Here is a 142,946-nt window from a genome sequence, read left to right on the forward strand (position 1 = left end):
TCTCCTATTATATCTATATAGCTCGAGTGTTTTCCACCTCGTCTCCCACATAACGCAGCTCATTAGTGCTGGCTATAATTATATTGTTGGAATTGCTCTAGTCGATTTAATACTTTTGTTGCATACCGATAATAATTATTCATTGATTAAAATAAGTAGGGGAATTATTTCGATGTATTGGATTTCATTTCAAATATTTTTTTAATCCAGATTCTATTTTAGTTTAGGGGTTCCTTTCAGTAATAAGAATTTTTTGCTTTTCTGTAAGGAAATTTTTTTGCTGGGGCCTTTGCAGGGGCAAATATAAAGCCAGCATTTTTTGGTTTTTTAGAGACATATTTTTGTCTAGGGTAATTATATCGTTGGAATTGCGCTCGTGGATTTAGTCATGACAAGCGTGTATAAATTAGGAGGCTTTCTCTTTCGTTGGCCCAATTGCTGATTTCGATCCATTTAGTAAGTATAATAGACTGCTGTTTATCTAGTTACGGGACGTTGGCAAACACGTTGAATCCTATACGGCTCATCAGAGCGTTGATAGATCGATGAATAATCGCCTAGCAAATGATTCTGGTGGCACAGTTTAACTTTTCATTAAATTTAATAGTTGCATCGTTCAATCAGCCGCTAATCTGGCGTATATAGATTTTCCACAAATAGAGACCTGTGAATTCTTTTGTTTATGCAATTGACTTGTGATTGAATTCAATTGTTTAATCTACTTGAAATCCGAATAACAATTGCAGTAATTTTGAGGGTGATGGTAATGATAAATTGATAATTGCATACGTTGAACAGTAATATTTATATTTTTCGTTTACAACATAAGCGATCGTAACTGGTAGAAAAAATGGGTAAAATGAATGTAGGCACTCCGGTGGTACAAATGTTACATATATAAATATAATACAATAAAAAACAGCGAATAAACTGTACGTCTTAGATTATCTTGCATATTTTCTACGAAGTTTTGAATTGTTTCATTTTAAAACTGCGCAACATACCTGAAAATATATACCTCGATTTATTTACATATATCGACTATTGCATTAGGTACAGTCTATTCGTTTTTCTGTGAAATTGGGAATGCTATGTACAATGTTCATCACTACTAACAAGTTTCGATCTCTACTTTAATGAAAACTGGAGTACTCTATAAGCCACTGTAGAGTTTCTTACAAATTATTTTACAAACTACATTTGCAATAACTTAGTCAGCCAAACTTAAATTATTCAAATCTTTAATCATAACCGTTGCCACTTTAATTTCAACGCAACGTTCCGTAAAGCTTTCTAACCTATTCATTAAAAAATAAAATAAAAAGGAAACCAAACAGAGAAAACGAAAGTATGTAGAATATTCATTACATAAATCGGCTAACAAGCTTTTTCTGGAAAAGTTGCAAAAAGTGGCTTAACGGATGAGACTAGTTTCCACTCTAACCATTACCGACGAACGGTAGTGGATGGCCCAACGTAACACACAATTTTCTTTCAACCTTAAAAAGAGACTGGGAAAAGCTAGTACGAGAATAGCCGAGAAAATATTTCCAAATCACAGATAGTAGATGCTCCCCTCACATAGCCTCTATGTATAATGCATTGTAGAGCATTCCATTTTAAAGAATCAGCTGAAATATTCTAAATAATATTAAATTCAATAAATATTTAGCTTAAAATACATTACGTAAAATATTAAATTCTATCCTTCCTGACCTCTTCTTTTCTTAATAATAAACAATTTTTTTCAAATTAATTTTCCATAAAATTTTACACACACACTTTAGAATTATTTAAAAATTATTTCAGCAGATCTTTTACAACTGGAGCACGCTATATATATCCAATGGCATTCTCGTACAAGACTTTTATAAACTAACATATTATATGGCACAATATAATTCACTGAATTCTTACATAGCGTACAGAATTCACTATGTACAATTTAAAGGAAATGTTTTAAAAGGTTTAAATTAATCTAAGTAAATAATACAAATCGAACGATGTATTATACATAATCGCGACTGCCGATAGCTGCCTAGAAGAGCGCACAGAGTTCTATTATAATTAACGAAAAAACCATATATACAATTCCTATATAAAAATTTAATTTCAACATTTGTACGAATTTCTTTAATCCACTGCTCGATGCTAATTTGAATATCAAGTTTTTAAAAGGTAATACCATACTGTTTTTCGGCATAATAATTCTATAACGTATGATTCAAATACGGATTTCGATATTAAAACGTATATCTACTAGATGGTCCCTAATAAGGAAGATACTTGGAATATCTGTCGGCGAAATTGGATCGTTTGGCTTGGCAAAAATGCTATCCGTACCTTTCGCAAGGAATTATTACGTAATAGCCAGATTTAGGGTCATAGTCGCAGGGGGAGAAAACGCAGAGTTTCTGGAGTCAGCAAGATCGAAGGGTTTTTTGGGATCGTGAAATCTTCCAAGATGTTCTGGGTTTGGTGATATAACCGAGGTTCTAATCACCATTCTCTTCAGCATTTCTTGCTCCTTCGGTTCTACAGCTTTCACACCCTGATGACAATGGTCGTTCGGTGAATCGTGCGTCGTGGTTCCCTGGCAAGAGCGTTTGGGATGCGAGGCTTCGGCTTCCTCGGTGGATTTCGTGTGTCTGATGATGGCTGAAAACGCCGATGACGACGTTCTCTGTTCTCCAGAAGCAGCTAAACGTGGAACGATCACGCTCGTCGGAGAAGCTGTGACACAAGGAGTCTGCAATCTGCCAGTGGATGCAGCAGGAGAGACACTCGTTGATGAGCTGGTCTTCAAGGCTGCTGGAGTTGTCAAAGTTGTTTGGGACTTTTGTTCAACCGATTCGCTCTTCTCCGTGGAGGTTCGATGATGAGCACGCATACAGGATGACTCCTCGTGTTTGTACAGATAGGATTTCAGCGCGAAAGCTTTGCCACAACGACCACACACGTGTGGCTTCGTGTTCGAATGTGTCTGAATGTGGGCACGAAGATTCGACTTATCGGCGAACGCTTTGTTGCAAATGGTACATTTGAAGGGCTTCTCTCCTAAAAATCATTAAAAACATCAGTGATCGAGTGATGATTCGACTGTAAAGTTTCAAACACCGATTCTCTTACTGGAAGAGTCGAGGATCTGGTTTACCTGTGTGGGTTCGTATGTGACCTTGGAGAAGCCAGGGTCTGGAGAAGCACTTGCCACAGTAATGGCACTTGCAGCCCTGATTGTGCGTCCTGACGTGCATACTAAAAGCCGGCATGCTGACGTAGACCTTATCGCAATGGGGACACCTCCTAGCTTTTTTGTCTCCCAAAGATCGATGAGTTTGTCGGTGTCTCGCCAAGTTAGAAGAGGTTGAGTATCGCTTTCCACAGTCTGGGCACTCGTGGTCCTCGTTGTCCTCGGATTTAGCGTTCTCCAAAGTCACTCTTCTGCTGTGAGAAACCACACTAGGTGTTTGAACGACTGCTTGTTCCTCGATCCTGCAATAAGAATTTCGTTCAAATCTGCAAAAGTTGATTGGATATTTTTCACTATCTCCTATGGTCATTGTGCATGTACCTTGTGTCCTCGTAAGTGGATCCTCGAAGACGGGACGATGATTCTTGCGAACGGTGAGGATGATGATGACGATGATGAGGATTCAGTCGAACTTCCAATACTTCTCTTTCTGGGTGGCTCTCCAGCACCTCTCTCTCGCTCTCGATTCGTTCCAAAAAATACCTGGTCTTCTCCCCTAAAGTTTGCTCGTCTGTGAACTCCGCTGGGTGACCTTGAAAAGGGGTGGATTTTGATCTTGGCAGCTGCCTGTTGCATTTTTCGGATATCTCGCTGCATTTTGGTGAAACCGGTCGTTGGTATAGCAAACTAGCTGGATGAATCAGTGTACCAGCTGCTGCGGCAAGACTCACTTCAGCTAGTTTTGTCAGATTATAAAGTTCTTCCGGACATTCCGAGGAGGTCTCGCTGCCGCATTCGCTAGCACCGTCCGATGTTGGATGACTTCCGCTATATTCTGGCAGTCTTACGCCTCTTTCCGGACTGTATCCTGCAAAATAAGAAGCCAATAATAATATTATTATTTTATTATATAAATATAATACATATGTCTGTACAATGGTTCATCGACGGTGACCAACAAATTTCAGGTTAACTATAGAAACTTGGAGCCGCTCAACATAGAACTTTTCACGATTCGAAGGCCTCTTGGCAATGTTCCAAAATATTCTTCTTACTGATTCTAAGATACGATTTATATCAATCATATCATTATCGGAAAGATTTACTAAAATAAATCCAACAGAACCGATTGGTTTCAGTTCTTATGCCAAGGTACCATATGATTAATCGTTAAATAGATATTTTTCCTCGTTTCATAATTTTCGTACGATTATTATTATTATTTTTATTATTATAACTCGGAAAGCGTACAGGGTCTTAGAAGGTATTGGCTGATCCGTTTTTAGGGAGAACGGAAATAGAGTCTGGTATTTTCTGGCTTCTCGGCGCTTCTTTCTCCGTTCCTCATTATACATGTGTGTTCATTCCAACACTCGTATAGTTCGGGATTAGAGGGGTTGACGGCACCGCGACGTCTTCACGTACCAGACGTTCCCTATTCTTCAATTTGCTCGACCTCATACTTCAACCATCCCAAAACAAACGAATTCTTAATTATCCAACCCATTTTCATATAAAAATCGTCAGTCTGGTAAATTTGTATTATTACACGCAACAATCGCAAGTGAAAATAAAAAAAATCCTATCAATTTCTAAATTTTTAATGTTCTGCCACACACACTTTTTTAATACTAATAAAATTGATCTGCAAATAAATATAATTAAAAATACTGAGGATGAAGTTTATACCTCTGACAGAAGTGTCGTATTCTTCTTCCGTGCCATTATACCGACGATGAGTGATGAGGAAGGCCCGTGGCATTTTAGTAGCAAATCTTAGATCTGCTCGCACCCCTTATAGAGTTCAGATGGCAAAACGCATGCCCTGGTTCACCGATGAATCTTTCAATCACTGCAATCTTCACGCTGACTCCTCTAAACGTAAAATTTTCCACCAACAGTTTTTTCACTTTTGATCACAGATCACAGAATTCTTGTTGTCACGTTTTGATTGGTTTTATATCACTGAAGTTAGTGAGAAAATTGGGTAAGATTTTTGGAAACACTTTTGAAATGCGTGAATGCAGCGATGTTTAAAAAGCAGAAGAGACACACAGCTGAAGAGCCGGTGTCTCGTTCGAGGGGTGCGTTCGGCTCGTAAGTTTCGGGCGTAATAGTTGGTCGGCTAAGATTCAGGGCTACATATAGCAGCGTAGCCTCCCTCTTGGTCTCCCTTCCCCTTCTTCCTTCTTCTTCTTCTTCGTCTTCGTCTTCTTCTGCTTCTACCACCTCCTGTTTGTCTTGCTCCTCAGCTGCCTTCGTATTCGTACTCGAAACTCGCATTCGTGCCGACCCCCCTGTACACGCACTACCCGTTAAAACAGGGTTCTACGTGCTATAAACTTTCTTCCATTCTCGTTTACGCTCATTATTGCTTCCCCTTGTACCAGAGCTACACTTGTACCTTACACACTTACCTCAATGATGATGTTACAATTTAATACCATTACTTTGATTTTTGTAACGTGTAGGTAGATTTTTATTCTTCTTTCACTGTTATTACTTTTATTGTAAAATGTGTTGTAAGAAAATATCTTAATAATTGATAAAAGAGAGACTTAAATTTAATTTGTTAAGGTCATTAAAAATGTGACAGATTAATTATTAAATTAATCAATATACATTTTTGAGAAACCCTTCTGTGTAGTACTACTTGTTAAAATGTAGGGCTCTAAGTGCTGTAAATTTTCTTCCATTATCGTTTACAGTCATTATTGTCTTCCAACTCTATTGGAACTGTACTTATTGTTCTTCGCACTTTTTAATCAGTGAAAATAACGCAAATGCTTTGATTATTTGCAATATGCACGCATTCTTATGTTATTATTTCTCCGTTTGTTAATTTACTAAATGAGACTTTTTGCGTTTTGGAATAATTTTATATAACAATCACCTTATCGTTTCAATGTTAAATAAAATTCAACCCAATATTGGTATTAGTCTAAAGATTTAAATATATTTTGTGCAAAACTCAGTAGAGATTTGATGTTAATCACTGCAGAATCAGTGGAGAGGAGTATTCGAGAGACATCCTTGAAGGATATCTGAGGTAAATAAAATAAGTTGATAGTTTACTTACGAACTGTTTCCTGTCTGCGAAGGAAATGTTTTCTTTTCTTGGTAGTATACATAGAGGGGCCTCCCTACCCATCCAGTGTATAGGGTCTCGTGGCCTTTGGTGGCACGTGCTTGTTAACGATGAGGCCAGAAAAGGGAAATGGCAGACGTTCGAAAACTCGTAGCATCCGTGATTCATCGGAGTTTCGGGATGAGTTAAGTTGAAAAATTATCATTCGTGGACCGGAAGAGACTTGAAAAACTTGGTTGAGTCAGTCATTGTCAAGATTCCAAATTCTTTCATCTATTTTTGTCGAACGGAGGTGGATTATTGCAATTCTTCAGCAGTTAAATTGTGCAGAAAGTCAACCTTTAAAAGGTTGTAGCTTTAATAGCTGCTTTTACAACTCTGACAACTTGTTTGGTTGTTTGTCTGCCAAATTGAATGACGGACCTTCGAGCTTTGCAAAGTGCCAAGGCGTTTCGAACAATCATAATCAGAATGACATTTAATTTTCTAATTCAGAAAAATCTCCAATCGATATTACTATAAGCAATCTATGTTTTACGTTAGATTACACAATCATTTTAATTAGTTTTTTATTTCTTCGATTGATTGGAAATGAGAAAAAATAGAAGCCTTTTATTTATTCCGTGGAATTTTTTAATTGAATAAAGTGGTTCATTTTTATACTGTAGAAAATATAGTTATTCATGGAAGTCTTAAAAGCCTTTGATGGTGGGTAAGCAAGTGGCTGGAAAAATTATGTTTATTCACACGAAAAGAGTGTAAGAAAGTAAAAGCAGACGGGTGAGTATGGCGAGCGGAGCTTTTTGGTCGACGATTGAATGAATGCCACGCGAGTTAGTCAGCGTCGCGGTGCTAAATTCGGCGGACGCCTGGCGTCGTGCCAGCAGAACCACCCAGCGCACCAACCTGCTTCTTCTTACCACTAAGCAACGTTCACCGACCAACGATGCCTGTATATTTGCTATTTTCTCGCATACCACCTTCCACCAATTCCACGCAACATTATTTCACCTCCAATTTTCTATTCCAACGACTCCCTGTGAACCACTCTCGCTTTCGGTTAAACCCCACAATAACCCAATTCAAAGAACAACTCGATTAAACCACGAGGACAAATTCTAAAAAATGAATTTATAAAATTAATGTGAAAAATATCACACATTTTAGAAGCTTTTGAGATTTACGAAAAATTTATTCACACATCTCACTTCTATCTCGCCGCTTTACATATTCCAAATGGCTGCGTTTATCGGTAAAAAAAAGAGCGCAACAGGTGTCGAGCTTCTCGAAGAAATAAGCTGGCATAAATATCAAAGGAGAGATCAAGTATGATAGTATACTATATAGATGGTGACTGTTAAAGGGATTTTTGTCGCTTTCGATGGAGAAAGTGAAGATGATGAGATTTGAAAGTTTTACGAGTAAAAGTTTCGTCAATAACAATGTATAGGTTTCTGGTATATTATCGCAAGAGATCGAGACTTACGAACTTGTTATCGTCCCAACTATAAAGCTGTTACTTTCTTTATTTGGATCGAAGGGTAATAAAACGAAGAAATGCATGTGTGATCCTTAATTCTGGAGCGTCGTTTACCGAGCTGGTTCCTATCAAGTTTACCGAACAGGTGTTCCACGCATGTAATCGAGCTATCGACGCCGTGGTCGAAAATAAAATTTGTCTGACGCAACCGCGAAAATCGTCGGCCGTCGACGACGCCGCAACGCCGAACGACGCATCTTACAGGTGCCTGGGATTCCTTCTAAACAAACACCATTTGTTCAAAAAAAAACACCGCTCCGTATCTACTGCCAAAGAAAATTACAAAATAAAATAATAACACCTGTCAATGTAACTTTTATTAATAAAGTGTACAAATATTTTGCAAAATCTTCTCACGAATCATGAATCGAAAAGATGAATAAGAAATCGCTATATGAATTATTTTGAGGCTGAAGACGCACTTTGATCCTATAATCGCCAGCGTGAATTGCCTCGTGTCTCTGATCTTGATGAGATTTTGGCAAACGACTCATCCTACAGGTGCCCGAAGGTGTTTGCGTCGTAAAGTCTCGCGTAAAGTATTTTCGGTTTTCTTGGAGTCTTTCCAGGTGCGGATGCGAAGGAGCAGTAGGGAGAGAGGATGTGGATCTGCAAAGTAGCGAGGACAAAATTTATAACGCGACCACGTGTTGCACTCGTATAGGTGTACGAAATCTATTAAAGATCTAGCTATAATTAAAAACGTCAGAAGTTTAATTATTTATAAACGCGCGAAGAGGAATCTGGAGAAAAACGAAGGTTTCTTTGGATATATGAAATAAAATTAGTTAGTGATGTCGAAAGAGTATCGAGCCAGGAAACGGGGATGTTTTTGCTGCAATTCCGGCACGAGCTGATGACGAAGGAACAGTCATTAAAGATAATCTCGGATGTCTTGATTGCGTAGTTAAAAATAAACCAATCCCAATTACGTGCTCCTCTAACCTTTCGATGGAAATGAGCACTCTTCGCATTCCTTTTCTCCTATTTTGGAAATGAGTATTATTTCGACAAATTTGTCGAACTGTCCAAAGGACATATTTAGTCCTTCCTTCGATTTTAAAGGAAAATAATATAATTTATTTATTCGTCCACTTTGATATAAATATTTCTCATTGACTAAATTTGTAAGAATTTAACTTTTTACGATCTCGCATTTAAAGCTATGGTCTGGCTGGAAGGTTGGCATTAAAGTATAATAATGTATGATATAAAATACGATTGGTTTTATTTAGCCAAGAGGCATTTGATCGTATTACAGTGAAAAGAGTTGTAAAATTATGAGATATGGGATATTAAGGTTTTAACGCGTGGTAGAGTCTCGCGGATGACCGTGGAATAGACGAGAGGTGGTTTACCCGTAGGAGGCGACAGCTGCACGGAGACTCGGACCCGAAAATAGCATGGCAACCCCATGCCGTGGTCGTGGTCGTGTCCGGACTCGGTACAGGCTTCCACCCACCGGATTGCCTTTTAAATAGCGATCGTGTGCTTTATCCCTTTTTTTCCCCAAAACAACGAACAAAAAAGCAAGGACCTACCGACTACACGCGCGTAACGCCCTATTTTCTTAATTATATAAAAAAACCAGGCGTTTCCGGATAATTTTCGAAAAACACCCTTCATTGACAGCTTTTCATGCTAATCGAACGGAAAATTCAAGTTTCGACACTTTAAATTCTGGTCTTCATTTTTATTAAATGTGTGTGTATTGGTGGTAATTAGCTTTTAACAAAACCAATTAAATAAAATTTAATTATTCTGTATTTTTATAAAGATTCCCCTGTTTAAATAAATAATTTGATTTACCAAACTATTCTCGTCACGTCCTACATTTTTAAATATAAAGCACCAGGTGTTATCCGAATAATTTACGAAAAACGATTTTCAGCCTATACATAGGAAGATTTTCGTGCGAATCGAATGTAAAATTTGTCGAGTTGATTTTGACGAGAGGCTATATTGTGGTCTGGTATATAAGAGACAAGAAAATTAAGGGAGTGGGGAAGGATTTTGGCGTAGGTCCAGAGGGGATGCGTCGCTGTCTGGGTGTATTCGAGTTTACTTGCTCTTCTATTAGATGAGTCTGGAGTGCAACGACACTGGAATGTCGCTTCACCTTCAATTCGACTATTTTGGGAATATCGCCGAATTTCCTCTCTCTCTCTCTCTCTCTCTCTTTTCAGCTTAGTCTCTGGATAGCTTGGGTCCAAATTACTTCTTGCTGTATGAAGAGGGTAAGAAGCTGTTTTCGTTCCTCTCAGACATTTTTTCGTGTAAAGTGGAGAACAACAAGATTGTAGTAGCGAGGTAGGAGAGAGAGAGGGAAGGGGGAAATTGAAAAATAGTAAAGGAAAAACATCGACCCCGGAACGACCCTTAATTTAGTTCTGAGTGCAAAAGGTTAAGATCGAGGGTGGAGACGCATCTTTGTAGGATCCCTTATGAGACTTGTCGAGGGGGACACACGGGACGAGTCGTACGCGTTGGCTCGTGTTTAGGGAGACTGCCTAGTGCCTTCGGCTGGTGGGGATCGAGCCGAGAGAGACAGTTCCTTCCGGAGATAACCCCCATTTTCCCCTTATTTCCTCCCACGTTTACTCTGTCCATTGCTTCTCTTACTTTGATACGATCCAACACTCTTCGCTCTTCATAAACTTTTATAATTCCTAATGTAAATGTTAAAAGAAAAGATTAAAAATTTGGTCAATGCTTTGGGCATTTATATTGGTTTTAGTTTTTAATTTTAAACTTTTTTCATGGTTCTATTGATGAGTTGAAGAGTGCTAATGCTTTACGATTGCAAGATCGATGTAATATAGGACCGATGCTGTTCAAGTTGATAATATATCAATGGAATACGTCGTAATGCATTGCATATATAGTATTATAGCTTTTAGCATGTGCTATATAACTGTAATAAAAGTGTAATTTTTAATAATGTATTATTAACCATGCAAGAAAATAAATATCTTGTCGATATTGGAGAAGAAGAGATAAAGCCAATTAACCCGCGACTGAACGAAGTGAAAATATTAATTAAGATGGAAAGTAAGGTGATTTAATACGTCAGGATCGAAGATCGAGAAGGGCGAGGGCGAAACAAAAGAACAGTGCGACGTGGAAAAAAGTGTGCCGAGTTTAATTGCGAGCTTGTCAGGCTGCGGAACGAACTGGCTTTGCAGGTGGCGTGCACACATTTTAAAATAGGGCGCAGGCTGAAGCACGTGCTTGCGTTTCGCGAAATCTTTTGAGAAACGGCGGCTGATCAGCTGGCGAGCGAAAAAGGATAAAAACCGTGGGTGATGGATGCTGGTGCGGAAAGCAGGATAGAAGGGGCGGAGGGATTCCTTGTTCAGAGCGAGCACCCGCATCCTGTAGGCCCTCTGCTGGCTGCGGTGCTTTCGTAAAAACCGGCACATCGGTTTCCATTGAAAAGCGCGAGTCACAGAGCTCATTCACAAGCTTCACGACGAAACTCTACACTCGGCTGGCTGGACCGTCTGCGATCTTGATGAACGCTACCGTGCGCGCATAACTCACCAACCCCTTCCCCATGCACGATCCACTCTTTTGCCTTAGAGAAGTCTCGTCCTTTACAAATGATAACCGCTTGAAAAAATTCCATTTTCACAAATAAGCACGATTCGATAGAAACTGTAGCAAAATTCAATCGGAAAGAATATTGAACCTTTTAATATTTTAAGAAAGATATATAATAAAGTAAGAAGCGGATGATATAAGTCATTCTCAAAAGATGTGACGGTAGGATGGTATTTATGGAAAATTAATTTTTAGAAATAAACATAGCTCGATAAGAATTATGCTAAAATGCAGTTATAAACTAGTTTAAACTTCCAATTTTATATATGTTAAAAGTGTAAAGAAAGTCATTGATTAAGGAAATTTTAAAAGTGTTCCGATTTTTATTGAAAATTCATTTTCATAAATAAGTATAATTCGATAGAAATTGCACCAAAAGACCCAATAGGATAGGACTTTAAACTTGCTGTGTTTCAAGGCAGGTATACTATAATAGAGCAAGAAGCAGATGACAAAAGTCGTAGTTAAAAGACATTCTAACAGCGACTCGGTTTTTATTGAAAAGACCAAGTTACGGGGTCGCATTCACGAGGGTCACGAGGAAATTCTACACTGGGCCGTCTGGGATCTTGATCAGGAGGAGCGAGGAAGTAGGGGAATGGGCCAGCTTTGCTTAGATGTCTCGTAGACTCGAATTGAGATAAATTTTTTTCCTCCCCCCATCATGGAACAAGGTGTTTTATAACAGAGGCACTCTTGGCCTAGGTCGGTTAAGAGTTGAAAAAAAATCCTGGATTTAACGGTTCACCATGAACCCTGCAAGAATTCAACCACAATCTCATTAGTCCCAATCATTCAAATGATTTACAACGAATAAAACGACTCGTCGAGTTTTATTTATAGCGTTTAGGTGTCCATGGAATATCTTGGAACAAAAAAGGGGAAGGATCATGCAAAAGAGAGCTGCAGCATTCTGAAAATATCTTTTAGCGACGTCGGAGATTGCTGGTTACTCATCGAAAATCTTGGGAATGTTGATGAGCTCCGTTTGCTCTTTGAGCTTTCGTGTATATGAGAGGATGAGTGATTTAAAAGCACGAACGATTTCAGGGGACCTTGAGGAAATTCGTTTTGTGCTCGATGATGGAAGAAGCAGTGGATGCATGTGATGGGTGGTTTTTGGTACGAGGGTTGACCAACGCGACGTGTTGCTACACAGGGAGATTCGCTTCATCCTGTTGCTGCCAGCTCGTCCTGCAGGAGGCGGGGGCGGGAGCTAAAGCAAACGAAAAGGAAGTGGCCGAGACGAGGGATCGGAGGTCATGATCCTGAAGGATCCACATTCAAACTCTCCCTGTCACTATTGTAACGCCTGAAATGAAAGACCTCGAATATATAATTAATAAAAAAAATCTCTCTTCTCTCTTTAATATCTCTGAATATCAAAATTAGTACAAAGAGAGATGGAAAAAATCTCGTTTTTTTCCATCTCTGCTCCAAAGACCTTCCGCAGAATTGAATAAGATTTAAAAAAATTCTGACAAATTTTTCTCAAGTTTATTTTAATAGAGAGTTTATCGTCGATATTTAAAAGACGATTATAAGTAAAATATTCCTGTTTCAACATTGGGAGATACATTGGACAGGGACAGGAGGACAGAGGAGAGGATGAAAAAATTTGATGCTGGATTGGTTTTTGGGTGGATACGAGGGAAAGAAGGTCGCAGGGGGTAATGATGAGAGGAGAGGCGGGAGGAAGACGACGAAAAGTAGGAAAAAGGGGGAGAGAGAGAGGGAGAGAGGGAGCACGAAGCGGCGAGCGACAAGCGGCACGCGACCGCCACGCGCCCTTTTCTTCCGTCTCTCTTCTTTCTTCCTCCTGGTTGCGAGATCCCTTCGACACGCACACGACACGCACGCGATGCGTACACGCGGTCTCCCAACAACTACTTGCGTCAGGGGGAAGGGGGGAGGTTCTGCTTCTCCTAAGCTGCTGTTGCTGCTCCTGCTGCTGGCTGCTGCTTATACATTGCTACGCCTGCTGTTCTGCCATATGATCCGCCTGCAACCGGATCTCCACAAGCAATTATTAAGAAATCCCTCCAAACTATTAATCTTTCCTACAAATTATCCACTCTCTTCGAATAAAAATGTACCATTGAATTTCTAATTAACCAACACGTTAGGATTGCTTATATTTACTTAAGGAATGTTTTCCATGATGCAGTAATTATTAATAATCTGATTTAAAATGTATGCACTCAATCTCCTCAATCTGGATAGAAATATTAAAAGCTATAAGCTGGTGTAAAATAATATTTGTATTTATTTCTATCATATATATGGAAGAATATTTTTCATAGCGGAGCCTAAAGTTATTTTGGAAGCTTATATGGGTCGACTTTGGTTGAATAGAAAGTTAACGGTGGCGGTAAAGCTGAAAGATGAATTATCGGGTTCAGTATACGATTATATCCATTCAACCTCTTCTCTTTCTAGTGGCTCATTGAGGAATCCAGGCGCGCACAAATTCTTACCACACTTACCTCTCTTATCTCAATCCTTTTCCCTTAAAATGCGCTTTCCGTTCTGTATCCAAATCGTGGGAAATTGAAAGTAGTAATTATCAAGAGACACGGTAATGTCTCGATTACAAGCATCTATACATGTACATATTCATACATCGCCAAGGCACTATCTTTTCTTACATAGAAAGATTGGACGTCGTAACTTAATTTTTTTTTGTAAATCTTCACTTATTCTTGTAATAAAACAATTAAATTTGGCAATAGACATTTGTATGGGTAATTATGCATCTGAATTTGATATAGATTTACCAAACGTTAACCTGCCTATTTGAATGTATTACAGTAATGTTAATTAACGTTATTTTTAGTTTGTCCCTGTGCACCAGGGTTCATTCTAATGTATTATAAATAAATAAAAAGAATTTATTAACACTTATAACGTATTACGATACCATTTTCCTGTAGACTTTTAATTAGGGTAAAATTCGCTTGTCTCCGCGCTAATTTCAATGACACGCGGAATAGCGATCCGCCAAAAATGATTAAGGTCGATGGGGACGAGTGTGTATGCGATTTGTAGTAGTGGTGGGGGAAATCGGACACCTCTAAGTTTAGCTCTTATTCGCACACGAATCAGGGACGGATTCACTTAGGGTGCCGAAATCTTTTAATTTTTCACGTTGAAAGCGGAAATGAAGGAAAATTTGATTAGCTTTTAGTAATCGAGGTGGGTCGTTGGGTGAAAAATTTATACAAAAGTACGGAAGCATCCAAACGAAGGTGAAATGTTGCGTGGGTTAGGTACAAGCTTATACGATTTACGCAGAGTTAATTTGGATAGTGATTAGGAAATGGAATCGGGAAGTTTGTAAGTTACGCTGCGATTAATGGTAGGAATGTTCGATAAACGTGAAGGTATGTTTTGGCTAATGAATAACGGTTGAAAGGCAGTTCCAATAACGTCTTTAGTTGGCAAGGCGTGTCGAATTTATAGGCTCTCTGTTGTGAATAGGACACTGGCTACCTGTCGACGCGAGTCGAGGATCCATGAATCCGGCCGCTGCCAATGATCGAAAAATAGATCTAGCGGCACAACCTGTTCGAAATAGACGGTCAGAATCCGTGACATTCGCCAAATTGTGTATTTCATGCAATCAGAGCTTCAACAAACCCGAAACTATCAATCACCCATGATATTATTTGATCCCACGGCCAAACAAAACCCAATCGGATCACGTCTAAGTATAGATCTAAATCACGAGGAGTGTACCGTACACCATATGTATAAATGGAAAATTTAACGCTACATCAATAGACTAGGCAGAATCATTGATATAATAACGGACTATTCGAGGATTAATTTGGAAGAAAGCCGAGATCGATTTGTATACTGACGGATTGACGTATTATTTGCGGAAGAGGCGATCTGAAAGCGGAGTTCGACCACTTTGATTTCTGCGAAATGGATTTTTGCGGAGTGCGAGTAAAAGGAGCGGATTCTACGAAATTCGATGGTGGTAGAGAGGGAGTGAGAGAGATAGGGGGGGGGGGGGGTCGGCGAAGGTGTTTAGGCCGAAAGCAAAGGGAGAAAGGAAATCTAATTATAGAAAAGGTTATGCCGCGTGCTGAAAGTGTCGGGGTGTGAGTGCGGGTGCACAAATGAGAATCGGTTGCATTGGACGGCCATAAAGTGCAGGCTGCATCCGCTCGGCGCAGATGTACTTGGGACTCCTGCGCCAATGGAGGCCACCAAAGAATCCTCGAGTTTTCTAACCCGTCAGATACGCCAGGACAATGAACCTAGAAGGAGTTGTGGGTTCTCTGCAGGATCTTTTTTTTGTCAGATCCCATCTATATCTCATAATCTTCTTCGAGCCTGCATTCAATATCTCTAATTAAAACGACAAAAGACGCGATGCATTATAATTATAACGAATTATTATTTATCTGGAATACTCAATTTATAATTTGGAATAAAAAATTGCAAAATAATTCAATATTGTTTATTAATATTCGAACTGACGAAAGATTTGACAGGTTTCTAAAGATAAGACGACATATACTTCTTGCAGCAATTACTTCCAGTTAAATTGCTTTAATAAAACGAGTGTACTTAGCATATTGTTTGTTTAACAAATTCGTCGTAGCTTGTATTTGCCTAACTGCAGGTCTTCCTTCATTAACGAAGAGTGCTTGTAACAGGTTTTTCGAAATTGATAAGTTCAAACGTGTATGTTGGAAGAGGAATCAGCTTTGCCAAGGGCATTGAGATTAATCAGTGTCTTATCGTTCGATGTCAGCTTATACACCAGTTTCTCTTTCATTCATGGTGGAGCCATGTGCTATGTAGCGGTAACCCGTTTTACAGTACTTCCGGTATTCCAGCGCGATAAAAACAGAAACAACACAACTCCCCAAAAACAAACTGCCAAATTCGACTCTTAAGTATAGGAATCTTAAACGTTATATAATTACTATCACATCTCAAAAATGACTATTTACAAGCAATGCTATAAGTGCTTTATTAACAGGTTGGAAAATCTAAATCATGAAATATTTCATTACCGAAAACAGTTGATAAAGAATGTAAACTCATCGAAGACACAGTTTATTAAGATTAAACCGATTCTGAATTCTGCAGATTTTCAACGAAAAGAGAATCGAATGTCAATCGATAGATTTCAAGCTGGATTATTATCGGTTATGGTTCAGTTCTCGAAGTAGGCTGACGCGTGCTCGCAGCACACCGTGTACGGTCTAGTCGGGGGTGCCGGTCGCTAATTTTAGATCGGCCCCAGGAGTCGCGAGGCGAATCGGCAGCTGGATGATTCGAGTCGGCGCTTGCACGTGCTTCGTCAAATATACGTGCTGCTTTACCTCCAACTTAACGCGTTCACTCCCTTAGACCCCACTGACCCCAGGAGTCAGGACCCCCTTCCTAGCATTCAGTTCTCCATGGCCACCCTGTCGCAGTCCGCAGATGCAGCGTCCGGCAGCCGGCCAAAGGTTACTTTGGCCAATTCAGCTTGGCCACCACCATAAAATACGATTTCCGGTCTGTATTTTACTCTTTTACGAAAAACAAACGATTTACTTAATGAAAACACTAATAAAATATTTAAGTACTAGACTGGGTTATGATTCAAAGGTGGTAAATTGGCAATTTGATTTAATTTTCTTGAAAGGTTAGATGTAATAGATATCTACATATATATAAATAGTAGGTGCATTAGACGCAAGCTCGTAAATCCATCGACGTATGAGTAGGTAAACGATTAAGCAGGAACGAAGGAGCAATCTTTCCATTTTCATTTCCCCATCAATCCTGGCCAGTTCTCTTTCCCTTTTCTCAGCAGAGCTGGCAGCGGCTGGTGCACCGGATGTTTGAAACTACTGCGAGTATAGGTGGTTCCTCTTAACTTCCGGTTGACTCTGTTCATGCCGGTTTCTCTCGATTGGCCAGAGAACACCCAGCGGATGTGATGTTAGGACACTCATACCAAAAACTCCTCATTTAAATAAAACAGAGTGGTTGTTAGCTTTTCTCTAGCGAGTTTGACCTGACCCATATCTCACGATTGATTGTTTATAAAAGAGTTAAGGCACTGCTGTTGCCGATTTTCTTACATTGGTGACTTTCAACCAACATACACGTGTGTTCTTTGTTTATTCTCTGTTGGATTATTGTGCTTCCTTGTGTTATTTTTATTTAATTCTTTTTTATCGATTTGTAGCTTTTTTACGATTTTGACCAATTGTGGACAACTAAGCTTACAATGGATATTCATATAAACAGGTACACTACATAGTTTTTGCGATGTTAAGAAGGAGGGGTGTAACAGCACAGCGACTAAACTTGGAACAGGGTCTCTCTCTCGATGTATATATAAATGTATTATTAGAATATCTTACGATAGCGATAGGAATTAAATTTTTTCCATTTAAAATTCCTATTGACATTTGTTTACTATGACTGGTCTCAATTATAATTAAAGAACAAAAGGGATACCGAGAGTTGAAGCTTCTACGGTTTTTTCAATATCAAGAAATGTCGTCAAGAAAATATAACTCTTCTTGAACAGTGCTAGTCTTATCATAAGAGATACTGCCCTGCAATGATGAAAAATAGTGGAAATTCAGGATCTTTACTTTAACTCCTTTACTCTTACCAGCCTACAGGGAGTGAGACTCATAATAGAAGCACTAAATTCCTATAATTTCTCATCATAATCTTTGTCTTCACCTCGATCTCTAACATCGTGGAAACATTCCTCAACCCACTATGATTCTCATTACTTATGTTGCATAGAGATTGGGTAGCATGGTGGGAAAGGGAAATTACCAGTTTCTGGACACTCTGACTCATGTTTGTTTGTATACCCATATTACCCATGCAATACGGTGCAGGGGAACAAAAAAAGGTACTAAAAGTTCGGGAGGTCTGGTAAGACGATCGCCGCAAAGATGTACACTTGTAGGCCTCTTTTTTTCTCGAATTTCGAGTGACAGGTCCCCTCTGACCTGCAACCTGCTGGGCCTGGAAAAGCGTGGAAAATATTAGTTGACTCGCAGAAACCGAAAACACGTGATTACTGGTTGGGGTGTGAGAATAAACGTCTGAAAGAAAAAACATTTATTAACCTGCTTTGCGATTAAATATATATGAAAAATCTGAGAGCCATCAAACTATATAGGCATGAAAATATATAAAAGAAAAATATGGAAATGAGTATTTTTGTATTTTTTCGATAGTTTATCTTAATAAGAGGAACGAGGACCAAGCTAGGAGCGAAGGGCCAACTAAACATGTGTTAATTCTTTTGGCTGTTGTGCTTAACACGTGGTTCCCGATTCTTTAGGCTCCTGCTGAGAGTCTTCGTGGATCTCCTAGCTAGTGTATGTCAACCTACATCTGTATAAAGTACTGGCATTCCCTCACGACTTTAAAATTCATATTCTATCCTTATATTAGATTAGTTTAACCATCAAAGGGGTCGAAAAAACTTCAACGTATGTGAGAGACCAACGCGTAGACAGTATCTCTTCGACGTACATGCTATGTCATTATAAAAATATAACTTTTATGTTGTGATTTTTTTTTCATTCATACCAGTAGAGGATTTAAAAGCGAGGTGTATCATAGTTGACAAATAATTGGTTGTTAAGAAGTTATTATATTGACAGCAAAGGTATGATTGAAAAGAATAAAACGATCAGTTTTTGTTCTGACGTAAGGTATCACCTGCCCCTATTGTTTTAGATGACGGCATTTACGCGCTGGGCACGTGCCCGAGTTACCGATTCCACGAAATATGACTCTCTTACTCGTACATTTTTATTGTACACAAGAGTACAGCATAACTCTGAGAAACATAAATTACCAAAGTGATCGAGTTCGCAGAAAACGAAATTTTTGTTTAAATTCTATATGCTTTAAAAATATAATTATAATCACACTTATAATAATTTTTTTTTTATTAATTTCACGTTATTATTATACATTATTCAAAGAGGCCTCATCATTAATAAAGAGAAAACTTTTAAATATTTTAGTTTTCATGTCTAAAACATTGTATAACCATTTAGGTCTGAAAGGCATATTAATGTCATGAATGAACTGGTGGCCTTCGAAAAAATATGTAACCTACGAAGGGAAGAAAAAATAAAATAAAGTAGGCAACCTGATTAATTAAAAACTTACAACAACTTCTTGATCCCACAGGAAATGATTAGCTGAAATGCAGAAGAAAACATTGACTATAACTTGTGATTCTGGGTAAAATGTTGACGGTATGCTCCACAGAACTTTGTATAAGTAATTATCTGCATTATTGTCGTTAGTTAGACCTATGAATTCTATATGAAAGATCCAATCTTTGAGCTCCTAATAAAATAACCGACCAATTAAAATGAATATCTTAAAAGTATGTATTTTATAATAAGTTACTTTATTTCTTGTCTCAATACTCTTCGTTAAAATTATGTTCATATTACTATTTAGTTTTTTTTATACATATACCGGTAACTGATTCCACATGTGCATTTCTCTTTCTAGATACCGTTTAGAATTTTTTATGTTTACGCTGCTTGCAATGGGCCATCGCACTGTATAACTACCTTTTGACTTTGTAGCTTCACCTGACAAGCACGATATGTTGCTCGAGTAGAAATCCTGGTAGAAATCATACAGAGCTTAATAGGAGTAAAAAATAAAATATCACCTAAAAAATACCACGCAACTGACCATAGAACACACGCTGCTAATAATTGTATTAACAAATGTTTCAGCAAATCCTTCTATTTGCTTGAAAGCAACATAATCGTATTTTCCTGTAAGTACCATTTTGGCTAGGAAAAAACCAGAAGTGCAAAAAAAATGAAAATCGTATGCTTTTGTTTACATCTAATATATATATTTATATAATTTTTTTATCGTTATATTATTATTTCTATAAATAATCACGTTACAGCCGTATACGAAACACCTAACACATGTCGCTCTCGTACATATGATTAGGTTAAATGTGTAAATGTTAAAAGATAAGATAAAATCTACTTACAATACGTTATTATTGCTTAATCATTAATTAGCAGTCTGATTTTGTGTGATTTGGGTGCTCAGTTTGAACTCGTGCAGCTTTTGTTGATGCTTCCAGGCCGGTAACAGCTGCTAATACTTGAAATAAACTTTCCATCAGTCGGCTGAATATTTCTGACATTTCTTCATCGGTTCGAGTGACGACGAAAATATCTACGATAAGAGAAAATGTTGTATAAAATATGATTTAAATTTAAAGGAATTGCTATTAAAAATGATTGCAAATAGAAAATACCAGATCTATCTTGTCCTAAATGTTTACAGTACATATTAACAGCTGTTGTTACGTCGTCGTCATCGTGAAAGGGATCGCCAGGCCATTGAGCCCTATGCTGCCTTACGGCTTCGAGAGCTGAAGACCAGCGAGCACTTCTTAAAAATTCAGCGACTCTGGCAAATTCCTCTACAGACCCAGAGCCAGGTAACGGACTGGGACTGGGAGTTGGAGTTGGTGTACCCCTCTCACTTTCTGTACTCTCTTCAAGTGCTCTACTCAATGCTATTTTCATGTTTGCAATTTCTGTAGATACATCTTGAAGAGGAATCTGTATGTTTCTGGCGGCATTTAATAGTACTCCCAGCATTTTATTTGACGCTTCTATCAACAATAGAAGCTGAAAATGTAATTTGTAAAGCGCTCTTCCTAAATCTAACAAAATTTCTTCATATCCTATTTCGGATGTATGACTCCCACCCAACGAGTGTAATTTGCTCGTTGCTTTTGCTGCTTCCAAACACTAAAATTTAAGATAAAGTATAAATTTTTGTAGTTGAAATTCATACAATAAATACAAATTAAAAAAATGGTATTTACTTCCGTAGCATGATCTTTTCTATCAAGAAAAGTTTCTAAATGTTCTTGAATTTCGAGCATTCCAAAACGTAAAGATTCATTTAGTCTTTGATTTGCAAATATTGCAGTCGAAAACCAGATTAAAGGAGGTTCAGCTTTTGTGGTAAGCAGTTCAGCGTGACTAGATAAGTGACATCCTAATTGAACAGATGGAGGACTACCATTACAGAGTAACGAACTTGCTTCGCGAGAAAGGCTTACTGTTTTGTTGCTTGCATCCTTAAAGAATGATTTGTTAATTAGAATAATAATAAACTGCTAACAGCAAAAATTTAACAAAAATGTCATACTCTCAAAATTCTGTATATTAGTTGGAAGAAGTCTAAGGTATTATAGGGGGTTTGACTGATTAGAGTTTGTATTTGCTGCCGACAGATTTCTTCAGTATCATCACGAACAATTTGCCTGAATGGCAATAGAGCCGATAAATTTGGCGAAGCATTGCAAGGAGTCACGTCACCGAGATCTCCAGCACTCGAACCACTGTTAAATAACCATTACATAAATAAGAAGTTAGTTGCAGCTAGATAAGTAGATAATAAATTGGAGCTTACGAGGAGTCGGATCTTGTTGAGGAATCACGACGTGTGCGACTTGGTATCAACGATAACGATGATGGAGGGAACATTCCGGGAATATTGGATACTTCTTGACCAACGCTAGATCCGCTTGGGACTTCATCCAATGGTGACTCCGATCCAGCTTCATCATCTGAAGATTCTTCGGCGACACCGCGCTGAAACAATAAGTTATTAATTAATATGCAATTTAAATGATTTTCAATTCAATTAATAAAAGAGAGTATACCCGAGTCGTATGCTTGCTCGATGATGGTGTTTTTTCACTAAGACTCTCCTCGAATTGCCGTAAACTGGGTTCCCGCTCTTCCCCTTCACTCAAAGGTCGTCTCCTCACTCCCCAGTTAAAGTTATCTGTACTTTCACCCTAGAAAAAAAATTGATGTAAGTTTTAATATTATGTAGAAACAAATTTATAGTAAAAAATTGAAATACATACTTCAACGCTTTCACTTTCATATTCCAAGAAGTCAAAGTCTTTAAAGACACCGAATTGTTCGTCATCTCGTCTTGATCCTCCGCTTAGATCATTGTTAGCACCCGATACTTCTTCTGTGGAGGATGCCATTGAAGACTGACGCTCCATCAAGTCAGAACTTTGACTAAATATAACCTGTTAAATGAAATAATAATATTATAGGAAAAGAAAATTAATATCTTAGGAAATAACAAAAAAAAAAAAAAAACAGTGACATTTGTCATGAGGTAGACAATGTTTTACTCAATTTTGCGCAGTGATGTAAAATAAAAATGAAAAACGAATTATGAACAAGATACATGGAATTATATTAATTGCTCACTGATCTTTCTTAATTTTCGTGTCAGCAAGGTATAAAAAGTGCATTTTTTGTAGCGCTGCAAATTATTCGTGATATTGAGATTAAAGAACAAAAGTAAAAAAAAAATATTTTTGCGATAAAGTGCCATAGTACGATACCTTTAAGTGCACATAAGCATAGATTTATTTTACTTTTGTGAATCACGCAAAATTGCAAATACTATTGCATTATTATGAAGTGCAAACTGCGTTGAGAAAAACCGATTACCTTGCTGTATAATGTCATTGAACTAATGTGTTCATCCTAAAAAGGGGTAGATAACGAGTGTAAATTTAAATTAAATAACATGATTTCAAAAAGTCGATGGAGGAATATGAGTTTTTAATGGCATGAGATTTTACGTTATATATTTTACGAGAAAAACTTACAGATGGGCTTTTGGGTAAGCCAACCCTTTGTCCGCATGTAGTTAGAAGATTAACTAGGCATTCCCGCACGCGACCCTAATAAAAAAAATATATTAGTACATTATTTAAAGTCCTAATTTGTTAGTTATACTATATATAATTAAGTTCACTTCTATTACCTGTGACATCCAAGGTCTCTTCCATCCCAAAACTGCATTATTATCAGCAGGCGATAAAGATAAGGAGCATCTTGGGGATCCAAGAGACTTTTCTTCAATACCTTGTCGTATCAGCCAACGTCTACCGATTACCGGAGTTTGTGAGAGATCAAAGGTGAAGTCCATTGTCCTTCCTATCAAACATTATACATATGATGTTTACAATAGAATATTAATGCAATTAAGGCTCGAGCAATATTGGCTCACATGTCGTCTATGAACACACTTCCTTTAATATAAAGCACATATTACGCACGGCGTATACTATAATATTATACCTGCGTTTTAAACATTACTTACCTTCTCAACAGGTGAAAATTAAAACAACAGAGAGGCAAAAGTTAAATAAAAGTCAAATGCTATTTGACCCTTTTGTTTAGAAAATTTACTAGCGACAAAAAAATCTACCGTTCTAAATGAATTTTTAGTACAGCTGAATACAAGAAGTATATCATTTTTAAAAAAATATATACTTTAATTCAAGGGAAAACTATAAGCGATTCTTATTGTTATTTTTATCACAACCTTCATGTTGGCATAATGAGCAATCCATACACAGAACGTGTTCCATGTTGCGAAAGCAAAATTCGAACTTAGGTTTAATAAATTAATGTAACCACATATAATAGATATTTGAGAATCGAATTTACCCGGCAATTCCTTTTTCGTGAAAATTTCCGTATCCGTAAAACTAGGATGCGGTGAAGCCAAAGATGATTCCCATGACGAAGCGTGCATCGATGTTGGTGGTGCTACGAGACTAGATGATCTGGTTACAACTAGCTTCAGAATTTTTAATGACTCCTTCCAATAATTGCCCTGCAATAAAAAACATCATAATTGTTATATAAATATTAAAAAAAATTAATTATAACAATATCAATATTACCTCAACGTATTTTGAAATTACTCTTATGAGCTCAGTATTGATCGGTTGTGCAGCTTGTGAAGCAAGATCAACATAATGTAACATACAATGTATAATGCTTAAAACTGATAGAGCCACGCTGCTTGGGCCTTTCTCTAAAACCTCAATTAAAAAAGCAAGCATATTAAAACTCAAATGAGCGTAAGAATCATAAAGATATTTGACGACACACTTGGTCCATTGAAAGCTTTCTTTACTAAATGTTCGTCGGCTATAAAGGGTCATTACAGTGCCTAGATTTTCCAATTTTTTACCCTTTTCAGCACTCACCTTAAAGTATCAATAATTATTAATTATAATAAACAGATTAAGTAATTTAATTCAAAAACATATCTTCGTATAATTACTTGAGCTATATTTTCAGCACTTCTGATGCAAAGCTCATTGGCGTCTTCATAATTTAGAAGCATATATGGTAATAAAGAGACAACATTCATTGGGAATGCGAGACTTTGAGTAGGATCAACTACAGGTAAGTCCAGTAACGGTGTAAACTGAGAGAGAAGAGTAACAACAGGTTCGTATGTATTAGGGCTAGTGCATCCTTTTAATAATAGTGCATGCACACCGGGAAACGAATTCCATCTGAGTTGTTGTTGTAGCTTTTCAACTTTATCCCTAGCATCTGGTCGGTCCAACGGAAGCCTATGAAGGACACGGCTAAGTAGTCGAAGGGCCAATAGAAATTCATGTTCATAGTCAGATTCAAGCAGTGAAACCGATAGCCAAAATAGTTGGGCTAAAATTGTCATTTTGTCATCTTGAGTAGCAGAATCCCCTAACAGCTTTAAGGATTGCGCAGATCTTGATCTTGACAAGTTTGAATTTGGAAACTTATTGCCTACTCTATTATCCAATTCTGTAATTGAAAATAAGTTGAATGCCCCTTTCTTTTATTATGTATAAAATTAATAATAATTTATATATTAAAATCTTACCCTTTACTTCATTAGTAGACGTATTTGCAGCACCACTTGATTTTCTCATGCAATAGCTTACAGAATAACTAGTACTTCTAGTATGACCACCTTGATTCAAGTGTGAAAATATGCAAGGGCCGGCTGGATAACCATTTCCTCCACCAGGACTACGTTTGCCACCAATAACGATCCCGGAGACCGGATCCTTATTATTCAAGTTTGGAGTTGATTTGAAAATTTCTTTCATAAAATCTAATGGCCTAAAATCTGATTCCAAAGAATCAACGGCAGCCTCGAGTGTTAAAAGTAACTCCGTTACATAGCCCTGGTAAACATTAATTATATTTTCAGTTCTAGTTGAATAGTATAAATGTATTATATATCTCGATTTATTATCATTTACCTGCATATCTTCTCCTTGTTCTGCAACAGTTTCCACTAATCTTGATAAAATATCAGATAGCATTCTGGACGTAATTGGAACCCGGAGTGCCCGGAAAACTTGTAATGATCTTCCAGCATAGTGCCTAGACGAGCATGAGAGACCCAGTTGTAAAGCTGTCTGCGCCCAACGTTGACTAACTAACGCATGAGGCAAAGAATCTCTAAAAACGCGCAGAACATGTCTAAGTAACATCGTTAATTGCTCTGCACTTCGAACCCACCAAACTTTGGCAGTCATGTCTTCGTAGTTCCATAACGGCTGATTAGTTCTATAAGTAAACATATAAATTAAACTCAGAAAATTTAAAGACAATCGTTGATTCATACCGTGATGCAAGGAAATTAATCAAAGATTTTATGACATTCTGAAGAGTCATATTGTGCCCTGATTGAGGCACTGGCCAGTTTGTAGTTTCTTCTGGCGTTACAATTACCGGAGGTATAGCGTTTGATGAAATCGAATGTGAAGGCCAACTATTACTATCTGATGTTTCTAAAATTACATAGAAAATGATGTAACTCACTAAACTCTAGCAAGTACCTTCCATATCAACATAACTTCTTAAACTTACCATAAGCATGGGTATTTGTATTATAATCCTTATGTTCTGTGAGCGAATAGCTGATATGATTAATCGATGTTGGCGGAGAAGACATAAAATTAGTTATAGAGGAATAGGTAGGAGTACCTGTAGCGGAGGAAGTCGGTAAAGGAGGTGGAGGAGGGGGTGGGGGTGGTGGAGGAGGTGCAGGTGGTGTAGATGTCTCTGGAGATGGCGGTAATGGTGGGGGTGGTGGAATAGCCGGAGGTGATGGTGAACAGGGTGGAGATGAAGCGGTTGGTGGAGGAGTGGATGGTGGTGGTGCTGTTGGTGGCCCGTACAAGTAACTATCGAACTCCGGATCTACTTCTGTAAAATTATGCTCCAGTACTGGTAATGCTGGGGTCGTTAATCCCAGACCTAACTGTTCAGTCTTTGATGCAAGTAGTACTCGCGCTACACCGAGATGATCCCTATGATCTCCCAGTACTACCAGCAAATTTAGTAGAAGACATCGACAGTGGTCTCTAACAAGCGGACGCGAATGATCCAAGCCCAAGAAAACAATATGTAACATTAACGGAACATGAATGGCCCAGTCAAGCTGTACACCATCAACAACCACGTCAGTTAATAGCATAACAGCTATATTGCATCTGAAAGATATTATATTTAATTAAAATAAATGAATAAAAAATAAGAAATATATTAAATTGTTACCTATGAAAACCACTTATTGGTTGTGAGCTATCTGGCAAATACTCTGTCAAGGGGGCAAAGTATCCTCCATATTCAGGCATTGGTAATGGATGTGGCTGTGGTATATCGAACTTCTCACCAGTGGATACGGTTTTTCCACCAGAGCCTCCGATTCCATTTTTTGTCCCATAACAGGTTTCATCAGTTGTTAACTATTAATATACGTTATCATTATATGTATGTTTTTATTAATAAATAAAGTTTATTATTATACATTCAAGTTATACACAGTACTTACATCAACTTCGGCTGTAGGGGTTGATAGATCGTCTGGAAGAACAGGTGGACCACTTGCGGTCCTGGTTTTTTCAGTTCTCGGCGTTTGAAATCCAGCAAGTGCACGTAGTGCGGTATCTGACTTCGACGCTCTGAAGAAATACAGTTTTTTATTCAATTATTCAATACAAGTTATGATATACCTTAGATAAGAAAATACCAACCCAGTCTTGATAGGGTCTTCGCCAGAGTGTCTTTTTGTGTGAATAGTACCCTTTTCTACTCCCAAGTCCCGAGGAGGGTTTCCAGGATCAGCTGCCGGAGCGTCGCTATGTGACGAAGCCTTCCTCATACTAGTAAGTCGATAAAAAGGTGGCGTTTCGGTTCGTTCAATTAAGCAATTGAGTGTTTCTACTGTTTGTAATTCGATCATCATTTCATCAACGAGACGATCGGGCCGGGATCTCGCCAAATATAAAACCACTCGTTTAGCCTGGTTTGAAAAATAGAAGTGCCACATAGTTGTTAGTTTTAAATTCCCCTAGACTATAAATACTAATATTTGATAATGGACTCACATAAGGAAGTAATTCCTGGGGAGCCATTCCTGACACAATTATTAGATAGCGAATGATTACTTTTAAATTGTTAGGCCAACACCCGCACAATGTAGCCCACAATTCTTCCGTTTCTTTTGGATGCTCGTCTGAAAACTATAAATTTTCAAATAAATATTTAATTTGGACAGAATTAAGAATACTAGAAGAATCTCCAAAAGCATGAAAAAACAATATACCTTCGCTGTGATATAAAACAGATTATTTAGCACCATTTCCGTAGCTTCTGCGCTACCCCAACCTTCCCGTCTGGCACCACCGCGAGCCATGTCGGTTGCATAATACTGCAAAAGAGTAGAAAAAATTGAAAATAAAATAAAAGATTAAAAATTCCAAAAATATTTTGGAGGCGCCGGGTATCGATCCCGGTACCTCTCGCATGCTAAGCGAGCGCTCTACCATCTGAGCTACGCCCCCGATGATCTTTACAATCCAGATCTCGCTGAAGGCTATTACCTGTGCTCCACTTTGAGTAAAAGAATTAAAAATATTATTTGGAGGCGCCGGGTATCGATCCCGGTACCTCTCGCATGCTAAGCGAGCGCTCTACCATCTGAGCTACGCCCCCGATGATATGTAAACCAATCTTGATCCTTTTGATCTGTAATATTTATCCTATTCAACAAAAAGATCCTAGAGGTGCCAGGCATCGATCCCGGTACCTCTCACGCGCAAAGCTAACGCTCTACCATATGAGCTAAAACCCCATTAATTACTTCATAATCTTTACTTTTTGTAATTAACGATAATCATCAAAATTACTATAAAAGATTATTTGGAGGCGCCGGGCATCGATCCCGGTACCTCTCGCTTGCGAAGCGAGCGCTCTACCATCTGAGCTACGCCCCCGTTAATTACTGCAAAATCTTTATCTTTTTCCAATCAGTGATAAGGTTTAAATCACAAAAAATATTATTTGAAGACGTCGAAGTTCGATTGCGGTAATTCTAGCAAGCTTAGCGAGTTCTTTTTTTCCATTTAAGCCAAAAGATCGACGAGAACAGGTGACAAATGCATTTCTTCTCTTGATCGGTGATAATGATTTTAATTAGCAAAAGATTATTTGGAGGCGCCGGGCATCGATCCCGGTACCTCTCGCATGCAAAGCGAGCGCTCTACCATATGAGCTACGCCCCCTGTGATCAGTATTTTTTAAACAGTCGGTTTGACCATTGAACCTGCTCTACTTTCAGAGTGAAAGGTAATGGTCCTTTCAAGATTCAGCTCAGCTCATACGCTCTACAAGTATTGTTACCGTTGCCAGCCACTCGTAACTCGACACTGAATGATTATAAATGAATATCATCAACTTAATCTTTGAATTGTTAAAATTTTATTTTGAATTTTTAACCCTTTAAGCTAGTCTGTTTAATTATGAGAAAGGTTCCGTTACATTGTTCAATTATTAATAGATTTAAATCGAGTTTTATAATGTACCCGTCTACTATTAGTGGTCCTTGACTGTCGACGTCGGAGTGGCGCCTCCACAGAATTTGTTGACAGCTGCATTTGGCCTTTAAAAATCGCTCCAATGCTTCGCCAAATGTGAGGATCAATACTCAGAATATCTTATGTACACAATGCATAAATTTTTGCTTTACTTTCATTAAAATAGTTGCAATTGAGGTTAAAAAAATGTAAAACAAACGAGTCATTTATAATTTAAGAGGAGAATAAATATTAAAAGAAAGTTAAAACTATACTGAATAAATATAATGATTCAAAATTTTCATGCAAGCAAATAGAAAATAATAAAAAGCGCCAGCATGAATCTTTAAAACCTTCGCGATCAATATACATTATTGTAGTATTTGTGACTGTGCATCTAGAACGTATTATTCATGTCGAGTATTCTAGAAACTGTTGAGCTTTAATATGCTACTTAAAATCTTAAAATTTCAACAGGGTTAATAAGGAAAACTTTAAGAAAATCAGGTGGAAACTTCAGCTGAGTAAAATAATTTTTGGTAATTAAGATTGATATCTTTAGGTGGAATGACGCATTATGCATTTTTTATCATCAGGGGCGTAGCTTATGTGGTAGAACGTTCGTTTCGCATGCGAGGGGTACTGAGATCGACGTTCGGCGCTTCGAAATAATTTTTTGATACTGAGCATCCTTATCACCGATCGAAAGGATGAACAATGCATCTGTTATCATCGGGGGCGTAGCTCAGATGGTAGAGCGCTCGCTTCGCATGCGAGAGGTACCGGGATCGATACCCGGCGCCTCCAAATAATCTTTTGCAAATTTTGAATATTATCTTTGATTAAAAAAACGTAAGAATTATGCAGTAATTAACGTGGGCGTAGCTCATATGGTAGAGCGCTCGCTTTGCATGCGAGAGGTACCGGGATCGATGCCCGGCGCCTCCAGAATCTTTTTGTTGAACAGGATAATCGTTACGGATCAAAAGGAGCAGAATTTGTTTAAGTATTATCGGGGGCGTAGCTCAGATGGTAGAGCGCTCGCTTAGCATGCGAGAGGTACCGGGATCGATACCCGGCGCCTCCAGAATCTTTTTTTTTTATCACCTTTTAATCGTTTTTGTTAACTGCAAAAAGATAAATTTTATGCTGCAGTTAACAAGGACGTTGTTCAGATGGTAGATCGCTCACTTTGCGTGCGAGAGGAACCGGAATCGATGCCCGGCACCTCCAGGAGCTTTTTTTGCGTTAAATAGGGCATTGTTATCGATCAAAAGGATCTGGATTAATATGAAAATCAGTGGGGGCGTAGCTCAGATGGTAGAGCGCTCGCTTAGCATGCGAGAGGTACCGGGATCGATGCCCGGCGCCTCCAATTATTTTGTAGCCCTTTTAAATAAATTAATTAACTTTTTAACACTTGTCAACGTAATTATTATTATTTTTTTAAATCATATCTTTCAACTTATCCTATTAATCAAAACATGTTAATTTGACAGCATTGGCGTAGTTTCTGAATTTAAAACAGCTGGTATAAGGACGTATTTGATTATTGCAAGTGCTTATTGTACATCTCTTGTATTATATAGAATATTAATATGCTGCTTTACCTGATAATAGCTCAAGGGGTTGGACGGTGGTGGAACATTTGGGTCGACTAGTTCCATATTATGTAACCACGGTAGCAAATACTGTAGTAGCAATTGTCTCACTTCTCTGCGAGCTGTCTGAAATCTGTGGGTGATCTCTGAAAATAATTTAAAATTCGAAAACAAATCATTTTTCCTTTCACTATAAATATCATTGTATTTTTACAAATATATCATTTTCTTTCCTTATACAATATATATAATAGTTTTTAAAAACAAACCGTCAGTAAAACTTCATGTTAATGATCTCATAAGGTGCTTAACGCTCTAAAAACAGATGCATTTATGATTGTGTTTCTAAAATGGAAGTTTAGGTCTCTCGGGTAGTAAGAGGATGGTAAGTGTTTAAAGAGGGAAAGAGACAAAGACTACTGTAGCTTCAGAAATTTATAAATAGACAAATTGCTTCTAGCTGACTAAGTGCATATTTCCTGTAAACAAAATCTTAAAATTTTCTATTATCATTGTCTAAAAATTATTTATTGCTTTTTGGAAATTAAACAAAAATGAATTTCGGTTTTATTTACCTTTACGTCTTGAAATGCTTACGTTTAATAATTACTTTGCGATATATACTTTCCTTTCGTTTAGGTATCTCAAATTCTCCATTCAATTGAGTCATACGTTTTTATGCTACGTACGTATTTAGTCGCAGACATCATCGATTATGGGGGAGTACAATATTGCAATTTACTGCAAGCATTTGATTACACTCAGGATAACTTTTGGTGAAATGTGAATTAATCGTGCACTAATCTCCTGACATCATACCTGTGGCTTTTCTTACTATTATGAAGTTACTTATTGACTTTGAATTGGTAGCATTAAAAAAAAGGATTTTATAATGATTGTTCAACATTGAAAAGGTCTAAAATTAATACTTAATGCTTTACAGCAAAATAAGTTTTTATCCAGAATTAAAAGGAAAGAACGCGGTAATATATATAAAATTTTGTTTCATAACGATCACCATTATAATAAGGCACAGATGATGAGGCTAATTTATTGTTAAACGTGAGAAGGGATGCAATCACTATTTCAATTTAGCACTAACTCTTATATTTGTTAAGATATTTATAGATAATTCAATCAACAAAATTTTCTCCTGTCATCTGTGCATGTATCAATATTTTGCATCTCTGCCTTTCTTTTTAATATTCAAACAATTTTATTTGTATATAAAATAATGAATACAAATTATGGAGAATGATATGATTAAACTTCCATTGATTTTTTTGTTACTAGAATCGTTTGGTGCATATTAATAAGTCAAATGGGTATGTTAATTGTAAAAATTTATTCGAGTGAGAGAGCCGCAATTCCAGATTCTCGTTTATTCGATGCCAGTGGACAGAAATGTTTATTGTCTTGTGAGAATAAATGCATGTTGATGAAAAAGCTTAAAACCATAATACTTGATCACTTTAATACATTTATTCGTAGTCTATCGTCTATGCGAATCCATTTATGAATATTGTTTGAGCCACTGATTTACCTTTTAGATCGTAATTTGATTATCAAATGGTTAGGGATAACCGAGAAAGCAATGTATCGAACATTTATAATTCGTAAAATAGAATTTTTAATGAAATCTTTTGTTATTTTAATTACGACGTGAGAATTAGGGACAAGGGCTGACTAAATAAATACATTAACTTAAATAATTAACCATAAGTGGAGGCTTTACTGAAACTTTAAGAAAAATGTTATTGTGAAGGAGACTTTAAGTAATCTTTGTTACCAAATTTTATAATTAAAGCATTTTAATTTTTCACCAGATTTTCTCCTCATTTTTGACTTTTGCAAGATGCGGTTTTAATGCACTTATAGGAGGAGCCAAATAAAAAACCTTAGCTCTCATCTTCTTATAAGCAATACTTGAGCTTTGAAAAAGTGAAATAAATGCTTTCTCTGATTGACTTCAAAAAATAAGAATATATATGTGGATAGATAAATTCTAACCATATATAACTCTAAATAGTGTGCTCTGCGTAATTGTATATTTCCAATCTGGTTAATGCAAATTGATTTATGTTCGTAAAACGTTTTTATCGCCTCTCAAAAGAAGAATTTACAGTTACAAGTACGACCTCATTTAAACTTTTCTTTCAGTGCAATTATTTAGAAGGAAAAATGTAATATAAATTCAAGAGAAAATGTGTCTTTTTTCAATAGCTTCAATCGCAGTCCTCTTATCCAAATCGGAAAAAGGGAAGTATAATTAGATTGCAACTCGTGTTGTAATAGCATTGAGTCACTTTGAAGACGACCTTAAATAATACACTTTATTCCTAAGACTGTCATGTTGTTGCATTGCATAAAATGAAGAGCAATTTGGGAATTAATATTCATTGCTAAAGAGAAAACTATCAGATGAAGAACGAACTTAGAATAATCGAAGAGGCATATACGTCTAGACTAAACTGTGGAATATTACATAATCGCCTTGATCATCTACAAAGCAGTAACCTCGATGAAAAGTATTCCATCAACGGTCTTCGAACTATGACACCCAAGGCGATGATTCCTCCCTGTGGCGTCAACTTAATTCATCCTAACCGTTAGCAGGAAGAATGGAGGCAAGCTCCGCTAATAAGCGAGTGTTATCGATCATGCTTTCTCTAATGTCCAATCATTTCGTGACATTTCCTTGGCCCTAGTCGCCTTCAGACAATTCTACGCTAAAACATATAAAGCAATTTAAAAAAAGAAAGAAACTGAGTGTATTAAATTACTGGTAATTTATATGAGATGAGTACTTAATTAATGCCTGTCAGAAATTTTTAGATACCGTGCTTGATTGCAGAATAAATATTCATGTACATTCCATCTTTAAATTAAACTCTTAACAAATCTATTTATCAAGCATTAAAAATTCCTTGATTTGAGATTCTTAATCATTCTTTAATAAGAGATGTACTGAAACAATTGTAAAGAATTTATTCTCTAATACAATCCAGACTATCTAAAATCTTTGAGCTCGTAATAATTAAGTATCCGCAGTGTACTACATTATTTTTACAATGCTTTACACACAACTCGTAGGGCAGCTGAATCAATTAAGTAGAAAAATAAAAGAATTAAAATTCAACGATGCTTCGTCATTCCTTGCAGAATCTAGTTACATGGACTATCAACCGTTTTATAAAACAAATGTTAATGAAGCATCTACCATAAATAGATTTGGCGATTCTTCCTCTCAGCAGCAATTGGACCAAAGTTAAATTTCCAACAAAAATTCATTAACCGAATATAAGAGAAATATATAGCTAAGATTCACTTTTCTGGATCAACTTAGGTTGATTAATTAGTTCTAAGAATCTCGATAGCATCATTGGATGATCTTAACCTTTTAACAGAGTCCCTGACTTTGGTTGGACAATTACGTCCTAGTGAAACGTATCGGCGCTTAGTATTTTGTGCGTGAAACTATTAGAAGATTGCACACAACTACGTATATTCTCGTGAGATTAAACGTATATATATGCACGAGGGTCACATACGTTTGTAATACGAGCTGTCGGTTGCATGCAACGTGTTTTCAGTGCCATTACTAATTATAATAGCACGGTCCAAGCGATAAAGTAAAAAGTTGGCATTTGCAATGAGAGAAGCGACGTCAGTGATAATCGAGCACGCCTCTTGATACTGTGAAATCCTTTCAGAGACAAATGTATCTCGGTGCACAGTTATTTCTCATTGCTAAGGAAGAATTCACCCTTAATTATGCTCATATGCGAATTCATCATCTCTCGTCTCCACTGATCGCAGTAATAAAATGCCAGCTGCTTCACTATTATTTATCCAGTGAGTGATCTTTGCAAGAAGCTACATAGACAGTTTCTGAAAGAAGATAAGATAAAGTATAAACTAAAAGTGTAGCTAGGAAATTTCAAGAAATTTGAGAGTTTCGATGAAGTTACGGAGCTTTCAACGCGCTCAACAGCGCGTTTTACCGTCATCCATGCCACTTTCTGACAGGAACAAGAGTATTGGCCGTTGGTGAGAACCTGGAGACAATAGCTATAATGTCACAGAAAATTCCATCAGCTAAGAGTAAACGTGCAAACAAGCAGAGAGAAACCCTGCCTAAAATTTTGAAACTAGATTAAACATTAAGGCTTTCGATCGGAAAAGAAATTGCAATGTTGATTCGTGTCTCTTTAACAGTTGTTCTAATTCAAGATGCGTTCTCTGAGCTGGTCGCCGGAATAGTGACGCAAATAAACCGAGATAAGGATTCTATACTGGCAAGAAATATGATGAAGTTAACAAAAGATCTGTCAAAGAGTGAGATGCATCAGCAACGACGAATACATAGAAACTTCAAAACTTTCCAAGAACAAGCTACCTCTGAGACACGTTATTCATCGAAAGTTTTATAATGCTCCTTGTCGACAAAAAGAACTTTACAAAACCCTCTATCTCATAAAGAAAATTCGATAAATTTCATTTGGACTGATTTATTATCAGAAGCTGCAGGTATCTCCTTAGTTGCTGCAGAGATCGTGTCGACCCTATACACATAATTCAAAAGAATAAGTAAAATCCCTTTAAATATGTTTATCCTTGATTAAAACTTGTTAGCTTGGAATTAATTTTGACAAGAATACAGAAGCTCCATAAAAGAATACCTTTCTATCAAGATATTAAGCTGAAAAAAGATTAGTTAAAAGTCTAACAGGTCAGTCAACACACAAGCTAGCTCTGTTTATACTAGAAACAACGGAGGTCTTGGAATTCGGTGAAGAAATAACAGAAAATTACTGCGAACAAGGTCTGATACTGGCAAGAAGTTTTGGATGAGAAGTTTAGGTAATGAAAAAGCTGACACGTAAGAAAAGATCATTAATTCGTAGTCGCCGTTCTGAGCTATTTCTTACCGCTAAACATTGGCATTGTCAGTTCTGGATGAAGCTGAGCAAGTTGACGAGATAAGTACATTTGGTTTCTGCAATATGTCGTAGATAGAAGAGCATCCAGAGTCCCTCCTTTCACAGTCCCTGTTGAAGAGGCTCCACCAGCAACATTTGCCACCTGCTTGCCTATTCCTGTCGTGCCTGCTGCTCCTGACGATGTATTTGTAATCTCTTCTTGACCTGAAATATTTAAAAACATAACTCGATTTAACAATTTCAAAAAGAATTAAGAGCTTCTCATTTAAACCTAATTGTTCTCCTCTTAGTTAAAAATCACTTTTTTATGATTATCTATAGTTGCGAAACAGCTTAAATTTCAATCAATATATTAAATACAATTAATATATACATCACTGCTGGAAATATCGACACTCGTCATGATTTGCACCACAAATGGGATAAAGCGAAATAATGGCATGATTGGCTAGAAGTTTGGCGCTAATGGATCCAATTTACTTGCTTCGCTTATTCAGAGCTCACCGTCAATCATTATAAATTATACCGAATTGGTGAAAAATCGATTATTTCATGTTTCGACGACTAAATTTGCTGTGAATAGTTAGTACCTTACTGCTAAGACTGTATACAAACAAAAATATGAGATAAGCGCAAGGGTACTGATAACAGGTGGTTATATGAATAAATCTATTCAGATTACTCTCAAATAGATATACATCAAGCGCATTGTATGCAATAAAGATTTTTCAAAACATTTTTAATGAATTGCTTCTCAAATAATGTGAGTTGCTAAATAGGAGAAAATTTAATTCAATTATCTATACTTTCTTTAATTATATTTCGTCAAATATCACGGTAGTACCTTGATTTTCAAAAAATAATATAAAAACTTTAAGAAAGTGATTATCGTTAGCAAAAAAAGCTTCAATTACTCTCTAATTAAAAAAAATATATATATATAAATTACATAATAGTTAACACTATTTAGTGTACGTATACCTCGGTCTATTTTAGTCTTGGATTAAATCTTCGTTAAATATTTTCAAGCAAAAGACGAATGAGCGAACAACGTTTAAATTAATACGTGGTGAAAAGTTCATTCGAGTATTACATTGGTGGGCAGAATCGTTAAGAAATGATCGGGCTCTCATTAGGATCACGATAATTATCATGGTATGCACAAAGTAAGGTGGTCCAAGAAGCAGTAGTTTCCAATGTTATATAGACTAACAAAGGAGAGCAATAGCGGCGGATATCCCTTCCACTTACGTATAGCCAAAGGGTGTTCATGCAAACACGCGGGAATTCGTAGATTGCTTTGATGCGCAGAAGCTAAAATACTAGATTCACTCGCTTTATCAGAAATGGATCGTCCAAGTGCCAAGCAGAAATAGCTGGCGCGCCAACCCGGTAAAACTTGCCGGGTGCTCAAAATCACCTACTGTACGTTTTGTGCAAATCTTTCATGTTAAACTAAGTTAAACTTTCTTTGCTCCATCAACTCGAAATAATGTCGGAGGATTAAGTGGGTCTTTATTTGGAAAATATCAGTTAACCATTCAAACAAACGCGCCAGACTGTTTAAGTTTCATCAAAAAGTGTCGTTATCACCAGTGATAGGTTAACTGAGAATTTCTATGTGAAAATTGGATTCGTTAATTAAAAGGTGCTTTTCTCCCTTTATAATCATTCGCATTATTATGGAATTGTGTGATTCGTGCAGATTAATTGATCCAAAGAGGGATACTTCATAATGATGCTAATAGTGTTGCAATTATTTAAAATAGCTCAAGGCACGATTAATGTGATTGACATATTTAAACTTGGACTGCTTTCAATGTATGTGGTACTTAGATAGATTTGTTGCATCGATAGACACGGTAGTGACTTGTCGGAAACATAAAAGTGTCCGTCTATTGCGTGTTTCCTGTCCCACAAATCTTTCTCGTCAATAAACCAAGCTCGACCAATTAATCGATTTAAAATTAGTTTTCGAAGAGGCTCAAAATATCTCTACGAAAGATATCGCGGTGATATAAAAAAATTCCATCACACACACCTCTTTATTAACGCGACGTTTATGCAGGTGGAAAAAGTAATTATTATTATGTTTCCAAACGGAGGTTTATTCCCTTAAGAAATTTTTGAAATCGCTGGAGAGTTGACATTTTTTACGTCAATATTTGACAGGAAAGAAAATATTTTATGTCCCTTTTCAGAATTGAAAGTTTCGCAGGATTGAAACGATAAAGCTGCCTGCTTAATTTATGGTTGAGTGCTTATAATAGTTGAAAGGGAATAAAAAGTAAGCAGTTATAAATCTGCAGTGTAAATACCTAAGATAAGTGGTTAGGATAATTAAACTATAAATAACATAGAATCGGGCTTTTCTCAAAAATGCGTAGCAGTGTGTTTACGAAGGGCGCGTAAAAAGATAGTTTAGCCATTGATTTTCGAAGCTGCCAAAACAATCTGGCACAGCACCAAAGATAGTTTTTCACATAGTCGCATTCTAAATAAACTACTGGACACTTATGTTGCGTTTGAAATTCTCTCAACTCTCTTATTAATTTACGAAGGTGCAGAAAATGCCATTTCCCCTTATACCTCGAAGCGTCAGCGGTTCAATCAATCTCAATATATCACACGAACAAGAATTAATTTACTTGAGAGATTTCCGACCTTTAAAATCTATACTTTTCTTCTTATTTTTTAAAAATTCTTAATAGGAAAAACAATAAAGTTTCTAATTTTTATGCTCCAAATGTTGTAATAGGGACATGATTCAATTTAAAATACGGTTGGTAAAATATAAAATATTGCATTTAAATTTTCAAAATTCATTACAATTATATGACTAAACTTGAATGCTTCAATGTAGAAACTGTAGTCCATTAAATCATTACTACATTTCCGGTAGAACTGTATACAATCAAGCTGCTAAACGTTTAATTTGTCTCAAAAGAATCTCATATTACCATTTCCATTTTACAATTTCTGTTGTATAAAGCGAATACTGTATGTAGCGTGGCTTAATTAGCCATTACTTGAAAAAGGTTTATTCGTATAAATACAGCATCGTTAAAAAGCAACAGGTAGTGTTAAATATTTTTCACATACTCGGAAGCTACATATGGATGAACAGGAAACAAAACCAATCAGCTTGGTAACAAGCAAGGCTGATAAAGTTTATTTCGATACGAAGTCCTGGGAGAAAACAGGTTTTTTTAATGGTGTTTGCGAGATCCACTGTTTTCAGGTTCTACTTGCACTCGCGCTGATCAAATTTTACTTCGCTTTTCGCTACTCCCAATTTACATACCGTATTTGCTTATTTATGGTAAGCCGGTAACCAGAAAACGTGTAATTTTGCTATATATGAATTTAGTTTTATTGAAATAATTATTATTGTAACTAATGTTTTAAACAAGCTTTAACTTTCATTTCGTGTATACGTTTGTGTGATGCGATATGGTATTCTGTGAAACGGAAAATTTAATAACGCACATTTGTACTTGTAAAGTCAGTTAGTGAAAAGTAAATTAATGATTTTCAACAATAAATCAGCTTTACCAGCTTTAATTGCGAACATTTTTAATTGGTAATTAAAAATTATTAATATACAATAATATCAGGCTAAAGAAAATGTGACGTGCAATTTTTGCTTATTAATTATTCTGGCATTTTAATTTGTTTTCGAGCTTTACTCTCCACCATTATTGAAAATAAGAAAGTTCCTAGAAGGTAGTTTTGATTATTTGAACAGTGCCTCCAATACACAATTTGGAACACATAGATCAAATAGGATATAGCTGCGTTTCAAGAGCTTTTGGCTCATCTCATGAGTAAACGTGTACAGTTCGCATCTATGCAACCGATCCATAGAATCATCGGCACATAAATCCGCTTAGTGATTCAACAAACACGCAAGTGCTTGTAATTCTAATATATGTTCTGCAGTTTTCCTTTAGTTTTATTGATTTAAAAATTTACAAACATTTGACATTTTTCCATTAACCAGAATACATCTACAACATAAAAAAAACAATATACAAACGGCTAAAATCATTCGACGTAATTAATGCAATTATAATCGGAAGTCTTGCGTTTGAATAAATATAATAGGCCATATTAAATCATTATCGTAATATCAGTTTATTTTCACAGGGTTTTAATGCAATACTTAACAAGATTATTGGCGCTTTTCCACGTGGAGCCTAGAGTGATGAATGGATTTATTTTTAAACCGAATCTAATCAATGTTTACCGACGGAATAAAAAGTGCATTTGTTAAATGTGCAAAACCAGCGATATGGGCGTGTAAATATCATCTCAATAGAAAAGGATGTTCTACAATTATAAATATATTTAGAACAATCACACCGCAATGACCAATGATAAGTCATACGTGTAGATAATTAAAGGAAATGATAATTGTGAATAATTGGACAAACAAATGTGATCTTCCGTGTATTCGATATTAATTAAATAGTTATTTCAACAATGAAATGCAAAGAAGATAAAATTACATCATGTTGAAGAATTCTTTAATAATTATAATGCCAGACAAGCCATTTGGATCAATTAGATCTAATCAATGCCAATTTTTGTGCGAATCATAAACGAAGACTGCCAAGATGACGTTTGACACAAACAGTACTACAGTGGAAGAACCGAATCATTCTCTAACGCATTATTTGCAACTGTACTACACTCCAATACTCGTCTATTTAGGCTGCCTGGGCAACATTTTGTCCGTTTGTGTATTTTTCTGCACTAAACTACGCCGATACTCGTCCAGTATTTATCTTGGTGCATTGGCAATAAGTGATACAGGCTTTTTAGTTGCATTATTCATTACATGGCTGAGTATGGTGAACGTGAGACTGTTTAACGAAGAAGGTTACTGTCAGGTCATCACATATTTAACGACTCTCTGTAGTTTTCTAAGTGTTTGGTTTGTAGTAGCCTTTACGGTGGAGCGATTTATCGCTGTTCGCTATCCGCTAAGGCGGCAATCCATGTGTACAGTGGCTAGAGCAAAGACTACTGTTGGAGGACTGGTTGCTACAGGGATGTTTGTCACGTGTCCAGTACTATGGTATTCCGGCGTTATGATAGACCCAGAACACAATATTACTATCTGTGGTCTGCGAAATGGCTGGGAATCATACGCCATTGCTTATAATTATGTCGATACTGTATTGACATTTGTCTTGCCTCTTACACTTATTACGATATTAAATGCACTTATTGTGAAAACAGTATATAAATTGGCTGGAGTCAGGCGGACTATGACATCCGAATCAAGAAGCACACAGGATAGTCACGCATGCTCCAATCAGAGTCCTCGGGGAGGTTCGTCACAAACCAAAATAACGAAAATGCTGCTAATCGTCTCGAGCGTTTTCCTCTGCTTCAATCTACCAGCTTATGTTATTAGATTGCTAGTGTTCTTAAAAGTACGTGCTTTTATTAATGTCTTTCTTCACTTTTATTGTTACTATTCCTATTATTGATTTATACAGAAAAATTGCAGATATTCTCGTAAAATGGCCAATAATTCATATTCAATTTAAGATTTATGTTATAACTCTAATGGATACCTTTATATATATATATATATATTCAAAAATCATACGATAAGACTTATTGAATCGTTGATAATAGGAGAAATCTTAACAAAGCTGATTATTTCAGATAGAAGTACCGGAGATGGAAGTTACTCAAAAAATATGCTACTTATTATTTAACACAAATTTTGGAATAAATTTCGCGCTTTACTGTGCTTCTGGTCAGAATTTCCGTAGAGCAATGGCTGGAATGTTTTATCGACGTTCGACTAAGAGAAGTGCAGTTATCGTACAAATGTCCGATCACAACGGGCATATTGGTATATTAATGTTAATGAGTTAACTAAATGAAAAGTATATTACGATCAATACAGAGTACGTTGTGTATTTGACAGGTAGATCATCAACCCGACAACGTGCAATTGTTATAACCGAATCCTGGAAAGATTTGCACGAAATGCAAGCTCTGTGTAAATGACAAGAAACAGCCTTATAAAAAAGGTCAAATGTAAAATTTAATTGCTCTTGAGTATCGAATACTGTACCTCTACTTTTGTAGAGTTAACTAGAGTCTTACCTGTTTCAGGTTCTGTAGCTGGTAAAGGGCCCACATTACCAAAGAACCGCTGATCGAGCAATTGGAGTAGCTGAAGAGCAGCATCATGAACCGGCGCACGTGGACAGCCAGTATTCATCAAAGTAACGTTGATGATGCTCGTATAATGATCGCAAGGATATTCCCTGTGTACAAGAGAAAAGATTTCATAGTTTCGTGTAAAGCGAAAATCTTAAAACAGTATTATTTAAGCTCTGCTTTTGCCATTGAATTGATGTTATAAGTCAGAGCTCTTTTACTGGTATGTAATATAGTTTTATTAGTAAAATACATTTTAAAGTGCAATTTACTAACCTTGCACTAAAAATTGTTGCTAAGGCAAGAAAGCAACCGTCAGCAACTTGTGGAGCGCCTGTATAGCAGCGATCGACAACCCAATCTAGAAGAGCTCCGATGTCAGGATTTCCTTCCAATAGTAGAACCACGGTTTCTCTAGCGAGAGCGTAAATCTATTTGGAAAAAATGCATTTCGTGATATTAGTATATTAATAAGATATAATTGTATTAAATGTTTTCGAAGGTAAAATTTGAAATCAGAAAAACCTTTTCATCCTTGCTGGTTAGAAGTAAATCCAACCACTGATATAAAATGGCACCTTCTTCCGAAAGCGACTGAGGATTGAAACAAGGACCGCAGCAAAGCAATCCGCTCATGGCATGTAGAGCGGATATTTGCAACTCGGTACATATTTTTTCTTCTTCCTGACACAATGACGTTTTTGTCAAAGGGCGCCCGAATGGTCCGGCCCAACTTGCAAATAGCATAAAAAGATTTCTCCTCAAGTCCCTTTTCAGCAATGTATGACATGTTTCCACTAAAAACAACAACAAATGTTAATAGCATTAAAATTTAATATATATATATATATATTTTATTCAATTTTTTAATTAATTATACCCACATGAAAAGCTTTTGATCATTTTTCTAGTAAAATTGCAAAAATGTAATTTAATATCTCGAACTGCTGGTGCTTCTTTATCAGTTTCATTCTCTAAATAAATTCGTGCTCCGTCTATGTATTCTACAAAGGTTGGATGCAAGGATTGTGTCTCGCGATCCAAAACGGCAGGACTAAAATATAGAATCGTTTGTAGTAGCATTCGCTCTCATTAACAATGACAAGAGACTGTAAGCCCACCATATTCCAAATGTTCCATATTCCGCTATAAGTTCAAGTACTCTCACTAATTGCAATCTTAATGCATCCCTTCGTCTTCGCCTCCTCATATTTTCTTGCTTCCGATCTACAGCTTCGCGAATATAAGGAACTAGCTCTTCCATTAAATCTCTGTTAATTGAAAATGCATTTAGCTGATTGACTTAAAATTGAATTTAAAAAATAATACTTACTTCAAAGCATCGGCGTTAACTTTGCCAATAGCTTGTACTGTTGCATCTCTAACGTCAATAGCCTCGCATCTTAACAAAGGTACTGTAAGCTTGTAAAGAGCGGTAGGGCTTGCATTTGTTCCTGGTGACTTATTGTCTCCCCTTTCTGCTGAAAGACTATCTGGCGAAGAGCTATATTGAAGAACAAAAATGTGTATTTCTTACCTGTTCACAACACAAACTTATCAACTGCTTCCTAGCTACATTTCGCGCGCTAATCTATCAGCTAGTTACGTCTAAGACAAAAGACAAACTACGCGATATAGTCAGCTTATTGATTGAAGACTAAATATTAGAGATACCGGTTAGCTTAGAATGCTAGATTAAAATAAAGCAATCGGTAACGGTCGTAAGATCAAGGTAAGTTGTAGCATAAGTACGCGAAGCTACAAAAATTGATTAAGCAGAACCTTGAAGCGTCGAGTCTTAGAAAATTTCCTAAAGTGTGCGTTAATAGCTATAGTCTATCAAGATAGTAGTGCAAATTACCAACGACCGTTTAATCCGGGGTGACTTCAAAGCATGGTCGTTTGCTACGGTTAATTAGGCTCACCTGGTCCGCTTATGCCTGATGTAGATGCCGGAAATGGACGGAACGGAGAACCGGCCCGGCAGGGTCTGCGCCCCGCCGAGGTTCTCCAGGCTCTGACTCAACTCCTTACTCATGCAAAACACACCAAACTCCACCGTTTGCTGACCACTAGAGTATGCAATACAGTGTACCACCAATGCTCCTTTTATCAAATATTATTTACTGCTAAGAAACTACTACTCTCTAGATCCCAGATGAACATGTGCCAAGTGATCAGTGACATGCAAAAAAGAAACATTGCAGAGAATGCAGCGAAGTGCCCGAATAAAATAGTAAACTGAGTTATGTCCCGTTCCCAAATGCAAAGTGCAATATTTTAACTGATTAATAAAATGTTTTCTTTTTTATATTGTTGATTAAACAACTCCATGATCAAATGTTTTTTTTTTTCTCTACTTGTGAAATGGTATAAAATAAATAGCTTCAATGTACATGTGCTTGAAGTATGGATGGCATGATGCTCGATGAACTGATAGATGTGGCATAGGTTTTAGATTATTTGAAATGCTCTAGTCAGTCTCTCGATGGTACAACAGACATAAGCAGACGTGACCCAACACCAATTGATATGAATTGATAATTGATTCTATCGTATGATTCACATATTTATAAATATGCTGAAAGTTGTATGATTAGATTTTTCAAATATTACTTTGAATTTAGGATTAAATATTTAGACAAATTATTTAACACTATAATCATTTTAAAAACAACATATAAGTTTAATATTTCATTAATAAAGAAACGTAGTCTAACAATGGACATAATCTTGATATTAATTATCTACTAATTTAGCTGTTTAATTTACCTGAGACTTAGATCTGGACTGGCGCAACGTATCACAGGACTCGGAACAGGAGGCACCACTCTATATCCAAATGTCAGATAATTTTTCCAAACATGCATGTAAACATCTCGTTCATTGACTGGCTTACGAACGGCTGTCGAACTTCTCAGAAGGGATGCTCGGTTATCGTTAACCGGTCTGTAAAATATATTTTTATTTAGAAAACAAAGTCTTATTAGTGCCGCATAAAAGAAATACTTACGTTGGATCTACTACAGAGAACAATGAGTTTATACGATTAAAAACGATGGGCCATGAATGAGCAACAGCATTTGGACAAAGTGTAAGTACCCTATCTTTTTCTAGAAATGCAAACAAACAACTTCCCCATGGGTCAGCTCCATTTAGATTTAAAGAGGATGAGCTCTTTGTACTATTTTCATCATGAAAACCTATATTTTTGTTTCAATTAGTAAATTAAGTCCATATCAAGATCAAGAAATTGCCAGGCGAAATAATTACCTGCAGTCCATACACAGCTACTCCTATCAGCAATCCACTGGAGATCCACATTTGAGGTAGAAGCAGCAGCTGCTTTTTCTGCAGGTGGTAACATATGATAACATTTTTCTAGAACAGCTGGACAACAAGCATCAATTACATCAATAACTGGCTGATCATCTTCAAGACCGCCTAAAAGAAAATAAAATTCTTATTACAACAAATATTACTAAAAGTAGTAGAACGCAATTAGAAAGTATTTAAATTACCTAAAGGTTTTAACAAATGCTTAACTTCCCGTAAAATATGAACGGCTAGTCGGCGTGGGTATAAACGACAATTGCATAACATTACTAATGCGAAGCCTTCTACCAAATGCAATACACTGGATACCGGCTCAACTTTCTGTTAACAAATTATTTACTAATTTATATCTTAAAATATTAAATGAGGCAAAATTGCTAGTATGATCATTTACCTGGCCAGGTTCAGTTTTCTTAATATTATTTTCTAAACGTACGCTTGATCTGGTATTATCCACTGTTTGTTCCTTTGCTCTAATGGTTGGGCTTGTCAATGCATTTTTCCAGCTTGTAAGAAGTTGTAACAACATTCTCAAGCCATTATCAACAAGTTGTGGGAAAGTGTCTTGTACATCCCGTGCGAGAAATTGTGTAAATCCAAGAACTACGTCTTGGCGCCAATCAGGAAAATCTAATACTAACGTTTGTAAGCTTTGATATGCTAATGCACGTAACTCTTCATCCATATGTACAGTTAAGCGTGATAGTAAATCAACCAATTCTGCACCAGTCATTCCATCAGGTATCAACCGAGGAACAGCAGCGACGCACGTACGAAACAGATCTATCCTCGGTTTACGATCACCAGTGATCATTTCGTCCGGCTCTTTGTTCATATTCTGTGTGCTAGTCATCATGAGCGGTCTACCGTAATGAACATCCAAAGCTCTCAAAATATCAACGAAAACTCGTCTAACGTGAGGAAAGTACGATTGCATTCCGATACTCCTGGCGGTATCTTCGGTCAGCATCTAAATCAAAAATATATATCGATAAAATTAATGTTGTCTTTTACTCTTACTTCAACTTACCTTATTAAGAAAAGTCTTTTTCACGCGCATGGTATTTCCACTTGGTAGTACACCCATAGTTCGTGGCATTGGAGGTTCACCCTCTTTTTGTTGCAAGCTGTCAGCTACAACCAAAAATGCTCGCAAACCTATACTCATCCTCTCAGGCGTTAAAATAATCTTTACGGGTCGTCCTACCGACAATAAATCAAAAACAATTTCGCGCATCGCAAAGTCTAATCGCTCTTGTGCGATAAACTGAATGATTTTGACAAATATATTTAGGGGTGTGTCTCGAGGTACTACTGCCTTTGATCCCTTAGGAAATAAAGAATTTACTATGCTTTGCAATCTGCTTTGTGTTGCTGAATTACTTTCACACTTGATTCTTATCATATAGACCCACAACAGTCGGTAAAGGGCCTCTGAAATTCAAATATTAATTAGGTATTGAAAAATTAAGTTAGCACTTAAGATTTCCATCATTTCTTACCTAATGCTACTCTGCACATTTTCGGATCTCGATTTTTTAAATGGGACAGACACATTGCAAGAAAATAATGCCAGTTTTGAAGAAAAAACGTTTTTTGGCTTACACAAAGTAAACACGTTACAAGTGGAAATAATGCCAATCTATGTTTAGATTTTGTACACATGTCTAATGTGGTTGAATAGAGCATTTCAACAAAATTCTTAAGACATGGGACATTAACTTCATTTTTTACAGCCTAAAAAATATACAAATTTTTTAGTTACATAAATATATTATGTAGTGTAAATTATATAAAAATTAAAATACCGCGGCTACTGGTACAAGTATTTCCACAAAAAGACCAGCTAGAGCATGCTTTACATCTTTATCTTTCACTTCGAGAAAATATTGAGCACATTCTTGCATAAACTGAAAAGATGCTTCGAATTCTTCAATTGGTACCATCTGAAATTCAGAATTTATATCTATTTGCGCTTTTCAAAATATTTTCAAAACAATCACCTTCACTCGGAAAAATTTCATTCCCATGAGTAGAGAAATAATACTTTGAGTAGTATGGGGGCCAGGTTCCTTAGCTCTCAGCTCTTTTAATTCTACCATGAAACGTTTTCTAACAGACATAAATCTTGATTGTGCAAGAACTCCTATAACTTCAGCATAAAGGTCCGCAATAATGTGAATATTTCCGGCGTTTGGATCATTCTGAATACTATAAAATAATGTATATTAAATATTTATATCTTCATGATATATAGTTTCACTATTTTTTTTCAGTATATACTTACCCTTCCCTATATTTAAAATGTTTAAATGCAATATTTTCAATATATGTAACCAAATCTTCATGACCAGGATGAAATGGTAATTGACGCAATACTTCGATCAATATTAAGCAAAATATAAATTCAACTGCTAAATCTCTCCTTTCTTGTAAAAGATCAGCTTCACTCCTTTCAACTGTTTCAACACTACCCGATACTATTGTATACATAATACTAAAATGAAAATTGTGATTAGTCCTACAAATATGCTACTACTTTAAGCTACTAACCTTTTTCCTTTCTGATCTTCTTTTCCTGATGCTGGTTTCTTTTGATCGCCTCCTTGATCTATAAGTTGTCTTTCATACCAATTAAAAAGTGCTTTTAAAATAGAAGGTAAACAATGTTCTGCAACTGATCCAAAAGCTGACAAAAGCTGATCAAATTGTGGATCTTCTCCTCTTTGTAAAACTTTTGAAAGAGATTTCTCCTAAAAAAGCAATTAGGTTTTTGTGATGGAATAGGAAAAGCATATAAATTTTCAGATTTTGAACCTACATGTTCGGTCATAACAGCTTCCATCTTTTTTTCTGCTTGTGAGGTAAACTCTGCAAATAATGTGCGCATTACAAATTCACCAGGTCTTAGCTCCATGTCGCCAATTTGTTGAGGCTTTACTGTTTCTTTTTGTGCACCCCACGGCAGAACAACAGTTACTGAGCTGATTCTACTTGAAGTTGATTCTATATGATTGAAATTAATTAATTATTGGAAATAACAATTCTTTTATTTTTGAAAAACTTACCATTACCAGATACAGATGTACTGGCTGTATGAATACTAGCTGCATCACTGCTTTCCCCTTGCGTTGCTCCATGAAGCGTAAGCAACTCTGAGGAAGGCTCATTAATATGTTGTGATATGGAGTCAGCTGTTCCTTCATGTACTCCTTCACTATGAGTATTTCTAAGCTCTGAAGCTTCTAACAAAAATAGATAATTTAGTGTTTAGCAGTATTCTAAAATTCACAGACCACAATTATATGACTTTGATTGCAAACAATATAATTTAAGTATAATGTTTAAGGTTTTTCTAATATTATCAGTGATCAGGTTTTTGTTAGCTATTAAATCTACATTGTAAGAATGAGAGATGAAGCCCCATTCTGTAACGTAACAGATGCCTACAATGAACACTAACTCAATTATATCAAGCTTGGCACCTGGCTTTACATAGATATGAGTTGAGAAGAAGGCAATTATATATATATATATATATATATATATGTATGTATGCATTATTAAACTTGACTCACCGGTTTGAGCCTCATTTGCTGTGGTTGGCTGTGTTTCTCCACCTAAGAAAGTATTGATAAAAATAATTTAAAAATAATTATCATAACTTGTAGTATTTGATGTTATATAGATGATTTACTGGTATTACTAAGTATCAACTTGGAGAAATATTATATCACTAACCTTCAGTCATGTTGTCTTGATTAAACTCTTTTTCAAGCCACATTTAAATGAATTATTTTTTATGTTTTGTCATGACCACAGTCTTCTAGATTCTACAATAAACATTACATGTATTAAAAAAAAGAATTGATAATCCTTACAGTACTTTGCACCACAAATGTCAGAGAAAAGCAATGATATCTATTATTATTAAGCATAAATTAACAATGATATATTTAAGTATCAACATTGTGTAATTGGAACGAGAGATGTCAAATAATAAAGCAAAGAAACCGCGCAGTTAATACAAAGCTTAAAAACTGGGAAGCCATAACCTGAAATGTCAAATCGTATAGTTTCACAGCAAAGCATGATATTGTCCAAAATATTAGAACTTGGCATTATTTTCTTGAACTTAAATTTCCAGGATATATATATCAACATGGTTAAAAAATAATACATTTACCATTTATCTCGGTTTGATAAATATAATTCTGACGTTTATAAAAGTCCGGTTCAATCCATTTCGTGACGTTCCATTTGTCTACACGGAAACGGAATTAGAGAATTCTATGTAGGAATTGAATCGGGAGTTTGTGGATGTGGAGTTTGTGTTCGCAATGATAGCGCGCCAAAGCAATTATTTCCTTTAATTTATTTTATAACTATATATTCTTTATGGATGTATTTTGAAAGAAATAGATTTCTAATTCGAACATTTTTATAAATCGCAAAAACCACAGCATGCATTACTTAACAAAGATATATATTGAATTTAAAAAAAAAGTATTGTTCAAAATTCGAATAATTTTAATTGTTTAAAAAATTGGTCGTTCTATATGTCATATAATCTATAGGAGAAACCGTAATTGTAAATTGCTTATTCGCGAAGTCTTACACATGCACGTATGCTGTGACCCTGGCATTGAAAGACTTATACCTTTATGTAGATACTGACTAAAATAATAGCATGATAGCTAAACTCGAAAATAATTGTTCCTATTAAAAAAAGGTTAATTATTTGCTAAATATTTTCACTAATTTAAGACTGACATAATATCCTTATAAATTTAATCACTGCGCGTGTTTCCATAAAGTTATATGGGAAATTATCATTGTAGCTTTGATGTTGTTTTACGCAGTGCTTAATTTTATAAAATATACGCGGAGTAGACATTTGTTGCACTTAAGGAAAAATAGCTTACACTTGCTAATTTCAGGTGCATTGACCATCAAATTGTTCGCTTCAATGCAATGCTAACCGGCAGCATCTAGCAAGCTACTCAGCCAAGGTCATAGTACATTTGCGACATTCAAGTCTCTCGCTTTGTTCTTCCATATAGATACACGTTGACCAGATAAAGAAAAGCTATATACAACGCATATCATTTTTCAACTAGCCTCTTAAATGACATATCTTTCAAGAAGAGATAACATTCGTATACTTATCTTTCATATCTGTATATCATATCTTACTTCCGAAAATATCTTTAAGCCGCTTTTTTAATAATTGTTTAAATACTGTTGATTGAAATGTCAAACGCGCATACTTATATAATCGTTTCTCGAGTGCATACGACAATACGCCCAATGTCATTCAAAAGTAAAAATATGAATAAAGTACATCAAGAGCCCAAGGATGAAATAGTGTTAAAAAAGAATACCAATCAAAAATAATAATTGCTATATCTATAAAGACCTCCCAGTGTAAATGCTAAACACGATAATCTGAAATTAAGTAATCAGCACGAAATTGCTTATTCGTTTAACGAAAAGTATTGCGAAAATTTTTGATGACGTTACGAACATATTTATTCTTAAACTAATGATACAGGCTAGAAGTTTGAATACGCGTGCAGCATTTATATTTTCCTTATCTTCATGTCCCGTTGCTTTGTCTTACGCTTGCTAGTTCCACTTGCTCATTCAATAAAAAGTACATTGCACCCATTTTAATTGTTCCAAATAAGCTTTGCCATAGAAGAATTGTCTACAAAATAGATAGCCTGTTTCTTATTGATATACATTTTATTAAAATTATGATGCTGATGGTTAAATCCTTTACATTGAGTTTTGTCGTTCGTTATTACCATATACTCTGAAAAAAGATGAGAAAATCAATAAAGAGCGCGTGTAATTAGGTAAATTGCTTTGAACGAAGAAGTATATGATGAGCAATGCGACTTGTGAAAGTGAAATACTTTGTCCGAGTTGCTGGCTAATGCTGACTTCCTCGCGTCAATTGTTCTTCACGATAAGACCAAACATGCGCTACCAAATATACAATATACTGACATTAGACAAGAGATACTTTTAGCGCTGGTCTATTCTGTGCAAGGTCCACCACGTGCGCACGCATCTCGGAGATGTATAAATACACCTTGCTTGATGTTACTTCATTGAACTTTGGCGTTGCGCTTAGACACATGCTGGCTCTAAGCCAGGGTTACGCAAGTCGCGCCCCGTTGACCTCCTTCTTTAAGGGAATCTGACCTTGCCTGGTGTACTTGACAGCGGACTTTCAAAACCACCCCGAAAAAGAAAGACTTTTAAATACCCAATCAGTTTTTATTTAACAAGTCTGTATAACTGCAACAGCTTGCTATATATCTATTCCTGGTTTTCACATAGCTCTATCATCTCTTATCTAAAACATATTAAAATATTACTATATAAGTATCTAGCACACAAATCGTACATTTATAAGTATTCAATAAGAAATATTCTGACGATTATTGGTAAATTATATATTCTATATATCAACGTATTATATAAATGACAATATTTCTTTTTCGATGTGTTACTTATCCGTATTGCCGAGCTGGATATCACGGATATCATCGACTGTAATCAAAGTGGTACTTGGCCCAGTTGCGTGTACGTAATAAAATATAACGCATGAATAATATACGCACAAGTTTAATGCGCATTAGGTTTTAAAAAGGGTACAAGTATGCATAGAAGCTCAAATGGAAATATTCTTAATATGATATAGGCAAGATCGCGTTGCCAATCATCGATCGGTATGAAGACAACATGCAGCAATGTCTGCACCAATTGAAGTTGTTGATATAAACCGGTATATGATGTTCTGTCTGATCACGCTTCTTCTGTCCCTGACATAGCGTTATGTTTTCTTCTCTAAATTTCTTAATATAATATCTTAGATGAATACAAAAAAAAATGTGTTTGCTCTTCGTAAAAGAAATGATATTGAAAGTTGTTGAATGGCAATATAGTGCATTATTTTGATGCCGAATGTTTACGAGGTTTTCCTTGAATCCACGAACTACAGATCTTATTGAGGAAATCATAATAATACATTATGTGTATTATGTTGAGGTATAGTGGTTAACTTAATGAAGCAAAAAGACGAATGTTTCTTTTTGTAGTACACAAATAATAAATTAAATGTATTTAAATACAAATTTAATATTCTATTCCAGTTAATTGGTTTAAATATTTAAATAAATTCTCAAAGAATTTTGTTCCAATTTCAGTGTGTATAGTAAATCGTGTTCAATGCTACCTTTTGTTCTTTAACAGATAACAATGTGGTTGATAGAATATTTTTTCTGCGAAAAGAAGATATTTTATCAGAAATTCCACGACAGACGTATCATAGAAGTTTATTTCCGTGAATAAAAAACCAACGCTTCCGAATGTAGTTTGAATTTAGCGTCTTAAGCAATGACAGCGATTGGCCCTTTTACCGGAAGTCACGTAAACGCGCGTGAATTTGAAAATGGAACGTTCGAGTGAGTGTATTGCCCTTCACACGTGTTTTATGACCGTGAGAGAAGAGATAAAAGTGTATTGGTATGTAAGTGAAGAAAGGTCACGAGATGTGGTGAAGAAGAAGTGCCGGAAGTGCGTGAAGTGTCAGGGTCTTAAGGTTAGCAGAAGAAGAAGAACAGAGAACGCTGTGCCAACGGTTGAACCTGCGCAGAACTCGGCACGTGACCTGCGCAGCTATTCTTAGCTAAGGACTGTTCGTTCGACAAGAGGAACTGTGACTCGCTCACTCGTCGTCCGGCGCGCGTCCCATATAGGAGTTAATTTCTCCTTTTCCTCTTGTCGTTAATCCGCTTGCATACAACTACCCAATACAGAAAATGTCTGGACTCGCGGATCCCGTGGCTTTCGCCAAGGATTTCATAGCCGGTGGTGTTGCCGCGGCTATCTCAAAAACTGCCGTAGCGCCCATTGAGCGTGTCAAATTGTTGCTGCAGGTACAGCACATCTCCAAGCAGATAGCGGAGGATCAACGCTACAAGGGTAAGTAATACAGTCCTTAGACTTCCTAGTGAAAAGTCAAAATCGGTTGATATACAAAGTGTTAGAAAGCGCCATTAGAATGAAGGTGCTAAGTCGCGCTTAATGTCTGCCCTGCGGCTTAAATGTCTATCATGGCTTTGTGTAACTAAAGTAGAGTTTTCTGCACGCTGAGAACATGTGATAGCGATCCATTTTCAACGTGTCAGAGTGTGACCAGAGAGGTTACGAGATTTTCTAGAGTTTACTCGTGCGCGACAGTCAAAGACTCCCGTTATGTAATGCTCGTGGCGCTGATCAATGTCGAGCGGTATTCTCCACACAGTCCCCACTAAATATCGCGGGCTTTCAGCTTTATGTAACGCCAAACATGATTTTGGAACTTACATAACTTTCAAATTGTAAATAGAACGAGTAGAGGTACGTAGATGTAGCTCTCAAATTTACGGGTGGGTCGATAAAATGGTTCACTGCCAGATGGCATCCCGCGGGTCTTTCTTACCTAGATAGAATGGCACAAGGCATGACGTTAAACGTGCCGATCGATGACGATATCATACCAATATGGCCGACTATCCGCCATGAGTCCACGAGGCTAACCGTCGTTCTTTCTCGATATACATATATTTACGAATGACGAAGTCTTATTTTCCGAAATCGTTCAATATTTTACGTAACTTTTTATTTTAAAGTCAAGGTTTTTCTAGCTTGATCCAATGAAAAGACAAGCTCTCTAATGAATTTTTCAAATTTTATATTTCATGTAATATTACGGACTTCCTTAATGTTCTAATTAAGGAAATATGATTTATCTTCAAAAATTACTAATTACCAACGAGCCCTTTATGCTATTATTGGTTACGGTTTAGAAGCTTCATTTTTATCAAATAGTTGTTTTAAATCTATTGGTTAAAGGCCGTTTCGAATGTTACGTCTATGCCCTTGGGACGTAATAAGAAACCTAATTGCATAAAACGATATATGGATAGAACGGGAGCGCGCGACTATTTATTTAAAAGAAAAATATCATAGAACTCTTACCGTTTAGTGAATCCTAAAATAATTTAAAAAGCAACAAATACATATTCAATTTTGAGTGTACCTCAATAACTACGTTTTGCGTTTAATGTTACCAATTGCCCTAATTCTCTCTCTCTCTCTCTCTATCCAGGAATGTATTTAATTCATATTTAATAAAGTGTATTGTTTTTTCTAGGTATGGTCGATTGTTTTGTCCGTATCCCAAAAGAACAAGGTTTTCTCAGTTACTGGCGTGGTAACTTCGCCAATGTCATCAGATACTTCCCAACCCAAGCTCTGAACTTTGCTTTCAAAGACAAGTATAAGCAAGTTTTCCTTGGCGGTGTTGATAAAAACACTCAATTCACACGATACTTCCTCGGAAATTTGGCTTCTGGTGGTGCCGCCGGAGCTACGTCTCTGTGCTTTGTCTACCCTCTTGATTTTGCCAGAACCAGGTAATTTTGTATTTGTGTTCATCATAAATTAGAAGATTAGGTATTCTCGCTAATCATCAACTTGAACTTTAATAACTACTTTACTTTTTCATTCAGGTTGGCAGCCGATGTAGGCAAAGCCGGAGGTGAGCGTGAGTTCACTGGTCTTGGAAATTGTTTAACTAAGATCTTCAAGGCTGACGGTCTTGGCGGATTATACCGCGGTTTCGGGGTATCTGTCCAGGGTATTATTATTTACCGTGCAGCCTACTTTGGCTTCTACGACACTGCCCGTGGAATGCTGCCGGATCCCAAGAAGACGCCATTCCTTGTCTCATGGGGTATTGCTCAGGTAAGTTTAATTTATTCCAGAATTAATGATAATGATAGTAATTGTATGCAGTGGTGAAAAATTACGATATAAATTGAAATGGTACATTTTTCTTTTTAGGTTGTCACAACTGTTGCTGGTATTGTGTCCTATCCCTTCGACACTGTACGTAGACGTATGATGATGCAGTCTGGTCGCGCAAAATCTGACATCTTGTATAAGAGCACCCTTCACTGCTGGGCAACTATTTACAAAAGTGAGGGTGGTAATGCCTTCTTCAAGGGAGCTTTCTCTAATGTTCTCCGTGGTACTGGTGGTGCTCTCGTACTCGTATTGTACGACGAAATCAAGAATCTTCTTTAAGCCATTACAAAAGTCCTTGTTTCATTCCCGTCACAATCACAGCCAGAACATCATTACCCCTCACTATGTCCGACTCGAAAGCAATTCCTAGACCAGGAGACAGGACACAGACTGTCGACAATTTCATAAATAGCTCAAGCTGAGAACAATTTAAGTAGCGGTTCGTGAAGTGCGTGAAATTGGATTTAGAAGAGATTGCTTAACTTATTGCCAGTTTCAGTATTTTCTTGCAGTGGATCATGTGTGCTGCATCTTTCCTTTCCTTGCTTGCGAGGGGGATAAAGTTAGATATTTGTGAAATTGAAGGTGGCCTATACAGCTACCTAGTAGATACGTGAAAGGGTATACAATCTGTATGTGAGCGCTGGTCGGGATTTTCAGTAAAGATAAAATAAACCTATACATAAAACACAACCTAATGCAATCGAGCGAGAGGGACGCGCGACGAAAGAGATCATCACGGCGATGGCGGGGCGCGTAGACCTGGGCCGCCCCCCGCCCTTATTCTCGGCCCGTTGTAGATAATTATTGCGTAAATATTGAAGGCGATCATTTTAACGATAAATCAGTGACATCCATCAATTTGAGGGATGATAATTTAATTTCGCATTCATGATGATACACATGTAAGATACTGAGAAGAGCAACTCTGAGTGTATGCATCTAATCTGTTCATGTTAGGATGTATGCAGTAATGCAACAAATCAATAAAATCGATATAAAATTTGATACTCTAAATTTTTCTTTTCCCTCTACATAATTAACAATATCAGTTTATTTTACTCAATCAAAATAATTCTTTGTAATACATATGCAAATTTGATTCGATTATGATTTCTACCTTTGTACCATTGACCAACAATGATTAGAATCTATTGATGTATGAAGATATACTTACTAAAAGAAATATTTAATATTGTAATTAAGTTTTGAGTTACTGGGAGATTCATTAAATTATTTCATTTTTTTTAAATTCTCAGATTGACAGAAATATTTATTCAACTGATCATTCTAATATTATTTCCAATGATTTCAGTATTATAAAATAATGGGCTGCATCAATATTGTTTGTTTCTTACAAACATAAGTTCCACAATTGATATTAACAAGCAGGTGATTTACAAAAAATTCTGGAATATAGAATGAACGTGCACTAAGATAGATTTATAATTTTCTACTACAAATAGGTAGTGCGTATTTTGAAATATGATGCACCATGACTATTAAATATGACTTAAAAAGACAGTTATGATAACTTATAAACTTTATACATTTCCATTATACAAAACATTAAATTACCTATATTTTTACAAAGAATGTTGATATTCTAATAGTAACAAAAATGGCAATATATTCGTGTATGGTGAGCCACACATTTATGAGAGCTTTTATGTACATTATGTTAAAAATTTTATTTATAACACATGGCAGGTCATACCGTTGTTCTGTTGGAGTCTCCTGCTAACATATCTAATATCCTGCTAATTCCTGGCATGTTTAACATGGTCCCTAGTACAGGTACTCTTCTCAAAAAATTTATTGCTACTGGTAGAAAACCACTAAAAAAAAATATTTATTAGCATAAAATTATTATGTCATCTAAGAATTAAGAGCATGTACCTAAATAATAATATAAAACCATAAATTTCTATAATCATGCCTATTAGAGGCCATCCCATAAGAACAATAATTACTCCTCCTAAGAAAGCTGCACTTGCTTTCAACTTATGTCTTTGGAAGAAAAAAGCTAATGTTCTTTTTGGTCCAATGACACAACCTAATCCAGAGATAAACAATAACTAAAAGAGAAAAAGATTTATGATAAAAAACAGCTTATATATGAATAAATTAAAAACTACTACTTTCAGCCTTACATTTCCAATAGCGAGTAGACCTTTATCAAATAAAAGTAATACACCTAGAAATAGAAAAGCTATTCCAAACCCAGAAAGGCCTACACCAATTTCTGTAAAACATAAATATAATATAAACTGTTGTTTATAATTAACAAAATACTGGGTAGCTATAACAACAAATAAATATTCCATATATGTAATTTTATGCAGAATTGCATAGAAATAGTACTTACTTTGAGTGTCTGTTATTTCAAACATTGTTTATTTTTATAAAGAATTACAATATATTTGGCGAATTTTAATAAAACAATCGCCAATTGGAAGCGCTACCTAACCTATCTCCACGTCATTAGTTATGAAATGATGATACACAGCGGGTATTCGCTTCCCCCACCACAGCATTGTACAGTTCACTAACACAGATACGTACTTCAACTGTGTGAGCCATTCCCCTATTTCCCCTAGCAACTGTAATAGTATACGCTACAATGAGTGAGGCTAGTAGAGAGGGATGACTGACACAGACGATGCAAGTTTTTGTGGAGTAGTAAGCGCTAGAACAGGTGTGGTGGGGAGACCGAATACCCGCCGTCTATCATCAGTTTAGCTATGATGTGACACAATTTTATTCGGTATAGATTAATTTATTAATAATTCATTTTTAAAAACAATTTAAATTTTCATCAGACTATAAAGAATCCAAATAGTGATTACGAAATATAATATAAAATTAATAGAAAAATAAAGTTCATATTTATTTCGATAGAGTTGGTTTACTTGGTTTACATGCATGTATGTATGTACAGCATTTTTAAAAGCCAAACAAATTTAAACCGCTATTGCTTTCTAGAATGCGTGCGCATCGTGACTTGTTGGCTTTACCTATGACGTAACAAATTTTAAAACGCGCCAAATTTAAGTTTCTCCGGTATAATAACTTAAACAGTATATATTGTTTTGCAAGAAATAAATACATTTAGTTTATAGAAATGCGAATTGCATATAATGATATTATTTTTTAGAAAGGATATCTTTTATTTAAGGATATACTTATATAACAGTAAATATACAAAATAAACTTAACTTTATTATCCAGTGCGATTTTGTTATGGAAATAAAATATACAAAATTTTATATTAACGTTATCGATGATATAAGGCAATGATGATCACCAATGATGCAATAATGAACAAACAATTATAATACAAACAAATAAAGGATGTTTTGATCAATATGTTTAATATGGCTAAGTTTTATATCTAATTATAAGATAAAAAGTATTTACAAATTTTGGGGTAATAAAAATTAATGATGCTTAGACCATTAGAGATGACCGCAGCCACTGTAATGAAAATAAATTATTGCATATATTGTAATAATATTTGTTTATAGAACGGATTTTCTTTGTTTCATACCTCTGCTAGGCTAAGTTTAATTGTACCATTTTGTAAAGGGTCTTTGCTCTCAAATATTCCTGAAATACACTTATTTTATTATATTGTGCTCTAAAAAATTAAACAATATACTAATTGCATTATGAAACGTACCGAAAGCGTCACTTAAGTGTAAAATTGCTGATACAAAATCACCGAATCTGAGCGTCCCATCCTTTCGCATGTAGCGAAAAATTAATATCGAAAGAACGTCGGTATTTAATTGAAATCCTGAAACAAATTAAATTAGAGGTAAGTTTAAAATGGTATTGTCCTCATTTATACATCAATTCATCGTTTACTAACCGACTTCGAGCAAAGCATCCCTTAGTCTTTCCGCTTTTAGTATACCAGTCTTTTCTTTTGTATGATTTTTAAATGCAGCTTGCCAATATTTAAGGCTGCACATTAAATCTTTGAAGTCATTGAACTTTAATCGCCCGCTACCTGAACTCTATTTTCATAACCAATTAAGGAAATTATAGGCCGGGATTCATAAACAGAACTTGAGTTCAAGCTCACCTTGAAACCTATAAGATGTGTCACGTAGACTATAGATTTTACCCGTCTTAAGCTTGAACTTGAGCTTAAGTTTTGTTTATGAATCCCGGGGATAATGTGTGTAAATTTTATACAGCAACGTCAAAAGTGAGAATAATTTTAAATTCTATTTAAATTGAAAGGATACATCCATTGTCAGTACTACTTGTCGACAGACTTCCATGCACGCACAGCTTTTGATATAATCTACATAAAAAAAATCTTTTGTTAAACGTTTAATCCCCAATACAATTGCAATAATTCGATAAGTGTTATTTTACCATTTGGAAGACACGCCTCAAGTAGTTCTTGAAGCTCAAAGGCATTTACAGTTCTGTGTTCGTCGGCTAATTGCAAGAATACAGCTTCGTATTGTGAGAATCCTTTTCCATCGAGTGGCGGAGCTTTTACAATGGCAGATTTCATTAGAGACGGCTGCGTGTCGAGTAATCTTGAATGATAATTTTTGTATTGTCATAAAAGTAATTACATATATGTATATGAAAGTTATATGAGATTCACACTATTCGTAATGTTTATAATACTAGAGTAACTGTACACCTGTATCTTAATATAATTTACAGAAATGATGCTATACAAAAACTGAACTGTCGTTTCTCCTTACCACTATACTAAAAGTGGCATTGGAAATGCAAAAAGTATAAACGTACTTGAGCTTTAAAGGTTTACTGCTGTACACTCGTAATGTGAAACTCGTTTCTTGAGTGGGTTCGAAGGTCGTTGGTACTAACAGGTATCCACCCTGCTCGAGTTGACACCTGTGGCTCACCTGTCGACTGTTCGTGTATTGCGAATTTACAAGTGACTTATTCTTTTTAAAAAATTGTTTATTTATAGACTCGGTGCTGTTCTTCGGTAGTGTATACGCCGTGAAGCCAATGACCTATTTAGCAAGAAACGAAATGGATTCATTTTTCAATAAAAAATTTATACAACTATCTACATGCAAAAATGTATTTTCACCTTCGGCTCCATAATTGAGTGTTGATTCAATGATACGACTACTTCTTCCATTTCGCTGAGTATTAAATGTAGTTGAGGATTTATATGAAAGGTTTCTAAAAAAAAAAAAAAAACAAACAAAAGAATGTATGAATGACACATACATTTTCTCTTTATGAGAATAATATGTTGTTATTACAAACCTTGATTATTCCTACATCCTCCTGCCGTAACCCCTCTCCTCCAACTCCCTTGGTAAAGCTTCATTTGCCAGGTATGTTTACTATGCAACGATGGCTCGTCCCTGGATGTTTCTGCATCCAAATGAACTACTTCCAGGTGTGTAAATGTTTTAACGAAATCCGAGTACGAGATCCTGAAAGAAACATGGGGCAGTTATAATATAATACAACAATGTTGTAAAACGACAAAATATATATAGCCTTTGTATCGACAACAAACTTACCAAAATTCACCTTCAGCCATATTTCTCACAGCCAATCTTTCTCTTTCAACAGCTGGTACATCGTCCCATTCTAAGCCTCCTCTTGCCCAAGCACCGATGTACTCACCGCCAGGACCGAGTGGATTTCGTAATTTTACAAGTTGCACCGCTTCACCATTGAACGTTTCCACCTAATGCAAAACACTTGTTAATTGATATATATATATAGATGCTCCGTCATATCTGCTTATGACAAAACAATGACTTACCCTTTCAATGGCGTACAGCCTATAATTAATTCCCATCTGAATGCCGTTAGCTAGTTTTTCCGTACTGGCACGTATCTGGAATCAGAGGATTTGGTCAAAATTGCAGAAATATCGTGGTGATGTTTTAACGGTGTTTCGTTGGTGGTGGTAAAAGCTATTTCCCTATGGAACCTCGTGAGCAAAAGCAATTCAGCGTACCTGTTGTTGCTGATTATTGTTTACTGTACACGTGATTAGGGACGTCATGTCGAGAAGTTTTGCGAGTGCTCGCCCGCAGGCTGTGGGATCCTGACGAATAGCTATGCTTTCGGTAATTCCGCCTGTAAGATCCGACAATCCATCTAGCAGAGTACCATATTTCAGAGCTTCGTAAGAACCGTGGAGTCTGTGGAGAAATATTTATGATTTAGTCGAAAAAATAAGCTGCATTTATCAAAGTGTAGTGAAGTAAACAAAAAACGATATTTATTGAAAGTATAGAAGAATCTAAATTATCGCCTTGAAAAAAACATTTTTTTGCAATTTTTGAATTCGTCGACGTCCATTGATTGGAAACGAGTGCCAAGGTAGGTCATGGGGCTGGCTTAATGAACTGCCATTACTTATCGACTCGATAGATGTACATATATTATAGACAAAACGAGGTTTTCTCACGGTAGCAAAATCTCTGTGAAATAGTTGGATAACGTCGTGTGTACTTTGTTAGGAAATGGGCGAGTGGTCGCGGGGAAAGCGGATGATCGGTATACACTTGGCCCGTGCTGACCCTCGCGGAATCACGGGGACGCTTATGATAAAGCTACAATACAAGGAAACCGGGTCACGAGGCGCGACGAGTATATATATATATATATATATAGTATACGTGACTATGAACGCCGCGAAACGACTTAATTCAACGAGGTGAAATGCAGCAGGCTATATTATTCCTTCGCAGTATAGCCGATACTTTATTCCAATTACGCGAGAATCGGTGTCGAAAAACCTTCGGAGAAATACACCCTGTTCTCAACTATATATAGCATAACAACGTGGATCATGGCATAGATCATTGTTCCAGAGGAGTAAATTATATAGTCTCGCTTTTACGAGCTGCCTCATTATTTAACATGCAGGAATTCGCATTTTGGAAATCAAGGTTACGAGCGAAACGAACGGCGTCATGAGGCCCGATACGGAATCTGGTCATCGGAGTCATCATTCAATACGCAGCAAAAGAGAAATTAGCATTGCGTAAAAGGAGTAAAGTGAAAAATCATTGTATTTCTACGGATGGCTATGCTTTATTTACTGTGGTGAGGTATCTCAAAGGCGATTGCGTAATGATAAGGGTGAATTATTCGCTACAGGTGTTTTTGGAGGTCACCAGCGAAGCAGGTTAAATTGAATTTAACAAAAGATACGATTTTATCCGATCGAGTGTCCTCTATCGTGGTATTGGTGACACTATCAAACTCGTATTGCAGAACGAAATAAAGAATCTTCTTTAAATTATTAAAACAATTCTAGTTTCATTTTCCCTATACTATAACAATCAGAACATTATTACTCTCATTATCTCATAATATAAAAAATCTCATAAATAATTCAGTCTGCATGGGAACAATATAATTATATAAAGTAGGAGCTAGTGATCATTATTGGATGAAACAAAAGAAAAATTAGTATTGCAGAATGAAACGAAAATTAAATCATTATATCATTCTGAGGCTCCTCATCGTTGTTATATGCAAGTCTCTCGTCTGGAGGAGAGTCTGTGATGCAATTGCGTAATAAGGGTGAATTATTCCGCGATAGGTGTTCGTGAAGGTCGCGAGCAAAGCAGAGTAAAGTAAATGATAGTTACCCTAGAGGATGAGGCGCGATCTTATCTGGTCGAATGTTCCGTTCCTAGGGGAATTAGCATTCCACGGGTAACGGTTGAATCCCGGCGGGACTTATGTGTAGCTTCGCTTGTGTTGCGCGTTGCGTGGCTCGACACCTCTCCACCCAGGCACCTACCAACGCGCGCTGCATTATCTCAGCTAACGTGAATCGCAATCTCGCCCACCCACAACCAACCAGCCAGCCAGCCAGCTAGCCAGCCCAACGCGAAGTTAATCTCGAAATTGCGCACAAGCATTTATACACGCAACCAACCTCACTCCCCCCTACACACACATATATGCATACAAGATCAGCTCAACTATAACCAACGATGAATCGGTTTTTCTCTCCGCAATCTAGGAAATCTCGCAAGATCCACGACAATCTATCGGAAAATCTCAAAGCTCTTTCCGCTGATTGTGAGATCCGACAGCATTACACTTTTAATCGATCTAACTAAAAAATATATAAAAGGGAATCTCGCGGTACTATCTAACAAGTTAGTCAGCTGGTTATATCAGAAGAATGATGGATCATCGTCTGTTATTTTAATGTATTATTCGCCAATTATCGAGACTCATAAATTCCTACGATGAGAAAATACCTATGATTTCTCGTTTGATCCTACGGAAGAACTCGATATTCCAGATTGGCAGAAGAAAAGGTATAGATGCGCTCGCATGATATTAAATTGATTCGGAGGCTGGTATTACGCTATAGAATCTAGATGCATCAGGAAAGATTGGTCCATTCGTTCGGAGTATATACCTCATATATATATATAGTTGTATCCTCTGGCCAGTAGGCATTAAATGGGCTGATGAAGCGATCCGTGTAGCGTTACGTAATGTGGATCTATAAGTTCATTAGGCGCGGTTACTCCACTAATTGGAGCGAGCTTCGTCGAAAGAATAATAGCGAGCTGCGCAAACCGGTTAGGAATTTTGCAAAACTCTCCAGCTGCGTCGTTGAATCAAGGATTCTAATAACGATCTTGTTTAAATGCCCCCGTAAATACAGCAGCGATCGAAGTATATGATTTTTGTAAAAATATCATTGATAAACTTGAAACGGTTATCAGTGGGATCTCACACGAATAATGAAGAAACTTGACTAGAAAATTTTATCAGGGTTACAGCAGGGCCGAATAAGGCGTGTCGTCAGGCACTGATCAGACTCTCATGAGGCTACCTTAAAAGGACCTTACGATAAGCTTATTGAAAAACTTGATGAATTGACCTATCAAAGCTTTGCATAGAAAAAATTTATTGCGCGGTTTTTATAATTAAGTAGAGCTATGTGTACCGCGTTTAACGTACCATGGTTATAGACATATTGTTTTTGCAATGTCATATTGAAATTGTAAAGACGAAGTACAGCAGTACAGATGAATCTGAAATTCTGATATAGTTGATTGCATTCACTATTTTATAGTTCAAGAATATAAGAATCTCACTGTATAATTTTGTTTTAAAAGTCAAGCTTCTTTATTTTTTATTGCAGTTTATTCAAAAATTATAAAGCTGCTGCTTGGTCATCCCAGATCACATATATATATTTTGAGCAATCTTAATTTTACACATTTTACATAAATTTTATTATACATATACTTGGGATGAATTTTAAATATCCAGTCCTTATCATTGTAAATTGATATAAATTTATATAATTAACAAAGTATACAGTTATATTTATACAGCCCCATTGCAGAATTACAAAATAAAATAATCAATAGCCGGTCAGAAAACCTTATCATGTCCTGATATGGCAGTAATAACATTTTCTAGCAAATCAATTATAGAATTAAAAGATGTTTCTACAAGGGCGGTATAAGGCGGTCGAATTAGATTCTTAACGTATCAGGTCCATAAAATTCTAATCAGCATTGCAAGTATAAAAATATGATACTAATAAAAAATAAGAACATCGATTTACAGGTTTGGAGTGTTGAAATGGAGGGTCGGTAGACCGTTGCTTAGGTTTGTAAGGCCCGTTGATTCGTATCACTCTTTACAGCGATTATCTGTCTGGCCGGTAAAGAGTTGTCGATGTACAAAGCTCGTGACGTATTTCCTTCCTACGCTTGCCTAACGCCTGATGCCTGCTCTGCATACATATACGCAACGTCATTGTCACGTTTCTCGCACCATTACCCACTGTCGTGCTGCGTAACCTCTGTCAATGGATTTCCGCACGACTTGATCGCTTCGGATTCTTAATACAGCTCAGCATTCTCGAAAGAAAAATCAGGCGGACGAGAAAGACCCATGCACGGATTTAGGACAAGATCCGAGGAGTAGGACGCTCGTCAAGTTTCGGAAGGAAGGAAGAAAATGTATGGAATCGCGTCAACCTTGAAATCGTGATGTTAGAGTTATCGATAGCGGGGGTATATGTTCTCGACTGGTGGAGGGACAGTTTTATGCTCCCTGATTTACGAGTAACGTGAGAATCGTTGTGGTCATCGGTGCACTGACCCTCGCTCCCATTGCTCGGTACTCGATTACTCGCCGAGTGAAAGTATCGCGCGGTGTGTGCGTGATTTCGTATATGTATACACCTCGAACACATACACAGGAAGAAGCGCGACGCGATTCTAGATCCGCCGCCGTTGATTCCTTCTATATACAAGACCTCGACTCTGCCTTTGACCTTTCCGCTGGAAATCGAGATATCTCGCCGCTCGACCATTTTCACATTCCTCTCCTCCGCATTTGGTCGAAAGTAATTTCGCGATGCGTTTTGCTCGCTTGACAGCGTACGTACTGCACCATGTCTATACGCCCATAAGCAAACTTCCAACTTTCGATACTCTTTTCCCCACAAATATTTATACCTACACATATATGTATGTGTGTGCACTTTGTTGTTCGGAAGAAATATAAGCAAGCTTGAAAACTGCCTGCTGGTTAACGCAGTCTTTATCACAGGCTAATGAATCTAGCGTTAATTAAAGGCGTGCTGTCTTACTGCCTCGAGTGGCTATAATAAATTTAACTGCATTCGCGTAACAAAAATTAAAGGGCAGACCGCTTCATTACTCGCATCGAACTCTGCGGTTATACTCTTTATACTTACGCGTGAGAACGGTGCATTAAATTTCTCCAATACGAGACTTACACACAGCTGCTACGTTAAATTGTAAATATATTTTCAAAATATATAAATTTTTAATGACTTATATTGTTTCTAGTGGTTTTTCAAAGAGGTGGTATTTTATTCGATAAGAATATTCAATTGCTGTTATTTCAAACGTTGCTTTAACGACGTTGATAATTAATTTGAACGCATAACGGGTTAGTCTATCCATTGGCACGCGAACGCTTTCTAGTAGGTTTAATGTCTCTTGGTTTAATAAAGACTGCTGCTAGTCTCACCGTTCCGAAACGACCGGATAACTGCAGGGTCGTCGTGAAAGAGAGAAGGTCGGGAATTGTGCTTCACCAAGAATCACCGGATTCTCCTTCTACGTTTAAAATGTGTGTCATCGAGAAAGGCTCTCTTCGCTAACATATACGGTATACTAGTTATATGTATATATATATATATATATATACGTGAAATTAATTACCAACGAAATCAAATTCGTTAAGAGCTACGATGGAGATGTCACGACAAAGTTCTATAGAAGAAATTCTAAAATAGTTGCGATAAAAGTCATTGCAAGCTACAGTTTAAGAAAGTCTGTAAAATGCAAAGTTACGAAACCAACTGTGTCATCCCATGCAAGATTCTTCATCGGAAAAAATAAAGAAAACTCCACTTTCCCATCGTAGAGAAATTGCGACAGGTTACTTATAGCTACTTGCGAGATGAGTGCTAAGCAATTTTTGCACAATGATGTGACGTTGTCAATAAATGACATATTGACGCAATCGAGAATATTTTCGACGCTCGTCGCGTTACAAAACTATCCACTGGAACGTGACGTATGTGCATTTATTTGCAATAGGCTGTGCACACTAAGCAAGCAATTATTTTCATAATCATTATTACGTCGAGGGACTACGAGGTGCTCTCACGAGTTGTGGCGTTACCGATGGAATCGAAAATATTTTCAACGCGCGCGCGAGGTAGGCAGACGGACTGACGGGAAGTAACGGTACAGAGGCGGCACTAAAATCTTAAATATATTAGTAGTATGTAGCAATGAATTTTTTATCATTTAAAATAAACAGTGATGAGATTACAGGAGACGAGTATAAGCTATAGCGAGACAACTGTGTAATGTTTTCATACAATACGACGTGCGAGATTCGTGAGCGGAAGTCCAAGGAAAGCACCGCGCGACCACCGATGAATTATATTTATCGTTGATCGACCGAGAAGAATCGGACGTAATATTTGTTATCTCTTTTCCACATTACTATCAGAAATCAAGGACTGATTGATTACCGTGAAAGTGTAATCGACATATACGAGTTTCTTGTGCGAAAGAAACTGGAGTAGGGGCGAATTATATACGGGCGATTCTTTTAATTGATCCTTAGCTTTCATTCTTCTTAATTGTAGGCCATCGATCCGCCCGTATAAGGTCAAATAGCGTGGAAACGAAAGGTAGGAATTCCTCGTTGAAAATTTTGAAGGAATTCGCAGTTGCGGAATTCGACACTGATGTTTCAGTTAATACAAATGTATAGAGACGTGTTTGTTCAAGTGAATGTTTGCACGCATCGGGGGAGAGTGTTTATTGGCACAGCCAGCGATACTACAGTTCGTCAAACTTCACATGCACGCAACAGCTGTTTCTCTCCGTAACTTTAGATCGAAGAATAAATTCTATACGCACGCATATACAACGCATGTTGCAGCAGACTTTTTTTTCTCGCGTGATGCAGACGGTTTTCGATTCCGCTTTCCCTGATTTAATCGCGCCACGACAATCGAACCGCGCAGATTCAGTTTCTTTAGGTGTGGAAGCGTGTATACTCGTCGATAGTAAAATGGCATTTCAAGGAATTGGCAGAAAATCGCAAAATCCTATCAAAGTGTGAACGTTGGAGTTTTCAGCATTAGGAAGCTCTTAAGGGGTTTATGGGGCTTACGGTGAGGCAAGATCGAGACGAGTAACAAGGAGAAAGTGGCGAGGGCGATCGGTGGAAGAGTCATCCGAGGAAGATTAAGAAGAGGAGCATGGAACTCTAGCAGAACCGGTCATCCCCTCGTCCACTCGCGTCCACGTAAACTCATCTCCCAACAAATTGCTTGCTGCGCATCTTTCCGCACGGTCGTTGATCAATCTCTTTATAAACCGCGCTTAAATATACGGCTAGCAAAAAGCAACATCGCTGCATGTGTACGCAAAACTTAACCTTGATTTTCCGCTTGAAATTTTAACAATGATTGATAAGAGCAACGAGGAAACGGAGCAGAAAAGAATGCCTCACTTTCTCGATGCATTGCAGATGCAACGAGTACTATTTTCAGAGTGATCTAAGTTTAGTGGGTTGCGTAAGAATTGCTCTCATTGATCGTGGCGAACGCAGCGATCGATCGGAAAAGGTCACGTGCCGTTGGATCGTCTATTATGGATTTTAGTCGACCGTTCGGGGTTCGCTGACATTAATCACAGCGCAGGGAAAGAGAAAAAGCGATTATCGCGTTTGGTGTTCGTCGTTGGTTAAGGTCAGAAACATCGAGCTATATGCAAACCTTGTACCATCCACCTGGCGAACGCCCACGCCGCCCACTACTACATTCTCTCTCAAACTGGTTCGAAATCACCCAACTATATATACTGTATACGGTTGTACGAACGTAGGTCACCAACACATTTTGCAATAACGCTATTCGGGATATTATCGAATATTTCCCACAATTTTATTTGCTTTGGTTAAACGGTTTTATTTTTTTTATATATATATATATAGAAAATTAGGTATACTAGTTTATTTTGATTAACTTATGGAATTGATGGTATAGTGCTAGTGTGTGTGTGTGGGAACTTACTTTGCGTAGGCTTTCTCCAAAAGGGCAGGCCAAAATTGGTCGCTGTGCCTCGATTGAACGAACGCTAAACGTCCATGGACCGCTGGCAGTCGATCGTCCACGAGGACTTCGACCCAGGCACCACACCACCATAAACGAAACCTGAAGACACCGGCATATTCGGCCGTTGGCGATCCCGGTGGTTCATTGCCATTACCGAAACCTTGATCCGCTGGTACTACCCTGTAGAACAGTCCTTTGCTCAAGTGCAAAACGCCGAGGCACGAGACCAGCCATTTGTCTCCTGAAATTAAAATGCAGACTGCGATTAGTAATCTCGTATCAGTATAATTATTACATTCTTCGAGGTCTGTTGAATTATCCAATTTGTATGATAGTACAAACTTGTACATACACACGAGTAGTTTTCATTCGAGGGTTTTACAAGAACCTGCCAGAAGAACCCGACACCTGGCACACTGACTTCCAGGAAGAATATTGTTGTAAAGTGGTCGTAAAAAAATGGAGAAAATAGTACGGTTGGCAATCGACGATTAGTCCTTCGAAATCGAAAGGGGAGAGGAAGAATGAGAGAATGCAGTCAAGCACAATGTCCCCTCTCTTCGGAAATATTCTCACGGCGGGACGTTGCAACATGAATCGCAAAAGATAACGAGACTATCCAGCCTTTCCACGGATTACATTTGACAAAGAAGAAATCACCTTCTGTAATCCCATGAATTATGTGCAGCAATACAATTCAATTCTTCTGTGTTTTCTCAATCGAGCCACGAATATTCAACGGTATATTGAGGATTCTGCAGAAACTTCGTGGATCTTTTTCTTCCACTTATATATCGCTGAAATTTTTTAGACATAAAATTTGCAACAGAGTGTTTACAGATGTTTCTTCGAGCGAACATACTAAATAATCCAGTCGGGTGAGAATTTATCGAGTCCTCGGTACTAAACGCGCATTCTTTGCGTCGTTCGTAAGCGATTAAATATACAAACTTCTTAGTTTACACGTTGTTGTATTTTGATTCTCACAGTATAAATATTTGACGAAAGGAAACATAAGACGATTGTTTTTGAAATTAAAGATGGATCAGAATCCCTGCCTCCTCTATTACGTTTCGTCATCATCATCAGCTGCTCGAAACATTTCTCTTCTCGTAATTGACGTAAATTCTGCTGTTTTACAACAAAGCGCACCGTTCACTTTCACTATCGAACACACGGTTTATCTCGTATCCAGTATAGTAGAAAAGCCTTAGAACAGTAACAAGTTTAGCTGTTTCCGCTGATAAAACGCACGGCCCGCATAAAAGTGAAACGCAAATGAACTTAACTTGCCGAGCCCCCATCAAAGATCTGGGTCAGTAAAGTAATGCGAAAAAAACATGCAAAGTTTTATGGTTTTAACACACATGCAGCTTATACTTAGTCATGGTAAATCGTGGAAGATTATTTATGTAAATTTCTGCTCAAAACGAGAGTAGCCACGTACATCGCATATATGTATAATTTATTTTCTCTTTCATTTGTAAATTTTCCTCTTATCAGTTGTGTGCTAATCGCCAAATAATTCGCTTCGTTGGCGAAGAATTCTGATCAACGTTTATTAATGAATTTGCGAGCGAGAGGCTATGCAAAATCAGTTAAGAATCTGCGCGTTGACCTTCTGACCGGAAATTCGCAAATATCTTTGGCGAAGTTTCATCCTCTCACTTTCTCCGCTTCCACTGGGACGATTCAGTTTTCAAAACAAGGCGTGTACACGTTGGGTAAGATTTTATCTGTTCCAATCGAAAGTATTATTCGGACTGACTCGATGAGAGGTTCTACGAGTCATTGTTTGCCCAGAGGAAACTCGGCACGCAACCAGCTTCGGAAATGCGTAGGTTTTCCTTCAGTCAACAGCCTCCAAGTAGAAATTGCTCTTTGCCCATTAACTTTCAGTCGGCAACGCCCATGTGTAAAAATGCTTTTATAACAATCGAGCCATCTGATTATTCAAGAGGAAAAGAGAAATCCGTTTTTAAAGGCCAAGTGGGATAATTATACATCGCGGGCATATTTTGTCACGTTCCGTATCATAATTTTTAATACTTTAATCAACAATTGCATCATAAACCAGCTTCGCGGCTAAATCATTTCGATTAATTAACGCGATGCATTACGCCTGCTTTATTCTTACATTTTTTTGCCGTTTACAAGGAACAATGGTACCTTAACGAATCGGAATAAACGATGAAGGAGATTGCGGCATCTCGGTGCGTACCTTAGATTACGGAAAGAGCTATTTCAGTCATTCGCGAGTGGTGACTCAGGTTAAAGGTCCTCGTCTCTAGGGCTTTTCAGCTACACGAATAAGGCTAGATCTAAGCTTGCGAATTCTTCGAACACGCTCGTGATAATTAATACGTGAATTAATTATAGTTTAATATGGCAAACGCAGGAAGCCTGAATGAAATCCTATTGAATTCAAATGAATCGCATTCCTGTAATTGAATTAGAAGGCTATCCAGTATTTTTACTTACACGCATGTTCCTTAATTCCATCATGATATATGTAAAAGCAGTTTTATAGAAAAAGATGCGTTTCATGGTGGAAATAGAGCTTTGAATCAGGGACGATAAATTAGTACAGTCGTGGTATCGAGTGTGTGCATGTTTAAATAACGAAACAACTGTTGCGGTTAGAAGGAAATCGGAGCAGATTCTTTGTATAATCGCATGCGTGAATGAGAACATAGTTGCACATGCTCATCAGGTGGCTCATTATAATTTTGATTGTCCCGACAGGAAAATTCACAAGCATTTAAGTCATAATACACGATAATCATGTCTCGTGGAGCAACGTGTAATTAAGTATCAAACTGATATATTTTCTTCCAAACTAAAATGTAACTATATACATATTATAAAAAGAAAAATTGCCGAATTGAGCAGTTTTTTTTCAAATATTTTCATGCACAGTATCAACATGCTTGAATTAGCAAAAGCGAGTTTGTTTTTTCTCCCAGAAGTGGAATTTTAACATTTAAAATTGTTGTCCTAGGCATGATTCATAAATGTCGCTCGGCTGAGTATATAAATGACATAACACCAGTTGAAGCGAGAAGCGCTTGGTCAGGTTGGTGAATGAACTTATCTACGCGAACACTATTTTCATGTTGCCTCTGTTTTGTTTTCTTCTTCATCGTGGCCATCAAGGCTGCGAATTTTCATGAAACCGATGTGGGTCGCGCATCACTCGCTTCATCATCTTGAGCAACGATGCGTGTTCTGTTCGTACGTGTTAACGGGACTACAAGTTACGTATATATATATATATATATGTGCGTGTGCCACCGGGAATGCGCTACCTCCATCAACTTCCGGTTATAGCGCGAATGCATTCTGCACAACACCTCCGCTTCCTCTTCAACATCAAAGTTTCTTTCCTCAAGAAATTGACTTGTTCTTAGAATGCTTCTTACATGAAAATTTTCTCTTCTTTTCTACTCTACCGGTCAATGATTTCAATATTACCAATACACTGTTCCATTCGTCTTAATTTATGCTACAAAAATATTCTTAGAAATTTTTCCCTATTTATATAATTACGGGCTAGTCGTTGCACTGACGTAATTGCGCGAGAACTCAGGTGAATTCATTAATAGGCTCAAAACAATTATAAACTATTTTTTTCTATACTGCATTTGCTAACACTATAAACCGTTTTATTAGAATTTCAATCAAAGATAAGTAAACTTTTCCAATCTTTTGTCGGAATTAACTGAAATGTTTGCATACGATCAACAATCAATTTAACAACCGGCTGCCAAGGTAGTATTTTAAATGCTTATGCATTCTGCGCAACACATCCGTTTCCTTTTCAACATCAAAGTTTCTTTCCTCAAAGAACTTAATTGTCTTTAGAAATCATGATAATTTGAAAATTTTCTCTCGTTTTCTATACTGACCGACCAATTATTTAAACATTACCATCACACTTCTCCATTCGTCTTAACCTGCAGTACACGCAAATATTCTTAAAAATTCTTTCCTATTCGGTTATGCACTAATAGTCATACTACTGAGATTGCGCAAGAAGTCAATCGAATTCATTAATAGGCCCAGCACAGATATAAACCATTTGTATATATATATATATATATATATATAACTTTGTACTATATTCATTGGCACTGAAAAATGTATTGTCAGAATTTCAATCAAAGTTAAACAAACTTTTTCGATTTAATTTTTATCATAATCCATTGAAATGTTTGTAAATGATTCGATGCTTAATTTTCCAATCATTTGCCAATAGTAATTATAATACAGGAGCAACGAGCCTGAGCAATCATGTGCGTTACTATTCTCTACAGCTATTTCGAAGGTATATGATTAATGCGATGGTTGCTTCGAGAAATCTATGTTAATCGACTGTTAAATATTCATTCTGTGACGTTGCTTTTACCGCTTAATAAGGAGGACGCGAGGGATCAGTTTGAATGTAATAATTTTCAAATTATCAAATTAACCCGTTTCGATACTAAACGACACAAATTTTAAATGTTTTTTGGATTACTGCAAATGATAGAAAACATATTGCATATGTTCTTATTGTTTTGAAGTGTGCTCTTTCAGATTCTCTCATTATTCTTTATCTACCTCAACATATTTTAACGATATGACCGTTTAAATTTTGAAAAACTTAAAAATTTCCATATTATTTTTTAAGTAGTTGCAATTTTAGTTTGAATAATGTGTTTTGTTTTCTACTGAAATTTAGAAAAACGCGGGCGGCATACAAATATTTACTTTATAAAGCCCACAAGCCCGAATAAAAAAATTCAATATGGCGTATCCAATATGGCGACGATTTTATAAGAAAATGGTAAGTTTTTGCTTTTTTCCGATATTTTCATTTATTTTAAGATATATAGATACTAGCAAATATTATTAAAAAATCCGTATTTCTGTTATTGGAAAATGTTGCTTTCAATTTAAAGGCCTGCAGCTAATTCAAACTTATATCTGTCTATGTTTTCTATCATTCTTAGTTATTAAAAAGAAGGAAGATAAAATTTGTGTCGTTTTTACCGAAATGGATTAATTTGATCGTTTATTAAGCTTTAAAATAAAATCAACGATTGAAACTTTTACTTTGACCGCTGCAAGCATAGGACATGCAACTCAAACACAGCACACGCGTTCGACACTGCCAACTTTTACTAATATTTTAATAACTAAAAGAATTCTTACAAAAATAAAAACTTTTATTTTCACTACACACTGCATTTGAATATTCTATCCAATTTTACGAAAATAAACTTATTTAATTTTACCGCACACTGGACTCCAACATTTTATCACAACGAATTTTTTGGAAAAAAACAAACGCTTTTAACTTTACTGCACACTGCACTTCAATATAAAATCGAATTATTATAAATTTAAACGCTTTTAATATCACTATACACACTGCACTGCAATACGAGGTGAAAATTTTGGAAAATTAAGCGCTTCCGGTACCACGTGACACTTCACTTCGATATTTCACTGTATTTAAAGGGATATTTTTGATTTAAAACGAAGAGAAGCGTGAATTCCGGCGAAATAATCGAAGAAAAGCGATGAAATTGCATTCGCGCGTGAAAAAAGTGAAAAAAGTGAAAAAAGCAAAAAGTCCGATCTCTCTCGCTCGCGGTTGAAGATTTAAAAATTTCGCCGCGGCCGCCATCTTTTCGCGCTTCTCTTCATTTTAAATCAAAAATATCCCTTTAAATACAGTGAAATATCGAAGTGAAGTGTCACGTGGTACCGGAAGCGCTTAATTCTCCAAAATATTGACCTCGTATTGCAGTGCAGTGTGTATAGTGATATTAAAAGCGTTTAAATTTATAATAATTCAATTTTATATTGAAGTGCAGTGTGCAGTAAAGTTATAAGCGTTTGTTTTTTTTTTCAAAAAATTCGTTGTGATAAGTGAAATTCTAGTGAATGTTACCAGTGGAAATAATGCGTGTATTAAGTGTTTTGTGTTGTGTTTTTTTGAACTATAGCAGTGGTCAAAGGCAAAAGTGTCAAGTACTCTTACAGCCTTTAAGTTTGAATGATTTTATTTTAAAGCTCTTAACCCATTAACAGTCTGGTGAAAATAAATTATTCGTGCCAAAAATTGTTTAAAGAAAGAAGTATCTATAATTAATTTAATTGGTCAATATTCTTATTCGAAGGTTGTTCAATCGAAATCGGATGTTAGATGTTGATAAATATATAAATGCATATTAGGTTTAATGTGATTTATCTATTGTCACATTTTAAATTAGGATAAAAGTATTGCTCGCAATTTTATTTCAAAATTTTGAAAATTTGACAACAAATTTGGATTCAGCGAATTTAAAAACCTATAAGAGTATGCAAGGAAAATCAATTGCAAATTGTCCATTGTGTTTTTTATACCATGTCGCCTATATGCGACACAGATTGTTATAAGGGGTTAATGATATATAATTGGGGTACTGCATGGTAGCCCAAAAACGTGACGAGGGCTAAACTCCGGACATCCCTTGGTAAGCCTTAACGCAGTACTCGCCTACGTTCTCCAGTGAATTGCAATTTCCACCTAAACCGTGCAAAATGACATTATTATGTCAGTTATGCTTATAAAGTGTTAGCCATAAATGGAAAAAACTTTCATTTCTTACTCCAGCAGCGAACAAACAACACGTTCGAGCACCATCATCATAACTCCTTCATGGGCTTATATAGAGTAATATTTTATACAGATAATGTACTCTGCAAATATTTCTGGCGCAATCACTTTATTGCTATATCCATATATAACTGTAATAAATACATTAATGTCTTACAATCTGTATGAGAACTTTGATAATGGAATTTCGACGTTGAAATCTTTCCTCTCGCTACAAAGTATGAGGTGGAGAGCACGGTAGCTTTGCACAGACCCTTCAAGTACATCTTAATTGCTACTTACACGTGCACGCCGAGAGCCATAATCGTGCCGAGCATACAATAAAGAGAATCACGCGCTGGATGTCGGTTTTTAGCATCACGTGGTGCGTCTGTATGTGTGTATGCAGCTGAATGGCAAACAGTTCGAAGAAACCACTATAAACGATAGCGAGCTGTTAATTATTGCATCACTCTTAAGGTATATCGCTAATTAAATTGATCCTAAAGAACTGCATTTTTTTAGCATACCGAATATTTTCAATGGTTGTTCTTATACGAAATCGTGCATCAAGAGTGGTTTAGATCTCTGCTCGACAGTAAATCTCCAGAGAGTGGAGTATCTGAGAAATCTCTCACGTTCGACCAAGTGCACAGTTTATATATACTATCACGAAAGTCTCTGGCCATGAACCGAACTGCGGGCTAAGAGAAAAAAATCACGTAAATACCCTTGAGAATCTCGAGGAAAACACTTTGCTTGGCTAAACTCACATTCCCAATTATATTGATGAAAATTCGTGAAGGAAAATGTATAGCGAATCGATTGGAAAGGTCTAATTATGCACATCCTGGACGTTACTTTAATGACATGTAATCAACGATAATTTTGATTACACGGTACATTACTGTATATTGTTAGGTAAATAATAGAAAGTTCCGAAACATCGCATTGTTCCTGACGAGCAAATATTTGATCGTTTATTATGGCCGTATGCACAGTCGACGCGAATAAATTTACCAGGTAAAAAATACACTTTCTAATACGTAATCATTAGTTACGAAGATCGAGAGATAGTACAGGAATTAATCATTATCCGTTGATGAAAATAAAGCGATACTTTCAGGGATAATTTGTTACGGACCATGATAGAGCAACGGAGCTGGGGAAATGCTATATATATATATATATATATATAGGGTTTTGCATGAACTATTGCTGTTATTTGTAGATTTTGTGTGAAATTGGAATCAGAGTTGCACGAGATTCGAGTATTAAGGGGATTATTATTCATCGATTCGGAGAGTTAATTTTTGGTTGGAGATTGAGAAGGATGAGGCAAGAAAGTCGAGTGAAAGAATAATGGACGGAGAGAGGTGTAATAGTGGTCGGTAGTATTCGCGATCGGATATAGCCGGCTTTGCTGTTTAAGCGTACTTAACCCTGGCACGTTCTTGTCTAAGCGAGCGACGTTGTAATTACAAAGATTTGCGCCAGAAGCGGCTATGGTGCGGGACGATAATTGTCTCGCGTGCGGCTGGCGCCCACATTGTGATCTTGTTGCTTCGCCGTGCTCTTGTCCGATTGCAGCAGATGAGTTAGTGAAAGTCGAGCAGCATGTGATGTCCTTGTTCACTGATACCACTGTACAATTTGTTGATTATTGTAAAATATACTCTCTCTGACCTTATATACCGCTAGTTTTGTACCGGGATATGCAATCGTTTCGACGTTCTTGCCCCAGCTATCGTATATATATATATATAGACATGCAGTATATAATTATAATCTCATTCTTCAGGATCTTTAGATTCGAATAACACAGCATATGTATATAGTTAATAGAAATACAAACACTTGAAACTTTTCAAATCTATAATGTAAAAATTCTTTCATCCGTGTAACTTGTACATGTTTTGTGCAAGTTCTATTTGAACGCAAATAGAAAAGGAATGGAAAATGTACTATTCAAAAATTTACATTTTTCATATAGTTACTGAAAAAGAATTTCTTCGAGCGTTAACTGCCTTACGTTGTATTATATTGTGACATTCCTGTTCTTCAGGGAATCCCCCCCCCCCTTCCCGTGGTATTTTCATGAGTGAACTCTTGAGATAATGGCCGATCCTTTCTTACACTATCCACTTACTATTTTATGTCGTTTGGTCAGTTGAGGAGAGTGTCTGTAGTCTTTGCTACTGAGCCAGGCTATATCTATATATATATATATATATATATATATATATGTATGGTAAAGGCGATATCGGAAGTGACACGAAAATAGGGTAGATGGATAAACGTCGGGAAGAGATTCGACGAGGTTAATACCGAGTAATTTGGTTTTATCGTCGGTACTTTCTGCTTGTTTTCCTGAGGAGATCCGAGCTGTTCTAGTTGTTTCCAGGAGATTGGCAGGGCGAGGGGAAAAGGGACCAAAAGGAGAGTCGGCTGCGCTGCATGATGCACGAGAGAGAATTCCGCACGAGAGAAACGACCAAAGCAAACAAAACCGGAACGAAGCTGCGGAGTTGTTGCTAGCGCAGTTGCCGATGTACTTGCTGCCCCTTCGCAAAAATCTAGGGACATTACGGGCTTTTTTACTCACCCATTTTCCCGGGAATCACGTCGAACTGAGCCGGGGCGTCGTTCACGAAGATAGGGCGATTGCATAGCTCCTGCAACAAAAAAGGAACGGCGGGGTAAGTGGTGGTAAGTTTGCTGACGGGAAATTCTAGCGGCAATTACGCTCGACCATTGCAGCGGAATACGAGAGAGGAAGCATGCATGAGTAAAACGCGCTCGAAGCTTCAATCTTGCGAACAAGCTAGAACCTCAAATACATGCAATTATTTCGATCCTCCCATCAAATCAAGTAACGATTAATAATTCGAGAAATATATATCTCATCCGCTTTCGCATTCAATATATTTTTCTTCTGTAAAAATATACATTGCTATATATATACTGTATTTAATTATATATATTTATATCATGTGTGTAGAGATATAGAATAATTTCTCGACAGAGGAATTGCACTGTTTAACGCGACTCTTCGATGAATAGAGTCTCTTCCGGATTCTCGTTAAGCAGTTAATTCCTCGTTAATTACCGTTAATTGAACGAGTCGAGAATTGTCAGCGAGATCGCTCTAGTTTAGCTGTCCCGTTTCCGGCCAGCCAGGCCAGTTTCTTCGTCATTCGCGTCACGATTTCCTCGTCCTCATCCCCAAATCAACAAGTGTCGCACAATTACAATCGCGTAACAGAAATGCAATCCTAACGTAATCTCCGTTGCTGAGACCTTGTCATGAAATAACAGCCGGTCAACCAACTTCGCCAATTACTATTATTAAAAAAAAACCTTAATAAGACTTCTTGCATGGTACTTTTTGCAAGGAGTTTCACGGTGCTTTCTATTGTATATATCATTACTCTTCGTGCTTGTTATGTTAAAAGACAGCTAACACACTTTGCAACTGGGCTAACTCTAATTGTCGAAGAATATCGCCTGGTTAGTGATGAAGTCATACGTGTATCCTTTTTAGAGCTCCAATGAATATCTGACTAAGCACAAAGCAATGAACATTGAAATTGATTTCCTGATATGAATCATGTGAGAGTAATGTCTTCATAATTCTTATTTCCCTTCAGAAAATCATCTATGGCAGCTTTGAAAATTTTTGTCTTTGTATATTTTTATACCTGACACATAACTGTAATTAACTGTTGCTGTGTTGTACGTAATAGACACGTTTCCTATGTAGATACAGAATCTTATTCAACCTTATCAGTATATATATATATATACTACAGTTTTATTCTTATACTCGCGTGTACACAGTGGAGCAATTTACTTCTCTCGTGCAAAGTATGCACTTAATTATGGCGACGAGCATTGTTACTCTTCCGATTTACGTTCAATTAGAATACCTTTTTATAGTCGTTGTACTATCAGCTTAAATTGTAATAATAATAATGATTTCTAAAGAGTGTTCACTTAGAGCAGCATGTTTGAAGTTAAAGCTGTAGGATGTATATTGTAAATTAGCCGCAGATATCTGATCGTCGCCGTGTTACGTAAACGTGTATACACATTGTTGCTATAAAAGTATCATTAAAAATGAAGAACTGTATAAGTGAGAGGATATAAATTTTAGTCTTTGATATAATGATACTGATCGTTTAAAGAATTATATTGATTTAAAATTATATATATTTTTGAAACGTTTTGTTGATCAACAGAGAATTTGTGAAGCATGCAATAGAGTAGAGTATTATTATATTCACGAACAAATCGAAAATCTATATCTTAGGCAACCGGGAATTGTGTGGTGGAAGAATTGTAGTCGAGAGACGGCGACCTTGTCGCATAGCTTTTATTGCGATCATTATGCAGTGCATCCGCGGTCTCCTCGCAATGCCGTAGGATCCAGTTACGGCTGGTCGAATTGCGCAACTGGAGATCGTTGATCTCCGCTCGATCCTTCCGCGATCACCGATTTCTCGAGTCCGATTTCGAGAGTAAGAGTTATTTGTTTTCGATCGCATTTCTCATCGTGACATTAAAGTGCACCGATTTGCATCGTGGAAGAATAATATCCGGTTAACAGGATCTGATATAGTATATAGATGATAAAATAGGCTTTACAGCTCTGTACACATGCAGCAGCAAGCTAATATTATTCTATTCTTCGCGAAAAGTAGCTTAATTTAACGCGTTATTAAGGCTCAGCCAGGTAAGCTGAAAGGCACTTAGTCATTTACTTAGTTGACGATATAAAACTACAATCTAATGTGCATAAGAGAGACCGTTAGTTTTCATGCTCGCGAAAGCAAGTTGTTCCGGGATTCAGTGCACGGGCGACGAGAGTCTTGTGTCAAGGTTGTGGACTCTTTCCGTTACGGTTCCTGGAATCCTGCTCTTCCCGTTCCGAGAGAATTGGAGCGAGCCAGAAGGGAGGATATTAAATATCCCATGGACGACGATATTATTCAAATTATAAATGGACGCAGGTGTGTAATTTGCACGAAAATTTCACTAATTACTACACTGTTGAAAAATGCGCTCTGGGACATTACCTTGGGTCTCTTCCATTGGAACTGGAACGGCGGTGTTTGGTGGTAGAAGACGGAGGACTGAGTGGCAGGGAATTCTGGATCCTCCCAGAGTTCACCTCGTTTCAAGCACGAACGCTTGATCCGTTCGTACTCGCTCATTACGTCCTGTAATCAAAGCAAATGTTCAAATAATTGCTAAACGAAAATAATAAATGTAAAATTAAATAAGCTCGTTTTCTAATTAAAAATATTGCCTCGATTAAGGTTTATATGGCAAATTGTTCGAAATGGGTACAATCAAGATAAGTTCTACGTCCTTTTCGAACACTATACTATATAACCAGTCCTAGATATAGTACTACACAGCACTGGTCTTTGATAAATAACAAATTACTAGTTATCCAGAACAGGTTTACCGCGATGCTTTCTTCCACGAAAGCAGAAAGCAAACAAATTAGCATTAAAAGTGGCCAGATATAAATAAAACATAACTTTCTTCGCTGTGTAACCAGATGTATACGTGATTACAATCTACTAGATAATTTAAAATGTTTATCTTGATCGGTTGATCGTATATCCTCCGGATATTCAACGGCGTGCATGTATATACAGTCATTGAAACATTCGACGAGGAATCCTGCATTGCTTATATATTTACGAATGCAAATGAGCTTAAATATCAGCAAGTGTGTATTTCTCCATTTTGCTTGCATGCGAGTTATATTTTTATTGCTGTGTCTCGTCTCGAAGAACCTTTCAAGGCTGTTTCAGGAGTAAATTGCGCAATGAGAGGATTTTCGTGGCTCATTCCCACACAGGGAATGATCTTTCACGCTGACCTCGATCAGGCGTTTGCAGTCCTCATCGACGCTGCTAACAGGGTCGACACTCTCTCTTCGCGAAATCCGCGCGCCACACCGGAAAAGCAAAGCATCGACGTTCTAGGAAAATCATGCCGACCCAAGTTAGACTAACTTAATAAGATACACGAGAGAAAACAGCCAGGATCGACATTTCCATAAATAGTTGACGCGATAATTCTAATGCAATTAAATACTCGGCTACACTTTTCTCTGGTGCATGCCGAGGGAAAACTTGAAAAGTAAAATTAAGAGCTAAAAAATGTGCCAAGAAATATCTGTCATCTCATTGCTTCATAAAAGGGAAGTATTTAAAGGATCGGTATAACCCATTTTTGTGGAATAAAACTGAAGTTATTCGTTTGGTGACCTGCGACTCCATCACGCATCCAATACGATATAAAAAATGAAATGTTAGATGAGCCAAGGAGTAGAATGGGTGTCAGGAATAGGAATCCTTTTTAAGGACGGATATAAATATATAATATAGAGTAATTTTCATTTTACAGTAGCAGTATGAAAAATATTACGAACAAATTTTTACGGTACATAAAATTTTGCACTTCTCGGGGTATGTTGTAGCACTCATAATTCCAGCAACTGTATAGTTCGCAGGCGTCGTTAAGTGTAAATAATGATGTCGCTGTGCGAAAGCTTGTCCACAAACGGGTACGCATAGTTGTGGCTATACCATCCAAGAACCTCGAAGAAATGTGGCTTCGCATATCCAGATAATTTCATATTGTAGATATAATTCCAGTGGATTTATAAATCAGTACCTCTCACGTTTCCTGCGGTGACTCGATCGCATCGTTTACGTTTTATAAGGAACAATTTATTTAGGTGCATTTTCGTTCAATTAAAATTGATAAGCGCTAAACTTGCTGGTTTACGGGGAGCAGGTAGAGAATATGGCGAAGAACGGGCTCTTGGCTATCACCTGCAAGAAATGTGGAAAAAATGGGGAGCATCGTCTATTCTGTGGATGCTCGTCGTGGTTCAACGACTCGATCGTATATTGCAACGTCATTTGATAATATATTTTCAGCGCGTAGGCGACGAAGCGCGATAAAGTTGCGTGCATAGTAAAGAAAGCCTCGTACAACTTGCGAAATATAAAATTACGTTTGTCGGAGGGACTGTTGCCACTTGTAAACATTGTTAGGGGAGTTCAATATGCAGCCCAAGGAGAGGCTGTGTCAATTAGCCGGGTAATGAGCTCACTGACTAATTGCCACTCAGCAACGAAAGCTGCTCTTGTTTCGTTTCGTAACAAGGGCCTTCCTTGATGCTTCAGCCACAGACGTTGCTCCCTTACCATTGTCATCGGTTTTAATGGCGTTACTAAATAGCCATGAAGCGCCTCTCGTGAGCAGCAGTTGTCCCAATTTCGAAATCAGCTCCGATCGAAACACTCTTCTTCCTCCTCCTAAGCCTTCTACTTTATTATTCTTGTACAGCACAGTTGCGATTATTAACTACGGAGGGCGTTCATCCTTGAAATGAACCTTGTAATTGGCTTCCTTTAATTATGTCAAGAATTACAGTGAGGATAAATATGTTATATTTAGTTCAATTTTAAAAATTTTTTTGTACGTGTCCAACAAAACCAATAAAGTGGATTTGGAAATGGAATTTTCAAATCAGTTCCAATCCAAACGCGTACTTCCTCTTGAGTATTCTATATCTACTTTATTATAGCAAATATGCAGCAGTTGCGATTATCAACTAGAGAGGGCGTTTATTCTTACGCAACGAGCCTATAGCAATTGGCTTCCCTTAATAACATAAAAAATTACAATAAGAATAAACGTTGTTTAAACCACCTTTCCAGATTTACATACATGTCGAAAACCATTACAGGCAGATTATGAGCGAGCTATTATACTATATACTTATAATTTTAATCTCTCTTACTATATACCTCTATAACTATATATACGCAAAGTCTGATTGTCCTTACTTTTGCAACGCTTCTCGGAAGCCGAATATAGCATATATATGTATAGACGTCCTCATTTCTCAGCTTTCGCACGTTTCTACGTAAAGATTACGATCTCACGTGTATTCCATGATTGAATGTGTTTTTGTGGTAGCGCCGAAAAAAGTTTATCGATAAATCAGTAGAAACGCACTGTTATACAGAGTTTACACCTTTTTCCTCGAGACGCGAGTGAAAAGCGCGAGACGAGTTTTTTCGAGTTCTTTTTAAATTTGTACGCAGCTTTAAAGGTTGAAGCATGAAGGTTGAATTGGTAGATTGTGAGATTAAAGGGAGGGGAAAAAAGGTGCATTGAGGTAAGCTTTTGACAACAAAGCTTGGGGGGATTCGTTGTGGTATCGTCGTTGAGGTAGAAGGAGGAGGAGGGAGAAAAACTCGATGCGGTACATTGTAGAACGCGAGGAGTATTCTGCCTTCCGCCATCCGAGCTACTACGGTGTCCATCTACTATATACACGTAGGTATACGAGGGACCATATACACTCACACACACACGTACCGGTCGGACTAGTTTCACGCTTGGTTCTTTCGCGGCCTTGAGCTCGCTCTCCAGCCTCCACCACCCCACCGAGCCAACTCTCCTGTCCAGAGAGAACCTTTTCGATTCGCCACGAATCCTGCATATTACCTTCCGCAACCTCTGCCAACGCTATTTATACCCCCGATTCAACGCTTTTCTATAACCACGCTAATAGCTACTATAAAATCATCCGTCCTCCCACCTTAACCTTCCGGTGCTTTTCGAATCAACCAAAAAAGCAGATGCTGTATTATGATAATTGGTGAAACTGAGAAGTCACATGGTTACGTAAGCATGGCTAATATAGTAAAGCTAGATGGAAGGCTGAATATTAGAACGAAATTGAAAACACACGGATGAGCTTCTACCACATTTACACGGGTATTATTAAACACGCACACAAAGGATGACTAATCGGTACTTTCTATTAGTCGGAAAATTTTTTACGTCCGGCCTACTCGAGTGTCCTTGAAAGTTTGGTAGGAGTAAGCAGTCGTGCAAACTGTTAACGATCGTCGTTGTCGCGTTGAAATCACCTATGGCGCCTTTGTTTCTCCTTTATACCTAATGTTTTCAACGTGTCACTCTCTCGAGCGGAACGTTCCCGATTCACACCCGAAACTGTAGACTTGCATAGACTACACTTTAAAACTCCCTTATCTTGACCATACGCTCAACGTCCTCATTATCACCGCTTTGCCATAATAAATACACGAATTTACCACGATCTTATCTTACTTCGTCTTCTGCAGCAACGATTTCTACTGCAAGGTGTAAATAGTAGAGAAACATGCCTTGTTCAAAGCGCTGTATTTGGGAAAGACCGTTCATGAGCCATATCCTGCGACTTGAGCAGCAGGAGTCTTTATTATTGCGAGGAGTAAATACTAGAGAAACGTGGTTTGTTTACAGTTGCGTTTGGGATAGATCGTTCACAATCGATACTAACGATTTCTATACTCAAAGGGATAAATATTAGAGAATAATAGTTTTTCGAAGACTGCATTCAGGAATGATCGTGACCGATCTCCATATCCTGTACTGTTATGATTTTTATTGGCAGAAACAAATACTAGAAAAAAATAACTTGTCCAGATCACAGTATTTGGGAAAGACGTTCCTGACCCATACCTCAGGTCCTGTGTGAATCGATCTCTGTTGCAAGGCTTGAGTAAATGTAAATATAGTAGAGAAATATGTATTCCTCGTTCAAAGCTGCATTTGGGAAAGATCGTTCACGATCGATACTCCGCGTCCTGTGCTATAACCATCGTTTCTACTGGAAGAAGTAAGTACTAGAGAAACATGCTTTGTTCTAAGCTGCATTTAGAAAAGATCGTTCACGATCTATAGGGCCCTACGTCCTGTGCAACAATGATCTCTTTTGCAAGGAGTAAATATATAGTGGAAAAGCATGCCTTGTTTAAATTAAGCTGTATTTGGGAAAGATCGTTCTCGATCTATCAGCTAAACGAGACTTGTTATAAAAAATAACGTTGGTGATTGGATAATTCGTCTCATAAAAGGGTACGAGGAGGAAGAGTGTAATTAGGAAAATGAAGCTAAAATATCGGTAATATCTAGGAAAGTAATTGCTATGCAGCGTCTGGAATTTGCTGAAGTTCCTCGAATGACAGAGGAAATGTGTAATCTTTACAACCTCTTGGACTATATGATCCTAATTTTCCCATTTCCACTGTGTAATTGTATTTTTACCAGCTTGACGCATCACTTTGCAGTAACTTACTCCTCGCATCAAGATGTTACACACAATAACGTTACTTATTACAGGAACAGCGAAAGTTGCAACTCCAGAACCACCAAATTATTTTATTACGTAGAAACTTTCCAAGCGCCACTGTAACGAGTAGGAACTCTAATGCATTTATTAGCACTTACCTTCGCCAGAGTTTTATTTCTCGCGTTATTCTTTCTCTTCGCGGTTAGAAATTGCACTGGTGATTTCAGAAAAAAATGGAGCGTTGCTTATTTCGTTGTAAAAAACACTTTGATCCATGAAGAAAAATTTCTTTAATTAGAGCCTCGCTAAGATTGTAAATATATACGCTTTTATTTACTGTAGAAAATTATAACTTGTGATTATAAAATGGTTTTCCATTGACTTTCAAAGTGGTGCATGATTTCTTTGTCTTATAGAAATTATTATAAAATGTAAGATAAGAAGTATGTTAAAAAGTGAAGAATGGGAAGCAGAAATTTGCCAGATTTTTTTATCTTCCATGTTATTCGTGTAGCTTGAGAAGAAGGTCTGTTTCTGCAAATTGCAGAGACTGACACGAGGCAAGGAGTTAAGACTCGATGTACCTGAGAGCAAGTGTCATCCGAACGACCTTAAAGCGGAGCCCGGCATGGAATTCTCTTCAAGGATACTCGGCTGCGTGTCGGAAATGATTAACGTGCGGTGCCGTGGATGCACTTGGATCTTTATCTTCCGTTTACCCCTGTTGCTTGACCTCTTGGTTTGTGCTTGTGCGCGCACGTGAGCAAAACCGGTGACGTTTATGGCTTATTCTACCGGCTCAACATAATTCCTCAGCGTTAAGAGCGTTAATTACCTCAAGCAGCTCTCTGCAACGTTCAAGAATTTCCTGCCTTCAGCGCCATTCAATCACTGTTGGAGCACCTAATGATAGGGAAGCTGCAAGAATGCAGTTGAGAACCTCGGTAGCAGAGGACATTGGATCTATCATCGGTCATCATAAACCTTGCAGCCATGTACAAACCACATGCAAATCACCTAACTATAGAAAACTATCTATAGGATTCAATCTTGACTAAACTTCTCTGACTTTCAATATTTTTCTTATACATACAGGATCTGTTTGAAAAAGATCGTTTCGATAAAACGCTATATAGAATTACTTTTTAGAAACACTGTTTTATAGAGCATTAAATTTGTTTTCGACGATATAAAACATAGATCAATATTTTCTCCAGGAGTTGTCTTTTGTTACATTGTGCAATATTTATGCAGGGATGATAGTGAAAATACTATATAGAATCTGAGGTGGTCGTCTTGCGCTCCAAATCTCAAGTGTCAGTAACTCGGGATATAGAAATAACTCGGGAACAATGCTATTCTGAACGAGAAGCACCCGAGTAATCAAATATTGTTACTTCCTTGAAAAAAATTGTTGTAACCAATTTATCATGAATCCTGCTACTTGATAGCTTCTGTCATAACTTTATTAGTCTTTTTATCGTTATACTCCCATTCTACCAGGTGAAGCGCGAAAATCGTTCGTTGCATTGCGAAATGAAAATCTACAAAATTTATATTCGCATAAATCAACTTTCCAGCACAATTTATACAGCGAATAATTGCGAAACTTTCGATTCTTCGAAGTTACAACATGCCTGGTTATATTAAAACTTCACATTGCATAAACGTCAGAGGCGCGCATTAGTGGCGTGTGGCTACCGGGCAGCAAGTGCGCGACAAATTGATTCAACGCTTTTAATGCGCTTTAAGAAAGATTTACGATCCATCCGTACAGCACAGGATGATAATTGAAAACGAATTCGCAAGGGATGAACGATTGAAAATGATCAACAGTGTGTTTGGTCGAGGAAAATTTATCGAGTGCGGGACAGCGGTGTGGTTCGAGCAAAGTTTAACAGCGAGACAGGAAAATGACGGGTAATTCCGTGACAGGGAGGGGGGAAAAGCGGATTAGAAATAATTTGTTGAACCGCGTTCGTTCCACTGGATAAACGCACTTTCTCCGTTGCATCGCACCGTTGTGAGCCACGTCTTAGGTGTGCAACGATCTTTGTGCATGCGCGTATATAGTATAGAGCCCACTTTGAAACGCAGCGCTCCGTGGAGAACGCGTCTATAGTGGTTTTTCATCCTTGTCGGCAACGGAAAGGGATTTTCCAATAAAACTCAAGAAAATGTGTGTACCTCAATTTCTATCTAAGCGCATTGGCAGCGAGGTGAAAAGTCGATTCTCCGACAGCGAAGAGCCATTCAGCTGTTTTATTATTAAGAAATTAACTTGATTAATATCATACAGAATTTATTCTACATTTTCAAGAAAAGATAATTGGCTTCTTAATTTCGTGGAAATTTAATCAATTTCATCGACGTTAATTTTTTCTTTATATATTAGCTTATTTGTAATGGTTCTCGATAGCGATAAATTTTGTTAATAAAACGCAATAACGATATCTTACAGGTGAAATTGAACTGGTGCTTTTTTCTCGTCGTATCTGGTATACCTGTTTGCTATTTTCATTGCTGTCATTATCAAGGCCAGCTATTCATTTACATTACGGCGCTCGGTCCCCTGCGTCTGTTCGCCAGCGTATCGAAGTGTAACGCAGATTTTCCTGCGTGCGCGATGAACGTACCGCTACTTTTCAATTGGTTGCACAATAAAATTCGTTGCTCGTATATCCCGCTACCGATCAGCGAAATGAAAAGGTTACGCGACTTTTCAAATCAGCCTGTGAGTTTTTCCTTCCACCCGATCGTTGCCTTAGAAAGTAGTCTGAACTTTGCGTTTACGCATTAAAGATCACGGAAACGGAGCAAATCTAGGCTTTATTTATTTCTTATTATTTTTATATTTCAATTCAACGATACCAATCTATTTTTCTGCCCAACAACGCTCGATATTCATTGCGAAAGGGAAATCGTTGCTCAAGACTTTTATAATTATGACTGAGTCGTACGTGAGTGATTTGCGAGATTTTATAATTTTACGACTAGTTTCAGCCGGATGAGTCTCGAATGTCGGATCACTTTGATTGTCTCTTTGTTGAAAATTCCTCAAAGGATGATAACGTACGTGTTTACATATTTATGTATATAGATTCAACTACCAAACACGTATATCTATATAACTATAGTAGGAGATGTCGAAATTTTGCATATAAGACCTTTTCGTAGCAAACCTCTTGGTAATTGCACTCATAAATATTTTATCCTACGAATAATCCATATCTTTCACAGTCTTACGGTGATAACACTTTTTTACCTTCATGCTTTGGGGCGTTTTAAGGCTCGAGGTAAAATGGCAGCAAAAAAATCCAGCTTAGCAAGTAGCGAAAATTTGTGCGAGCACCTTTACGCTATCAGATTAACCGCGATCGTGCATGATTTTGATCTTCTCTAAGCCCGCGCGAATACTCGTCTCCTCAGCAATGATGACGTTCTGCCTCCAGCCGTGGGCATTTTCGCGCAGATTACAGTCGAGTCGAGTGGAGCTTCCTACTTGCGGGAGCGAAGAGCCATTGTAAGCTGGAATTTTCCGAATTCAACCGTCCCTCGCATTGATTTATTCCCCACTGTTGCTCTAATTGGCTCATTATGGTATATATATATATATACGCACGTTTCTCGCACTCCTATACTCCAAATAAAAACCACACCACTCATCACTCCTTGCGAGAGAAAAAACAGGAAAAATATAAGAGAAATTTGTTGTGCGTTTATATCCGATGGAAATTCCAATCGGTAATTTTCCAAGATAGATCTTTCCGTGGCAAATAATAGGAGAAGAAGTAGTTTGCGATGCACGTGGCTGCACGAGGATGTATATCTTCGTTTGAGACCGCGACGAGGCCTTCGCGACGACCTTCGGCTTGGTGCGCTCAAGTGCACAGATCTTTGATAATACACGAGGCGCAGCAATAAATCCTAACGAATATCACTATTTTACCAGGACCACCGTTGCAGAAAACTCGCACACTGCGCCTTTGCGTAACTTTCTCCATTATGCTCGCATATAATCGGACAAATTTAGGAAAGTATTTTTTTTTACACGACACCAGAGAGACGAGCCTTCGTTAAAAGGATCCTTCGCAACGATTCCGTAATGGGCGAAGCGGGGATAACCAAGAGCAGTGTGTGTACCTGTATCATGTGTGTGTGTAAACGAACACTAATGCATTAACTGCTCGCGAGGTGGTTGGTACAGGTTGACGCGCGCCGCGAATATCTCGTGGCTGACGCTAATTTCATCGCGCGCGCGCGCGCGCGGGCGCTGCAGATCCTGATTTACGGACGGTCGAGTCGAGTTCCTACGGCAAAGGGCCACTTAGACGCTTTTTTTCAAAACCCGACCTGCCGAGGTTGTTGCTCCCGCTCGCGTTATCCACCAGCCGGACCCTCAAAGGACTCTTCCCTTGCTTTCTTTCTTCCTCTTCGTTTCTTCTGCTACTACCTCTGACCTCGAGAACGTTCTATCTTCTCCGGGTAGATTTCACTCGAAAAACAACTGTTACAAAGCACGCCGTTCTTTACAAAAACGTTTTAGCGCAAAATGTATTTTCAAGGGAATACCAAGTGAGAATACATTGAATTATGGTATATATAGTGAAGTTTTTTCCACGAAGGCTCGCAAGGCTCATCGATGGGATTCAATGAGGGGAATTATGCCATTTTTGGTCACTGCACTTGAACATTGGAAGATAATTTTTAAATCCTTGTCGTCCTTCACAGTTTGTCCAGAGTTCATCGTATTATATTTCTCTCGGGTTTCTTCGTATGTTTTACGAGCCTGCTTCACCGAGACTGGTCGCATTAAGCTACGTTCACAATTTTCGTAAGCCACCCTCGGTACACTTACGTATAGACGGTTTTGCAGTAGACGGGATAAATTCTGTCGTATATAGGGGGCAGCTGGTTTACGGATGTCAAGTTGAAAAATCTAATCAGGAAAGTGAGTTTTCAGAAAAAGATCTTTATAAAATATTCACTATTAAAGTTTAAAATCGCTTTAATACTTAACTAGAGAAGAGTAGAATCGCCAGATTCTTCAATAATTAACGTAGAACTGTGGTCCCCAAGAGTTTTCAATTGTTAATAAGTTAATTTTCTTTTTCTTAAAATTCCTTCCTCCATCTAGATTTGTCTATTTCGCATATAGATAAATCAGGCACCCTATATACACATGTTTACGAGAGCCACATGTTACGCTTGTTCTGTACCGTATAAGCTAAACGTGTATCGGAGGAGGGGGGTGTGAAGTAATACCCTTTATTCCAAGGCACGTACACAGAATAGATTGGACGATCGACGTGTGTCGAAGAGATTTGCGAGCGCAAGAGGCCGAAAGGAGCATATCATCATTAACGAGTACGTCTCGTAAATAAGAGAGTCCAAGTTTGTATACGATGAAAGAAATTAAGCTAGCCCGGAGGAGAAATATTTTCACGTGATTTACACCGCAGACGGTGGCGTAGGGTCGGTGGGAGTGAAGCGAAGCTGGATGGAAGCGTGATCGTAAATCCGTGCGACAAGGGACTTTGGTCTACTCGGTGTATATATACACGATACAGGCTCCTTGCAAGAACTTTCTACAGACGCATCGAATTTGTGGCCGTTCGCTCTCGTCGCGGAGAACACGCGCGCGCGCATCTCTCCGATCGGTCTCCGCATATATACGTGCAACAGGCATTCGTAATTTGTGTGTTTCGAGGTCGCGGAGAGAATGAGACCCGGTTTCGAGGAAGCAGAGAAGATCGCGCCGCGAAATAGAAGCAAGTTCCAGCTTCTCCGAGCATGACGCTGTTTAAGTACCGCGGAAGGGAACAGGTGCTGCTGGCAAACATTACAACCCCCTCTTTCCGGCCAAATATTCTCCTTCCTCGCCGAACCCGTTTGCGCTTATCGCGCGTGTCGAAATTCTATCAAACGGGCGTGTAAGTAAATCAGACCAGGTTAATCGATCGAGAGAAACCCGAAAGAAAGTTCGATTTATCCGAAGCGACAAATCATTCATTGATTTATTACTCGATTCCAATTCTTTTCAATGCTAATTTTTGTCTCGATATAAAGTAGCAGGAATTACGTGCCGTAACGCCACGGAATTCCTGACCTCAGGCAAAGTGCTTCAATTCGAGAGACTCTGGATGTCTACTACTACTACTAATAATAATATATAATACTATATACCACTACTACTACTGTGCTCTGTATTATCCAGTGCGAAACACAATGGCGCCAATCTTCAGCACGTGGGCGATACGTCGAAAGTAAAAACTGTTCAGGGCCGCGCTCGCGCGCACACAACACCGACACCTTCGAAAGTCCGCTTTTTCCGCCTACTGTTACATTATCGTAATCGGACATTGACTATTCAAGTATTTTAAAATATTACACCTACGCGTGTACACCATGCAGCAAAGCAAGCATTCCGAAACGTTATTATGTTTATCGTTATATGATTGACAAACGACGTTTGGAAATCTGCACACCTCGAGATTATAAGTGTTTTTATACCTTGCACTCTCGTTCATGGATCGAAACTGTTCTCCACAATGTAGCAACACCGGTTTAGATTTTAATCGGGACCAGGGTGAAACGTGGTTTGCACCACTTATACAACTTGCAAATTGCAATGTGCATAGGAAAACGCGTTTATCGCTAAGGTTTGGACCCTAACTGCCTCATTATCACTTTCTCCATCTAAATAATTCCAATCGTTCTTTCGTCGCGTGGACTGATTGTCGCAACTACGATGATCGAGCACGTGGGGAACGATCAATTTTCCATTTCAGTCTGCCTAGATTCGGAGCACCATTCCACACGCGTACTTTCACGGAAAAATTCATTCTGGTCACATAGCTAGCCACTCCCTGCTAGAAATTCCACGATAAACTGCTGGCAATAGGGAAATCTCTCAGCTGTCTATATCGAAAAGCGAGATAGCGATTCGTTGCATCGAGCAAAAACTGGAGTTTCGAGACACGTGCGTGCGATACCAATGACAGCTTGATGCATTGTCATTTTGACGTTTCGGGAAAAAAGTTGTTTCTTTTGTTCCTTCACATACAATATTAGCATTTTAATAATTCTTTGTTCGCGTTTCCACCTTTGCTTCGATCCAGTAAACAATATATATATATATATATATATTATGCAATCGCTTCTCGTGTTTGGAAAAGTAAATTCACGCAAGGGTTATACGTAATTGTAAGATAATCAACAATCGGGCAAATAAATTTGATAAACAACTGTATCATGAATGCAAATGTAAAGAAAAGACAAAAATTTGGCAAGCAGACAATACTAACGTTAACCATTTGTAAAGTGTTGATAGTCCACTGGATGAAAGGTGAAAATTCCGAGTTAACTATCACTCAATTGCACTGATCTCCAGCATTGACAGCTGTAGCGTCACACGCATGCACTTTTTCGGTCACAGAAACTCGCCGGATCGACAATGTTGATTTCTGGTTGATTTTTGAGGCTCGCGCGGGGAGCTGGACGCGAAAGTGTAGAAAACACGTCGCGGCTCCGCTATGCGGAGCTGCTGCTGGTGGCGGCTGACTACGTCTGACTGACTCAATGACTGACTCTGTCTGTGCGCGCGCGAACTCTACACCGCCCGGCGGAGTACTCGTACCGCGCGCAATCTCCCTTCCTCTCTCCCAGCCATCACTCTTTCTCTTTGTTTTTCTTCCTTTCAGCCAGACCAGCAGAAGCAGCACAGCAGCAGCAGCAACAGCTACCATCCTTCCGAGCCGCCGGCACCTTCCTCCACCTTCGTCGCTTGCCGCCCCCTCTTCTTTCTCTCCTTCTTCTTCCTTCTACTTCTTCTTTTGCCTCATCTCTCACGAACAATTCAGGAATATCGACTAAGAACTCCAATATCGCCATTAACCGAACCCCTGTTGCTTTTTAAAAAGACTCGAGGTATTCGTCGGTTGTTAAAAACCGATAAAACAATTAAAAAATGATAATGCATCCAATCAGGCTCTTATTTATTATATCGATTCTTAAATTACCTCTCGTTCATGCGTATAACAGATGTTACATTTGACTACGCTTATTATTAATATCGTAAAAATGATTTTTACCGGGTATTTATATAACCCTCTAAATATAGCTGGATATTTTTAGTCGGTTTCCAATCTAATGAACAATTCTGTAAATTTTATTGTCATATACGCGCGCGCGAGGGCCTCTTAGTACTTAAAAATGTAAAACTATACCATCGGGTTTATTATAGAACGCTTGAAGATTCTTGGCATTCCAGTGGTCAAATGCGTTTCATCTGACTTTCTTAAATGTCGTAGCATTGGAATTATAAGACGATGGTCAAGAGCGATTTGACCGGTGATCGTGGAGTTAACGGGAGGGATAAGGTCGAGTAGAGTGGGAGTAAGTAGGGAATAGGGAAACACAGTGGCTAAATGATCAATCTAAGCATTGATTCGATAGCGAGCATAATAATAGGTGATTTGAGTACGTATAAATGGCAATGTATAATTTGAAATGCGTTGCTGTGGCTGTAGTATAGTAGTACGGTCCCGGCCCGGTTGTAGGGTGGAAAGTAGGGGCCTCGGAGAAGGGAGAGAGGGTGAGAGAGAGAGAGACATTACGACGAAAGAGAGACTACATGAGAGAAGTAGGAGAGAAAACGATCGTAGCCTCAAGGTATGGCCCGTTCTGTTCTGGTGAAAGCCGATGCGCCTTACCTTACCTTGCTTTACTTTGCCTTCGCTCCATCGTTTGAATAAAGGCTCGTTCGTTGCGCTACGCGAGAAACTGTTTTCTGTCAGACAACAGCTGATTTCTCCAAGTATGCTTGAAGGATACAACACTTCTTTATGGATGAACCTCTATATTAGAATTTAACCATTTAAACCTTTCAAAGAAATTATTTTCTGTATTCTTTTTTTAATAATAACGTTCGAATTATCTACTTACACTGGTTTTAATTAACACATGCATTGTTTATGTAGGCGAATAATAATATAAGAAACATTATTTTTTAACAGAGATAATTCAACTTTTTATAGAATTCATTTTCTTTGTACTTTGTACTTTGTGTGTGTGTGTGTGTGTTTTGATATTAAGGTATTAATTCTTATTTTACATTAAATTATACGCTGTGTCGTTAAGTTAGGAATGGACTGTTACTTGCTATTGCTAACAAACTCTGACGATAATGTAGATATCTATGCCACGTACTACAGGATTGTCGGAAATGTATATACCGTCGGACACACATGTTTGGGTATTGGTTAAAGTTATGCCTCGCCGTAGGTGAACGAGATATTTGCACTTTCTGTTCTAACTGACCTGACAAAGGTAATTTATATATTTTTTTTTTCAATGGATACGTGTATTTTTTATTGCATAATCTTCTAGTCTTTTTCAGTCATTTTTTTAATGATTTTATTTTGAAATACAAAATCATTTTACCGCACAGTTAGCTAGATATTTTTCTTTTTCGTTAAATCACGGTTTTAGCTGCAACTGATCCGATAAAGGTATACATATAATAACTAAAGTTTTTTAATTAAAAAGTATTTTTATTTTATAATCTTATAGTCTATCTCGCGAGAATGACGCCAAATTCAGTGATGCTTAGGACGTTTGTTTAATTCACTAAAACGTGGAATATTTGAAGGACGATCGAAGGACAGGAAAATAAATTTTATTATATAAAGTTTTTACTTCTAATGGTTCAAGGAAAATGTTTCAAATAATTCTTATCGGCAGAAATATACCCAGTATATATTAAGCTATACGTGACTATCGTTAGATAAAATGTGTTATAAAGTTATTTTATATTCTTGATTGCGAAACGCTATAAAGCTATATTTATTAATATTTTAAGCATTTAGATAAAGATTCGATAATTCAACCAAATACATTGGTTTTAGCAAATTTCAGCAAACAGATTATCGAAAAGTATTTAAGTATTGCTTGAAATAGAAACATTTTCATTAAATTTGAGTCTCGATATTTTAAGCATTTGAGAATGATTAAAGAATAAAAATTAGATTTATTGTAAATATGGGTCGATTTGTAATGTTTCTTCTACTGATGTAAGTAATATCTTCATAATTGAATTTTACATTTATGAATAAAATTGCAGAGTAGTTATTTGTTGACTTACCAGATTTTTTATCGAGGTGACAATCGGTCGTGTCGAAATTTGTGACACAGAACATTGTCAAAAAATGGGTAAATATTATAAGAATTGAAACCCTTTTATCTTCAAATTAAAATATTGTTCTTTTGTAGCAAGCATATTATTGATGGGAATAAATCCTTCAGTAAATCCTTGTGATGACTTTTATGAACACGTATGTGGGTCGTGGAACGAAAACTATCCAGTTTCAAATGCTATTCCGTACATTGATATGTACACTTTTTTGCAAAGAAACTTGGATGTCCGAATTATAGGTGTTAAAAACGGCCAATTATACGATGTTAATTTATATATAGTTTATCATTACAATTTTTTTTTTTTTATAGACATTTTAAAAAGTACATGGGCAGCAACAAATAGTACATCTTTATTGCAAGCCAGGAAACTGTACAATACATGTAGACTTGCTTGTGGGTTTTTCAACTTGTTTTAACTCACTTTCTACAAACAAACATAAAAATATACAGCTTTTCTTACACAATTTCAGCAATTGTTAATAAGGACGGACCAAAGAGTTTATTGGCTCAAATAGAAAAACTTGGAGGCTGGCTTTTGCTTAGTCCGAAACCTGCTTCTCCTCCAATGAACGTCTGGCAATATTATCTCAAAATGGAATATCAATTTCTTTTGGACAATCCTTTATTTAGTATAGATATTGGACAGCAAACGCCGAAATCCAACACTCAAATCATTACGGTACATGAAAATTCGCACAAGTTTATATATAATTAATTGTATTCACAGTGAGAAACAACTATTCTTCATTGCAGATTAAACAACCTGAACTATTTCTTCCTCAATCGAATGATAAAGAAAATGAGGGCTATAGTAAAATGATAGAATCTTATAAAATTTACATTCGTGATGTAGCATTTTACCTTAAAACAAAAAGCGGTGAACGTAATTACAATACACATTTAAAGGAAGAGATTGAAAAACTGATTCAATTTGAGCTGAAATTGGCAGAGGTCAATATTTTAATATTAACTTAAATATTATTAATAATAGACTACTACCTGAAAGTTATAAGTATTTTAATACAAATACACTCTTTCTGTAGATAAAAGGCGGTGAACTTATGATTCTTCGGATTCAAGAGTTTCAAAAAATTTATGATAATAATGGAGGAAACCACCCAAATGCACAGGTAGTGATGTCTATTAATTCTAGATAAACTCTTAAAAATATTAATGAACATTAAGTAGATAAATGTGTGATTTACTTTTAATTTTCCAGATAAATTTGTTGGAAATAATACAGTTTCAATTTAAAAACATTGGATTTAATATTAAAAGTTCTGAGATGATAAAAGTTTTTAACATGGAATTCTTCAGGAAATTGCCAGCAATTTTGGAAGCTGCTGATTCTCGTACTATCGGTATAAAATAAATCAAAATTCCCTTTATTTTTAAATTCAAAATGGTTTGTATTCACTTCTCTTCGTTTACTTTAGCTAATTACATTGTCTGGAGCTTCATACGTTCTAAGGTAAATTTCAGTGGTAGAACCTTAATATCGAAAAAAAACGAATATGAAGACAAAATTAATGGAGGTAGAGTTGTAGGAGACCGAAGGTAATTTTTTTTTTCAGTTAGTCTTAATCTTTTTGTTAAATATTTATTCCTCATATTTTTTTTATATAGCGAAATTGTTTGTTCGAGAAATCCAAATTTAGAAAAAGCTATTTCTTTAGAGTATGTAAAGCGATATTTTCCTGATAGTGATAAACGTAAAGTAAGCGTTTTTTTCCGTATTACCTTCTATAACTTATGCAATAAATATAAAACGCGCATTTGCAGGTGACGGAATTAATGAACAATATTTTTCAAGTATACGAAGATACAATACGTAATATTCCCTGGATAGATTCAACTTCCAGAGACAGATCTTTGGAAAAAGTGCAAGATGTTGCAAAACTTATAGGTTACCCTAATAGCTACACATCGGATAAAATTGACGATTATTACAAGAATGTAATATTTTTATAAATGTCACTTGTACTATGAAACTTATATTTTAATTATCTTAAATAACATTATAGCTTAAATTTGGAGAAACTTATCTGGAAACCATAATTAATCTTCAGAAATTCGAATACTTGACTAAATTGAGTAAATTGAGAGAAATAATTAGCAGGACTGAGTAAGATTTAACAAAAAAAAAACTGAGATATTATCATTATCAAATATTGCATCATTGCCTTTTCTAGATGGATTGTAGAACCAATGAAGATGGTAGCTCATTACAACATATTACAAAATTCTATCAGTAACAAAAATTGACTTTCATTATTCAATTGATTTTTCAAATTTCAATTATATAAAACAAAAATTAATAATGACCATTTTTTCAGTTGTGACTGCAGCTCTTTTGCAACCTCGAATCTTTGATGCTGATGGACCGGAGTAAGATAAGATTCGACTAATTAGCCCTTAGCTATAGCACTTTATTCAGCTAATCCAGCATGTCTATAGATTTATTAGTTTACCATTTTTTGGTTTAATTCCTTTTTTTTCATTCTTCGAATATCCATATATAAAGCATTTTCAACTATTCTTTTCTTTAATATTCTAACCTGGCATAAAAATTAGAAACTAAAGATTTAAAATATGATTCAAGTTATATCAAGAATTACACGCAATTATAAACGTTAGCATAAGTTAACTTATGGGTTGCACAATAATATCTCAAATATAGTTCTATAGCTGAGGATTAAATGCAATCAAATTTCAAAGTTTTAAAATTTGCACTTATTCAGAGTACTAATTTACGCTACGGTTGGATTTATAATTGCTCATGAGATTACTCACGCTTTTGACATTAATGGTTAGTAAAATTTACCTTAAAAATTTGCATATCGAATGTCTTTACAAGTGTGATTGTTAAAAATATCCTAATTCTTATTAGTGATGCAAATAATGCAGAATTAACTTACGTAGTCCGATGAGGCCTCCATAGGCACGTAGAGAAAATATGCTTAAAATCACAATCATTTATCACTAGCATAAACGTTCAGGCTATTTCAATTTTTGTTAAATGTAAGTTCTCATTTTTATTGCACAATCTTGTAGTTTATTCCTGAAAGGCCTTTTAAACTTCTAATTAATTTATTGTTCGATTCAATCATTACATTGATATTCCGATTTTGCATTACTTTTAGAAGTATATATATTATTTTAAGTAGTGCCTCTTCGAGCTAGTAGGTTTATTTTATGTTATTTGATTCTATTATTAATAATAATAGGCATATTTTAATTGGTCATATTTTTTGAGATATACTATGTAGTAAAATGAAAAACATCAAGGTATTAATCTTTTTAAATTGTTGAAGCACGTGCGTGGGATAGCAAAGGAAATCTCGGTATTCTTTGTTTAGTGGAAACATGCAGGATTTACATGGACAGAGCGAGATGTTTTGTAGAACAATATGGTCAATACATTGTTCCGCAGCTATCCAAGGATAGTCACATTCGTAAAGTAAATAATCATAATGGGTAATACAAAAATCAAAATATTCATGATTACTATAATTACATTATCCGCGTATCAATTTTAATTTTAGATCGATGGTCTTAAAACGTTATCGGAAAATATTGCTGATTCCACTGGCTTGCAGATAGCGTACAATGTTTACAAGGAACGTCAAAAACAGAACGGTGGTATAGACGTCCGTTTAGTGGGTTTCGAAAATGTTACCTCAGACCAATTGTTCTTTATAGTTCAGGCCAATGTATGTATAGATGAATTTTATTTAAAATTGAATTTATGCAGCAATATTTTTTTATGTAGAGTAAGTGCTATAATGTTACACCAAGGCAAAGGTTGTCCAGACTTGAAAGAGACACCCACGCACCACAGGAATTCAGAGTCAGAGGAAGCGTTTCAAATCACAGGGATTTTGCGAAGGTTTTTAATTGTAAACCAGATGCTCCTATGAACCCATCGAAAAAGTGCTCCATTTTAGTATAATTATTTCCATTGTTGTGTTACTTCAACTATAGAAACATTTGTCATAACAAATAAAAGATAATAGAATTATAACGAGATATTTTGATATGAAATAATATATTTGCTCAAAAAACGTATAATTTACAATAAGAGACAACAAATATGCCAAAAAAAGCCATTTTCCAAATCTTCATCTTTAAATATCTTAAAATTCAGATGTGATAAAGCGATTCTGATGATAGATTTTTTTGAGCACATCAAATTCTGTGCAAAAACCATAAAATTTCTGCAGTGATAAAAAATGCTCATAATTTGAAAGTCTGTACATGGAAATCATGTTGTGCATATTGTGCAAAATATTTAAGGTTTTAATGCATGGAAATTTAGCTTTCCTAACATAATGGACGGATAGTACATACTAAACATAGCTATATTTCAGGGAATAATTACTTGTCGATTGGTCAGCTAGCTTCTTTATTATCGCAGCACGTGCGGGGTACATAAAAGCTGCAAATATTTATTATATATGTGTAAAGTTTTTGTAGTGACATATAATATGTTGTAAAATCAATTTAAATTTCTAAAATGCGAAACGAAAAAGTTGATTTTATCATTATTTCCAACATTAAAAAAAGCCTCTTGAATTCTAGCCAATCGTATAAGCGAATTTAATTAATTAGATTATCAAAAAACATTTAAATATTCAATGAAATAGGAATATTCTAGCTAAGTTGTAGTTGAGATATCTTAAGAGATTGAACAGGTTTGAAGAATAAAGTCTAGTTTTACTTTAAATATGGATCAATTTGTGATTTTTCTTCTATTAATGTAAGTAATGTCTTTGTAATTGAATTTTACATTTAGCAACAAAATTGCAGAGTAACATTAATTGTTGACTTCCCAGATTTTTTATCGCGGTAACGATGGGTCGTGTCGAAATTTGTGAAACAGAAACTTGTATAAAATTAGGTAGATATTATATATAAGTATATTCAATTGAAAACCTTTCCTCTTTAAATTAAAATATTGTTCTTTTTGTAGCAAGCACATTAAAGCGGGGAATAAAGCCTTCAATAAATCCATGTGATGACTTTTATGAACACGTGTGCGGGGCATGGAGAGAAAATTACCCGGTTTCAAATGCTATTTCGTATATTGATTTGCATAGTTTTTTGCACAGAAATTTGGATAACCGTATTATAGGTATAATAAATACAATCAATTTTACTATGTTAATTTATATACATAGCCTATCATTAAAAACGTTTATATTCTTATAGACATTTTAAAAAGTACATCGGCATCAGCAAGTAGTGAATCTTTATTACAAGCCAGGAAACTGTACAATACATGTAAACATGCTAGTGAGTTTTTCAACTTATTTTAACTAACATTCTACAAACAAACAAAAAACTGTACAGCTTTTCTTACACCTTTTCAGCAGTCGTTGATAAAGACGGACCAAAAAGTTTACTTACTCAATTAGAAAAACGTGGAGACTGGCTTTTGCTTAGTCACAAGCCCGCTTCTCCTCCAACGATCATCTGGCAAAACTATCTGAAAATGGAATATCAATTCCTTTTGGGCAATCCTTTATTTGGTATAGATATTGGAGAGAAAATGCAGAGTTCCAATACACGAATAATTATTGTATTAGAAAACTCGTACAAATTTATAATTAACATTATTCACTGTCAGTAATAACTATTCTCATTGCAGGTTAAACAACCAGATCTATTTCTTCCTGAATCGAATGATAAAGAAAGTCAAGATCATAGAAATATGATGAAATCTTACGATACTTACATTCGTGATGTAGCATCCTTCCTTAAAAAAAAAAGAGGTCAACGTACTTGCAATACGATTTTAAAGCAAGATATTGACAATATGATTCAATTTGAACTGAAATTGGCCGAGGTCACTATTTTAATATTATTTAAACATTAACGCTCCTTACAAATCTACAATTTATATGCACCTTCCTATAGACCGACATATGGGTCTGTAGTGTTCTACCAAATTTTACTATACATAGTCCCATCGTTTAAAAAATTTGGGAAAGTAGTTTGTGATCTATAGAAAGAAAGAATGCGTTGTTTGAAGAATCAACATTTATTTTTAATTTTTGTATTTAATGGAAATCAATACAAAACACCAGAGACTTATCGTCTTATAAAAACGTCTGGACACTACAGACCTATGTGTATACGGAGGACCAATAATAGAATATTACATGAAAGTTTTAAGTATTTAGATACAAATACACTCGATTTTCGTAGATAAGAGGCAATGAACGTAGGATACTTCGAATTCAAGACTTTCAAAATATTTATGATGAAAATGGAGGAAACCACACAAATGCTCAGGTAATTGTGTTTTATCTGATAATTCTAAATAAGCTATTAAAAACATTAATGAACATTAAGTAGATAAATGTGTGATTTACTTTCAATTTTTCAGATAAACTGGTTGGAAATAATACAGTTTCAGTTTAAAACATTTGGTTATAATATTGACAGCTCTGAAATGGTAAAAGTTTATAATATGCAATTCTTTAGGAAATTACCAATACTTTTGCAGGCTACTGATTCTCGTACTATCGGTATAAAATAAATGAGATTCTAGTCATTTATAAATTTAAAAATATTGTTACTTACATTTCTTTGTTCACTTTAGCTAATTACATTATCTGGAGCTTTGTACGTTTAAATATAAATTTCAGTGGTAAAACATTAATTTCGAAAAAAAACAAATATGAAGACAAAATTAATGGAGATGGAGTTGTAGGAGGCCAAAGGTAATTTCTTCCTGGAGTTAGTCAAGTTTTTTATGGAATATATGTTCCTCATATTTATATTTTTACCGTAGCGAATTTATCTGTTCGGATAATCCAAATTTATATAAAGCTATATCTTTAGAGTATGTTAAGCGTTATTTCCCTGATAGTAACAAACGTAAAGTAAGTGTTTTTATTTATTATTTTCCAATTTATGGATGAAATATAAAACACTATTTGCAGGTAACGGAATTAATGAACTATATTTTTGAAGAATACGAAGATACTTTAAGTAAACTTGCCTGGATAGATTCAGCATCTAAAAGCAAGTCTTTAGAAAAACTGCAAGATGTTACAAAACTTATAGGTTATCCTAATGACTACACGTCAGATACTATTGACAATTATTATAAAAATGTAATCTAGTTCCTTTTTATAAGTGTCACTTTTATCATGAAAGTTATTTTTCCATTATCTCTTTAAAATTTCAGTTTAAATTTGGAGAAAATTATTTAGAGACCATAATTAATCTTCAGGAATTCGAATACTTGACTAAATTGAGTGCACTGCGAGAAACAATTAATAGGACTGAGTAAGATTTAATACAATAAGAACTGCGTTATTAATTATCATTATTACATATTTCATCATTGTAATTTCACAGATGGATTTTTGATCCACTTAAGATTGCAGCTCATTACAACTCATTACAAAATTCTATCAGTAACGAAAATTGATATTGATCCTATAATTAATGGTTCAAATTTTAATGAAATGAAATAGAATTAATAATGAATTTTTTTCCAGTGGTAACTGCTGCTATTTTGCAACCTCCAATCTTTAATGATGATGGACCTGAGTAAGATAAAACTGGACTAATTAAATTATTAACCCTCAGCTATACAATTTTATTAGACTAATTCAGCATGTCTATAGAATTATTAGTTTACAATTTTTTGGTTTATTCTTTTCTTTCATTCTTCACGTATCCATATAACTAAAACATTTTCAACTATTCTTTTCTTATTATTATACTCTGGCATAAAAATTATAGACGAAAGATTTAAAAAATGATTCGATCAGGTTATATAAAGAATTATACACAATAATAAACGTTAGCATTGGTTAACTTATATGATGTAAAATGGGCCGTCTCGAAAATAGTTCTATAGCTGGGGATTAAAAGCAATACAAATTTCAAAGTTTTAAAATTTGCACTTATTCAGAGTACTGATTTACGCTACGGTTGGATTTATAATTGCTCATGAGATTACTCATGCTTTTGACATTAATGGTTAGTAAAATTTACCTTAAAAATTTGCATATCGAATGTCTTTACAAGTGTGATTGTTAAAAATATCCTAATTCTTATTAGTGATGCAAATAATGCAGAATTAACTTACGTAGTCCGATGAGGCCTCCATAGGCACGTAGAGAAAATATGCTTAAAATCACAATCATTTATCACTAGCATAAACGTTCAGGCTATTTCAATTTTTGTTAAATGTAAGTTCTCATTTTTATTGCACAATCTTGTAGTTTATTCCTAAAAGGCCTTTTAAACTTCTAATTAATTTATTGTTCGATTCAATCATTACATTGATATTCCGATTTTGCATTACTTTTAGAAGTATATATATTATTTTAAGTAGTGCCTCTTCGAGCTAGTAGGTTTATTTTATGTTATTTGATTCTATTATTAATAATAATAGGCATATTTTAATTGGTCATATTTTTTGAGATATACTATGTAGTAAAATGAAAAACATCAAGGTATTAATCTTTTTAAATTGTTGAAGCACGTGCGTGGGATAGCAAAGGAAATCTCGGTATTCTTTGTTTAGTGGAAACATGCAGGATTTACATGGACAGAGCGAGATGTTTTGTAGAACAATATGGTCAATACATTGTCTCGCAGCTATCCAAGGGTAGTCACATTCGTAAAGTAAATAGTTAGAATGGGTGAAACAAAATTCAAACTATTCATAATTACTATAATTACATTATCCGCGTATCAATTTTAATTTTAGATCGATGGTCTTAAAACGTTATCGGAAAATATTGCTGATTCCGCTGGTTTGCAGATAGCGTACAATGTTTACAAGGAACGTCAAAAACAGAACGGTGGTATAGAAGTCCGTTTAGTGGGTTTCGAAAATGTTACCTCAGACCAATTGTTCTTTATAGTTCAGGCCAATGTATGTATAGAAGAATTTTATTTAAAATTGAATTTATGCAGCAATATTTTTTTATGTAGAGTAAGTGCTATAATGTTACACCAAGGCAAAGGTTGTCTAGACTTGAAAAAGACACCCACGCACCACAGGAATTCAGAGTCAGAGGAAGCGTTTCAAATCACAGGGATTTTGCGAAGGTTTTTAATTGCAAACCAGATGCTCCTATGAACCCATCGAAAAAATGCTCCATTTTAGTATAATTATTTCCATTGTTGTGTTACTTCAACTATAGAAACATTTGTCATAACAAATAAAAGATAATAGAATATTAACGAGATATTTTGGTATGAAATGATATATTTGCTCAAAAAACGTATAATTACAATAAGAGACAACAAATATGCCAAAAAAAGCCATTTTCCAAATCTTCATCTTTAAATATCTTAAAATTCAGATGTGATAAAGCGATTCTGATGATAGATTTTTTTGGGCACATCAAATTCTGTCCAAAAACCATAAAATTTCTGCAGATATAAAAAATGCTCATGATATGACAGTCTGTGTATGGAAATCATGTTGTGCATATTGTGCAAAATATTTAAGTGTTTATGCATGGAAATTTAGCTTTCCTAACATAATGGACGGATAGTACATACTAAACATAGCTATATTTCAGAGAATAATGACCTGTCGATTGGTCAGCTAGCCTCTTTATTATCGCAGCACGTGCGGCGTACATAAAAGCTGCAAATATTTATTATATATGTGTAAAGAGTTTGCAGTGGCATATAATATGTTGTAAAGTAAATTTAAATTTCTAAAATGCGAAACGAAAAAGTTGATTTTATCATTATTCTCAACATTAAAAAAAGTCTCTTGAATTCTAGCCAATCGTATGGCGAATTTAATAATCAGATTATTCGAAAAAGATTTATATATTCAATCAAATAGGAATATTCTCGTTAAGTTGGAATTGCGATACTTTAAGAAATTGACCAGGATTAAAGAATAAAAGCTAATCTTACTTTAAATATGTATCAATTTGTAATTTTTCTTCTATTGATGTAAGTAATGGCTTTGTAATTGAATTTTACATTTATCAACAAAATTACAAAGTAAAATTAATTGTTCACTTTCCAGAGTTTTTATCGTGGTAACGGTGTGTCGTGTCGAAATTTGTGCAACAGAAAGCTGCAGAATGATATGTAAATAATTTGATTATATATTTGTAATAATATCGAAATCTTCGTGTGTAAATTAAAATATTGTTTATTTAGCAAATGATTTCAAAATGGGAATGAAATCTTCAATAAATCCATGTGATGATTTTTATGAACGCATGTGTGGGGCTTGGAAAGAAATGTATACGGGTTCAAATGCTGTTTCGTATGTTGATACGTATAGTTTTTTGCAAAGAAACTTGAATTTCCGAATTCTAGGTAACAATTAAGGCCAATTATACAATGTTAATTTATATATGGTCCATCATGAAACAATTTAATATTTTTATAGACATTTTAAAAGATAAATCTGCATCAGCAAGTAGTAAATCTTTATCAGAAGCCAAGGAGCTATATAAAACATGTAAACTTGCTTGTGAGTTTTTCAATTTATTTTAACTAACATTCTACATATAACAAAACGATTTATAACTTTTCTTACACCTTTTCAGCAATTGTTAATAAGGACGGACCAAAGAGTTTATTGGCTCAAATAGAAAAACGTGGAGGCTGGCCTTTGCTTAGTTCAAAACTCATTTCTCCTGCAAAGAACATCTGGCAAAATTATCTAAAAGTGGACTATCATTTTCTTTTGGGCAATCCTTTATTTAATATAGATATTGGACAGAGATTACAGAGTTCCAGAACTCCAATGATTATAGTATATGAAATTCGTACAAATTTAGAATAACCTTAATCAAAGTCGGCAATATCTATTCCCATTACAGATTAAACAACCTGATTTATTTTTTTCTGAAACGAACGATAAAGAAAGTCAGGACCAAAGAGATAAGATAAAATCTTACGGGATTTATATTCTTGATGTAGTGTCTTACATTAATAAAAAAGGTGGTAAATGCAATAATAATAAATATATAAAAGAAGAGATTGGCAAAATGATTCAATTTGAACTGAAACTGACAGAGGTAAATATTATGATAACAATTTACACGTTACTGATAATAAACTACAACTTAGGAGTTCTAAGTATTTTAATATAAATACACGATTTCTGTAGATAAGAGGCGGTGAATTTATGGTACTACAGATTCAAGATTTTCAAAAAATTTACGATGAAAATGGAGGAAACCACCCAAGTGCAGAGGTAATGTTATTTATTAATACTAGATAAACTTTTAAAAACATGAATGAATATTAAATAGATGAATGGGTGATTTACTTTGAATTTTCCAGATAAACTGGTTGGAAATAATACAATTTCAATTTAAACAATTTGGATTTAATATTGAAAGCTCTGAAATGATAAAAGTTTTTAATATGCAATTCTTTAGGCAATTGCCAACTATTTTGGAGGCTGCTGATTCTCATACCATCGGTAAAATAAATGAAAATCCCCTTATCTATTATTCTAAAAATGTTTTTATTTACTTTTCTTCGTGTACATTAGCTAATTATATTGCCTGGAGCTTCGTGCGTTCTAAAATAAGTTTCAGTGGTAGAACCTTAATTTCGAAAAAGAATGAATATGAACAGAAAATTTATGGAGGTGGAGTTGTAGGAGACCAAGGGTAATTTTTTTCCTCGAGTTAGTTAATCTTTTTTTGTTCAATATATATATATATATTTTTTTTTTCAACCTAGTGAAATGACGTGTTTGAAAAATCCAAATTTAGAAAAAGCTATTTCTTTGGAGTATGTAAAGAGATATTTCCCTGATAGTAACAAACGTAAAGTAAGTGTTTTTACGTGTTACGTTCTAAGTCATAGAGTAAATATAAAACATCAACTTGCAGGTGACGGAATTAATGAACTATATTTTTAAAGTATACGAAGATGCTTTAAAAAATATTGCCTGGCTAGATCCAAAATCCAGAGAAAATTCTGTAGAAAAATTGCGAGATGTTAAAAAATTTGTAGGTTATCCTAATAGCTACACGTCAGATGCTATTGACGATTATTACAAGAATGTAATCTTCTTTTCATAAATATCACTTAACTTTATGAAACTTATCTTTTAATTATTTTAAATAACACTATAGCTTAAATTTGGAGCAAATTATCTGGAAACCATAATCAATCTTCAAGAATTCGAATATTTGACTAAACTGAGCAAACTACGAGAAACAATTAATAGATCTGAGTAAGATTTAATAAAATAAGAACCATAATATTATCATTATTTAATTATTCATTATCGCACTTTCCAGATGGATTTTCGAACCACTGAAGATCGCTGCTCATTACAACTCATTAACAAATTCTATCAGTATCGAAAATTGATATTAATTATTTAATTAATTGTTCAAATTTCAATTAAGTAATATAAAATTAATAATTCATGTTTTTCCAGCTGTGACTGCTGCTCTTTTGCAATTTCCAGTCTTTGATCCTGATGGACCGGAGTAAGATATAAAACTGGTTTAATTAAATAATTAACCCTCAGCTATATAGTATTTTGTTAGAGTAACCCAGCATGTATTTAATAGAATTAATAGTTTAGTTTTTTTTCATTTAAATCTGTTTTGTTTCGTTCTTCGGATACCTATATAGTTGGAGCATTTGCAGCTATTCTTTTCTTATTATTATAACTGACATGAAAGTTAAAGAATATAGTTTTCAAAACTGATGCCGGTTATATTAAGAATTATACGCAATTATAAATGTTAGAAGAGGTTAACTTATGTGTGTTGTAAAATGGTACTTCGAACATAATTCTATAGCTGAGGATTAGTTAAAATGAATATTTTAATGTGTTAAAATTTGCAATATTATTTAGAGTACTGAACTACGCTATGATTGGATATACAATTGCACACGAGGTTGCTCACGCTTTTGACCTTAATGGTTAGTGACACTTACATTAAATATTTATATATCGAATGTCCCATCAAGTATGATTGTTAAAAATATTCTAATTCTTATTATTGTTAAAAATAATGCAGAACTAACTTATGTATACACCGAAGAGGTGTTCATAGGTACGTATAAAGAATATACTTAAAGTCACAATCTTTTATCATACACACACACACACACACACACACTTCAGGCTCTATCAATTTTTGTCAAATATAACTTCTCATTTATTTTTCATAAATTTTTAGTTCACCTTTCAAGACTTTTATAAAGTTCTATTTCATTTATTAATCGATTCAAATATTAATTTAAGATATTTCGATTAAAACCCCATAATGGCCTGCCGACAAATATCTTCAAACCGAAGTACCTTGCAATGGCTTGCATTAAATGAAAAAATGAAAACAGTTTAAAAAGGCTTTTGAGATATATTATATAAATATACAATTAAAAAGTGGTAAATTTCCTTTAAAAGAAACATGAAAAAACTTGAAATGTAAATAAAAACGGTTAACTTGAGCATATTCTACCACTTAATAGAAGCGCCTCTTCGGTGTAGTAAATTTGTTTTATTTTATTTAATTCTATTATTAATAATAATAGGCGTATTTTAAATGGCCATGTTTTCTAAGATACATTGTGTAGTAAAACGATAAATATCAAGGTTCTAATTTTATGGTATTATTGAAGCTCGTACATTGGGTGAGAAAAGAAAGCTAGGTATGCTTTGTTCAATGGAAACATGCAAGAATTACGCAGAAAAAGCAAAATGTTTTATACAACAATACGGTCAATATTTTATCCCGCAACTGGCCAAGGACAGTAATATTCCTAAAGTAAATAATCAGAATGGATAATAAGAAAATCAAGATATTCATGATTACTATAATAAATTTCTCTGTATCAATTTTAATTTTAGGTCGATGGTCTTAAAACGTTAGGGGAAAATATTGCTGATTCCACTGGCTTGCAGATAGCGTACTATGTTTTCAAGGAATATCAAAAACAAAACGGTGGTATAGACGTGCGTTTAGTGGGTTTCGAAAATATTACCTCAGACCAATTGTTCTTTATGATTCATGCTAATGTAAGTATAAATTAATAATATTTAAAATTGAAATTATACAGAATTTTTTTTTGCAGAGTAAGTGCTATTATGCTACATTAGAAGAAAGGCGACTCAAACTTCAGAAAGAAACACACGCACCACCGGAATTCAGAGTTAGAGGAAGTGTTTCAAATCACAGGGATTTCCCGAAGGTTTTTAACTGTAAACCAGATGCACCTATGAACCCGTCGAATAAATGCTCCATTCTAGTATGATTATACTACTGAGGTATTAAAGTGTAAGCCCTATAACGCGCTTACAACAGGCCACAAGTTGGATGCTATGTACGTTATTCTTTGAAGTAATTGATTCATTATTGATTCTTTTACTTTTAATAAAAATGAATTGCTTCTCAACCTCACATCAAGATCAAAGTATCCCTTCTTCACCCCTCTATCTTCCACTTCGCTTTACAATAACCTACTGTTCGTGACAGCCTTTAGGATATAATTAAAAAATTGTGTTTAAAAATATCACACATACACACATATACATTTAATTAGAATTATAATATATTTTAAAATCGTTTTGAATTAAAAATTAGCTTTTGTAATTGATTTCTTCCACTGTTATCGTGTACTCAAGACGAAGTTGATTCGTAGGAACGGGTTTTTAGCCTTTCTCTTATGGTAAGTTTCATTTACCGCACGTCGATAAGAAATTATCGAAAAGGTTAAACAAACGTTTATAAATTTCCAGTAATCATAGTTATCAAGTTTTATGAATCGTATTATTCATTAGTTAAATAATTTAATTCATTGGTATGAACAAACAACGATTGAATATAAAAGTTAAAAAGTTCTAAAATTAATAAAAAACTGTGTATGACTAGGCTGATAATATAAAATAAAAGTATAGGATAATACTAATATTTATTTAAAAAACATAAATGATTCATAATTTTATCTGATGAGTAAATCACCGTTCCCTGCATCGATTGCTTATTAATTAAATAGTAGTAGATATAGTCAACTTTATCTATAAAATACATATATATATATATATATATTATTCTATTTATATTATATTGAAAAAATACGCCATAAAGATAGTTACAATTAAAGTGCGACTAAGATACGATTGAAACTAAAAGTATTATTGGTGGTATTTAGTATTTGTGTTGGATAACTATGTAGCTTGTGGTATGAACGGCATTTTTGGCGACTAAAAAAACAAGTCATGCGTGGTTCAACTTCTCATATTTCCATCTGGTCCACTGCTATCCCAGACGTAATATAATATTAAATTACGTGACTGCAACAAGATGCGTATATTTTAAAATTTATTTTTTGTTTTATCTTTATACTGTTCTTCAATTTTCAAGGTGAGATACAATCTTAGAGAAGAGTTGATGACAATCAGTTATCGCAGATGATTACACACATTACACTTAGCCAATGATGAATACCACCTATAATACACGTTAGATCGGTTAGATGGCTCCTCAGACAGCGCTAGCGAGAAGTTCAGTTCGGGATTAATTCATCAGGTGGCGCCTCCCAACTTATGAGGTAGTAGAAGACTTTTCATCACTATTCAGTTTTTATTTTTATAAGCCAAACTAAAAAAATTCTCAAGACCATTAAAAAATAATTAAAATACTATAAATCCATCTGTTTAAATTTGTTTTTATTAAAAACTGATAAGCTGCAGTTAACGAATCTCTACATAGATCTTATAAATAACGGTGTAAACTATAGAGATTTTGACGATGGTGATAGTGGCTAGGAATTCAACAAATTTCAAAAGTTTTCTCGTGACGATCGTAATACCTCGCAATTTCCATCGGTTGAGACTTTACGATTGGTCGACACGTTGCTTCTCATTAAGGAGTAATTTACACCGGAAAGGAAGAAAGAGAAAGAGGGAGAGAGAGAATGAGGTGGGGGGGGGGGGGGGGGGTGATAGAGAAGAGAATAAGAGACAAAACGATGGGCCGTAGTCTGTTGCCACCCGGGGACTTTGATGGTTCGCAGCTTCACGCTCGCGTTAAGATTCATTTGCGTGATGATGAGAACGAGTAGGAAGGGGGATGAAGGAGTAGGTGGGGAAGAGCGGAACGGGGACAGCTGGATGATTGTAGCGATCGGTTGCAGGATAAGATAGAAACCGGACAAAAATCCATGGGACGCGATAATCCAACCTGACATTAGTTATATCATACCTTCTCTGGACGATCCCCTCCCCAACCTGCCCCCTACAGCGTATCTCACCAGTATCTTCGATTAATAATTTTTTAATTCCTACCTCTGCCTACCGAATGCTCCTGCTTCTTAAGAATTCTGTAAATTCTTAGTCCACTTACTTTACACTTGCATCACAAAATACACAATATTTTATAGATGCGTTTCTTATTTCAAAGAGCTATTCCTCGTAGAATTACAGTAAGTATCTCTCGTGTTAAAGCGTGCACAGATCTACTCCTGTATACCGCTGTGATTATAGCAACGATGATTTTAATAGTGAAAAAAGTTAGAAGAAAATGAGGCTAAAAAGAGATAGAGGGCAACATCCTCGAAAACAGTTATCCACGCACAAGTACCAACGAACTTTATTTATGTCGACACTGGTTCTTCCAAACTCTGTCCCTTTTCGCTTCTTTTTCTCTTTCGCATTATCGAGCGCCCGTGCTTTTATGGCGGTGTATATCAATGGCTGGTCCAAAGAAAGATGCGTCATGGAAGGGGCTAACATCCAACAAGGAAACAGCCGGAGGGGATACGCTTCGTGACAATGCACCGAGTATAAAAACTTGCGTAAAGATGTCCCACTTATGGGCACCATGCGCTGCTCAGAACCTTCAATCAACTTTACTTGAATTCTCTCACTCGATCACTTTCAAACTTTAACTTTGTTCAAATCTAAGCGTCGATTAACGAAACCAAGGATCCCACATGATAAATTTATGATTATTGTGTAATGGGAGAGAATTGGTATAAGCATATATGCCTGCATTTTTTGTTAGACAAAATAAAAAAATATATATATTTGTATCATTGTACAGGAAATCCTTCATATTTTGTGACTTTAATCACAACTGCATTTCTTTATTTGGAAAATTTTACGAGTTTGCTGATAATCGGTCATTTTTGAGGCTGAAGATTGTTCGGGGCTATAACAATAAGTGAGTGGGGGAGAAACATTAAAATTAGCGAAGCGCTGCTAACGGGGACATTTAAGCAAATCAGAACGAGTCTTTGTATTATGCTGGCGGTACGTCGAAGATGGCGATTTTCAGAAGGCCCGGGGCCGCGAGGGTTCCTGGCCGAAATTCCTGGCCAACTATTACGACGCAGAGCACAGTCACCATTAGAATTACAAATACCGCGCCGCACGGCACGCGCCCTGGGCGCAGGACTCTGTCTCTCTTTCTCTCTCTCATCTTCACTCCACACTCACTCCTCGTCTGCTTTAATGCCAGGCATTTCGCGAGAAATTCTCTACCATGACCCGCGGGCTTTACCCTCTTCTAGCACGTTCCAAGAGATAAACATAGACGCCAGATGGTCAAACCTTCCAAAACAACGAGCATCATTTTTTCCTCCAACTGTATTTTTTTTCCACGAGCAACGAGAAACACGAATGGTAATATATCATTTATCGCCTCCTGCAAGCTTCCTTTTATGACTACTTTCAACTTTCGTGTATCACGAAAGTATAATGATAAAAAAGCCGACTAGGAGTCAACGAAACAAGAACGATCGCTTTATACCCTTGAATAATAAGAGAGCTATATAATCACAGATAGATATACGTATATATTTTACGTTTTGTGGACTTTCCCAGGGAAGGCTCTTGAAAAATAGAGAGTTTGAACGATGACTCTGTGACAGTTACAGCTCGTCTTTGTCGAAAGGGTCGCTGAAATATCAATTTATTTCGCAAGGAAAAATGTTTGATAAGAAGAGTTTATTTGCAATTCCCACGCCGTCTGCTCGATCCACTTTTCGCCTCCCTTCGCATTTACTATCGTGGTACGACTGCACTTATCGCTGCAGCCGACTCCAAAGCTGCACAGCCAGCTTGCGATTGTGCCAGTGCAATTCTTCATCCGCCCCTCTCAGTTTTTCTCTCTCCCAGTGTTTCTCAATCACTCTCCTCTCGCCGGTTTATAACGATTCACCAATTAAGAAACAAATTTGCATATACATGATCAATTTTTCGCTGTATTAGATTTCGAAAGCAGTGCGTGATAATTTAATCTAAAAAAAATCGCTGAAATTCATCGATAAAAAGTTTCGTGTATTAATTTCTCAAATTGATCCATCGATTATTGTGTGTATAGGTGCGTGCTTGTGGTACATGTGGTATGAAAACTCGAGACGTATGCTAATGTTAAGTTTAAGATTAAAGCAAATGGACGATGGATGGTGCGAATGGGTATTGGAGGTGGTGAATTTCGAATGGAGCGGGGCTTGGCAGAGGAAAAAGGAAGAGGCAAATGCGACTAAGACTTAATTAGCAAGGTAGACCCAGCTCAGGATAGCCGCATCGTTACGACAAAATCGCATTCGTGGTCCCCGTTCTCGTTGTGGTCTTTCGAGCACGTCCGATTGGTCCCAACGCGACGATTTAATTACCAGCGTTCTCGTACCCCCCTCGATAATCAATCGATGGCTTAATTGATTAATCGATTAATGGCTGGGCAAGATCACGCGACGGTAGATATATCGCGAGAGCGCTCGCCTCCTGCGAAGCGCACGGCGACAACGAGCTCTCTCTCTCTCTCTCTCTCTCTCTCTCTCTCTCTCTCTCTCATCCCCTTTATTCTCTTTTGATTCATAAATAATTACTCGAATCAACTGATTAACCAAAACACGATTCTTCGGCAAATCTCCCTGTCTCTTTGATACGCACCATTAAACCCAATCAGTAAAATTACCCGCGTCGATCTTCATGACTCTCTGCAATTTCTTAATGAAAAATATACATTCTTACGACCTACGTTTTCCGGCGTTATTTCAAATATTACACTGAACATATAGCGAGATAAATTAGTTATTTTCTTTGAATTCGGTCGAGCAAAAAGTTTCGTAGATCTGGAATAAAGGCGTGAAAAATGTAATTTTGCGACCACTAGGTGCTTGTCCCTTTTATTTCTCGTACTTTATTCAGATGCAATTATACTATGACGTTGGTGGAGTCGGTAATTATCAGATAGTTCGAATCTGCTGGCGACAGGTCCAGTTTGTAGGAATCCCTTCACGCTTGGAAACTGTCCGCGGTTTTCGCAGCTCTGAGTTTGATTACAACGGGCGTCCGTGGATGTCCCGAAGCCGGAACTAGTTTAACAGTTGGCTTACAGCGCGCATGGGACACGTCAGGTCGGTTGAATCCAGCTGAGAGGTAGAACGAACCAGTTTGCGAAGGTCCGCGGAGCTATCTCTGCTCTCGTCATTACATTTGTCAGACGTCTTCCTTTCGACCCTCCCTACAAACCATTATATTATCCCATTTCAAATGCAATCTCTCTCGATCCGATAACACCATTTTTCTATATATCAACATTGTAATATTAACCAATCTATTGACTAATTTCGCACTTGCGTGTTACAATTCAACCAACTTATGGTTTTCGTTATAGGTTACACGAATTTTACATAAATACAATACATGAATTCTTCGTCTCTACATATGGAGTCCTCGGTGATTTCAGTTTAAACTTAGCAACGACGTCAATATATTTTAGGTTGACCGGAAAGTAATGTCGCTTCTGTGCTATCGATATTATATGTAAAAAACAGGACATTACTTTTCAGGCCACCTAATATATACAACTCGCTGGGATGAAAAAAATCGCGAGTGAAGTCCCTTGCGTGGGGTTGACACGTCGCTCATCGGATTAACCAGACGGCTTGATTCGCTTGTAACAAACATCCGAACTAATCTAATTTTCCGGACAAATTCCGAATGAGACAATGTAACTGCGTCGCACGGTGGTCGCTACTATTCCCCATAGAAATTACTTCGGAAACAATTCACGACTGCAAATGCTGCTAGTATACGATTTGGTGAAAACTTATTAATTGACTTACGTCGTTACGATATGTAACTTGCAGTGGTTGGGTCTGTATATATTGTTTTACATCGTTTAATAGGTTTGTAATAATAGCACAAATGGTAGATGCGACATACGTTCGACAAATTTATTACCAGCGATATAATTCTTAAATTTAGTTCAAGTATGTAATATAAATGTAGCAGGTATGCGGATTGGTGACGTCATATACCTCTTCTAGTGACGTCATCGTTGAGTCAGTAGCTGTGTGAGAATAATTATGTGATAAATATTCCATGTAGCCAAGTTTTTTTTCTCTAAACACTAGCTGTGTTTTGAGTATCAGTTTACATTGCTTTTTACCTTTGAGGAAAATTTAGCGTCTTCAGTATTGGACGAATCTCGCTCTTTCCCCAAATTCACAGATTTTTTCGAGACTTTTGGTTCTTTCGCTTAGCATTCTAGATTATGGGAGATAAAACTAAGGGAGAATACAGTGGGAAGAGCACACTCTTGAATTAATCAAGCTAGCTGACCAGTGACGAGCGCCTTTTGTAATCCGAGCCAGCCGAGTATTATCCAGTCGATAAATAAGTGGTTAATGATCTAGCCCCTTAACTATTTCGGAAGCTTCTCATTAGCGGCAGTTGAATCACCAGAGACCAGCCCTTTTTCCTTTCAAAAATCATTTTAAAAGCGCTGTGTTAACGCAAACCATAACTCGCCTCGTAATCAGTGCTCGATCGGCCATCGTAAAAATATAATTTACCGAAGCTTCGGAGCAGAAGCTAAAGTAGTAGTTGTGTATGCTCTAGCACGTGCATCAGCAATCTTGCACTTCCGACGAGTATTAGCTTGGTCCAATGGATACGCACAATTTATTACGACAGTTTAAGAATATACCTAAGTTTAATTGTTTACGTTCTTTGTTCAAACCTGATGTTTATAGTTTATGTAAATTATAATCGTCTAATGGAATGTCTAATCACTGCTTCTCGCAAATTCTCTTCTTTCCCTCCCATTACTGCGATACTCAAATTCATTAGGGACATTCATTGGACTTAGATATGTTCCAGTCTAAGTATTTATCGAATCGTTAAACAATAGATTCTCGTAGGTTATTCTTGATGTTTTATGTTCAAAAAATTATAATTATGTAATGTTCCCCATTCCACTTAATTTCTAGGAGATATCTTGCAGATTATTAAGAATTCTCCCTGGAATTAGATACGTTTGAGTATAATATATTATTTATCAAATCATTCAAACAGTAGATTTAAGTAAATTGGAAATATCTATTGGAACAATTAATTCTACAGTTCTGATGCTTATACTCAAGTTCGTTATAAGAATACTCATTGAAATTAGATGTGTTAGAGTACAATAAATTATTTATCGAATCGTCCAAACATTATACGGATTCTGGTAAACTGGTGATTTTCTATTAGAAAAATTCATTGTACAGTTAGATCTGGCTCTGGAAATAATGAAGTTTCCACGTTATGTTAGAGCGGTTATAATAAGGCTGTAGCTTAGAAGGACCAATAGAATCAGTGTTATTTTGTTATTTACGCGAGTTCTCTTGCTAGCATTATGAGATGTATCTTTGCGTGTATTTATAGGCAGACGATTCTCACGATGGCAACGTGTGCGAGGCTCTTGGTGCTTGTTGACGTTCGGCAAGCTTTTAACGTCGCGTTTGCAAATTGGAACATAAAATCACGGTTGTAACGGGCCCTGCTGATTGTTCGTTACCACCACTGCCTACGCCCGCTGCGTCTCGCTGCCTACCTGACTATGTGCACCTGCGAAACGATGTTAACAGCATTGGCATGCAGCCCTGCTGGTGTCTAACTATTTACCAACGTCGTGCCAAAGGCCCATCAAGTCGAGATTAAAGCCATCGCCATTCCACCTAATCTCACCCAAAGATACTCAAGCATTCGCTGATCCTTGTATAAAAAGAAAATTCCATAGATTTGCAAACGCTTCTTTCACAAAGAGAATACGATCATTTTATCAGACTGCAGAGATTCGACTGTAAATTAATCTCTTGCGTACATTTTTCATCTTCGTCACTTTCGTAATTGTATTTAATGCCGATCCAACGAATAATGGGTCACAACAGCTCCTCTCTCTCTCTCTCTCTCTCTCTCTCTCTCTCTCATACACACATGCACGCACACCAGTGATTTCGAAGAAGGAAATGAGGACAACGACGAAAACGACGAGAAAGAGGAGGATGAGGATGCCTGTTCGGGTAATTACATGAAACAGATTCGGTATCTGCCGATGTCTCCGGTTGAAGCGGTCCTAACAAACGTCCATTACGTCCTGATCACGCGTGCACCAAGTTGACGTTCTCGGGGGCGGCCAGGAGAAGACGAAGACGAAGGAGAGAACTGCGATATTAGCTGATGAAGCACAGGGAGCCCCTGCCGAGTTACTAATTGCAATCACAGTCGACAATCTACTCGGCAAACCAGCAAGACAAACGTTTCTTGGGATTCAGCGTTGTTCGGTTGAAAGCACCCTCCAGAAAATACAGAAACCAATTGAAAACAATAAAATCCTCCGCTGAAGGAATGTTCTATGGCGAATCTCCAGTATGGTTGGCATATTGAAGAAACCAAGGCTGTGGTATAAAGGGACGAATGAAATTGGAGATTCCGCGGGTTATTAGACGCAACGGGAGGATTGCAATTGCGGGGAGAAGTACGAAATAAGGAAGTCGAGGAAGGGGATAAGGGTGAAAAGGACAAAGTGGGGGAGCAGGGGGAGTCGAGGAAGGGGAGGGGGTGCGGTAGGTAAGAGAAGATTGGCCGATAGTTCGCATGGGCTAATGGGAATTCGCGATGGTTACTAATTGGGTAGATGGCCGCCCGTCGATATTACCCGGTCGGCGGCTTCTGGCTCGAAGGAATCTCTCTATCGGCAGAACTACTGATGTCGGCTTTAGCCGCGCGGCTCCTCTGGAAAAACGTGGCTTCTTTCCTTTATTCAGCCCTTCTCCTCTGCCCTCTCGGAAGGGTCTCCCCCGCAGAACGCACTTTGTTGCCGCTGCTGCGCGCTTGCTCACTTTACTCTCGCATGCCCTCCCCTGAATTCCTCCGTACCCTCCGCGTCCCACTGCAACGCGTTCCCGCGAAAACACCGATTTCTCGCAGTGCAACGTCGATCTTGATTTTCGGCATTCCGCGGAACCCCCCCCCCCCCCCCCCTCCGATACTTTAAGTGGCGAACGCGTTCCTCCGCACTTCTCTCGAAAGGACGTATGTGACTCTGCCGCTCGTTTGCCTTTAATGAGCTTTTCAATGGCCAACTATTTCCAACTATAAATACTCCTTAAATTTTACATCGATATCATCTAAATTACAACCCATCTCTCTTCGATAAGATTCGTCTTAGCTTTACCGTCCAACATTCGAATAGCTCTCTGCTGCACACTCTATTCGCTTCGGTATTCTTCCCCTAATGCGAGATAACGATCAATTATCCCGTGAAAATTATTTCAGCCATTATTCAACGATTATATTTTCCTACGCGTCGGTTCTTCCAAGATAAACCGCGTTCGAATCTTAAATTCTCTACTATACGTGTTTACGTCATAAATAATGTTGTTTTCGAACTGGCAAAACTCACACGCTCTCACTATTATTCTTCTCTTTCCTGGGATATGGAAAGAGAGAGAGAGAGAGAGAGGGTATATACACATATTTTCACTTGTGCAGACATGTTCAGGGACGCACTGAAAACGACGTAGTACCACGATCGACCCTTTTCCCAACACGTGTTAGCCACGAGGTTACACCGTAAAGTACGCCAGGCTATATAGCGCCTCTCCGATATCAATCTAGAATGATGCATAACGCCGTGTTTGAAAATTATTTTCTGCTTACCTATTTATTACCGTTAAACATTGGAGCCTTCCACAAAAGTCCCATTTACACTCGTTACATTGACAATTTTACAGCCGCATGCATGATAAAAATATGTAATTTAGTCGTCATTAGCGGTGTAACAAGCGAAATCTTAATTTATGCACTATATTCGTCTAGACACGAAAGAAGTCTTCGCGTGGTTTCAAGCGTAACAAACGACTCATTCATTGGAGGATTACGGTTTCTCATCTTGGAAGGTGATTAAAAGGATTTCCAAGAAATTAGCAGGGTGGATATGTTTATGAGAGAGAGAAAATTAACAGGTTCGTTGTCGGTGAGACCAGAGTTAATGGCATCGTGTTAGAAGTTAGAGACGACGTCCTTGCTAGGCGGCCTCGCCGGGTCCCAGTCGCTTCCGGGCTGCGCGCCGATGTGTGCCAGACGTGCAAGACGGGCTCGGCGTTCAGGAATTCCTCGGCCTACTCACCTTAACGCTGCCTACGACGCACGATTATCGCGTCAAAGAAACCTCTTCTTATCCCACTCCAACCAGAAACCATATAACGCGTTAACGGATCTCGAAACATCGCTCGCTCTACTCGAGATTATCAATGAAAATCAGAATTTATTTGTTTTGACAAAAAAGAGCTATATATATAGTCCCGAAATTCGGTGGAAATCCTTCAGCAATTTCTTAACTTTGGCCACAGCGTGGGTGGCTCATGTAGGAGCCAGTTTAACGTCAGGGGGAACTTTCACTAACATTTTGCTTGCTTGGCGAGCCACCTACACCGTTGGCAAATGGTGATTAGAGGCGAATTATGAGGGGCGTACTCATCGACGGCATATCTTTCGCGCTAAATAATGCGTAACGTGGGCTTCGCACCTCTGCGTTCTTCCTCGACCGCCTGCTGTCGCTAGTAATATTCCTAACGACGACGATCATTCGCTTTTATCACCCTCGATCGAATCCTTCGAGCACAAAGAGATATCTGCCTATATATATGCTGACACTTGGACGCTTGGCACCTACAGCTTCGGCAATATGCTTATCACTATCATATTGTTCGAGAACTATTTAACGTACTCATATATACATTTAAGTCAAATCTGTGTAACGAGATATTTACTGTCACTATTTGCATAACAAATAATCATATAATAAATTTTCGGTAATTTCTTCTTAATCATTTCTCATGCAAAGAAACTGATTCCTGTTAGGTTTATGAAACGTTTGTGAAATAAAGCATGGTTTCTTGTAATAGATACCATAGCTAATCACTATAATATATTCATTTCTTGCGTTTGATCTATTTATGTATAATGAGATATTTGCATAACAAATAATGATATTTAAGTCGACATCACGACTCGTTTACTTCTTAACATATTCACTCTTGTGATTCTAATTCTTATAACGAGATATTATTTAAAACAAGTATTGCATATAAAAAATAACCATATAATAAATTGAATAATTCGCTGTTGATCATTTTTCGCGACGAGAAGCTAATTCCTTTTGATACGCGAAAAAGAGACGAAGCAAAGCATGGTTTCCTAAAGTCGATATCGCTATACTCAATTAGTTCCATGTTTTTTCACGAGCGTTCACCGATTAGAAATCGATCAGTCAGAAACAAATCAGACTTTCACCGCCAATCTCGGGCACCTACGCTCTCCAGGAAACTCCCGAGCAAGGAATTGGTTCCGTTGTGCGTGGCCTTATGCGAGACGCATTCCCGCCTCTCGATAAGTCCTGGAACGCAGCAGTACCGGAATACTTTTCACGGAAAACTAGCCTCCAGCGCCTATCGTGTCAAGCTGTTTCTCCTGGCACAACTTAAAATTTGCGTTTACCACAATTCTCCAAGCGAACTGCGCATTACCTACACCCTTCGATTATTCTTCGCGTCTATACAATTGTACAAAAAATTCTGAATTACCGTGCTCGCTGCTCTCCCGATTTTAGTGGTTGTACTACCACACGCATACTGCTGCACTTGGCGGAAAATTCCGGGCTGCGATTGAAAAAACAGATGCTCATCTACGTCAGAGTGTAGCGAGAGTTTGAGAAAATAAGCAAGCTTACAAGGCAACTACCAATTTGCGATAATAGGCACGGCAGCAATAAATACCGATGGAGACAATCTACACGGTGTGATTAATTCCGAGCGCGATTATAACGGCGGTCGTGTGCTGGGGGGGCCCGTTAATCCGCGACTGACTCATACCTGGACAATGCTCGCTTTATTTACGGCACGGGGAATATTTCAATTGGCCCCGCGTCGCCAATTGTGAGTGAGTTTTCGAAAAGCAGCAGGTGGCCCTTGGCTCTTCGCTCATTCTCAATCGAGTGGATCGCTCGCAACAAACCGGAAAACTCGTATCTGTGTATGTAAATACTGCTCGCTCGATTTTAATAGCAATATTAGTATTAGCTTATTATATACATATATTACCCAGCCGAATCGCTGACTCGCTCCTGTACCTCGTAGGTTGTTGTATTTCACGCGTGAATTTTTCCCGCAGCCGTTAAACACTATTGGAAACGATGCGTAGCTTCAACTATGCCGTTTGCACAGAACGCAGCTACAGATATAGATTTATACGGTATAAAGCTTCCCGATTCTATTGACTCGATACGAAACGAACAAAATTTTGTCGCGCTTACAACATAAATTCATAGCAAAGTGACGTCACGCGGTTTTAGATATTTATGCGTCGGTCTCGAACTACGACCAAGAAGTCGATTTATTAATTATACAAACCTGCCGATTTGTTATGATAATTTCCATTGTATTTCGTGCAGTCTGTCAACCTCTCGAGCTCGTTTATTTGATTCTGCGTGGGTGTGGGTGAAAAGACACGACTTGTATTTTCAACAAGCACAAAAGTTACGACCGATACAATGGTTTTCAGAATTATATTTAATGTAGAATTAAAAAATTATAAAATTAGCCATTTCGAGACTTTTCGATTCATCTGTGTTCGAGATCTGGCTTGGATCTTTCGTGGTAGGCGATTCACAGGAAGATACGAAGCTGGAAAAGACAAGCTAGCAGCGTCGAGAAGATCGATCGACGAACCTTTCAGTCATCGTATATATATATCGACTCGCTTGTGCCCTCCTTCGATTTCAAACTGCTGTACAGAAACACGTCATCACTCCTTGTTCCCGGCTTTTACAACTCGCAATTAGCGAGTTATGACGCGCGTTCGTTAATTAAATTGAAAGTGATAGTCTAAGCGTGGGTGTACCTCATTATCGGCACCTACGTTGCGCCCGAGACAACGCTTTACCAAGGATGAGACACGTGCTTCCGCCTCGCGCCACTTTGCGAAATGCCCACTTTTATGAATTTCCGCACACGCGAAATTTTAGCAATCAACCTATTCGTTCCTCGTTCGTTCCAACCAAACGAGTAAATAAAATGAAGAAATAAAGTGTCTATGGTAAAAGAGGATTATACTCGCTTATTATTCATGCGTCACGTAAGATTAGCGCCGGTTATTGGTTCGCCCCCGCGTCTGCCAATCACCGAGTCACGATGCACTGCGACTCGTAATTAAATAAAAAATGTCAACCCAAAGGCGAGGGAGACAGCTGGTCGAGGAGAAATGATTTCCTGTCAAACTCTTATCGTGTGAAATATCCAACAAAAATGATTGCCCTTTTGAATGAATTTTTTTTTAATTCTATACACTGTAATGGAACATTGAAACTGAATTATTAATCAAGAAACTTTGTACAACTTTCTTAACAGCATCAATTTTTATAAGGATTACTGTGGAATGCGTTTGACGGTGGCGTTGGGCGTAAATCGATTGGCTGATCGTTTGGATAGCTGGCGTGGTTTGAAATAGCGATCGAGTTATAAGTTGTGGATAATGCGGATGAGCGATAGGCATAGGAAGGAATGGTGCTGCGGGGTCTTCTTACGAGATTACAGCGGCGGCGCGGCGGTATACGGGCGAATAGAGCGACGGATGTAGAGTGTGGGCTGTGTAGTTGCCGGCAGTAAGCTGTACGCTGTACGCACATCCCAGTACAGTACGATATTTATAGGATACCGAGCTGGCCGTTGCGCGTACCGAATCGATCCTCTGGAGCTGCCGCGAGATAAGAATCGCGCGCGGCTTCGGCTTTTCCGATCGGCGACCAACGCGGTTATTACTTACTGCCACCCTCCCCCCTCCCCCCCCCCATATTCCAATACCACCTCATCGATACTGGAATGAAGAAAACGCGATTTCGAGCTGATACTTATTGGCTGACTGAATATCATATCGACTACTTATACGACGCGTCTGATACACATAAATCGGATGGGTTAGTTTTTTTTTCTTGATGGGATGAGTGATTATGATGTGACATTTGGATAGATTAATACATGTTTTCTATTAAAATTAATTATGTACGTACAAGATTCATGGCTTTCTTACACGGAATGAATTTTTCAGTAAAAATTGTGGTGAGTTTCTAGTAATTAAGGAATGTATGGTCAATTGTTTGACTGTTTAATCGATTTTAATTAGATTTTACAGTGACAAATGTCACTGACATCGTCTGTAAAATGTAATTATATAAGCGAGTAAATAGTTAAACAATTGATGGTATGTATTCTGATTACTGGAACAAGTCAAGATAATTTTTACTTGAAGAATTCCTTGCATGCACAGATGTTAGCACAGCAAGGAATAACAAAGTAACTAAAATATTGCAACCTCTATAACCATTCTATACTCCTAGAAGCTCGGTATTTAAAACTGAAGAGGTAGTTTCTTACGTTATTGGGTGATAATTGCTTCTACGTATCTATATAACAGGATTAGTGAAAAATGTAGATTTGTTAAAAGCAGTTGAAGTAACTGTAATTCGAGGTTAAGTCGAGCTTTCAAAGCTGCTACAAGACTACTACATAAATTTATTTGTAGGGTTGCAACATATCGTAGCTCAGCCCGGTCCCATAACGAGAAGGATCTACATTGCTTAATTGACATCAACAGGAACTGCAGTGGTTGCTTGTTATTATTGCTTATTATGCCTAGAGACTTATGGCATATACGTTTATTTACCTTGGACCAGATTTCCTTGTAGTACAATGTATATTTCCTGTGCGGGAACTGGCCAGCCTAGCGCATTTGTATCTATCAGCATTGCCCGTGGACTATTAACGAACAAGTTGACTTAGCATCCGAGCAGCCCAACGCAGCAAAGCATAATAGATCGATAAAGACTCCGAAGAAAAGAAAAATATTCCAAGACTATATATAATTAAAAAAAAAAAACAGAGAATAGATAAGCGAGTGATCACAATGTTGGATTAATGAAAATTCGGTGTAAAATCAGCAGGAGTATCGAGTTGGATTATTTGAGGAATGAATTTTAAATAGGATCTTATCAGAAATCTTTGCTCGTTAAAGGAGCTACTAGCACTCGAGGATTATTAGAGAAATTCTCCGTTAAGCAGACAGGATTCCGGAGCGGTGAGTCTGAATGCCGTTGCGAATCGTGGCTGTGCATCTTGCAAGGTCCCACTGTTCTGTCGGTTTTGCCCAGAGAGAGAGAGGCAACGCCCGTTTTGCATGGCGGCCAGAAGGATGTCTCATAGGTACCATTTCTCTTTCTATTTCCACTTCTCGCGTAGTAAAGCTACAGGGCGGTGAATCGTTAACGCGCGGTCAGTGGTTTCCCTGCATGACAGGCGCTCCTTGGTGTTGCTGGCGCCGACTGTCTGAATTGCGAGCCACCACAAGCCACTGGCCACTCTCGCCTCTCCGTATAAGGCTCTTTGTCCTCCTAACGCGAAACCTTCCCCAAAAAAATTAACTCCTCTGCGAGATTTAAGCGCCCGACGCCCCTTAAATCTCATTGTTCCGTATACGCTGTACATTTTCTAGTTTTGCGCCTAATAACAGCACAATGGAAGCGAGCTGCTGTATGAGCGACAGCATGGGTGTTCCAATTTGGCTGCCGGAGTGACCCCCTAGCTGTATATATATATATATATATATATACGGAAAACTGCGACTCGAATGGTAATTTTAATTTCAATGCGATTCGTGTAGGAATCCCGGGAACATCTGGGTGAGACGGATATACGCGACTCATCCATATTAACCCAGCCGAAATGTCTCTTCCGGGTGTGGTCCGGCATAAAACGTCCGTCGAGACCACCTTTGGTCCACCCGGTTTATATATATACGATCGTCACGATTGTTCTCATAAAGCATCCCAAGATGCTTCTTACCCACTTAATTAGCCATCATCCCTCATTGATTTATGTAATTAAAAACTCCAAGGTTACGATGCACCATCGATCAAAATCTTTGGCAAATAAAATGTTAATGGAGATTATTATCCAATGGGTATTGGCAGAAGTGCAGGATTTTACAACGCCCGGGAATGGCCATTTTCCCACTCGCTATCCTTCACCGTTCTTCTCCAGCCAAGCGTTACTATAAATCCATAATTTAATATTTAGCATTATCCCGGTGAGGCACGAAAATTTTATGGCAGCGTGTTAAATTAGATTTATCATCAATGGCTACAAAGTAATAATAGTAAAGTAGTTAAGATACTACTTTGGTTCATGCAGGTCGATCCTTCGATAGCGTGGGCGTTCGTCTGGGAAAAGTGACGATTTGGGATTGGTCAGTCGATATATCATCGTCGTAACGAGCTGAGTTAGTGTCTGCGTCGTGTCGGCAATAATTAACCTCCATTGATTGACTCCATTGTGCATAAACAAGGCCAGGGACGAAAGCCCGTGGGGGGAAGGATAGGAGCCCCGGGAGGTCCACCGATTGCTCACTTTGTAATTCGAGCCCAACGAAAAACGATGCTTCTATCGCAATACGTCAAGTGGCATGGACACGAGCAGACTACTCTGACGTCACGGGAAGCCTCTCGGTATGGACCATTATATTATTCCAAAAGTAACAACTTCATTAAAAACTTTTTATCCAAAAATATATGACTATTCCGTGGAAATTCAGATGAAGGGATTCGAGAGAATTATTATAAGGATAACGGTTCTGGGTAGAGAGAGAGAGAGAGAGAGAGCAAGGTCCATGGGAGTATAATAAAATTTATAATTACCCAGTGTCCGAATAGAAAGAATTGTGTGATTTCAGGTGTGCGGGATTGGAAGAGGGATACAGGTGAGAGCACAGCGGGTTTCAACGAGTGTATGTATATGTATAAGTGGAGAAAGGGAGGGAAGAGGAGTCTCGTAGGAAAACGGAACAACGCGAGATTACTAATCGCGGTATCGCCTTTATCCCCAGGGGTTTCGAGATGACCAACGGTGTCGTGCAGGTTATTCGTGGAGGCGCCCGGTCGAGTTGCCCCGTGAGATACGAGCGGCTATACGTTTCGGCTTCTCGGAACTCGCTGGGTCGTCTCGCCGGATGAACCACGGGGATCCTCGCCCACGCACGCCATCCACAAATCCAAACCGAATCTCGAATCCCACGAAACAGGTGCATCGCATCCCCGCCACGGATGCGCCTTACAAAAATAATCTCCAAATGCTTCCTTCGTTATTCTTATAGTCCAACTAATTAAAAACCTATTGACAATTAACTTTACGACTAGCCCCTGTATAATAGTTAAACAGATTACGAGAGAATGCAGGGATATTACGCACCAAGCAATAGCTAATTATGTGGTAGTAAAGCGGTGTGGGTATAATTAGTGTACGTTATAGTTTTGATTTTGAAAGAAGTTGCGGTTGGTCGAAAAATCGTGAGGTAAGAGTGAAAGAGAGAGTAAAGGATTGAATGGTCATGGAAGTTGCAATTGCATTGCGATAATGAGTGGCCATATGTATATATGTGTAAGGGTGATTCAACGGGATATCTTGAAATCGCATCACGTTAAAATTTAATGACTCGCTATATTATTGCAATTTATTGCTAGGATATAAACGATCGCGTGATATTAACTATTGGAAAACAAGTGCAGTGCGTGTTTTGCCTATACATCCTACTCGTACGTTTGTAGTGGTATAATATTGTTGAATATAAAAATCACGGATAAATAACTCGAGTGATATTAATGTAAGTGAGTCGAGTGAGTGAAATTTCCAAAGTCTTGACCTTTTTTTCCCTCGGAGTAGCTCGCAAATATCTTTTATAGCAGGTCGAGTCTTCGTTATCCTTTAACCCCACTAATCTTTACGACGAGAGGATCGACTCTTTTCAAAGAACTTTCCAGACTTATCTAACCCGATAGACGTTTTTGCACCGGAAATGTCAAGATTTCCGGAATATTTTTGTTACGTCATGCAGAGCTTCGGTGGAAACGTTAATTTCGTTAATCAACGATGACTTTCGCAGCGTCACAGCCTCAACCCCACACTTCCTTAGTTTCTACATCTTAATTACCATGATTATATATAATCTATGAAAATGATTCATTAAAAAAAAAATACTGTACTACCGTAAAAATATAATTGAAAATATTCCTGTGACAAATAAACAGAAATTTATTCTCGTTATTTTAGAGAACAGTATTGTAGTATTTATCGTGCGATTAATTTACAAAGCGACCAGTAAGAATTTCGGTGATTTTCGATGCAGTAACGGGACTCGTGGATCCACGCGTGATATATTCCTAAAGTTTTAATGAAACATGATGGGTCATCTGGTCGTCCGAAGAATGCAAGCTTATAACTCTGGTATTTTTTAGTGGTATACGAATGGAGGTATGTACTGCAATTTGGTTTTAGGATTGCTAACGTGTATATCTGATGCCCTATTAAGCCGAGTTTTTCTTACTGGTCCGAGAGGAAATATAAATCATTGCGCTTCAATTCGGCCCGGTATAATTAAGATATCGTTTGATTTATTACTGCGTTATTAAATTAGATATTCATTGATTCATCCACGACTAGCTGAGTGCATCTTTAAAAGCGACCCTCGTCGCTTCAGCTATAAAACATGGAGAAAAGGCACCGGCACGGCACTTGATAGTTGCGGAGCGTCATATAATACTGGCGCGAATCAAAGGTGATATTGAAATAAAGATAGGATATAAATATTAGATGCGAATATTCGAGGGAAAAATCGTGGACGAGTGAGCAAAGGGTGTTACGTAGGCGAGAATAACTCTTCGAATTCGAGGAAACGATGGAAGGATCGGAATGGCGAGATACTTATCGCGTTTGTGCAAGAGGCCCATTGGATCAAGGAGCCTCGGTGTTTCCAGGGATTTGCTAGGCGAGCCTTCTAACTGGCCCATCGATCCTCTAATAAAGTTGTCCGTACACGGTTTTATACGACTTGCTGTTGCGCGCGGCAGCGAATTTTACGACGGCGTTTACATATCATCGTAGCAGCCTTCGCCACGATTACACCCGGTTTTAACACCTCGTAAAATTATGAGCGATCGGCGCTAATAGTTGGCAGGATACGCTTGCCTGAGAACTTGGCGCTCCCGCAGGACCCTCTCATCCTTCTCCTGCAAAAACCTCTCGACGTGCGAAAGACGACGGAAAAAAATTTTGCTTCTCACCCAACCACGCTGCAAACTTAACCTTGTACACAGGCACTAACCCAGTGGCAGAATTAAAATTCGATGGATCGCGCGCGCTCGCGACGCACCAGAGAAGAAATTTAAGGAATGACGTCGTGATTTTTACGAGACGATGTATAAAAAATTTAAAGAATAATACGCTGTCGGGTGAGAGTCCAAGGAGTATTTTTATAAAGCTATATATAATCAAGCGGTACTAACAAGAAGATTCGTTGTAAAGCGAACGAGGTAAACTACCTGAAAGGGTTGTTCCATATAAAGGGAGAGAGAGAGAGAGAGAGAGAGAGAGATGTTAGGCTGAGACTTTTTCTACTGCGCATTACAATATATCAAACAATTGGTATAATTATAATGGTACACAACCAGTGATTACGAGATAATTAACATCTCCGTCAGCTATTCTTGCGTCTGGTAAAAAGTCACAATCACGAAATGGCGAAGGGGAGGGGAAGGTAGATTAACATAATTCGTGGCAAAGAGTTCTTGCTACTATTTGCACTTGACGCGTGGTTCTGCGGGCAGGAGCATCCCCCCAGCTAATTGTAAGCCGGATGGCATAAATCAGTGATACGTTAAGTGCTTTCCGTATTAATTAAGATAGTTGGGCCGGTCTGGCGCACGACAGTAGGACGTGACGTCCACTAGCCGAAGGGAAAAGGGAATATTGGCGAAGGATGCCATGGGAACGCTTTAAAGGACGCATGGACCTCGGAGCCCGGCTATAATGCCGTAATTATCCAAGGACGAGACAAATTGCGTACACGCTCGAACGCGACACGCTGCGTTATAAGTGCGTTCAGCTTCCAAGCAGCAACGTAGCGGCGCGTGGGTGGAAGAGATTACGAGCTGCTTCGTTGATTTTCCAACTTGGCGATATTTCCATTAAAATTATCCCCTGTGATCTAAATGAAATTATTATAAATCTATAAAACCATCGTGTGGCTCATACGACTCTCGGATTGACACTTGAAGGATGTATACTAAAATCGATAGTGGTTTGTTTCGAACAGAGCATATATTTCCAATTACCCTCGTAGAAGTTTTCTCGTAAAATCTCGTTGTTCCAGTAATGCAGAGTAGATAAGACTGTCTACATGTGTGGCATGGCAATCAACATTGGCATAATGCGTGGGCGGTGAGTTTCATTTCTATCGGATTTACACGTCGCTTACGACTGGACGATGTATAGAATCTCATTGGATTCACTTTTATAGAAATCGCAACTATATCTGGAGCTACGAGAACACGATAGCCGCGCTCGTAAAGACGCGTAGCATTTATTGGCAATAAAATTGACGGAACGTTAGGCGAATACCCGTCAATTCTGACTGATCGAATTTAATGTGGGGGCTTAAATCTCGGTGATGAAAAACATTCCGATATAGCTTTAAGTGCATAAAACGTGCGATTATACGCGTCAACCTTCCACTTATCATCGTTATCATTTATCGTTACAGAGGTAATGATCCCTTTTCAATATTATGCTTCGATTTTAACATCCGTGAAGAATAGCGATATTTTTAATGTCCATCCAGAACGACTCCGTTAATCTCGTTAAGGTTACCAGTCGCGACAGCTTACAGCAAATCATCAAATTACAAAGCGTATAATAAGTGTGATTTGAACTTTTCAGTTTTTTCCAGCAACTCGTACATAAAATTCTTGATCCATTAACGGCACGCGATTAGGTCGAAACGAGTATTTTAGCAGCTTAATATCATCTTAATAAGTTTGGAAAAAATCTTAATATTATTAACGAGGCAAGACGCTCGATCTTATCCTGTTAATTGGATTCAAATGAGGGTGATCCCAGAGCTGAAAGTGCGGGTAATAAAAATAATAACGGTTGTTCCTGAACTTTTATCAAAGCTTATTATAATGCGAGCGAGATCGATATAACTATTCTCGAGGATACGTCTGATTAGGAGTCCTGGTTGATGGTCGAAAAACTTTGTCACGCGTAAAGTTAATTATCGATATGAGATCGATGGAGCTCCTATAATGATTTTTTTTTCTATTATATATCTAATAGTGATATATAGCACGCCTCGTGCTCACGGTGAAACTATATAGCTAATTTCGCTTGTATTCACGGCAAGTACCTCTAACAGGCCTATTATGGTCATTTAGCTTTCTATCATTATACTGCGACTACTAACTATTATATTAGAGTGCTATAGCACTCTAATATAACTATCCTTTATTACCCCTCCCCCTTTGTGCTCCAACTTACGTATCAATTTACTTATCTGCAAATCAATCTAACAGTCGATAGATCTTTTCCTTCAATTTATCTCCACCGCCGCCAGCCTCTTCTGTCTTGCGTGCAAATTTTACTAGGAAATTCCTTCAGCCCGGTAGTGTAGTGAAAGACGAAAGTTAAATGGTTGGACGAAAGGAATAAAAGTGATTGAAGGAATTGCCTACAGAGTTTAGCTTTGGTTTCTCATTTTCATTTTGAAAGAATGAATCCGTTATTAAGCAGCGCGAGAGTGAGCGAGCTAGGACTATAGTTGTGGTCCTGCGAAATCGGAGAAAGGTGCACACAGAGTAAACGTGCGTTTCCCATCAAGCGGCGAACCGCAGCGTGCATGTTAAACCCGGTAAATTTTGCGACCAACAGAGGTAAAGGGGAACATTGCAAATTGTATTATAGTGTATGCAGATATGCCGGTCCAGCGCCGCAAACGCAATTGTCCTCAGCCACCGCCACTATACTGGCTAATGGTGCAATTCAAAGGATAGCGTTTTACTAAGCGGAAAAAAATCATTTCCACCATAAACTTTGTTATTTCTCTTCAAATTGCACCATTTTCTCCATTATTTAACACATTTTCATTATTACGTTTCTCCCACTATAACAAAATCTTTAAACAATTCAATTCAGTTACAAGCGGCACGAATATCGAGGAATGCGTGGCGAATAAAAAGGCTGATGTAAAAAGCGAGGAGTCTGTTTACTGGTATCTAGAATGCGGATTACAGATGTAACACGGCAGAAATTGAAGGTAATCGCGCGGAGGACAACGTTTTCCTGCGCATTGCGTGCGTTTCAGTGCGTCTGGCCATTTTTCCACGGTCTCTCATAGCGATTTACGAGGTTGCTTTTTTAACCTCTTCTTTCCCGTCGCGTGTCTCGTGAACGGAGATAACGATGCCGATCCTTATGCATGCAGCAACGTCTTTACCAGCGGCAAATGTACCTGCGGCGATTCCTGCGGTTCCGCCACTCGATTTCCGCATTGTGACAGCTAGATCGACTACGCGGAAAACATTGACCAAAGTCTGCCTCATTTCATCGTAATATCACTTCAATGTATATCCTCGCACGAACTATCATCAATTCCTAGCAAAGTAGACGCACCTAATTTGTCTCTCGTTGACTATAATTAGAAAGAAAATTCAATGAACCCAAGTTTTTTGACAGTATTTTTTGTGAAAGTACCAATACAACTATAGGGCCGCATTTGTATGCACATGTCATTATCAGGAATAAAAATAATAAAACTTTAACCTATCAAAATATTATATATTTATCATTTTTAAAAATGTAACTTACCTACATAATGATATCATTTTAAGACGCATTGCTTTGTTCAATGCTGGCTGGGAGTTTCTCGAATAATGGCTCGATAACTCATAATAGCATTGGACACTCTGGCTATTGATAGGACGGGGACCACGTAACCCATGAATGTCAATGAGAACACGAACACTGCCATGCGTATATATATAAAATACCGTTGATCTGTATTTTCTAGATCGCGAATATGTAGCTAATGTTTTTTCTTAGCTCTTCTACTTTTTTATATAAAACAATACTATTATTGCGATATGTTGGGTGAAGAATTTTTCCATCATAGTTCGATTAACGCGACATTTTCGAAGAGCTTGAAAAACGTAAAGGGAGGAATATCTTGTATATATTTAGTTGATCTTTCGATCCGTGGCGGTAACTATGCGCGGATGGAACTCTCGGTTTCTTTTGTGGCCAGTTCGTCTCTGTTATTTTCGCCCTCGCCATCGGCATGGCACGGCACGTCTCGCACTAGAGCGTGGTGCAACAAGAGGAAGAAGAATGAAAAAGTGTAGCAAGCTGGGGGTAGGGGGTGGGGAGTAGGAAGGGGAGGATAAAGAAAAGAGCAATCGGAGAAAAATGAATAAAGTCGGATGGAAGAAGAAAGACTGAAGAATTCTATGAGCGCCTACGCGTTGCCAGACTCCCTCTATTGTGATCGTTTCTTCATCTTTCTCTTCCTCCTTCATCTCCTCCCCCCTCCTCCTTATCTTCTTCTCTTTTCTTTTCTTCTTCCTGTACGTGCGCATGCCAGCCACTGACTAAGCGCTCTCGCTTTTTCCGACAATGAGTCAGTGCACTCGAGGGACAAGATACGTGGCAAAAAGCGAAAAAAAGAACAAGGGGAAAAATGCTGGAGAGTGGCGTGGCCCAATGACAGGATGCGATGCATCACTGTCGAGGATCGGCCTCGTTCGCGGGTCAAAGTTTACAGAATCGAGAGGACGCGTCCTTTCGCTCCCTCTACCCTCCTTTTTCCTCTTCCTCCTCTTTCTTCCCCTCCCCCCCTCCCCCCACTCTTCTTCTTCTCTCTTTATATCACTCTTCCATTTTGCTTCTTTTCTCTCCTCCTGACGTTCGAGAATTCTATATCTGCCAGCTGCTATTTCTCTTCCCGACATTTTATCCTTTTTTCAGACGTAACGCTGTTCACGAGCTAACATATCAGAGCCGCAATTCGATTTGCAGATTACGTGTTTTGTAATGCATCGTATTTTCTTACATATGACACTTGCGAATGCAATATTTAGATAAGGACAAGGTTGTAATATGCTCACTGAAATACCGACAAGTTATACTAATATTCAAACTTTAGATAAGGCAGTTTCCATTATGAAAAAATGCTGACGCAAATGTTGACGAATAATACGACTCTACTGAATGAAAGTCTCAGGCTACCTTCGTACACCTACGCGTTATTATAGACATGTATGCAATATTGTTGGCAATAAAGTATGTTATATATACGTTTGATTGGAATATCATAACCATCAAAATTAAAAATACTATTAAATTTTTTGTAATTATATATATATATATATATATATATATATATAGTTTGAGAGGCTGGAAGAACGCAGTAAGCCTTTCGAGTGAGATGTGTCTCACATTTATGCCTCTTCGGACATGCACTAATACGAAAAAATACAAGATGATTTATTTAGATAGCGGAATATAAAAATAGCCATTAAAATATACTTTATACGAAGAAAACTAGATAAACTGTAAATTATTGATTTTATAGCAACAGGAACAGATACTTTGCTAGTAGAAGTAATACCTACGCAAATGCGGTATGATTCTAAGTTGGCGATAAGGCTGTGTCTATATTTACATAAACTATTCCAAGTACTAGTAAAAATATACAAAAATAGGGAAAATTATGTTTCGTAGTTGTAATTTCACACAGAACGTAAAATCGTTGCTATATTGGAGTAAAGCTTTCACAGGTTCGGCCGAATGGAAAAGTACTGAATGAAGTGTGTGGTTTTGGCGAAATTAAAGGGGTGCAGAGGGTAAAATGGAATCTTCTTGCTTTGTCCAGCTGGTCGGCTTTTTCAATTATTCCGCCCACGTGGGGAAAGTAAGTATCGCGCGCACGCACGTGCTACAAGTCGATTCATCGCTTCACGAGCTGCAGTTAGCTGCAACCTGAGCGATGCACGCCAGGCACTGTGGCTATGTATGTATAGCTGTAGTGCCTATGTTACACATATAGGTATATGTTAATACAGGCTCTGCTGGAAACGGATTCACTCGCGCTCACCAATTACCGTTAAGTACCCTATAGCTATTCAGTTTCCACGGTAATTTCGGTTTCTGCAATCCGCGCGTAGCATCCCTCTGGCAATTGTTCAGCTGTCAGCTGGCACGAAATCCTATCAGCAAGAACCTTGCCACGGGGAGTAGCTCCTTACGACTTCCAACGGTCCTCTACAAAAATGCACAAAAATAGACAATATAGATCAGCTATAATTAAATTCCAGGAAACGTAAAGGTAATTCGCTATTTCTCGCATCGAAAGATCTTGTTCCACGGGTCGCAGCTTGTAAAAAGCCGCTTAAGCTCGATTCTATGTCCAGAAGCTTTCCTATATATATATATGCTGTATAGTATAATCCTATCCAGATTTGTCGAGAGAGCGGATTATTAATAATAAGGGAAGAGCGTAAGGATTGCTCGTTTTAATTTCAGGCCACTATACATACAGACGGAGCTTGGATCAAGTGTCTGGATGATCTATATCGTTTTCGTTGGAGCTCAATCAAGCCTATCGGTGGAGTGTTGACCCGGAGAGAGTTCAGTATCGTGGTGAGAACGACGTTTCAATCGTGTGGCTGGTGATTAATACGTGGTGCAGTGGCTGCTACGATCGAGGCTACTCGCCGGTAACGCCGCAGTTTCCTCCGCGCGATCTATGACCCCTCGCGCGAGTTGGAGCGGTAGCGTTCATCATAAGCGGCCGAGCGATATTCGCGCGCGCGCGCGTTCCAGCCGATGCGTGGGCGCGCTCCGGAGGATGAAGCCCCGGCATATACAATTTTGCACCGAACTCAATTAACCGGACGATGATTATATGCGCAAAGTCGAAGGACGGCCCGTGACCATTAATAAATACCTGTGCGACTCGCCAGATGACCGTTGATAAAATGCCATTGATATACTTCGTTGCCTGACGTCCTCTCTTACCGACACCGTCCAATATCTGAATTAATTATATGGAAAAATCATCAAAGGCCCCTCTTATCGGCAGGTGCAAACAGCTCTCTTGATTCAGGAGATAAGACGCCGATCGCGTCTCACATATTTTTAACCTGAAAATCACTTAGACGCCATTGAAATCTCGGTATTTAAAAACGTTTTATTTATCTTATTACGGACGATAAATATCGACTGTCGAAGCCAGCGTATATATAGGTGTATACACTTTCATTTACCGATCCGGCGAGTTCTTGCCTGTCAACTTGAGAAACTCGGCTCTGCGAGACATTCCCCTTTTTTCATCTTTTTCCATTCTTATTTAAAGATTTTAACGTGCGATTAAGAGAGGCGATTAAGCTGTTTTGTTGCTGAAGCAGGTAGTTTGAATGTAATCTGGCGAAAAGTGCTTGGAATATAATCGGCCTTACCGAGAAACCTTGAATCGAAGCCAAAATGGGTGAAAGAACTCGGAATAACTGAAGCAAGTACGAAGAAGAACGCTCAGCATTCTGCCGACTGAGTGGTGCTACGCTCTATAGCCTCCTGGAATGCTTTCAGCTCGTCGTTCGCCTGCTCGCTCGCGTTCAAATTACCTCCCCCAACCTAAGTCACCACATGTCGCAGAAAAACTGGCATCCAAAGTATTGCCCCTCGGAGCTAACGATAAATTAACCACCCTGGCCCAATATCATAAGCCTGCTCCTATAACGATAAAATCAATTAAAACTCTTGTAATAGTAATACAGCTCGCGTTGGCTTATACCCACTGTTATTCGGACAAGAATTATAATCTTAAATTAGTATACTTTCACAAGTTAAAAAATGACTGGGACACGTTTGACTTAATTGTCGAGTATTCGTCAAACTATAAAAACGTCTTTTCTCACACTCCTCTAGAGTGTGTCGTGGGAGAACTATTGGGGGGTCTGTTATTCGAATGGCTATAATTTATTCCACTTTTTCTCGGATAGTCAGATATTATGCGGTAGAAAATGCCATCTAGTCGAAAGATCGTGCCCGTATGATGACTACAGCGAGATACAAGGCGGTAGGTATACAGGAGAGGTAAGGGGATGGAAGAGGGTTGGAAGATTAATATCGGCAAGTGGTAACACTTGTAAGGCAGATAACTGTAAAGCGACGTGACAATTTCGACAGGGATACGAGCGCTCAATCATGGGACCACAGGCCTATCGTCACCTCTAAAAAAAAAAAAAAAAACATTTATTTCGTATATATAAAATACTAGCTTTTTCCTCTTGGCCGCGAGATCAATTGGTCGATCAGCCCTGCACCGTTACACCGATATTTGCCTCCTGGACATACGATTATTCGAGCGCGAACTTCCTAGGTAATAACTCGTAAGATTCCCGAAGATCGCCGACCATGGCAATGGTAGCTCGCTACTTTGTGCCGAGCAAGAGAATGACAGAAGAACCAGCAAAGCAAACCGTTAACCTTCTCCATCGATACGTACTTCTTTCATCAGTAATTCGTTTTGTGAATTATATCGCGCGCATCGGTCAAAGCTTCCTCTAGAAATCCCAAAATTGATTCTATCGATCGAGCAACATTATATATATATATATATATATATATATATATATATATATATTATACCACATTATTTTCTATTGGACGATAGATATCCCAGAGGTTTCCCTCCGCATCGATTGACCGAAGAATCGAGATCTTGTTACGGAAGCATTCAGAGTCCTGGGGTTTTAGGGTCGTGACCCATCACGTCTGATAAGAGAGCTAAAGCTGATATTCTCCTGTGGTAATAATTCGCGAAATCGCAGGCTTGCCAATCGGGATCAATAACAGATTGCAGAACTCTTGACCTAAGATCGACTCCCTACGTGACGTCATTAGCAAATCTCTCCTTTACTTTTGGAAGATTGCCACTGCACGATATAATCTATAGACTATCAATCGAGTGATATTTATATGCTGGACGATTATGATGCAAGGAAATTAAAAACAATGGTATATATATTTATATATATGTACGAATCGACTCTGTGAACCTAGCAAGTGGGACGATAACCTATACAGTATTAAAATTTATAATATATGACAAATGAACATAAGCAGCTTAGGGGTGATAAAGAATCTTAATAGACGCTCAATATACTATAGTATTGTGAACGAAGGAATAAATTTTTTCAGACATAGATTATACCGTTCCTTCGATGGCGCACAGATACATTTGCAAAAGTGTTCAAGCTTAATGAACTCGTTTGAAGAGATTAGATCTTTACTCGGACAACTGTGAAATTCAATAGGTGGGCATATAGCTGCTCTTTTTTGAACCTGCGCAACAACGCTGCAGCATGGTTTCTCAAAGACTTGTCGCGTCGGTTTTATGCAGCTAAGTGGCGCACGTCGATCATTCCGGCATAGGCACAATAATCGTAACGGGGCTACATTATCAGGCCAGTTCTTCTCGCATCACGATTTCTCGTGGTTGCGGCTCATAGAGCTCTCGCAGCGCGTAAAATCAATCCACGCGTGCGTCCGTGACCCTCGTTCCTTCTCCATTGAAAATTCGGAGAAGAGTGTGATGTGTATATCATCGTTTATGACGGATCAAGGGAACCGGAAGATTCTGGATCAAACGTGGATTCGCAACATACTTGCTGCGCATATTTTCATTAACGGTACATGAATCATATAAATCGTGAAGAATGCCAATCAGCATAGGGAAAAGGCGAGCACGTATATATACTTTGGAATCGCGTATGCTCTTACGAAAATAAAAGGGCTGCGGGGATTGCGCACTACATCGGACAATCAGCATAACTCCTGTGGTCACTTGAAAGGCATCTCGTTATCTCTAATCTCAAAACAATACGTCGCTGCCGGTGGGGCCTGTAGGGGAGTCTGGAGCGCATTGCTGCACCATAGATCCATTGGGTCCGCGAATGGACCATCAGTCACCAGATAATCTGTGCCCCTTGGAATATTGACAATGACAAAGGGCCCCGCTGCACGCATGGGCGGCTCACCGCTACTCCTCTTCCCATAAGCCCCCACGTATATCTCTTCTCTTCTCTTCTTATGCTTATATGTATACATATATACACTCCTTTCTCCTCCATCTCCAATGCCACAGCTCCCACTTCCCTTTCCTTATTCCATAAAGTACTCCTCATCCCCGAACGCTACTCCACATCTTCTATCGAGTCGCTGTTAATTTTCCTACCTCACTCCTTTTCCGACTTGCCTTATCTAACGCGACTCGCGTATTCATCACTTCAATAATGCCGACCATTCCTCCTAGCCGTGCCGTCTCGATTTAACTTCATTGCTCCACGTAAACTCTTATACGATTCACTGAATAAAACGTACGAGATTCGTATAATACCATTCGCGGTTTCTAGGCGAATTATTCCGTCCGTCTCCTGAAATATTCAAGCAGACTTCGTTTATATATATTAGGAAGGATATTTTCGTAGTCAGACCTTTCGTCGCGATAACTTAATGAATCTGTTCTAACATTTTATTCCTTTCTTTCAATTAATATTTACATATATATATTTATATTTATATAATATACACCTGTCTTTCATCGTGCAAGAATCGGTCGATCGATCATCGTTGCAATTCTAAGCTGTATAAAAAGAACGATTATATCGGAGATGATTCTAAATGTTCATAAAAATAAGAGCTTCTGGCTGAATATTTATATATAGTGAATAAAGATCTCTCTTTGTGGGGTTGAGTAGCTGGCAGCTAGAAGAATGCCAGTGTCTACGATAGCGATCTACCGACTATATAGAAGATTAATCGACGTACAACTATACTAGATGGCTTCTGTTTTAAACTTTGAATGGGTTACTATAAGGGTGTTCAAAACATGCTCGGCTGATCTGAAAACCGCCTGAACATGGACCCACGAGATATCCCGCGTCATCGCGGAAGAGATGTTTAAAAGGCTTATTATTGAGCTCCGTGAAATCTCCGGGCCGTTGCACAGATGAAGTTTTCATTAGTATTTGTCGAAGAATCACGGTCGAGCGAGAAACATCAGTGCCTATTGTATCATCAGCCGCTTTCACCTTTCTTTCAGACGATCGTCTCATTGTTGCTGCAATAATGAGTCTATCAAGGCGTTACTTTGTCAAAGACCTCTCGAAAATTAATATCTGTGCAGCAAACACTTCGTCATTGAGATCATTTTGGAAAAATTCTTCTTGTACTTGAAAAGCAAATATGTAGGTCGTGCATGGTAAACTATAATGTTGATTCTCAAGTACCTACAAGTGTGACAAGAGGAATAATCTTGTACACATTGATAAAGAGACAGGTTCACAGGTAGATGTTGGGAAATAGGGATGGCTAATGGGGGACACACATAAGGGGACGCAGCATGGCCGGATCATTCGTCAAGCAATCGAGCCATAAGTTACTCATCGCCACAGCTCGCGTGAGTTGGCCAGATGAAACACGTTAAATTTATCACCTCTTAGTGGCCAAACGTCCGATTACTGCCATAAGTAATGTCTTCAGCAAGACGTTTTCTCGCCGCTAGCTCTTCCGTATGACGCGAGCTATCTCGCAAACCACCGAACAGCCCTTGATTCTAAGAAGCGCCTTTTACGCTTGATTCGCTTCTAGATCGAAGTGCTTTGCCCTCTTATAACAATATTTTACCTTTTATCTCTCAATTCATCAACGATATGTACTTATATATATATATATATATATATATATAATGATAGAAGAGTTCGCTAGCCTCACTATGTTATAGGTAATGCATGAATCTTTTATACTGCCAAGTCTGGCCAATTAGCGAACAATTAGTGACGAGTGCACATTAGAGGAGGAGCAGCGAAGCGAGCGATCGATATACTGGTAAGGATTAATTGAAAACACATAGAATTACGAATGTCATTGGTTTTTATGTAGCATGAAAAGGGCTACGCGAAGCGCGATTTTTCTATCGAACCGTGTGGATGCACCTATTGGACACGGAGCACCGCTTGTGTGCGCAGGCAGTTAAGGAAGGAGCAAGAAGATAAATACAGCTGAAGGATGTTGCAGGTTGTAAGAAAAGGTGAAAACTACGGAGAGACCAGGATCCGAGGTGGGTAACCGGATGAACAGACTCACGGTGGTCGATAGTGTTTTCAAGCCTATCAGCGCGTTCCTATAATGCAGTCTACGATTGGCCAGTTTCACGTATAAGAAACTCGTGTCATTCTCTCGCAAATATTTATTGCTAATTACGCCTCGCTGGCTCATTTTCCTTTTCTTACTTGCTCTGTCACTTTATTTTCTGGCACCTCAACTACGATATCATTACGATCTTGGTCTTGGGATAAGTTGCCTTATATATATACATATTTACGCAGCCGAGCACTTCTTGAAAAGCTGAAAAGGTGCGATAGGAATTAACGCTGGTCAGTAGATAGTCTTTAAAAATTCACTCTGATACGTCATATGCAAGTATTGTATATTGATTCCGTTAGGAATTGGGTCAAAGAGAATATTTAGTATTTTATTAACAGTGAAAACCATTCGTCTAGAAAATTGCATTGCAGGTTACGTTTAAAAGAGTCAGATCAGTATTGCGATATGGCGAAATGATTGATCCCAAACTAGACGAAGTGTAAGAAATGGTAGAATTTTTTTCAGAGGTAAAACTTGAAATAATGTTTCATAATGGTGGGGAGGAGAAAGAGTTGGGTGGGGGGGGGGGGGGGGGGGTTGAAGAAGAGAGGATGATAGAGGTAGATAGAGACAGAGAGAGTGGTTTGAATGAGAGCAGAAAAAGTCCGGATATAAAGTTGGCTGGAGGGTACGGATGATGCCTGTGGAGGATAGCCGTGGCGAAGTTGAAGAAGCGAGCGGTTCTGCCGAGGCTGATGAAGAGTCGTAATCGAGAGAGGAAGAACCCGTTCAAACGGTGGGGTGAGAAGAGAGTTTATACAGCGCGTACCTATATAGCTCTGGGCAAGGCTACGGCCAGATATCGTCTCGGTCTCGGACGAGCTGCTGGCATCCCTACCGTTTGCCATGCAGAACCAACGATTCCTTCCTCGTAGCTGCAAGGCCGATTAGGCTAGCGCGAAAAGTCCTATAATTGCTCTAAGAAACTTTCTAACCTGCCCATGCAGCCTTTACGACTTTTTCTAGGAACGCTCTTTAAAACAGCTATAGGGATCTCACCTGAAAGCTGCGCACACCCGTTTTATGCTAAGGAGTGCCTAACGTGTAAACACAAATTGTACTCATTAGCATATTCCAGTAAATTATTTCAAAATGCCAGTATTAGAAATTCCAAAGATACGTGTAATATGTGCATGTGTATATTGTTAGCTAAGAATTGGTGCAACTCGGTGAAACTGACGGAGTAGGGGAGCTTTGAGGTATAAATTGACTGGTAGAGAGGAAGGCACTGATGAAGTTGATTGATCCTGATCGTAGGAAAACTCGAGCATCATGGCACGTTTGTCATCGAGAAGTAGCAGGTTTCTCCATCGGGGAAGCTTGTGGCCCGAAGGCAGGCAAAGCAGAGTTACATATTACACCGTGAGTTCTCCGGGGCCCATTACAGGCGCTACCTCGTCGTTGGCGATATTACCTCAAATTGCCACCCTCAAAAGAGGAACGGCCTCTATGTTTCTCTCCCTCTCTCTCTCTCTACATTGGTCTTGCAACTCGGCTTTTACAACTGGAGTCTGTCCGTTTTCTTCTCGAACGAGTCTCGTACACATTACCTCTTACTCTTTCCTTCGATCTACGTCCCACCTCCAGCTTCCTCGACCATGCAAGTAATACTGTAATCGGGCAATTTTGGGGGCTCCTCGGCATCCGAATAAATCCATGGTTAATTCTTCGGCCTCTTCCCTCCACCTTCTTCTCTCTTTATCCCTCACTGGTTTCTGCCCCGCAGCGTTGCACGTGAAGGAACACGAGTGAGAGGTTCGATGGAGGTACGCTACGACCGAA

General features: G+C 37.4%; 11 protein-coding genes and 7 non-coding genes across 23 annotated transcripts; 9 read left to right on the top strand and 9 right to left on the bottom strand.

Moving 5' to 3' along the window:
* Window positions 1–795: 795 nt before the first annotated feature.
* Window positions 796–5,290, bottom strand: LOC136778885 (uncharacterized). The gene is made up of 4 exons (XM_066736045.1): window positions 4,880–5,290; window positions 3,572–4,058; window positions 3,155–3,492; window positions 796–3,057 (listed from the first exon to the last, which is right to left on the bottom strand). The coding sequence occupies exons 1-4, from the start codon at window positions 4,950–4,952 to the stop codon at window positions 2,360–2,362; spliced, it is 1,596 nt and encodes a 531-aa protein (XP_066592142.1). The 5' UTR covers window positions 4,953–5,290; the 3' UTR covers window positions 796–2,359.
* Window positions 5,291–17,057: 11,767 nt separating this feature from the next.
* LOC136779045 (uncharacterized) lies at window positions 17,058–20,589 on the bottom strand. Of its 2 annotated transcripts, none has more exons than XM_066736338.1 (5): window positions 20,450–20,589; window positions 20,134–20,237; window positions 20,007–20,061; window positions 19,591–19,622; window positions 17,058–18,426 (listed from the first exon to the last, which is right to left on the bottom strand). In XM_066736338.1, the coding sequence occupies exons 2-5, from the start codon at window positions 20,230–20,232 to the stop codon at window positions 18,079–18,081; spliced, it is 534 nt and encodes a 177-aa protein (XP_066592435.1). In that variant the 5' UTR covers window positions 20,233–20,237; window positions 20,450–20,589; the 3' UTR covers window positions 17,058–18,078. The 2 variants fall into 2 exon arrangements, with proteins under 2 accessions (XP_066592435.1, XP_066592436.1); XM_066736339.1 differs by lacking the exon at window positions 17,058–18,426 and adding an exon at window positions 19,348–19,533.
* Window positions 20,245–49,501, bottom strand: fry (Protein furry). Its single transcript, XM_066736334.1, has 46 exons — window positions 49,432–49,501; window positions 48,987–49,078; window positions 48,824–48,865; window positions 48,314–48,490; window positions 48,067–48,251; window positions 47,799–47,998; window positions 47,533–47,742; window positions 47,249–47,456; window positions 47,054–47,191; window positions 46,748–46,982; window positions 46,276–46,679; window positions 45,640–46,215; window positions 45,431–45,566; window positions 45,183–45,353; window positions 44,923–45,112; window positions 44,682–44,858; window positions 43,835–43,981; window positions 43,243–43,413; window positions 43,031–43,180; window positions 42,794–42,963; window positions 42,435–42,706; window positions 42,186–42,340; window positions 41,853–42,016; window positions 35,709–35,924; window positions 30,787–30,923; window positions 27,928–28,032; window positions 27,710–27,844; window positions 27,356–27,624; window positions 27,154–27,283; window positions 26,877–27,067; window positions 26,187–26,812; window positions 25,942–26,107; window positions 25,574–25,883; window positions 25,189–25,495; window positions 24,598–25,109; window positions 24,212–24,520; window positions 23,973–24,141; window positions 23,284–23,456; window positions 23,126–23,200; window positions 22,358–22,531; window positions 22,148–22,285; window positions 21,895–22,076; window positions 21,631–21,823; window positions 21,302–21,559; window positions 20,723–21,224; window positions 20,245–20,640 (listed from the first exon to the last, which is right to left on the bottom strand). Exons 2-46 carry the CDS (start codon window positions 49,027–49,029, stop codon window positions 20,477–20,479), a joined length of 9,762 nt encoding a protein of 3,253 aa, XP_066592431.1. The 5' UTR covers window positions 49,030–49,078; window positions 49,432–49,501; the 3' UTR covers window positions 20,245–20,476.
* On the bottom strand, window positions 28,093–28,165 carry TRNAA-AGC (transfer RNA alanine (anticodon AGC)). The gene has a single exon. It is a non-coding gene; the product is annotated as a tRNA-Ala (tRNA).
* TRNAA-AGC (transfer RNA alanine (anticodon AGC)) lies at window positions 28,244–28,316 on the bottom strand. The gene has a single exon. It is a non-coding gene; the product is annotated as a tRNA-Ala (tRNA).
* Window positions 28,525–28,597, bottom strand: TRNAA-CGC (transfer RNA alanine (anticodon CGC)). The gene has a single exon. It is a non-coding gene; the product is annotated as a tRNA-Ala (tRNA).
* Window positions 28,813–28,885, bottom strand: TRNAA-UGC (transfer RNA alanine (anticodon UGC)). Its single transcript has one exon. It is a non-coding gene; the product is annotated as a tRNA-Ala (tRNA).
* TRNAA-CGC (transfer RNA alanine (anticodon CGC)) lies at window positions 29,911–29,983 on the top strand. Its single transcript has one exon. It is a non-coding gene; the product is annotated as a tRNA-Ala (tRNA).
* Window positions 30,191–30,263, top strand: TRNAA-AGC (transfer RNA alanine (anticodon AGC)). The gene has a single exon. It is a non-coding gene; the product is annotated as a tRNA-Ala (tRNA).
* TRNAA-AGC (transfer RNA alanine (anticodon AGC)) lies at window positions 30,479–30,551 on the top strand. Its single transcript has one exon. It is a non-coding gene; the product is annotated as a tRNA-Ala (tRNA).
* CNMaR (CNMamide Receptor) lies at window positions 35,947–42,384 on the top strand. Its single transcript, XM_066736335.1, has 5 exons — window positions 35,947–41,164; window positions 41,403–41,595; window positions 41,671–41,776; window positions 41,862–42,132; window positions 42,210–42,384. Exons 1-3 carry the CDS (start codon window positions 40,340–40,342, stop codon window positions 41,751–41,753), a joined length of 1,101 nt encoding a protein of 366 aa, XP_066592432.1. The 5' UTR covers window positions 35,947–40,339; the 3' UTR covers window positions 41,754–41,776; window positions 41,862–42,132; window positions 42,210–42,384.
* A 3,478-nt stretch (window positions 49,502–52,979) lies between the features above and the next one.
* On the top strand, window positions 52,980–56,120 carry sesB (stress-sensitive B). Its single transcript, XM_066736336.1, has 4 exons — window positions 52,980–53,243; window positions 54,457–54,718; window positions 54,815–55,049; window positions 55,149–56,120. Exons 1-4 carry the CDS (start codon window positions 53,081–53,083, stop codon window positions 55,389–55,391), a joined length of 903 nt encoding a protein of 300 aa, XP_066592433.1. The 5' UTR covers window positions 52,980–53,080; the 3' UTR covers window positions 55,392–56,120.
* LOC136779044 (vesicle transport protein GOT1B) lies at window positions 55,710–58,053 on the bottom strand. The gene is given in 5 exon segments (XM_066736337.1): window positions 55,710–56,849; window positions 56,851–56,950; window positions 57,012–57,190; window positions 57,266–57,357; window positions 57,481–58,053. Coding segments are annotated over 5 exon segments (555 nt in total). The 5' UTR covers window positions 57,506–58,053; the 3' UTR covers window positions 55,710–56,690.
* A 295-nt stretch (window positions 58,054–58,348) lies between these two features.
* On the bottom strand, window positions 58,349–93,241 carry CalpC (calpain-C). Its single transcript, XM_066736177.1, has 16 exons — window positions 92,870–93,241; window positions 80,461–80,604; window positions 77,988–78,057; window positions 68,713–68,995; window positions 61,096–61,282; window positions 60,898–60,972; window positions 60,650–60,819; window positions 60,387–60,559; window positions 60,205–60,299; window positions 59,892–60,124; window positions 59,502–59,671; window positions 59,369–59,427; window positions 58,987–59,134; window positions 58,795–58,911; window positions 58,663–58,721; window positions 58,349–58,589 (listed from the first exon to the last, which is right to left on the bottom strand). Exons 1-16 carry the CDS (start codon window positions 92,876–92,878, stop codon window positions 58,563–58,565), a joined length of 2,019 nt encoding a protein of 672 aa, XP_066592274.1. The 5' UTR covers window positions 92,879–93,241; the 3' UTR covers window positions 58,349–58,562.
* A 2,246-nt stretch (window positions 93,242–95,487) lies between these two features.
* Window positions 95,488–99,786, top strand: LOC136778983 (membrane metallo-endopeptidase-like 1). Of its 2 annotated transcripts, none has more exons than XR_010823508.1 (18): window positions 95,488–95,635; window positions 95,710–95,774; window positions 95,835–95,996; window positions 96,069–96,152; window positions 96,230–96,438; window positions 96,513–96,710; window positions 96,803–96,889; window positions 96,979–97,120; window positions 97,196–97,316; window positions 97,386–97,476; window positions 97,542–97,715; window positions 97,784–97,884; window positions 97,952–98,010; window positions 98,096–98,147; window positions 98,501–98,568; window positions 99,074–99,236; window positions 99,305–99,472; window positions 99,532–99,673. XR_010823508.1 is itself a non-coding variant. In XM_066736238.1 (18 exons), exons 1-18 carry the CDS (start codon window positions 95,604–95,606, stop codon window positions 99,709–99,711), a joined length of 2,139 nt encoding a protein of 712 aa, XP_066592335.1. In that variant the 5' UTR covers window positions 95,488–95,603; the 3' UTR covers window positions 99,712–99,786. The 2 variants fall into 2 exon arrangements, 1 of the variants encoding a protein (XP_066592335.1); XM_066736238.1 differs by having other exon boundaries at window positions 99,074–99,219; window positions 99,532–99,786.
* A 673-nt stretch (window positions 99,787–100,459) lies between these two features.
* On the top strand, window positions 100,460–102,688 carry LOC136778842 (membrane metallo-endopeptidase-like 1). The gene is made up of 11 exons (XM_066735969.1): window positions 100,460–100,518; window positions 100,595–100,659; window positions 100,732–100,893; window positions 100,971–101,054; window positions 101,132–101,340; window positions 101,410–101,607; window positions 101,770–101,936; window positions 101,990–102,056; window positions 102,151–102,292; window positions 102,367–102,487; window positions 102,559–102,688. Exons 1-11 carry the CDS (start codon window positions 100,487–100,489, stop codon window positions 102,686–102,688), a joined length of 1,377 nt encoding a protein of 458 aa, XP_066592066.1. The 5' UTR covers window positions 100,460–100,486.
* On the top strand, window positions 101,979–104,949 carry LOC136779026 (neprilysin-3-like). 3 transcript variants are annotated; one of them, XM_066736309.1, is made up of 11 exons: window positions 101,979–102,056; window positions 102,151–102,487; window positions 102,559–102,649; window positions 102,710–102,883; window positions 102,958–103,058; window positions 103,131–103,189; window positions 103,274–103,325; window positions 103,693–103,760; window positions 104,266–104,411; window positions 104,497–104,664; window positions 104,724–104,949. In XM_066736309.1, exons 4-11 carry the CDS (start codon window positions 102,722–102,724, stop codon window positions 104,901–104,903), a joined length of 936 nt encoding a protein of 311 aa, XP_066592406.1. In that variant the 5' UTR covers window positions 101,979–102,056; window positions 102,151–102,487; window positions 102,559–102,649; window positions 102,710–102,721; the 3' UTR covers window positions 104,904–104,949. The 3 variants fall into 3 exon arrangements, with proteins under 3 accessions (XP_066592406.1, XP_066592405.1, XP_066592407.1); XM_066736308.1 differs by having other exon boundaries at window positions 102,023–102,487; XM_066736310.1 differs by having other exon boundaries at window positions 102,023–102,487; window positions 104,706–104,765.
* Window positions 104,950–105,456: 507 nt separating this feature from the next.
* Window positions 105,457–110,151, top strand: LOC136778998 (membrane metallo-endopeptidase-like 1). 2 transcript variants are annotated; one of them, XM_066736263.1, is made up of 19 exons: window positions 105,457–105,707; window positions 105,784–105,848; window positions 105,921–106,082; window positions 106,156–106,239; window positions 106,316–106,524; window positions 106,592–106,789; window positions 106,882–106,968; window positions 107,058–107,199; window positions 107,272–107,392; window positions 107,466–107,556; window positions 107,618–107,791; window positions 107,864–107,964; window positions 108,032–108,090; window positions 108,175–108,226; window positions 108,601–108,668; window positions 108,767–108,802; window positions 109,371–109,516; window positions 109,600–109,767; window positions 109,824–110,151. In XM_066736263.1, exons 1-19 carry the CDS (start codon window positions 105,676–105,678, stop codon window positions 110,001–110,003), a joined length of 2,175 nt encoding a protein of 724 aa, XP_066592360.1. In that variant the 5' UTR covers window positions 105,457–105,675; the 3' UTR covers window positions 110,004–110,151. The 2 variants fall into 2 exon arrangements, with proteins under 2 accessions (XP_066592360.1, XP_066592361.1); XM_066736264.1 differs by lacking the exon at window positions 108,767–108,802.
* The last annotated feature ends 32,795 nt before the right edge of the window (window positions 110,152–142,946 follow it).

Source organism: Prorops nasuta, unplaced genomic scaffold (genome assembly GCF_024137725.1).
Source record: "Prorops nasuta isolate Cenicafe-Biocafe unplaced genomic scaffold, Cenicafe_Pnas_1.2 PNAS00015, whole genome shotgun sequence".
In the NCBI taxonomy this organism is placed as follows: Eukaryota; Metazoa; Arthropoda; class Insecta; order Hymenoptera; family Bethylidae; genus Prorops; species Prorops nasuta.

Bases quoted from the DNA above. Each gene is read 5' to 3' on its own strand.
- LOC136778885 (XM_066736045.1), bottom strand. From the start codon at position 4,952: ATGCCACGGGCCTTCCTCATCACTCATCGTCGGTATAATGGCACGGAA. The intron at 3,493-3,571 runs GTACATGCACAA...TTCTTATTGCAG, and splicing joins TCCACTTACGAGGACACAAG to GATCGAGGAACAAGCAGTCG. The intron at 3,058-3,154 runs GTAAACCAGATC...AATGATTTTTAG, and splicing joins TCACATACGAACCCACACAG to GAGAGAAGCCCTTCAAATGT.
- LOC136779045 (XM_066736338.1), bottom strand. From the start codon at position 20,232: ATGGTACTTACAGGAAAATACGATTATGTTGCTTTCAAGCAAATAGAA. The intron at 19,623-20,006 runs GTAGTTATACAG...TCTGCATTTCAG, and splicing joins TGAAGCTACAAAGTCAAAAG to CTAATCATTTCCTGTGGGAT. The intron at 18,427-19,590 runs GTAAGTTTTTAA...ACGCTTTTCCAG, and splicing joins TGTGGGATCAAGAAGTTGTT to GCCCAGCAGGTTGCAGGTCA.
- CNMaR (XM_066736335.1), top strand. From the start codon at position 40,340: ATGACGTTTGACACAAACAGTACTACAGTGGAAGAACCGAATCATTCT. The intron at 41,165-41,402 runs GTACGTGCTTTT...TGATTATTTCAG, and splicing joins GATTGCTAGTGTTCTTAAAA to ATAGAAGTACCGGAGATGGA. The intron at 41,596-41,670 runs GTATATTAATGT...TGTATTTGACAG, and splicing joins CGATCACAACGGGCATATTG to GTAGATCATCAACCCGACAA.
- fry (XM_066736334.1), bottom strand. From the start codon at position 49,029: ATGTGGCTTGAAAAAGAGTTTAATCAAGACAACATGACTGAAG. The intron at 42,341-42,434 runs GTTTTTCTGATT...TTTTCCAAATAG, and splicing joins TAACCAGCAAGGATGAAAAG to ATTTACGCTCTCGCTAGAGA. The intron at 21,560-21,630 runs GTATGACATTTT...TCATTCTTTAAG, and splicing joins TAATATACAGAATTTTGAGA to GATGCAAGCAACAAAACAGT.
- sesB (XM_066736336.1), top strand. From the start codon at position 53,081: ATGTCTGGACTCGCGGATCCCGTGGCTTTCGCCAAGGATTTCATAGCC. The intron at 54,719-54,814 runs GTAATTTTGTAT...TTTTTCATTCAG, and splicing joins CTTGATTTTGCCAGAACCAG to GTTGGCAGCCGATGTAGGCA. The intron at 55,050-55,148 runs GTAAGTTTAATT...TTTTCTTTTTAG, and splicing joins TCTCATGGGGTATTGCTCAG to GTTGTCACAACTGTTGCTGG.
- CalpC (XM_066736177.1), bottom strand. The intron at 61,283-68,712 runs GTAAGTTCCCAC...ATTTCTCCACAG, and splicing joins TTGGAGAAAGCCTACGCAAA to ACTCCACGGTTCTTACGAAG. The intron at 60,973-61,095 runs GTACGCTGAATT...CTCTGATTCCAG, and splicing joins ACAATAATCAGCAACAACAG to ATACGTGCCAGTACGGAAAA.
- LOC136778983 (XM_066736238.1), top strand. From the start codon at position 95,604: ATGGGTCGATTTGTAATGTTTCTTCTACTGAT. The intron at 97,477-97,541 runs GTAAGCGTTTTT...GCGCATTTGCAG, and splicing joins CTGATAGTGATAAACGTAAA to GTGACGGAATTAATGAACAA. The intron at 99,220-99,304 runs GTAAATAATCAT...TTTTAATTTTAG, and splicing joins AGGATAGTCACATTCGTAAA to ATCGATGGTCTTAAAACGTT.
- LOC136778842 (XM_066735969.1), top strand. From the start codon at position 100,487: ATGGATCAATTTGTGATTTTTCTTCTATTAAT. The intron at 100,519-100,594 runs GTAAGTAATGTC...TTGACTTCCCAG, and splicing joins GTGATTTTTCTTCTATTAAT to ATTTTTTATCGCGGTAACGA. The intron at 100,894-100,970 runs GTATAATAAATA...ATATTCTTATAG, and splicing joins TTTGGATAACCGTATTATAG to ACATTTTAAAAAGTACATCG.
- LOC136779026 (XM_066736309.1), top strand. From the start codon at position 102,722: ATGAACTATATTTTTGAAGAATACGAAGATACTTTAAGTAAACTTGCC. The intron at 102,884-102,957 runs GTAATCTAGTTC...TTAAAATTTCAG, and splicing joins TTGACAATTATTATAAAAAT to TTTAAATTTGGAGAAAATTA. The intron at 104,412-104,496 runs GTAAATAGTTAG...TTTTAATTTTAG, and splicing joins AGGGTAGTCACATTCGTAAA to ATCGATGGTCTTAAAACGTT.
- LOC136778998 (XM_066736263.1), top strand. From the start codon at position 105,676: ATGTATCAATTTGTAATTTTTCTTCTATTGAT. The intron at 106,240-106,315 runs GTGAGTTTTTCA...ACACCTTTTCAG, and splicing joins TAAAACATGTAAACTTGCTT to CAATTGTTAATAAGGACGGA. The intron at 108,803-109,370 runs GTACGTATAAAG...GTATTATTGAAG, and splicing joins CACCGAAGAGGTGTTCATAG to CTCGTACATTGGGTGAGAAA.